Source organism: Phoca vitulina, unplaced genomic scaffold (genome assembly GCF_004348235.1).
Source record: "Phoca vitulina isolate PV1807 unplaced genomic scaffold, GSC_HSeal_1.0 scaffold13, whole genome shotgun sequence".
In the NCBI taxonomy this organism is placed as follows: domain Eukaryota; kingdom Metazoa; phylum Chordata; class Mammalia; order Carnivora; family Phocidae; genus Phoca; species Phoca vitulina.
This window is the reverse complement of record NW_022589716.1, coordinates 34,670,470-34,814,648: the sequence shown is the minus strand read 5'-3', so window position 1 is coordinate 34,814,648 and position 144,179 is coordinate 34,670,470. Positions and strand designations below refer to the sequence as shown.

The window sequence follows — 144,179 nt, the reverse complement described above, 5'->3', positions numbered from 1 at the left end:
TATGACTCCGAGATTAAGAATCACACACTCCACTGATTGAGCCAGCCACGTGCCCCAATCTCTAGCTTTTTAGAGGAGATGGAGATGATGAATGTGACCTGCAGGGGGGAGGAGAGGTTTTAGAATCATCTCTCATCTTTTTACTCTAATTATTTTCTGAATTTCTACTGCCTTTATTAACAATTATGTTATTAATAACTATCCATCAAGTTTCATTACAAAACTTTTGCTATATTTTTAAATTATAAGAACAGTAAAACGCATAGGGGAAACCTAGAAACTCTAAGAAATACACAAAGTATTCTTAGAAGCCCTTCATTTTATAAGTTCTGGTTTCCTGAACCTGGGCCAGCAGGTAACTACTATCAACAGTTACTGTATCTTCCCAGGTTTTTTTTTCTTTGCATTTGCAAACATATATTTACACATGTATATATTGATAAATATTGAACATAGACAATTTATAAATATATACATATATACACAGAAATCGGGCACAGTATATACAACTTGTATTTGGTTTTTATTTCTATTTTTATTTTTTTTAAAGATTTTATTTATTCGTCAGAGAGAAACAGCACAAGCACAAACAGGGGGAGCGGCAGGCCTCCCGCTAAGCAGGGAGCCCGATGTGGGGCTCGATCCCAGGACCCTGGGATCATGACCTGAGCCGAAGGCAGATGCTTAACCGACTGAGCCACCCAGGCATCCCTGTATTTGGTTTTTATAAAACAAAATGGAATCATATTATAAACACTATTCATTTCATCTATTTTGTACACCTCAGGAAAGTGCTATATAGGTCTAGCTCTTTTTAAAATAGCTGAATTAGGGGCGCCTGGGTAGCTCAGTCAGTTAAGCAAGCGTCTGCCTTCAGCTCAGGTCATGATCTCAGTCTGCTTCTCCCTCTCCCTCTGCCCCTCCCCCCTGCTCGTGCATTCTCTCTCTCTCTCTCAAATAAATAAAATCCTTAAAAAAATAAAATAGCTGAATTAAATTAATTTAAGCATTCCACTATTGATGAATATTTGGGTTGTTTTCAGTTATCATTGTTTAAAAATGTTTCAATAAACCTATTTGTACTTATGTGCATTTGCCAATTTGTGCAGATATTTCTGTAGGATAAATTCCTGGGAGTCTAAATCCTGTATCAAAGCACATGGTTATTTTAAATTGTGATGGATATTAATTGACAGCTTTCAAAAAAAAAGCTGTACTAATTTATATTCCCACGCACAGTGAATCTGCAGCTTTTCAGTGTTTTTTTTTTTTATCCTAAAATGAATCTGAGAACAACCAAGTTAGCTCAGCATAGGGAAAATTCATCTGTAGGATTCAGGAATAGCTGTCAGGGGAGATGAATGAAATCAAGAAGGTCTTTATTGGCCCCAGCATTAGAGCATTCCTGGTTGTCCGTTGCTGAAATACACCCTGGCATGTACTAATTGGTCCAGTCTTGGTGGCAAATGACTCCGGTCTGCAAAAAGTGACTGTTAATGAAATCAGTTTTCGGGAGTAACTTGCTTCCACTCCCCACCCCTGCCCATAATCAACAGTGACCTCTCAACTGCGTCTAATTACCATGTTATTTTTCTCCTAGTGGTTTGGTGATCCGGAGCCCCTCTCTGAGTTAATAATTCTGACTTTTCCTAAGCATGGTGAGGTTGGGGATGCTTCTGACCTCACGTGCCCCTGAAAAATTAAAAATCAGAGTCTGTAGGTCAGGGACCTTACACGTTAACTAATCTCTCCAGCCTCCTCTCACCCATTACCCTCCTCCATCTGATGGCCTCAGAGTGGGTACCTGGCTTGTTGCATTAGAAGTACTTGGGGGAAATTGTAAAAAATGTGCTTTCCGAAGCCCTCCCCAAGAAGACTGAGTGAATAGGGCTAAAATGAGGCCTGGGTTTAGATACTTTTCCAAGTCCCCATTCTCACCCCCTTAAGTGTCAGGCCCCTTAGGAGCTATAGTTGCATTATCCGTAAAATAAGGGCTTCAATTATTTGAGCTCTCCTGTAGGACAAAGGAGAGGAGGATTGTGAGGAAAATTCTGCCTGGAGGCTTTAGGTTAGGACAGTTGCTCCTGGAAGTCACTAGTGTGTCCATCTGTTGGCCCTGTTCCTGAGACATTGATAGATGCTACTTCTGCTTTAGGCTCTATTTCTTGACTCTTCTGGAATGACATGAAACCATTTGGGAGGAAGTTGAGACAGAAAAAATACATGTGCCTCCCTTCACATAGACCTGTTGTAGACCCCTCATTTCACAATCTTTTTTTTTTTTAAAGGTTTATTTATTTATTTGAGAAAGAGAATTTTTTTAAAGGTTAGAATTTTTTTAAAGGTTTATTTATTTATTTGAGAAAGAGAAAGAGCCCACATGTGTGTGTGGGGGGGGAGCTGGCAAAAGGAGAAGGAGAGAGAGAATCTGAAGCTGGGACCTGGGGCTTGATCCCACGACCCTGAGATCATGACCTGAGCTGAAACCAAGAGCTAGGCACTCAACCGACTCAGCCTGCCAGGCACCCCTCATTTCACAATCTTCAAGGAACCTTCGCCTCGGGAATTCTGTGATGGGGATTCCTAGGTGAAGTAAAAACAAAGGTAAAACCAGCTGCATAAACCTAAGGAGTATAGCTTTTGCTTTATGGTAGCTTTAAAAAACAACAGTGGGGCGCCTGGCTGGCTCAGTCAGTGAAGCATGCGATCTTGATCTCCAGGTTGTTAGTTTGGATCTCCTGTTGGGTGTAGAGATGACTTAATGAAATCTTTAAACAGAACAAAACAGGGGTGTCTGGGTGGCTCAGTCGTTAAGCGTCTGCCTTCGGCTCAGGTCATGATCTCGGGGTCCTGGGATCGAGTCCCACATCTGGCTCCCTGCTCCGCGGGAAGCCTGCTTCTCCCTCTCCCACTTCCCCTGCTTGTGTTCCCTCTCTCGCTGTCTCTCTCTCTCTCTGTCAAATAAGTAAACAAAATCTTTAAAAAAATAAATAAACAGAACAAAACAAAAACAACAACAGAAGCTTACTGTAGTATTGAAGCACCCAAACAACAGCTGGTATGTCTTGGGTACCTCAGAAATGTTGGCTAAATGACCTGAGCTTTGGACATGTGTGGGAAGTGAGGACCTAAAGCTAACCTGCTAGCAGCTTCTCCATGGTGTGGCCTTTTGATTACCCACGGCATGTGCTTTGTTGGGACCTGTGGGTTTTGCAATTTAAACTTGGACCTTGGAACTTTTGTGTCCTAGAATGTCTGCAACACTCATAACCAAGTTGGCTTTGTGATAGAGGATAAACTATTATTTATTGCCTTGTGTGTCCTCAGAGTGGCACTATTTATAAACGAATAAACTGGAACTGCAATTGGAGAATTCCAACTGAATTTCTTCTTAGTTAAAAAACAAAGTGTGAATAGCATTTGTCGTCACCTTCGATGTTTTGTGGCAGTGGTGGGGGAGGTGGACTTCGTGCCTAACCAGACACAAAAAAAGGTGTGCTGGTAAAGAAATAGAGTCTTTTTAAAGGGAAAAAAAATGTTAGTGAATCCATTTGAGCTCTGCCTAGTTACGAATGCTTAAGGAATGCTTGTTGTACCTTAAACTATTTCAAATAATAGGTTCCCAAAAAATCTCCCTGGCTTGTAGCCTTACAAGTCTCCTGATTTTTTGAAAATTTAAAACCTAATTTTATCTGGTATCATAATAAAAAAAAAGAGAGAAAAGCTTTATATTTGTTCATAGCAGGATGAGAAAGAGACTCCTAAATCGTAAAGGTTAAAGCTTAGGTGAAAAGATGAATAAGTTCTGGGGATCTAATGCACAGCATTGTGGTTATCGTCAACAATACTGTATTGTATACTTCAAAGTTGCTAAGAGACTAGATCTTAAATGTTCTCACCACAAAAAAGAAGTGGTAATCATGTGACTTGATGGAGGTGTTAGGCAACACTAGGGTGGTGATCATATTGCAATATATAACATGTTATGAACATATTTCAAATTAACACAGTTGTACACATTGAATTTACACAATGTTATACATTAATTGTATCTCAATGAAGGAAAAAACCAGAAAGAGGGATAAAAGCTTAGATTGTAAAAGTACTACAGAATGTTACCTATGTTTTTGAAATGAATAGTGAAGGCAAATTTATTTTCTCCCAACTAGTCATGTTAAAATATATTCCACAAGGGGCACCTGGGTGACTCAGTTAAGTGTCTGCCTTTGGCTCAGGTCATGATCCCAGGGTCCTGGGATCAGCCCCACATCGGGCTCCTCGCTCAGTGGGGAGCCTGCTGCTCCCCCTGCTTCTGCTCTCTCTCTCTTTCTGTCAAATAAATAAATAAAATCTTTAAAATATATATATTCTACAAAATGTTAAATATTAAAGTATTGAATATTAAAACCATTTAAAGATACATGCTACAAAAATAATAATATAGACTGATTTAAATGGGAAAAATAATAAAAAGTGATTTAAATGGGAAAAAACATTCCTTTTGAAAAACCAAAATGCCCTTAGTCTCCCAAATGTATCATTATTCTAAACACCTCTGCTTCATGGTGGAAGGCTTGCTTGAACTGAATCCCGATAGCTACACTGATCATATTCTGCTTTATGTCCTCCTTCCCATTGTTCTCCTTTTACTCTGGTCACTGGACCGGCCAGAGCTTGTATCTGAGATGGGAGAACAAATTTGGTAAGATGCTGATGCTTTCTGGCAATAATGCCAGCCCATGTGATGTTCTTTGTCACTTTTTTTGGGCACAGCCAGTTCAGAACAAGATGTTCTCTTATGAGGCTTTAAACTGGTTTTTGGTGGTCAAATATTCAAAGAAGCATTCCTGAAGACAAAAGCCAAATCACATACATCTCCTTACACTGGGAATATTATGTGGAAAATTCCCGTTTATGGGGAAGGAGAAGGAAAATGAAGCAAGTTAATGAGTTAATTTTTTTAAAGCATGTTTAACTTTATACTTTGGGGAATCAACAAACCCCCAAATTTGTCACAGCCCTGTATCTGAGACCCTGTGTCCTACAAGCTGATTCTCTCCCCGTGTGCAGGAAGTGCTCCCCAGCACCTCCCAGTGCATATGCCAGAAACCACGTCATTTTTTTTTTTATTAACATATAATGTATTATTTGTTTCAGGGGTACAGTCTGTGATTCATCAGTCTTACACAATTCACAGTGCTCACCATAGCACATACCCTCCCCAATGTCCATCACCCAGCCACCCCATCCCTCTCACCCCCACCACTCCAGCAACGCTCAGTTTGTTTCCTGAGATTAAGAGTCTCTTATGGTTTGTCTCCCTCTCCGGTTTTGTCTTGTTTCATTTTTCCCTCCCTTCCCCTATGATCCTTTGTCTTGTTTCTCAAATTCCTCGTATCAGTGAGATCGTATGATACTTGTCTTTCTCTGATTCACTTATTTCGCTTAGCATAATACCCTCTAGTTCTATTCACATTGTTGCAAGTGGCAAGATTTCATTTTTTTGATGGCTGAATAATATTCCATTGTGTACATATATACCACATCTTCTTTATCCATTCATCTGTCGATGGACATCTAGGCTCTTTCCATAGTTTGGCTATAGTGGACATTGCCTGCAGCATCATTCTTGACCTCTCTCCTCTCCCACATCTAGTCCATCTGCAGGGCTGGGCACTATGGCCTCCTAAATACACCTTCAGTCTGTTTTTCTCCACCTTTGATAGTCCAAGCTGCGGATCTCCCTCAGACTACTATAAACAATCCCCTAATCGGTGTCCCTGGATCCTGTCTGACAAACCCTCTGTCCTCCAAAACAAGTCTGTTCTTCCCACTATAGCCATTTCTTTTAGAAATATAAATGTGGTCATGTCCCCATTCTGCTCCAACTCCACTGGTGGTTTCCATGTACTTTCAGGAAGAATATTATCTTAGTGGGCTTGGGCTGCTCTGACAAAATACCATAGACTGGATGGCTTAAGCAACAGATATTTATTTCTTGAAGTTCTGGAGTCTGAGTAGTTCAAGATCAAGTAGCTGGCTGGTTCCATGTCTGGTGAGGCTCTCTCCCTGCCTTATAAACAGCTGTCTTCTGTCTTTGTGTGCACATTGCCTTTCCTTGGTGTGTGCTTGTGGAGAAAAAGAGACAGCACAGGTAGACATAGGTATCTCTTCCTTTTCTTATAAGGGCACTGATTCCATCATGAGGGTCCCACCCTCAAGACCTTATCTAAACCTAATTACCCCCCACAGGAGGCAATACCATTACACTGGGGGTTAAGGCTTTCACGTATGAATTTCGAGGGGATACAAATATTCAGTCCATAACAAACATAAACCATAACATGGCCTGTAGAGCTTTGCAATCTCAAGAGGATAAGACTCAGAAAAAGATGACACACACAAATTACATAGCACAAGATAGCAAGGAGTGAGAGCAATGTAAATGGTCAGGAATGGGTTGAGGCTTTCTGTGGTTACAGTGTGTTGTATAGTGGTCCTCAAAGTGTGGTCTGCAGTTCAGTGGCATCAGCATCACCTGGAAACTTCTAAAATGTAAATTCTTAGGTCCTATTCCAGATCTACTCAATCAAGAACTCTAGGATTTGGGGCCCTTTGGGTGATTTAATGGGTGCTGAAACTTGAGACTATTGGTGTAGTGAATGCTATGTGCTGTGCCCACTCCCCGCTGAAGGACGGGATTTATTTCCCTAGCTGCTGAGAGTGCTGTTAGTCTTCTCACCCAAGACCACACCCCTTTCCAAAGGCAGTCTGCATCGGGTGACCTGCTGATGCAGGAATTTAAAGGCCCCACTTTGGGGTGCCTCGGTGGCTCAGTCGGTTAAGTGACCGACTTTTGATTTTGGCTCAGGTCATGATCTCAGCATCCTGGGATTGAGCCCTGCATGGGGCTGCACACTCAGCAGGGAGTCTGCTTGAGATTCTCCTTCTCTCTCTGCCCCTACCCCCTGCTCACATGTGCACACTTGTGCTCTCTCTCTCAAATAAATAATCTTAAAAAAAAAAAAAAAGCCTGCAGTATAATGCACTACATTGAGAGGCAACCCTGAAAGGCCACCTCAGCTTCAGAGTTCCTTGGGTTGGCTGCGGTCTTTGTTGGGATTTCATTGCAGCCCAACTTCTTCTTTGTCTAGTCTGCTTCCTTTCCTTCCATCCCGTAAGTGCTAATCTCAACAGTACCCCTCATAATCTCCCCACACTCCCACCTTCCTCTCAGTTTCCTTCCCAAGGAACTCAAACACATGCTTCACAGATATAGGATTTGAGACTTTAAAGAAGGATGGGAAACTGAGGGTTGAAGCTGAGGGTTGTTGGAGGGGAGGTGGGTGGGTGGATGGGGTGGCTGGGTGATGGGCATTAAGGAGGGCACATGATGTAATGAGCACTGGGTATTATATAAGACTGATGAATCACTGACCTCTACCTCTGAAACAAATAATACATTATATGTTAATTGAATTAAATAAAAATATAAAATGCAAAAAAAAAAAGAAAGAAAGAAGGAAAGATGGAAGGGGTGCCTGGGTGGCTCAGTTGGTTAAATGTCTGCCTTCGGCTCAGGTCATGATCCCGAAGTCCTGGGATTGAGCCCCATGTTGGGCTCCCAGCAGGGAGTCTGCTTCTCCCTCTGCCCCTCCCCTTGCTCATGCTCTCTCTCTCTTTCTCTCTCGCTCTCTCTCAAATAAATAAATAAATAAATAAAATTTTTTAAAAAAATAAAGAAGGATGGGAAAGAAGTCAATAAACAATGAAGGGAGGGTGGAAGGATCTGAGATGGGAGATGTCCCAAAGGAGGAAAACAGTGTGAGCCAAATTTATCCTCAGGCCTGTTTAGGAAACGGAGAGCTACCCAGATGGGCTAGATTATAAAATGAGAAGGGAGTTGTGGGGCTTTGCTCAAAGAGTAGATTGTGGAAGAGTTAAGGTGACTTGGTAAGGAATTTGGACTTGATAATAAAGATAATGTCAGATTCATCACACTAACATTTATTAGTTTGTTCACCCAACAATGCCCAGTAAGTGCTGCAGAGATAGTAGTGAGTGAAAACAGACCTGGTCCCAGTCCTCAAGGACCTCACAGTCTCATGGGGAGCTAGACATAAACCAATCCACGATGTCAAATTTGCACACACAAAAAATTAAAGTGTTTCAAAGACCTATGAAGTGTAGACATAATACATGGGTCCTAAACTGAGACCTTCTCACTCTAATTTTTTGTTTTTGTTTTTTTCTAATTGGATTATGAATGCTTTGAGAATAAAGATTGCTTTTTATCCCAATTTTCAGAGGGTAGCATAGTAGTGCTCAGAAACATTTGTTGAATAAATTATGAGCTCAGGAAGTTGACTTCACACCACATCGCACAAATTAGGTATTTGACAAATGTTTTTGAGTGAAAGAATGAATGAATTGAATGAGTGAATGAAAAATAGAATTGTTTAGGGGACTAGATAGTTCAGCCAGAACTACTTCCCAAGTGCTGGTCTTGGCAAAGAAAAATAAGGACAAGGTGTCATGTTATTTCTTTTTTTTTTTTTAAAGCATTTATTTATTTATTTTTTAAAGACTTTATTTATTTGACAGAGAGAGACACAGCGAGAGAGGGAACACAAGCAGGGGGAGTGGGAGAGGGAGAAGCAGGCTTCCCGCTGAGCAGGGAGCCCAATGCGGGGTTCGATCCCAGACCCCGGGATCATGACCTGAGCCGAAGGCAGACGCGCTTAATGACTGAGCCACCCAGGCGCCCCTGTCATGTTGTTTCTAAAGCTATACTGACTTCATTTGAAGAACTGCTAGGAGATTTCAAGTGATTGTGTGCCCCTTCTCCCTGTGTTACAATGACTTTTCTTTCTGGAAGGACAGTGATAATAAATATTAGTTTATTATGAAATACTCTTACTATGCAATAAAGTCAAAAATTCAGTAGCTAAAATTGTCTTAAACTAGTCAGAATTTTGGGAGCAATTTTTACAGGGCCAGTTAGGATAGTGAGAGGTTCTGGTGGCTGTTGAAGGTCAAGGATTAGTCTTTGAGCTGTCCTTAATTCCCACCCTTGAAAGAGCTGAGGATGTATACCAATGAGTCTACGATTGGGGGTGGGGTGGGAGGAGGTGAGGAAAGGGGAAGGAGGTTATTTTCATGAGTTGGGGAAGACAGGAGGAACAGATGGAAAACAAAGCAAACACCTGTAATATAAACAACATAGACAAATGCACTTTGTAAAACTCCATGAAGGCAAATGGAAGCTCTAATAGGGGAGATTCAATTATGTTCAAATACAGGCTAGGAGAAATAGGTCTCAGATTCGTTTCGAAGCACTTTTCTTTGTCCATCTACTATGCACAAATGCTTTGAGGTGGTGGACATTTAGGAAAAGAAGACAGAAGTGGACAAGGGGTGGAGGGAGGGTGATACGTGGGCTGGTCGGGGGGGGGGGGCATGGTGAGCAGAGGCCACGGGACATGCGGGGTTGTAATTAGTAGCACCAGCACTGTGTAACTGACTGCCTTATAAGCAGGGAACATGGAGTATGTCTGGACTGGAGGACTAACAAAGTTAGCAAAGCAATACACAGCAGAGATGGTTATACAATAAATCAAGTAATTTGTATTTTCCCAGTTCAACCATGGGAATGTGGCATTGAGGACCAGGCTGGGCAGGTGGTGGAGGAAGATGAATGACGAGGAGACAGCAGGCTGATGGAAGTGGTGAATAGCCAGCTAGCAGCAAACACAAACAGGAGAAGGAGGGAAGGAAGGACAAAGAGAAAGGGAAATAAAATTATATTGCTGGCTCTCTTGTTATTTTAGCTACCTAGTACGCATGTAAACAATCAGTGTAGGAAATGGAGGGTAAGAAATCCTAGCAATATCTGAAAAAGGTTTCAGGATGAAGAAAATCCAGAGTGTTCTCTACAAAGAAGGCAAGGGTAAGAATAATGTAAATTATCACACACACACACACACACCCTTCTAATGCCCTCTGCAGGCAAAGGTAATCAACCTGCTTCCTTAAGATTCTTCCAGAAGGGAATAGCAGTTGTCAAGGTGAGGGATGAGAGGGCATGGCTTTTCAAAGAGGACCTCAGAGAAATAAAGAAAAGTGAGAAATGAGGTGGAAAGGCCGTCAGGGGCCTTCTCGTCATGTTGAGAAGGTTGGGCTGCATCCTGAGGGTGATGAGGAGTCATGGAAGGGTTTAGACCTGGGGAGAAAGCACAGAGGGGATGGTGAGGCTGAAGGCAGAGAGGCTGTTGCAGGGAAGAAATGAGGGATGCACGGTGTAAAACAATAACAGGGTGAGTAAAACAGATTTTAGACATGTGTAGTTCAGGGAATTTATAGGATTTAGTGGTTGATCACCCGTTCAGAGGAGGAGGAGGATGACTTGTAGCTTTGGGCAATGAGGCAAAAACTAATGCTAAATAACAATATATACAAGAGTAGAGAGGATTTTTAGTATCCCAGGGAAATCACTAATAGTTATAAAGCCAAAGGGAACTCTGACTTCAGATTTTGCTTATAATTTTAGTTATACTTAAATGACCAAAGACAGGTATCCTTTCATTTAAATGATTAACAGACCTCCTTTGGGAGTTCATTCTAATATTTCCATAACCTATACCACCAAGATAGACCTACTGTTATAGTGATGATGTAACCAAAGATGTCTATAATAATATGCTGTCTTTTCTTTCCGTATAGCACACTGTAAACCCAGAAATAAGTCTGAAATGGTATCTAAAATTATATGGTACTTTATAGCCTATCTACATCTATTATTTCATGTGAGCCTTGCCAGGGAAGCTCCCTCCTTCCCTCCTTATAAGTGTGAAGGCCGGGACAGCTTGTGGGAGAGCCACAGGCAACATGCAGAGACAGTTAAAAGTTATAAACCAAGTTATCGTCCTACTTTGACAAAAATTTCTTCATAACCACAAGAATGGAAAGCATGTATAAAGTTGTGTTTTTATATGACTGAAAATTGGCAAAGTATCAAATATGACTAAATTTAATTATCCTTGTTCATGCCTGGGCATCCACCTGAGCTGGCAATGTTCAGATGGATAATAAAATGATGACCTGAGTCATAAACTATTACATATTTATTTAAAAAACCTGATTTTTAAATTTTCTTTTTAGTAAAATCATAAATTGTGCTGTTATAAGCGAGATTTTCGTAGTTGGTGTTCTCTTAACAATGATACCAGGGGCCCTGGGTGGCTCAGTCTGTTGGACGTCTGCCTTCGGCTCAGGTCACGATCCTGGGTTCCTGGGATCCAGCCCCGTCTCGGGCTCCCTGCTCCGCGGGGAGCCTGCTTCTCCCTCTCCCTCAGCTGCTCCCCCTGCTTGTTCTCTTTCTCTCTCTGTAGAATAAATAAATAAAATCTTTAAAAAGAAAAATGATACCAAATGAGACCGTCTTTCTTGAGTCAGCATAGCTCTTTGGTAGTTTTTTTAAATTAATTTCAATTTGAAAAAGCTTCACTCTGCAAAGACAGAGTTGAAAATAAACCATGAAATTTACTTATCCTGTTCAAACACTGTAACGAGATCTCATTTAATGAACTATTATTGCAGAACCTGTTCTAATTTAATAAATAAACAACTATCACTTAAATTGCCATTTTAACTATTTCTTAATGTAATGAGAACCAACTAGTGTGAAATGTGCAGAACCAATATCACACTTCTAGACCCACACATCTGCAAGTTTGAAAATAATATGAATTGTTTAATGTTGCAAATATTTCTGTTTCCATGTGCATCTGTAATGCATACAGTGCTCATGTGTGAGTACCTCTGGAACTACAAACAGAGAAGCAAGAAAATTGACATTCAACACTACAAGGGAGCCACACTTTGTTATTCAAGAATTGCATTCGTGCCACCTGAAAGAAAGGATCTGACAAGTTAATTGATTCATTCATGTTCTTATTAAGCCAAATATTTCTGCTCTTCAAAATCTCACCACACTCTGAAGCAGTGCACATCTCTGATAGTGGTAATGGCCACGATCACAGCATTAAGCACACTTGTGTTTTGTTTTGAGGACATACGGTGAATGGAGAAGCATTTCGCTCAAGAGTTCTTCCTGAGAGCGGTGTTCAGCGTTATCGGTGACCGGTTTCCAAGGGAAAGGCACCCACGTCTTCTCTCCTTTTCTTGTAATGGCTTAATGGAGGTATAACTCACATGGCATAAAACTCACCCCTGAGAGTGGTTTTAAATACATTTACCCTAAAAAGAAACCCTGTACCTGTTAGCAATCACCTCCTACACCTCCCTCCCTACCAGCCACTGGCAAATACTAATCTACTTTATACAGCTATGGAAATGCATATTCTGGATATTTCATTTTATTTTTTATTTATTTATTAAGATTTTATTTATTTATTTGACAGAGAGAGAGGGGTGGGGGGCAGCACCAGAGAGGGAGAAGCAGACTCACTGATCGATCCCAGGGCTTGATCCCAGGACTCTCAGATTATGACCTGAGCCAAAGGCAGATGCTTAACCGACTAAGCCACCCAGGTGCCCCTGGATATTTCATTTAAATAGAATCATATAAAGGTAGCCTTTTGTGTCTGGTTTCCTTCACTTAGCAAAATATTTTCAAGGTTCATCCATGTTGGGGCAAATGTCAGTAGTTCATTCTTTTGATGGCTGAATTATATTCCACAGTAAGGATACCACATTCTATTTATTCATCAGTCAGTGGACATTTGGGGTGTGCCAACTTTTTGGCTATTATGAATAATGCCACTATGAACATTTGTGCACAAGCTTTTCTGTAGACATGTTTTCGTTCCTCTTGTGTCTATTCCGAGGAATGGAGTTACTGGAACACGTGGTTACTTTATATCTAATGTTTTAAGGAATTAACCCAAAGGCTTTACAAAATAGTGCAGTTTTACAATTCCACCAGCGACATATGAAGGTGCCAATTTCTCTACATCTTTGTTAACACTTGTAATTCTGTCTTTTTTATTATAGCTATCCTTGTGCTGTGTTGTTTTGCTAAACCCTTCACAAGTGTTAACTCATTTAATCTTCCCAATATTGCTATATCCAGAAAAGGGAATTTAGGCTTAGCGAGGTTCAGTAACTTGCTCAACACTAATAAACTGAAAAGTGCCAAAGCTGTAATTAGAAATATGCTACACAAGTAAAACAGTCTTCGAACACTCAAGGGAATGAAAACAATTTGGGCAAATTCCACCTCCCTCCCCTTTTTAACAAGACTGAGTTTAAAACCTTCTGTTCTATCCAAGTTAGTCTCCTGTTGATGTCCTGAATCCACTCCTGCCTTATGCTTCAGAGCTAACTGGTACTGGGACCTAATATTGAGAACAAAGGGAGAAAGAAATAATCTTTTCAATTAAAGCAAAATTTTCCATTTAGCCTCTGATAATTTGTAAATATTAATTAGGAATTAAAAAAATCATTAAGAAAAGAAATTTGGAAGCTTTATTTTCCAAGTATGATCTTTATTATTCTTGGTCCAAAATTGTTTCCAAGATACGCATTTCCACATTCTTAATGAAGTCAGTGGAAATTGATTTCAAAGCCAATTTTTTATGTTTTAATTCCATGAAGATACATGCCACCTTTTAAACTTCTAATTTGCCCTAATTTATAATTATAAAATTTATATATATTTTTATATTAAGATAATAGTTAAACAGAAATATATCTTTTAATGTTTGTTCTCAAAAATAGAAGTGTCACCATTCTTAAAAACATGGCAATAAAGTAAATGCAGTTAACTCAGTGTTTAAAGACTTGGAATAAACTATTTTGACTCTTACGTGAGGAATCTGATTTCCAGGGCTATGTGCTATTTAGGAATAAATTTGCACATGAGTACAGAAAATCCCAAGGGTCTATGTTCGATGAGATGTCCCTGGCAGAGGCACCAAGAGGAAGATGCTGCTCATATGTCTGAACTAAAGATTGTCCTCTGTGAGTGTCTGTGATTCACAGATGGTGATATTCAATAGAGAAAGGGCTGAAGGAAGTAGGAAAGGGTATCTGTAGAATTAAACAGTGAGCCCAACACTTTCCTTCTGACCACTTCCTTACTGCTTCTGAAGTATCTTAGTGCTTGTGAGAAGAAAGGCTGTCTTGAAATGAGTGATACAAAAGCTGCTTTACCAAAAACAGGACCCCTTCAGAGAAAACAAAGTTTTAGAGGAAGGTTGGTAGGGAGAAATGATTAAATTGGAGGAAAAATTTGTTCTGTTTTAGACATTACACATTTGTAGTGTGGGACATTTCATGAGTACTCTATATTATCCTCTATTCACATGGAACCATTTCTGAAAATTTAATTATATAATTCAAACATGCAAAACTTAACATACTCATTATTTAAGTTTATTGAGATATAATACATATGCCATACATTTCACTCATTTAAAGTATATAACAACTATCTTACTTACAATATCATACAGAAGTATGTATAATACATATAGTGTATTATAAAGTGTAGGGCCTCGTGGTGGTAGGGTTTAAATGTGGGAGAGAGGGGCGCCTGGGTGGCTCAGTTGGTTAGGCGGCTGCCTTAGGCTCAGGTCATTATCCCAGGGTCCTGGGATCGAGCCCCGCATCGGGCTCCCTGCTCGGCGGGGAGCCTGCTTCTCCCTCTCCCTCTGCCTGCCTCTCTGCCTACTTGTTCTCTCTCTCTATCTCTCTGTCAAATAAATAAATAAAATCTTTAAAAAAAAAAATAAATAAATGTGGTAGAGAAGAAATTAGATAATTTATTAAATAATACCATAGGACCCAAATAATTATTTTAGCTTTCAAAATATCTGATAAATCTCTATGTTAAATTTGTTTTTCCAACATCCTTGCTTTAAGGAAGGAAGTTAAAGATGTTTGCCTCTCCAGAAGTTTAAATGGAGCTATAAAACTCTCATCCCCTCTTGTGGTGTTGATAGGGTTATTTTCATACATGAAGAAAACTGTTAAAAGTTTTGAAGCACAACTTCACAAGATTTGGAATATAGCCAGCATATAGTGAAAATTTTATAATTTGTTTCCTCTTATGACTTTTTTGGTTAGGTACATGGAAGTCAGTGTCATGGTTCTATTTTTCATTATTGGTGGTAAATACTAGAGTTTTAGCAGGTGATAATCAATCAGGCCCTTTTCCTTGATTTGTGTTTCTACGCAAATGAGAAATTAGATGCACAAGTCAGACAGAAATGAAAATATCAGCTTCATTACTGATAAAATTGATTGGAAAGCAAGGCTTAGGTATGTAGCCACAAGGGTTTCCTTGGATCATTATGATGAGGTTTGGTGCTAGTGCTAGAAAACTGAAAATAACAGTGGCATAAATGAGGGAGAGACTCTCACCTAAAAGTCCAGGGGTATTAGATCAGGACTGATAGAGTTCCAGAGTATCTGGCACCCAGACTCCTGTCGTTTGTTCATTAGCTATGTATGGCCTCCTTTTCTAGGGTCATTTTGGGGTCTGGGATAGATGCCCCAGCTCCAGCTATATGCATACATTCTAGCCAGCAGGAAGAAAGAGTGGGATAAGGAAAAATGTCTCCATTTAAAGACACACCATTTTTTGCTTCTCTCTCATTAGCTAGAACACAGTCACTTAGCCACATCTAACCAGGAAAAGTATCAGCTAAAAAATGAGAATTCTACTATAGAAGGGGAGAAGGGGTATTGCTAGACAATTTATAGTCTCTGCCATATTCCTGAGTTAAACTTCTGCAGCCAGACAGAGGCAGAGTCAGACAACCACCAGCCTCCCCTATAGTGAAATGCAAGTGCTTAGCACAGAGCAGAGACTTACCTGGAGGCTAAAGTGCTTGAAAGAGAGGATCTGGGAAGGGGCTGAGCCAAACACATTCAGTTCCTTCTCACTCTCACCCACTGAGAGAGGCCTAACGTGTTCCTCCCATGCTTTTTGCTCCTAACTCATGTTTGGCTTTTCTAAGGGGCAGAACAGTGAACTATCATAAGGCAGGAAAGCAGCACATGATTTGGCACCGCAATAACAAGGTTTTCTTATTTTCCCGGGATCTAGCCTTTCTTTGTCTTCACTGTCCATTAGATTAAGAAATCTTCCTGAATAGTCGTAAGAGAGTTCTTCTTCGGGCAAAATGTCTTTGGCTGCAAAAAGTGCCAACTTTGGTACCATTGAGTCAATTCGGACAGGAATCATCAACAGGTTTGGCTCACAAGAATGGTTGAGAAATCTTCCAATACTTCCTATATAGGCGGGATCAACAAATGTTTCTATGACCTGCCCGTTGTAAACATGTTCTCTGACAGCTATAATGTAATTTGGATCGTGTATTGTTTGTAACTGAATTCTTCTCTGTACTTCAGAATATCCCAAAACTTCACCAGCATATTCACAGACAAACCGTCCTTTTGGTATCAATTCCAAGGTACGAAGTCCCCAGCCTTTTTTGTCCGTCTTGAACACCTGGAGTTGGAACTGCAGACCCTGCTGGACCACCCTGTTCCTGCAGTGGTCACTGCACTGGCATAGGACGTTGCATTCAAATACTGGCTTGGCACACTTTCCTTCCGATCCTATATCTCTAAGGCGTGAATTGTCATCATAGTTCTCCCCATGACGGAGACAAGAGCAAGTACCAGGGAGGCAGGGGGTTTTGAGGCAAATGCATCCAGGAAAGGTTATTTGTGTGGGATCAATGTCTGTTCCAGGTCCAGCTACATGGTCAGGAGTATACTGCAAAAAATAGAAATGCTCAGTCAGCATGGTATGTTATGTATTTCATATATATTTCAAGCAGCTTTTGGATGAGACGCTTCTTAATTCCAACATATATAAAAATAGACTAAAACAAAATTGACAAAACACAATATACTAAAATATCGCTTGAAAACATACCTCTTCAATTTAAAAAATAAGATTAATTTTTGGATTAAAATTCTGTGGTTTTATTCTAGGTATGCGGTAACAAAAGGACAAAAAAATATGCTTTTCCCTTATCAGAAATTGAAAGATTTGTAACTAATTTTGTTTTCCTCTTAGCTATGGTTACAGAAAAATCAGTGCTGAATTTAGTTTTTGAATGCATTTAAGTATTTTATCTTTGGCTCTTGATCTTTTCACATTTATCTGACAATATAAATGCATGTATTTTATTGTGAGTCACTGCAGATGCTTTTTGGGGAGAAGAAAGTCATAAATGATAAATAAATTAATAAAAAATGGCCTTTGGAAGAGAGTCTTCCACTGATTTTTAAGGAATTCTTAATTTGAAGATTACCTAAACTCCTAAATATTCTTTGATGTTTAAAAAAGACACTACTGCTTCAGAGTTTTATTTGAGTCTTCATAATGTTAAAAATAGGCATTGGCCAAGAAACTGCAGACAGAACTCCAAAAATCATATTTGTTATATAGATATTAATAAATGCAGATGTATTATATATGTAAAGAAATCCTGTTTTTATTAAATGATAAAGAGATAATACAGAAAAGTTTCTCACGTTACAGAAAAAGAATAAAGTCCCAAGTCTAAAATCTCTATGCGAAACCTGATCTCTGGTTGTTTCCTCACTAGCATAATTAAGCATATTTTCCAAACCTTGAAGATTAAAGTATCTCTCTTGAGCCCAGCATATTTCTTTATGTATAGAATAATTCTTGCTTACATGGAACCTAACTCATTTATTTATACCTGCTATTAGTGTTCTTGGACCCAATTTCAACGCAGTGGTCGTCGTGGTGTGGAGTTTCCCCACACCTCTAACAAGCAATGCTTCGAGCACCAGGTGGGTATCCTACAACTCAGCTCAGTTCTGATGCTATTCAGGAGCATCACACCCCACAGTTTAATGGGTCGGTCCTAAGACTGCCCCCCCCCCCCACTTCGGACACCAGGCACAAGCTCAGGTTGTCATCTGTACTACTGACTGATGGGCTACATATCGGAGGTTCCCATGACCTCCTCCTTGGACTTTAGACACCGGTCACAAGTCCAGGTTGTTACCTGAACTTGTGGCCGACAGGCTGTAAGTCAGAGGTTCTCAAAATCCCCTCCTTGGGTTCAATTAACTTGCGAGAATTGCTCAGGGAACTCAGAGAAAAATTTTACATACTAGAAAAGGATACAACTCAGGAACAGCCAGATGGAAGAGAGGCATAGAGCAAAGTATGGGGAAAGAGAGAAGAGCTTCCATGCCCTCTCTGGGCATGTCACACTCCCAGCAGCTCCACGTTCACCAACCCAGAAGCCCTTTGAACTCTGTTTTCTTGGGTTTTTATGGAGGCTTCATCACTTAGCCAGGATTGATTAAATCACTGGCTATTATTTGCAAATGTTTCAACCTCTAGGCCCCTCTCCCGAGTGGAGGTCGGCGATGAGGGTACCGAAAGTTCCAACACTAATCAGATGGTTGGCTCCGCTGGCAACCAGCTCTCAGCTTTTGGTGTGTTTCCAGAACTCGCCTCATTAACATAACAAAAGATACCTTTTTGCTGCTCTTATCATTTAGTAACTAACAACGGTTTTAGGAGCTCTGTGCCAGAAATGGGGACAAAGACCAAATATAGATTTCTTTTTATAGACCACAACATCACCTGCTTTGTTCCAAAAAGGATTTAATGAGACATACAAAGAGTTCAGATAAATGAACAATACATAAGAAATGTACAGCGAAGGGAAAAATAAGAGCTAGTTGAGCGAGCTTAGACACACACAGTGTGTAGCAGAAGTAAACTGGACTTTTGGTTCTGCCTGAGCACAGCCACTTCCAAGAGGGAAATACAATCAGATGCAGGGCTTGCACTATACATAAGGAATAATCTCACCATTGAGAACGAGCATTGACTTTTTCCGCTATGGAGACTGGAGAGAAATTTCACCAATGTGTCTGTCTAAACCATTCTTCTCCAGAAAGCAGTTTCATGGGCTGTTTTTCATTCTGACTCTCAATAAAGGCTATTGGCATGGGGCTACAGCAGTCAGTAAGAGCCGTACTGCAAGGGACCAGGTACACAGGCTTTAATTCAGGGATAGATTTTAGAGTATCTAGAGGAATGTCTGAACCACGTTATTTTTCAGTCAATCATCCATTAATACTGCGTCTCTGGGCCAAGTTTTGGGGAAAGTATTAAACAACGTGTAGTTACACTCCCTGTGGAGGCCTCGGTGGAGCTATGCAGTTAGGCTCAAAATCCTATATTTTAAAAAACGTTAAGCTGGGGAAAGGATTGACATCCTCTTGTGAAAGCTGAGGAGGATGATGAGTGGGAGTACCTGCGGGGGAAGGCCAACACTCTGCTGAAGAAGTGATTTGGGGGTGGAGAGCGGAAATAGCTTCTCGTTTGTGTCGTTTCTTTCAAAATGAGCTTTAGCTTAGTGGAGATGTCCTAAAGGGATAAAGAATGGCTTAGAAAAAGATGCCCTATCAGTCAAATTCAATGACTGCGGTCTGAGACAGAATCTATTTCCAGCTTTTAAGAGTCAAGGTTGAAATGTAAATGGTTACTGAGACATTTTAAAAAGTACTTGTAAAACGAAAATTTTACTATCTCTTTGTTAAACTTTTCATGAAGAATTCTTTTAAATTGATTTCTTCTTAAAAGCCCACATATTTTTGATGTACTATATAAATCACTAAACTATAAAGAGATTTTTTTTTTTTTTTTTTGACAGAGATAACTCCTTTTGAAATCAAGTCTGGCTTACTGTAGTCTTCTAACCAGAAGAGCATATTATTCTTTGTTGAACTTATTTGGATATGGATAGGTTTGGAAAAATACTGTTATTTGCTTATTTTTATTTATGCATTTAAAAAAAGACACTGGAAAATCTAGTGATACCGTTTTTAAAAATTCTGGAATTTAAACTTGATGCACAATCTAAGATCTTTTAGAGACATAGATTATAAAGGGTATCTAATTGCAAATGAGCTGCAGACACCTTCCAAAGGGTAACAGAGACCTCGGTATAAACTTCCTGTTTAAAGAGAATATGTTTTCCCCTGATGGATGTAATCCTTAACCCTGATACCGATACTTATCACAGATCATTTTATCTCCATATTTTCCATTTTCTCCTCCATAAACAGTCAGTAAAATACCACTCCAGAAAGATATTTCACCTGATTTCAAAAAATGGCTATACTAGAGAATTATCTTTTGAAAACTGTGGTCTAAATTAACATATGATTATGTAATTATTCATCTTTTTAGGTATCTACCTACATATTGGAAAATTATTTTCAGAAATAATCTGATGTCACTGACCTGATATTCTATTCAAATATTTATATGCCATGCAAATTGTTAACTTTTGAGAATCTGAAAGCTAATGTTAAGTATGTTACAAATTGGGAGTCAACTGACTTGAGCTTAAATGCTCCCAATTTGTAACTCTTTCCATAGTTTGTCCTCTACTTCCTGGAACAAAGCCCAGGGCCAAACTGATCCAAAAGGGTGTTACCCTGAGGGTTTTGTGCTTACTCTAAACCCAGGAGAGATCAAAGCTTGGGGAATGAGACCAGAGAGAACATATTTTTACCCATCCAGCATCTGTTCCTTTTCTTCTGATAAAAGCACCCTGACTCCTCCTGGGGGAACCCTTCCCAGTCCAGTCTCATTGGTTTGGATGGGGATCCAGGTTGGGCGGGGACCTGGACCCAGCTAATCAGGTCATCACTTGCTCCTTTCAACAGTGTTTGGTTCATGGATTGGCACAGTACTTAAGCCAGATCAATGAAAAAGAATTCTGAGACTTCTGCTGAAATGATCAGGAAGAAACAATCTCACTCTACCTGTTTACCTGGCATTCTCCAGTTCTACTGCACACATAAGACCTACTGAGGGTGTAGCCAACCAGATGAAAGGGGAGCAGGGGTGCGAATGGCGGAGGTGGTAGAAAGAAATATTTGATGACACCATTAGAGTTCTTGGATCCAGACATGCCTATAGTTACCACTCTTGGACTTTGCTGTTATGAGGCAATTCCTTCCCTTTTTGGCTCGAGTTAGTTTGTATTGTATTTCTGTTTCTTGCAAACAAATGACTCTTGATTGATATGCCCACAGTGGAAGGCTGACAATGGTTCCAGGAAATGGCTGGAAAATTGAGTCAAAGATATAAATGGCTAATGAGAATTCAGGTCTCCAACTGGGAGATGAGGCTAAGATAAAGTGTGCAGGAGGCCAGATAGGCCTGTGACAAGCCTGAACACTGGACAACCAATAGACAACTTCTTCTTCTTCTTTAATTTTTATTATTTTATTTTTAAAAAGATTTTATTTATTTATTTGACAGAGAGAGATAGTGAGAGCACAAGCAGGGGGAACGGCAGGCAGAGGGAGAGGCAGGCTTCCCGCTGAGCAAGGAGCCCGATGCGGGGCTCGATTCCAGGACCGCGGGATCATGACCTGAGCTGAAGGCAGACGCTTAACCGACTGAGCCACCAAGGCGCCCCTATGGAGAACTTCTTAATGTAGAACATGGAATGTCCTAAAGGAGACACACACAGAACTAGGCTCTTATTAGCATTGTGACTTAGGGCAAGTTACCTTCTAAGTTTTGGGTTTGCACCTATAAAACAGGAATAATACCTGTATCTGCCCCCCAGCCCCAGGTATTATTATTATTATTATTATTATTATTATTTAAAGATTTTATTTATTTATTTGACAGAGAGAGCAAGAGAGCACAAGCAGGGGGAGCAGTAGAAGGAGGGAGAAGCAGGCTTCCCGCAGAGCAAGGAGCCCGATGGGGGCTCGATCCCAGGACTCTGGGATCATGACCTGAGCCAAAGACAGATGCTTAACCATCTGAGCCACCCAGGCGCCCCAGCCCCAGGTATTATTAAATTTAAATTACACTGTACTCTGTGCCAGGCACTTTATATTTTTAAAATAGTAGCCTCCTTAAAGGCTTCTAGATATTATTTCTAGATTTTATATTTAAAACATCATATATTTCTGGCACATCACTTAATCTCTCTAAATATTTCCTTTCTATCTGTCTCACAGTGGCTGTGAAGGAAAAAAAAAAAGAGAATCCATGTAAAAAGATTACTCTAGTGGCTGGCACATAGGTGTTCAATATTAATTATGTAGGCTACCTGGGAGGGTGGTGAAAACAGCAGATTCTGAAGTTAAACTTTCTAGGTTCAAACACAGTTAAACCAAAATTTTGTCTAGGAGACGATGTCATTATATTTATATTTTCTATTACTTATCCATCTTGAGGGGGGGAAACTAAGAATTGATCCAGCACAGACTTCTTTCATTCATCTACAAATACTGCCTTACTGCTTGTTAGATGCATGTGCTGGGATTTAGAAAGAACCAGTCAGAAGAATACAGAAAAGACACGGAGAATGGGATTTTTATCATTTCTTTGTATCGTAATAACATAAACTACTTTTTCCTGGTATGTATCAAAATGCAAACACTGATCATGCAAGAGTTGGGAGTAAATGCAAAATGACCAGTGTAAAACGATGTAACAGAAACCAGATCCTTGAAGAACTGGGCGGAGATTTCAAGTTTCTTGACAGAAAACTTAAAACATTTTTTTTTTATAAACCATGGTCACTCAAAAAGCCGAAATGGAAACCAAGAGACAGCATGTTGAAAAGCAAATATACCTCCTTGGCTATTCTCATACACAATTTCTCTCTTTTCTGAACTAGACCTGCACTTATTAATAGCATAAACTTTGGGATCTAAATGGCATAGGCTATAGGGCTCTCTGGTTGTACTGTATGTGTAAGTCTTGTCTTTCTAACAAATACATGTCTCAAGGAAATGGTCATGTGGTTTGGGATATGACATGGTAATGGGAGTTGAGTTACTTTTCATAGTACTGGGCACAAAGCAGCAGGCTTAGGAAATATTTTTTGACTGCTTGATTGTAGCTCTTGATAACTTCTTACCGAAAGTCTGACTTTTTTAAGTCACATTCTATATCAAAGCCCCAGAAACTTAAGTATGACACCGCATAATATTTTGGGCTTAAAACCTAGGCCTTGATTCTGAATTTAAAGGAAGTGCTGTGAAAATCTTCATTCCTTTTTTGGTTGTTTTGAAACACCAGCTACATGAATCTTTGTACTTGGCCTCTACCCCATGAGTTTGTTTTTGCTCCAAGCTATTAAGAGCCTGTGAGCCAGATAATTCTTGTCAAGGCCAAGTTGAAATCTTAAAAAATATGTTTAAGGCTGGTTTCAGAAACCTGAAAAAAGCCTAGATTCAACTCTCCGTTCAAGAAAATCAATTAGTTTATTTTCTACTTGGCTTTCAACACAGATGGCATTATGATAGGTTTGTTTCCAGTGTGAACATGTGAATGTTCTTTTTGCCTTTTCACACAGTACTCAAAAGCAAACTAGACACAGAGTTATTTTTACCTTGAGTTTTTTATGCCTTAATTCTTATGTGTGTGCATGCCTGTGAAGGCAGGGCTTGGGGTAAGCTGTTTTGATCTTTCATAAGACAGGTTTTGTGCTCCATGAATATAGGAAAGCAAACTAGTTAAAGACACTTTTAGGCTTGTCATAAATATGTTTCAAGCATGTTTTATCTTCTTGGTAAGACTATAAGTTCCTTGACGAAGGAGCTTATCTTCTTTCTGTAACTCTAACTCCACCCAGAGCTACACATATAGCCAGGCAGCTAGAATACTGAGGGACTGAGTTTTAGTCTCGAGATTTTCATTTATGCATATCAATTGTAGATATAAGGATCTATCATAAGGCTTCCTCTCTCCCCTCTCCAGCCCCCCCATAGCAACTAAGTGCTTTCTATATGGTCTTGTAAGCTCAAAGGCAAGGTTGTCACCATTTTATCTTCTACGTCTAGCTTAATGCCTAGATTATACACACTCAATTACTTGCTGAATAAAGAAAACATTTTTCAGTGTTTTTGACCATTTAGCAATGATTGGTCTTGAATAAGCTTTTAGGGATTAGTGTTTAATATGGTGCAAGCCAACTGTATTATTATTTAGATTTTATTTATTTGAGAGAGCAGAACGAGAGACAGAGCACGAGCAGGGGGTAAGGGGCAGAGGTAGAGGGAGAAGCAGATGGAGCCATGGGATCATGACTTGAGCTGAAGGCAGACACTTAACCAACTGAGTCACCCAGGCACCCCTAGTCAACTGTATTACTAACCATAAAACTGGGGCACATAGGGCTCCCTGCTCAGCGGGAAGCCTGCTTCTCCCTCTCCCACTCCCCCTGCTTGTGTTCCCTCTCTGTGTCTCTCTGTCAAATAAATGAATAAAATCTAAAACAAACAAACAAACAAACAAAAACCACAAAACCATAAAACTGCCCTCAGGTAGTTTGAGGAAAAATAACCTTTCCTGACATTAATATCCTGCTTTACTCTTTGAAAACTGCTAGTGAATTTACTGTTTTATTTGATCTTCACAACAACCCTAAGGAGAGACACACAGGGCTTAGTATTGATGGTGTATGTGACCAAGGTTATAAATTTATTATTTTCATTTTGCAGATGAAGAAGCTCAGACTCCAAGAAATAGCCAAGATGGCTCAGCCCTGAACCTCGCTCTCCTACCTTCAAGTCCAAGTGCACCTTCCACTCCAACATCATTGTTTTTTTGGTCGTAATCCATAGACAATGAGCAGGCCAAGGTCAGAGGGGTGGGGAATGTAGAGCGTAAGGGGTTTTGATGTGGTAACAGCAGTGGAACATTTATTGGGTTCTTTCAGCCAACCAGGAAGTGTGTTTTACTTGTAATTCTCAAAGCAACCCGGGAGAGAGGCACTATTATTTTAATCGTACACGGGAGGATTGATTCTAACGCTTAACTGAGGTTAGTTTATATTTGCCCAAGCCCTCATAGCATGAGGGAGACTCAGCAAAGTCTCATTGTAGGGACTAAGTTTTTAACCCTAACACTAGACTGAGATCCACTGATAGGGCCCATGCCTTATCTTACAGAGGAGACACCTGCGACCAGAGAGGTAAATAACTTGCCCCAATCCCTCAGTGAGTACTGGGGAGAGAGCCAGGAAAAGAAAGACAGGTTCTCAGGGCTCTTTCCAAGGGACCTCACGAAACACCTGGTTTGTCCTTCAGGGAACTGCCGGTCTGTGGAGAGAAAAGATACCCCTGCTATTGTTAAGGTCATTACGGAGGGTTAATAGAACAAGACTCAAACCTGTGCATTTAAAGAGCTATCCCTGCGCGAAACAGCTCTGCGACAGGGTAAGAAAAAAGTCGAGAATACGGAGACAGCTTGGGATAGGAGAGTCATCCACAGAATCACTGCCAGGTCGGGGAACGGCGCACTGGGTCCTCGACTCCATCCCCTACCTGGCCGGGCGCCAGCTCCACCCCGGTGGCTGCGCGCGCGCAGTGCGCGTGCCGGGCAAGGCTCGCCCCAGAGAGAAGGGCGCCCGCCCCCCAACCCCCGCCGCGCGCCGCCCTCTCGGCGGCCCAGCCCCGCCCCCTACCTGGAAGGGCTCTGGCTCCGCCCCCGGGGGCCACGCGCTCACGGGCACGTTCTCCAAGCCGCGCGCGACATCCAGCCGCTCAGGAAGGGCCTTAGGCCCCTCCTCAGTCCCTGCCATCCCGCATGGCCACCTCTCTACAGCTTTCGCGGACATTTCGCGCCATCTCGATGCGCATGGCGCCTAGACGCTTTTGAGCCTCGCAGAGGAAGCTGGGAATCGTGCGACGCGCGGCCCCGCCGCCTCCTGGGAGTCGTAGTTTTTCTCTCTCCTTTCACAAGTGGCCTGTGAGGGCGTCTCCTCCCTCGACCCTCAGCTTTCCTTGACTTTTTGGATTGGCTCGCTCTCTTTTAAGCCAGATGCACAACAAATAATACAAAGCTTTGGAAGGTACGGACATAGTTTTGGAAATACAAAATGAAGTGCTTTAATTCTTCCCGTGAGCCTCAGGAAGGGTTTGCGAGGTGAGGTCATTTGTCCAGGTTTCTGAGGGCCCGGAAGATTGCTGGAGTGAGGGCAAGGGCGCGCTCTAAGTTGAGGGGGGGAAATGCACACCACGGTTTCTAAAGTTTGGAACTCGCGTAGCAGCTGGGTGGCGTGTGATAGGGTTTGTTCTCCGTCGGCGGAATAGCGGTATAGGGCGCCCGAAGGCCTGTGTGGGGACGCCCACTCCTGGATTGAGTTAATCTGTTGCCTATCAGCTTCCCCTTTCCTAGAAAGAAAAAACCCGGCCCCGACAAAGGATTCTGATAACCTCGAAATTGCTGGATCCAGTGGAATATTTCCAAAGCTCTCTGCCCGATTGTCCTGCCACATCTACTTGAAACCCTGTGTCCTTGCAGCTTCTGCGGCGCCGGTCCTGGATGCGCTGCCTTCTGGCAGACTGTCCTTCTCCCTCCTGACTGAAATGTTGGTGGGTGTCACTCAGGTTTCTGCCCCAGGCCCTTTTCTCGTCTTGTCTGGGCTTCCTCAGTAATAGCATCTCGCGGCGTGGCTTCAGATACTGCTAAAAAGTATTAGGTCTTCTGTTTCCAGCTCAGATGATACGGATAACCGCTTAGCTCCGGTTGTGGATAGCCGACTGATGATTGGACATCTCTACTTTCTGTCTTACAGACACCAAGAACTCACAATGACCTGAGTGGACTAATACTTCCTCTTCTCCTTTAAAATAAACTGGGCAAATAACTTGTCCACGATCGCCGAGTTATTAAAGCAACAAACCAAAGCATTTCCCTATATTTCTTCCTCACCTTAGACCTCCATAGCGACGAGCTTCCTGGCCAAATCTTGTTGATTCTACTTTTGTAATGTTTCGCATTTTCATTTCTTTTTATTTAGTCTCAGGCTCTGGTTTCTTCCTTGGATTCTTGAAGTTATTTTTTTCAAGTCTAACATTCTCCCAAATCACCTTTATATTGCTTCTATAGTCTTTGAGGTTGCACATCCCATTGTTACATTGTTTAAAATCCTGTGTTTATATGCACAGTGCTATGTTTACCGATTTGGGGAATGTACCCACGAAGACATGATGCCCCGGGAGAGTTCCATTCCAGCAAACAAATAATTACATACACCCAGAAATTAATAAGAACTATGAGTATTATGAACAAATAACTATAGGATCAATGAGAAGAACTGCTCTTCTGTATTTGAGATTATCATGCTGTTTTTATTATTACTATTTTTTTACTCTTTCTTGGTAGTATTGTCTGCCCTTTGGAATGATATTTTGAAGGATCCATTTTATTTTTTTCCTGAAGTTGTCAGTGAAGGTGCTTCCTGAATAAGATATTCAGTTCATGTCAGCCCTTCAGTTTAATTTGTTTTTATCTTGCTAGCAAAGGATCCAAAAGTATTTTATGTAGTGTGAGATTAAAATAATGAGGACGTTTGCAGGCTGATATATCCAATCTTCATAGTGCCAAGCAGTCAGCCTTTCATCTTTTCCAGGTCTAAAAACTTATCTTATTTTGTCTAGACACTTGCTCTTCACTACTAGAAACCTGGATCTTCAAAATTTGTCCTGAAAACTTTTTTAGCTAGATGGTGAAAAAAAAAAAAGTATTCCTGGACATTAATGAGTTGCCCACACACTGACTGCTATAAATAAGATTTGGACCTGAATATTACATTGCTTATTCAAATTTCTTGTGTCTTTTTCATTGGCAGAAGAAAAATGAATCTGATCAGTAATAAAAAATAATGCAATATAGTAAAACTCTACTATTATGTGGGTTAATTTATCTTTGGCTAAATTATGGGGTATGACTATATGGCCTTCCCATTTTTAAACACAAATGGACTGTAATTGAGATGGTTTTGTCATTTTTTTTTTGCCAGTGCTTGAAGTTCTGCATGATTTTGTATTGAGAAGCCATTCTTTCATCAGTTTTACTAGCGTTATCTGAGCTTAATCTGGGGTATACTTTATAGCCAGTGATGAAAGGCCTAAAGTAAGCAGAAGTTATGTATTTGTTGGTGTTAATGACAGCATGAATAGAATAGTTTGGTAATCTTAGGACCAGTTATAACTATCACTACTAGGTATTAAGTAGCACCTGGATCTCATATCAAATAAGATTGTGTAAATGAAATCATTTTGAAGAGAACAAAGCATAGCAGTTGATACTTCTGGGGGTTTCTGCCCAATACATTGACTCTTTCCCTTGCCAACCCCCCCTAGTCCATCCCATGAGGTGGGCTTGCTGATAATCATGTTTATATTACACAACCCTTAAGCCTTGACTCATGCTTTTGACTTCCTGATGCATATTTGATTCAAGCTAGGCCACTAAGATTCTCTTTATGAGTACTTGAGACCAAAACCCAGCTAAAACTATATATATAATTTGGGAGCAAGAGGTAGTTTTATTCAGTATATTGATGGAGAGGCAGAGTAAATTCAATCTCCCAAGAGGAAAACAAGGCAGGTAAGTGAGGAGAGAGGACTTCTTAGTTCCTGACATCTGGCCGTTTCTGGTTCTGATTCCTTGTTAATTCACACAACATATTTGTATTCCTGTAACAAGTTCTTCCTTTAGGTTTAGGTTAAGTCAGTGTGGTGTCTGTTACTGTAGTCAAAGAATTTAGACCAGTGAAAATGATGGTATTATTACTATGAGCTGGTAATCAACTACTCTGTAAGCAGTTAGTTGATAGTTACGAATTTTTGTTTATTTTATAAGTTGGTAAGTTATGTTTTTTATTTTTAACACTTTGCTTTTCTGATGTGTTTTACACTAAAGAATGCCTCCCCAAGATAATATGAATAGAAATTTACATCAAAAAATAGTAAAAAACCATAAAATTTATATCTGGTAGAAGGGATAATAATGAGTTATAGTGTACATAATATATGCCTAATATTGTAAAAAGATAGTAGAATAGAAAGGAAATTGTTCAGAAAATGTGTCTTTTTAGTAGTTGAAATTGTATGTCAAAGTGGATGGCATGTGGATCATTCTGCAGCAAGAAAAAAATATGGCTATTGATTAAAATAACTTGAGAGTGGTAGTTTACAAAATTATGGTCCTGTGTTATTTGTGCTTTTTAAAAGACAGTAGCTTATGTTTTTATGTTTAGACTGCTAGTAAATATATAGTTTAGCAGAATAAAAAACTTGCATCATGTTCTATATTTTTATCATTGCATTGCAGTTTAATGAAATCCATAATTTACCTCATTGACATGACAACAAAAAGCATCAAGATATAATTACAATCAGAATATTGTTCATCTAAGTGCTTTAGTTGTAAATATCCAGGATTGATGATTATAGAATAATAACTCATAATGGTATGCAGTGAAATGGGGATTGTTTGATAATAGGTAAAGAGGTGAAAGAAGAGAATTATGTATCTATTTAACCTGAAAGTTGCCAGCAGGGAATTAATTTCACTTGTCAAAGACATGTGATCAAATTTATTACCAGGTGTGTTCAAATACTATTACCAAGTCTATGAGAACAGACTTGCTGTGTTTGCAACTTGTTTGCAACAGCCTTTCAAGGAGTTAGGTTCACACATTTTCATTTTGACTTGGGAAGGTTAACTTTACTTGTTACTTAGAAGGGTACACTCATAAGCAGAACATCATGATTTTTAAAAAGTACTAGATTGGGGCGCCTGGGTGGCTCAGTCGTTAACTGCCTGCCTTCTGCTCAGGTCATAATCCCAGGGTCCTGGGGTCGTAGTTTTGAAAGCAAAGATGTGTATCCTTTGAAGTTTAGTGCCACAAATGTCTTGTTGCAGAGAAATCTACCTAGAAATTTAAGCCCACATCTGCAAGAGTCTACAAGATAATTTCCACCAGATACCTTCAAGTATCATCTGACACCAGGATTTTTCTTAGGAATTGTATTAAATTTCAGCTTCTTATAATTCTACATTCCTGCAACTTTCTAGACCTTTGTCAGCATTTTTGCTCTGGTAGCTTCCCAGCTCCAATTCTGGTTACTTGGAAAGAGAACGGAAATGAAACCAAAGAAACAAAAAGACTAATGCAAAGAATTCTACTCAAATGCCCAAACTAACTTGATTAAAGTATCTTTGGAAAAATGCTGATAATTTATACTTATTTTTAGATATTCCAACTAGGAAAAAATTGTGAAATGAATTCTACAGTGGAAAAGGCTATTTTCTTTTTCATTATCTCAGTAAATGTTAACGCATTAAAATCAATGTAATTGCTGTGAGTAGGTGGATTTTTAGTTATGAATTGAGGAGTATTGTGGGTACTCTTTTTCTCCAAAACGACCTTCCCCAGTGTCTGATTGAGAGGCCTGAAATCCCAATCATGAGAACTCCCATCTGTGGTAAGCACTGCCTTCTCCCTGTGGTTCTCTTTTAGAACTCCAGTATTCCTGAGAGTGAAAAAAGTGATAAACACATATATATTTCCTTCCTGATATGGAGATATCTTGGGCATCCTGAGAACTTGGAGGAATTGGTGAGGAGAAGGATAAAATGCCAGACATATTAAATGGACATTTATTGAGCGCTTACTACATTCTCTAGCAATGTCCAAAAATTTCTATGATGATGAACATGTTCTGTATCTATGCTATTCAGTACAGTAGATGCCAGCCACATGTGACTACTGATTACTTGGAATATGGCTTGTGTGACTGAAGAACTGAATTTTAAATTTTATTTAATTTTAATTAATTTTTTTTTTTTTTTTTTTTTTAAAGATTTTATTTATTTATTTGAGAGAGAGAGAATGAGAGACAGAGAGCATGAGAGGGAGGAGGGTCAGAGGGAGAAGCAGACCCCCTGCCGAGCAGGGAGCCCGATGCGGTACTCGATCCCGGGACTCCAGGATCATGACCTGAGCCGAAGGCAGTCGCTTAACCAACTGAGCCACCCAGGCGTCCCTTAATTTTAATTAATTTAAATTGATTTAAATAGCCACATATAGTTAATGGCTACTGTATTGGACATCACATTTCTAGACACTGTGCTAAACATTATACATTTCTTATTTAGTCTTCACAACAACTCCATGAAATAGGCAATATTTGCTCTCTTGGACAAAATCTGGGAATTGAAGTTCAGATAAATGAAGTAATTTTTTTTGTGTATCCTACATGTATGAGTGGTAGAGTGGGATTTGGGCCCAGGTCTGAAACTGCCTCTCTGAAAATAAAGTTTCTCACTCTTTGTGTTGCCAAGTCTTAGCTGCCATCTTCAGAGACTGCCTTTCTTCCAGCTGCTATGGAGGAAATAAAGGATCATGAAATTAAAAAATATATACAATTATTTCATCTTATTTGAAAGTAAAGTTGACCCTTGTACAACATGGGTCTGAACTGCAAGGGTCGGCTTATACATGGATATTTTAAAGTATAATACTGTAAATGTATTTTCTCTTCCTTAACATTTTCTTAATAACGTTTTCTTTTCTCCAGCTTATTGTAAGAATACAGGATAAAGTATATATAACATATAAAATATGTGTTAATTGAATGTTTATGTTATCAGTAAGGCTTCCAGTCAACAGTAGTTAAGTTTTGGGGGCGTCCAAAGTTACATGTGGATTTTCAGTTGTGTGGGGGTCACCGCCCCTAACCCCTATATTGTTCAAGGGTCCATTGCATAGTAATTTCTCTAGTGAAGGGGCACTATGTAACTTGAGAGATTCTTTTTTTAAAGGCTGAAAAAAGTTTTATTTTAAGAGCTGTTGCTCTTGGGCTTTAATTAAACAATCAAATTAATTAGTCTGCCTCAAAAGAAATCTTGATCTTACTGCTGGGTATCCTAGTCCTGGAGCCTGACTACTGAGAATAGTCTATTCTGCCAGTGAGGCCTTGTGACCATCAACTGTTATTACTGAAAATTTACTAGCCTTGAGTTGCCTGAGAGAGGGGGCTGATTAATAGAAATCTATTGCATATATGATTTCGTCTCTCTCGGTAGTAATAAAAATGCAGAGAACATCACCAACTTATGAATGGCTGTAGAAGTGATTTCTAGTTTTACTTTCTTATCTTTTAGACATTTAAAAAAAATTTTTATTATGTTATGTTAATCACCATACATTACATCATTAGTTTTTGATGTAGTGTTCCATGATTCATTGTTTGTATATAACATCCAGTGCTCCATGCAGTACGTGCCCTCTTTAATACCCATCACCAGGCTAACCCATCCTCCCACCCCCCTCCCCTCTAGAACCCTCAGTTTGTTTCTCAGAGTCCACAGTCTCTCATGGTTTGTCTCCCCCTCCGATTTCCCCCCCTTCATTTTTCCCCTCCTACTATCTTCTTCTTCTTTTTTTAAACATATAATGTATTATTTGTTTCAGAGGTACAGATCTGTGATTCAACAGTCTTGCACAATTCACAGTGCTCACCATAGCACATACCCTCCCCAATGTCTATCACCCAGCCACCCCATCCCTCTCACCCCCACCACTCCAGCAACCCTCAGTTTGTTTCCTGAGATTAAGAATTCCTCATATCAGTGAGATCATATGATACATGTCTTTCTCTGATTGACTTATTTCGCTCAGCATAAAACCCTCCAGTTCCATCCACGTCATTGCAAATGGCAAGATTTCATTCCTTTTGATGGCTGCATAATATTCCATTGTCTATATATACCACATCTTCTTTATCCATTCATCTGTCGATGAACATCTTGGCTCTTTCCATAGTTTGGCTATTGTGGACATTGCTGCTATAAACATCAGGGTGAACGTACCTCTTTGGATCCCTACATTTGTATCTTTGGGGTAAATACCCAGTAGTGCAATTGCTGGGTCACAGCAACCTCTTAGACCTCAGCTGCAGCAACTTCTTCCTAGAAACATCGCCAAAGGCAAGGGAAGCAAGGGCAAAAATGAACTATTGGGACTTCATCAAGATAAAAAGCTTTTGCACAGCAAAAGAAACAGTCAACAAAACCAAAAGACAACGGACAGAATGGGAGAAGATATTTGCAAATGGCTTATCAGATAAAGGGCTAGTATCCAAAATCTACAAAGAACTTATCAAACTCAACACCCAAAGAACAAATGATCCAATCAAGAAATGGGCAGTAGACATTTTTAATAAGTTAATGGAAGCAACAAATTGCTCTATTCCTGTGCCACTCAGGAGAGGCAAAATAGGTGGCTCTTTGAACTCCAGAACCGTTCAACTTCAGAATGGAAGGCCAGAAGATTATTTTTATGGGAAATCAAACTTTCTTAGCCATAGTAAGAGGGTTTTTTTCAGTGTCATTCTAATCCTAACTCTTCCACTCTCAGTAATTACACTGTGGTTAATGAATGGCCATTTCTTGCAGTTCTGAATTCCCCTCTTTAATCCTGATTCTAGCTTTAATACCCTCTGTTGGATGGTCTCACCTTCCATTTAATTCCCTTATAATTTTAATTTGCAGTGTTTTTTTAGTCAAATAGTTTCACATCTATTTGCTTTAGTAAAGTTTCAGCTCTGGAAGATTATATTTCATGTTCTAGAATTTATCTGTGAGCTCAGCTTAGAATGTTGAATATCATTTGCTTTTTTACAGAACTGGGAAATTATAGGGTTGATGACACAGGAACCACATCTCACTGAAGATGAAATATGTGAGTTTTCTCCTCGCTTTTTACCAAATTAATTACAATTTTCCCCCAAAGTGGGTTTTTTGTTGTTGCTGTTTTTACTTGGTAAAGTTCACTTTGTGCTTTCCAGACCCTAGATTTTGTAGGTATTTGTTGCTGGGACTTTTGTCTTAATGAAGTCTGGCAGCATCTCTTGAGGTGAGACAACCAATTTTACTTTTGCTCTGGCACTGAATCCAGCCATCTGCTGTAGGTCTGACTTTCAAACACAAAGGGAAAACACAAAGTATAGCCAGCTTGGTGGTGACAGCTGGTGGGAAAAAAGAATCATTGTGTTTGACAGTGTCCTTTGGTAACAGACCAGGAGGTGAGTCAAATACATTATATTATCTCAAATATGGATGCCTGCAGGTTAGTTGGAACTTTAATTTCTGACTCACCCACCTTATTTCCACTTCTTGGAGGAAACCCCTTTTTGTCACACATTGTCATATCCACATGTTCTTAGACAAGGGAACTATATAGACCAACATCAAAGTAGATATTCCACTAAACAGAGTGCCTTGCATTTAACCAATGCCTTGTGGATGTGCTATTTGTTTCAGCCTATGTGTATGTATTTTTTTAAAGATTTTATTTATTTGACAGAGAGATAGAGCACAAGTAGGCAGAGCGGCAGTCAGAGGTAGAGAGAGAAGCAGACTCCCCACTGAGCGGGGAGCCTGATGCGGGACTCGATCCCAGAACCCTGGGATCATGACCTGAGCCGAAGGCAGAGGCTTAACAACTGAGCCACCCAGGTGCCCAGCCTATGTGTATTTTTAAACCAGAAATGATCACGACAGAATTTGTATATTTTAGGGCAAATGGTCATCTTAGAGATATTACTTCAATACTTTAATTTTTTTCTCCATTAAAAAATTCCATACTAATTAATAATATCTAAGTAAGGGGAAATTTAATTAATTAGTTAATTAATTTTAAGATTTAAATTAAATTAACATATAGTATATTATTAGTTTCAGAGGTAGAGTTTAGTGATTCATCAGTTGCCTATAACACCAGGTGCTCATTACATCGAGTGCCGTCCTTAATGCCCATCACCCAGTTACTCCATCCCCCCACCCACCTTCCCTCCAGCAACCCTCAGTTTGTTTCCCATAGTTAAGAGTATCTTGGGAAAATTTATTTTAGATGATTAAATTTACATTTGAACAATTGGACTTTTATTTCAAATCATCTGGAGTAAATCATATTCTATGTCGGTTTTTACAACTAATTAGTTGTTTCAACTTTTTGGTTTTATTTTTTAGTAAGCAAATGAAGCTATGGCAGATCCTTGAACATAGTTAATTATTGAAAGCTGCCTTATATTTAAAGAAACACCATATTAGGATTGGGGTGAGGTAGGTGTAGAGATAAGAGATTGACATCAACCTTAAAAGACAAGGTCATTTCTTGCTTCCCATTTTGGAAAGTGTCTGGAATTCATGGTAATTTGGTTTTCAACTCTGTATTTGGAAACTTAGTTTTGTCTTTCCCCAAAGGTCAATATAAAGAACGCATTTTCTGCCAAGAGCCAATCAAACAGGAGCGTGCGATCAATGAAAGAGGTGGTTAAAAACCTACTTCATTTTCTTCCCTTGGAGAAATATAAAATGCTTATTCACTAAATATGAAACCAAGTTATCTATTATTCACCACAAACCTTTTCTGGAACAAAGTACAGCATAAATTATTTATTTTGCATTATGAAATAAAGTTAAAAGTTATGTGAGAAAGGAAGGCACTTTAGAGTAAATGAGAATGGGAGAGATGCAGGAGATAAGGATATATATATATATATATCTTTCTCTATCAAGAGAGATTGATTTAGAGGAAGAAGAGGGAAAGAAAGAAAATGTCTGGATTATTTTTTAAAATTTATTTATTTACTTGAAAGAGAGAGAGAGAAGGAGATAGAGAGAGAGAGAGAACGAGCAGGGGGAAGAGCAGAGGGAGAGGGAGAAGCAGGCTTCGCTGAGCAGGGAGTCAGATGCCGGGCTTCATCCCAGGACCCTGAAATCATGACCTGAGCTGAAGGCAGTTGCTTAACTGACTAAGCCACACAGGCGCCCCATGGATTATTTATAAGTATGAACTTACGTCCCTGGTAATGGTTTGTCCCATTGTTAACCTGGGACTACTATCAGGGTTAACTAACGTCTCTTTAAAATTTTCCATTAAAATTCTTGATTTTATTTTTCATTCAACAATTGAGTATATACTGAGGATTTACTACTTGCAAGGCAATGTGATGGGGTATGGGGAATCATAATATTTGGTGAGCAAATACCATATACCAGATGCTAGACAAAGACTTTTTTGTAGGTTTTGTTTAATCTTTACAACAATCCTGTGAGGTAGGAGTTACTGCTTCTTCTCACTGTATATTACATGTAGAGAAAATGGGATGTGGAGAAGTTAGAGCTGATAAAAAAATTTTTTTAAAGTGTTCTGATTTTTGTTGTATAAGTATACCTATCATGGCTGATTTCTGGCTATCAACAGTTTAACGGTTGGCTTGCAAAATTTCTGAATATTAAACTATTTGTGAGTGCAGGTATGAGCCGGCTTCAGTACACCACTGAAGGTGATTGTCTGCCTGTCCTCAAAATACTTAAAATCCAATAGGGAAGATAAGACTATGTAATGCAACTGGAAAATAAGAGGAACCAGATAAGGTGGTATGGAAGTTTATGGCAGAGATACATTTTCACTCAGCTGTTTTTCTTGTAATTTTAATTTGCAGTTAGAGAAGGTTCTATGATGGGGACATTTCAACTGTGTTTTAAGGAATGGGTACGATTTGATGAGGTGGAATTAGGGACAGCACAGCTGTAGGGGTTGGAAAAAGCATGATCAACCACTGTTCAATGTTCCTAAGCTTCTCATTCTTAAAATGTGCTTTTGGCTGTGAAGTAGCAATACCCTAGTAGTCCACAAGGTGGAGGAATAACTCTATCTTTTTCTCATTTTAAATGTAAATAACGGAATACCCATTTTACATAAACTGGACAAGAAATTTTTCTCTGTTGAAAATAAGGAAAAGTTAAAAAATCATTGTGGGAATCATGATGAGGAATTTCAGAGAAATGCTTTCTTTTGCTGTGTAGTGTTAGATTCACATTTATATACAATCTAAGAGAATTTCATATTCAAGATATAACCTAGGTAGGTATGGAATTCAGAGTGAATAAGTTTGACGAAGATACAAAGTAAATTCATTCACCAGATTTGAATGGCTAAAGTGTGCCAGTCCCTATGCCATGTGATTTTTACCTGTTACGCTTTGTATCTGGATCTCATTATATCTAGATCTGCCAATAGTCACAAAAATGCAACTTAACCAATTATAGTACAAGTTTTAAAATATGTTGTTGTTTTTATCAATAAAACTTATTTGATGCCAGAGTTATTTATAATGAATACTCGTTTACAGCATTTGTTTATTTAGTTATTCAACACACGTTTGTTGAGCACCTGCTGTGTGTTGTCCATTGTGCTATGTGCTATTTTAAATGGTCATTTAGTTCGCAGAGTGCTGCTGCTGGAAACTTTACAACCAGGTATTTTACCCCACATGGATGATAGCTCCAAAGAAAATGGGTTTAAATTAAGAATGATGGTAGATCCATTCTACAGCACCAGAAAAAGTAGTGGAATGGGTGATGGAAGGTAGGTTAATGTGGCGGGTGGTTCTTCTGAGGAAATCTTCAAGAACAGAAGTGGTGTAATTAAAACATAGACTTGCTTCAAGGCAAGGCCTAAGCCCTGTCTTGAGTTCTTTTCAGTCTTATTTCAAGTTTCTAAATGTTGGAAGAGTAACCTCAACACACCATCTGTGAGTGACCAGTCTACATCAGAGTGGTGCAAATGGTCCTTTCTCTCACAGAGCAAGTTTTCTCAGCCTCATAGGACAGGCCTGAAGATGTAACTAGGAACGAAATGTGGGACATGGGAACTGGAAACTGTTTTTTAAGTGCTAAGAGCCGAAGATGTGTAGATTACTGCCCCCATCCCCAAGTGAGCCTGTCTCAGCCTTCAGCTATCCTGTGACCTTCGCTTGGAGTTTCCCGGGATTCCTTTCTGTCATTAGCCTCCTCCTCATCTCTACCCCCAAGCCCCTAGTTGTTTTTAATCTAGTTCAGTTCTGGTTTGACTGAGATAAGGTGAAAATAGCCCTTACTCTGATTGTAATGTCATTATATCCCACTGGGACAAAATTAGGCTATGTATTGTAGCAGAAAAAGCTGCATGAATGAAGAATGAGATAGAGTTGGAAGAAAGAACAATAATACTCTGTGGGCCTGGGATCCTTCTTGATTCTCACAGATAAACAATAAATAAGAAAAGAACAAAATAAAGGGAAGTTTGTAGGTTCAAAACCTTCTTTGGTAGGTGGAAATTAAATTTTATTTAGAAATAGAGGGCTGCAAAGGGGCTCCTGGGTGGCTCAGTCAGTAAGGTATCCAACTCTTGGTTTTGGCTCAGGTCATGATCTCGAGGTTGTGAGATCAAGCCCTGTGTCAGGCTCTGTGCTCAGCATGGAGTCTGCTTAAGATTCTCTCTCTCCTTCTTCCTCTGTCCCGCCCCCCGCTCTCTCTCTCAAATAAATAAATAAATCTTTAAAAAAAAATAGAGGGCTGCATAACTTGTAGTTTTTGAGGTGATTATGTGGTAATACTAAGCTAGGTTAGAGGGACTAACTAAATGTTAACCCTACAGGAATAGCTAACTGTTTTGGGATGGAGGCCAATCATAGTAATTCTTTCAGAATCCTTCCACATACTCAAAAGCTTTAGGATATTTATTTTTTAAGTGGAAAAATGTGCAAAACAATAATTTCTGCTTCTTTATTCTTTGCTTAAAGCTCATGATATTTTTGTGCTATGCCAAGAGGGAAATTCTGTCCATGCATACATAGTTTTTCCACTTGTCAATACTATTTGCATACTGCTCACACAGATTCACTGAGATTGGGGATCTGGCATTATGCCTCAACAGTGAAACAATTAAGAATTTGGTTTATATCATTGTATATTCCTCACCTTTCCTAGGTGTTTTTTGGTGAGGTAGTTTTAAATGGTCTTAGACCTGTATTGAAGGTAGTAGGTGCCTGAACTCTCAAGGATCATTATTTTGCTTTTACATGGAATCATCTTTAAATTTTTCATACCACTGTTGACTTGGGATAGGGACCTCAAAAGGTGAGGAGAAAAGAAAGCGTGTATATTAGAATAGCTGCATGAATTATCCAAACCCATGAACTATCAAAAGTCTTCTAAAACATCCTATTTCCCTGTACTAGATTTGCTAATTTACTTTAAGCTTTGCTTAGTTGATAATAATGGAATTTTCTAACCACAAACAATTGGTTGATGCAGAACTAACCATGGTGACAAGGAAAAAGGACACCAAGCTTGAAATCCATTGTTCCCAAAATACACTGAGGCACCTGGGGCCACTGAAGACAACTCATAGGGATACTGCAGGATATTTTAAATGTTCAAGGGAAACACAGTGATATACCAATTACTGCTCTGGGATTGTTCACAGTTTCAACATTAGATCATACTACATTCCTTTTGATTAGGTAGTATCTTCAGGAAGCTGGGTTTTTGGTGATTACTGTTTTACCAAGCAGGTACCGTTGACAATAATTGTGTGACAGGAAATGAGAGTGACAGTTTTCAACTTGATTCCAAGGCTTGTGAAGTTGTGCAGTAGACACACATTATCACATTAGTCAGTCAATGTGGTCAAGATTAAAATAATTTTTTTTTCAATTTGTGTGAATTGACCTTCCAGATGGCGATTAAGTAGATGGGACATAAATAGTTATTAAGTTGTTTGTACCTAGCAGAACTCTTAATGTATTTCTTCTGGCCTAGGAATGTCATGAAAGAGTAAATCAGACCGTAAAGGTTACCATGAATCAAAAAGTTTGGCAACCAGTAGTTTAAATTGTTTTTAAAAGTTGGTTTGGGTAGCCCTTTTTTCTTCTAAAAAGCTCTTGTATTTTTTTTTCCATCATTTTATCTAAATGTACAAATGTAATCATCTGCCTTTCTTTTTTTTTTTTTTAAGTAGTCTCCATGCCCAGCATGGAACGCAGTGCAGGGCTTAAACTCACAAGCCTGAGATCAAGACCTGAGCTGAGATCAAGAGTTGGACGCTAGGGGCGTCTGGGTGGCTCAGTCGTTAAGCGTCTGCCTTCGGTTCAGGTCATGATCCCAGAGTCCTGGGACTGAGCCTGGCATCGGGCTCCCTGCTGGGTGGGAGGCCCGCTTCTCCCTCTCCCACTACCCCTGCTTGTGTTCCTGCTTTAGCTGTCTCTCTCTGTCAAAAAAAAAAAAAAAAAAAAAGAGTTGGATGCTTAACTGACTGAATCACCCAGATGCCCCTCATGTATCTATTTTTAAAAGTATTTTATTCTGTTTCTCCTAGCTTTCCTCTTCCTTCTCCTCTACCTTCTCATTTCCCTACCAGGCAGCTCATTAGCAACCTAGTATATATCTTTTTATATTTGTCAAGGATATGCTTCTGTAAGATATATATATACATATTAACTTATTTAAACATGTAAGCCTGGGAGGGGTCACTGTTTTATGAAAACAAGAGCGTGATAGTTACAAAAGGCAGGTGACATCCAGTATTATTATGAAAATAATTTTAACTTTGCAGAACCCCTGGTAATGGTCTCAGAGATCCTAGGGGCCTGTGGGCCACACATTGAGAACATTTGCAATAGATATGTTTCTACAATAAGTGAAAATAAATCTGGATTGCAGTGATATACAATAGCAATGTTCTTTTTTTTTAAGTTCCATGTAAATATTTCATGTGTAAAAATGCTTGATGATTTTTATCTGTTGTACATAGTTTGATAAATGAATGTGTGTTGAATGTTATGGTACATGATGATTGATCTTAAGATTTTTTATTTGTTTTATTGATACTGATTAAATATCTTTTAAACTTATAATTATTTTAAATGTTTTACTGTGTGAAATGTATATGCAAATTTATATCCTCATTGCATTTTCTCTTTTGGAACTTGATTGTTGTTCTGATGAAAATGAATTATAAACAATAACACTTTTAAGCATCATTTTTATTCAACATTTTGTTAAGAAAATAAGCCAATCATATTTTTTTCAAATAAGTCATTTTTCATTCCAGAAATAAAAATTGTTTCACTTTGCACTGATTCCTGTTCAGCATCAAAAGGCATTCTAGGCTGTTACCACTTTGTACAGTATTAGAAGATGTTCTTTACTAATACGGTTTTTGCTTGTTTTCCTATAGATTCAGAAAATTCATGTTTATAATATTCAAAAGGAACACTGAGAAACTATCCTAATTTTATAGTCTTTTAATTCTGAGTATTTGTTTTTAATACTTTATTAAAAAGTCTTGCATTAAAAATACCAAGAAACTATACACTTATTATTTAAGAAATGTAATGTACTGACAATAAAACCAAAGAAAAAGCTAAGCACTTTAAAAGTAGAAGTAACTATGTAATTTGGGAATATAATAAACTGTTGATAGTCTTAAGATGTCTCTTAAAGATTGTGCAATATATTCTTGCTGCATACTGTGATGTGGGCCAAGTCAGTGGATACTGCATTTATTTCTTATCTCTCACTAGTATGGGAGGCTCACTTAGGGTTTCTTTTCTTTTTTTTTTTTTTTAAAGATTTTATTTATTCATCTGAGACACACAGAAAGAGAGAGAGCATGAGCAGGGAGAGAGGCAGAGGGAGAGGGAGAAGCAGGCTCCTCGCTGAGCCAGGAGCCCAATGTGGGGCTTGATCCCAGGACACTGGGATCATGACCTGAGCCGAAGGCAGACGCGTAACCATCTGGGCCACCCAGGGGCCCCTAGGGCTTATTTTCATGATGCTTCCTGACAATTGTCTTGAATTAATGAATTTAAATTATAATGGATACTTTTAGTAAATCTTTCTGCTTATTGCATTAGTATTATAAGATTTATTAATCAGTATAGAAGTATTTTGACATTTTACCAGTTCTGGCAAATATCAGATGAATATATCAATTCTAACCTTTTTGCATTCATGGAAGTATTATTCATTCCTCAAATAGCTGCTGATCACTTACCAAAAATGAGGCACTTTCACTTACAAAATATGAGGTACAAACATGTGTATGACTCAGAATGTGTCCTCAGAAAGTTTGTAATCTATGATATATCAACACAAGAAAATAGAGTATATGGAAGAAAAGGCTAAATACTAGAAAAGAAGTATTAATAACATAAAATTTGCATTCATGGAGAGATACCAGTTTTGTCTGGGAAATTTCATTGTCAAAGATTGAAACCATATATATTTTTCCTTATTACAACAATATATTCTAATTGTGAAAAATTCATAAACTCTAGGCAGTCACAAAGAAGAAAAATCGCTCATAATTTTAAATTTCACTTAACAATTACTATCATTAATATTTTGGTATTTGGTTTTAGCCACTTCATTATTTTAAGTAGACTCTTTTGAAAAGTGCTTTGTAAAGATACTCATTCCAGTTACAGTTCTAGGAATAATGCAGATATTAAATACAGCCCTTGGTACTGATGATTTTGGAAGAGGAAACACTATTAGGTCAAGTTACTTTAAGCATAAGTAGTTTTATGGACAATAGTGATTTGGCCATGATTATGGCTTTAACTTTACAGTTGTGCCCAAGACATCTGAAAGAGAATGCAGCTCTCTCACTTGCTGGCTTAGGGGTAGGAGAATCTTACTCATGGAGTTCTAAGAATGTGATAGGTTCTACTCAGAAACAAAAGTAAACCTTATCTTACTTCACAGAAGAGAAGGACTGTCAGCTGATTCTTAGAGACAGTATTATACATGAGAGGTGAAATCTTAGCACATCTGCTATTAAAAGTAGGTCCATATAAAAGTTATCAGTTAAATCTTTGTAATTTAAATTGGCATTTGCTTATTGAGATACTTTTTCCATTCATAGGAAAATATTAAACAATTCATTTTTTTAACTTTTTTTTCATTTAAAAGCATCATGTCACAGATAACCTAAAATATCAAGTGATTTGTGCTTCTTTATATTTGGAACCTATTTTTTTCCCCAGTAGATCTCTCTTCCTGTGTTGGAACCTATTTTTTCCCCCAGTAGATCTGTCTCCCTTCCCTGTTTACCATTTATTTATTTATTTATTTGGCTCCATGCCCAGCATGGTGCCCAACTGGGGCTTGAGCTCACGACCTGAGCTGATATCAAGAGTCGGATGCTTAACCAGCAGAGCCACCCAGGCACCCCTCTGTTTACCTTTTAAATAATTTTTGATACTAGTGTGAATTCCTTGGAGGAGCTAGCTTAAACATTTTTGGTGTCAAGAAAATATCACACTGGAGTGAAAGATGGGTGAAAGATAGTATTTCAAGTATTCACATGTAGGTAATGGAAAGCTGATAGCAGGGCCACCAGTATGCAAAATGAAAAAGGGCAAACCCATTTTTTTGTCCTTTCCCATCTTCTCTTAGCATTCCCCATTCTTAGCTCCCTCTTGCTATTTTTCCTATGGTCCCTTTCTGGTGGGTGGCACCTTCTCCTGTCCTGTTTATATGATGGCCAATACTTAGACTTATGCTTTCTCCCTTTATTAAAGCGAAACCCATACTGTTGGCCATTTTCTTGGTTATCATGTTGGAAAATAAGCCAGTGGGCTGATTTCCCCAAAGATGTTAGTATTTTAGGATATTTAAATTTGTTAATCTTTTACTCCTATTTGAATTTTGACAAAGGTTTCTAGAGAGGCAAAGCTTTAAACTAAGATGGAAAAATGTTTAATGCCAAATTTTCAGATGGCTTGGAGAAAGTATTTGGAGACAGGGCTAACATTATAGATCCTTCAGTTCATCCTATAGACAACCAGACAGTTCCAGTTGAATACATACTTCTGTTTTGAAGAGAGTAGAAGAGGAAAGTGCTATTTGTGTCTTTTAATACAAATAGCCATGTGGAAATTCCCTTTCTGCAAGGTTTTATAGACTTTATTGTTGCCTCCGGAAGTTAAATGTGGGGACAATTTTCCTGAAGAGATTTGAAGTAAAAGGAACATACTTGTAGCCAATTTGCAAGCCTTCTTTCTGTAGTGATTTCTATATCTCTAAGACTCTAAAGATACTCAAGGAAAAGGCACCAAATGCAGAGTATCAATTACTTTCACATCCACAGTTTGAGCTCCTAAAATGGCATAATACGCAATCTGAGAAAGGGAGGCAGTCATCTAATTCATTTTCTTCTCAGAGTAGAGAAGTGTGTGCATGATTACAGATTGAGCCTTTAGGAGAGCAATAAAAATAGCTCTGACAGCCATTTCCAATAAAAAAATAATTTTTCATTGGGCAGAGTATCGAATCAATAAAGACATTTTTGGAGTTCTTGTTTGGCAGTATGTTTGGAGATATTTTATCTCCAATAGCAGTTACGGGAGAAAGGAATACATGATTGATGCAGGACAAAAAACCAGACACCTTATTTTAAGAGAAGTGCTTTATGACCTTTAAGTTTTAAAATAAGATTTTCTTTAAAGATTTTTTTTAAAATAAGAATTGACTAAGCAACAGTTCTGTCACCCTCCACTCTTGTGTGGCTATCATTTTCACCAAAAGTGCCATTTAGTGTAAAAGGGTTGAAATTGTAATAACTGTGGTCTAAGAGCCATTCATGGTGCTGTAAGGATTTTCTTCCCACTCTTAGTACCAACTAGTTATATTTCTTTGCTCTGATAAAACAAGAATTATAGACTAGAGAAATTGTGGAAGATTTGTGTGAATCAATTTTTGATTTTAATTAATGACTATGGAAATTGGAAATAGAAGTGCATTAATTCTACATCCTTTCCCCCTGTATGTTTCTTCATTTTAAACAACAAGGTTTTAAATTCTTAGTATTCTATTTTATTAATGGCCAGGTATTACTTCTGGTATAACTGCAATAAGACTCTCCCCCCACCACTCCACTCATTTGCATGTGATTTCTTTCTATGGCTAAATAAGTTCATCGATTTTATGTTTCACGGAGATTAGTGGTTTAACAAAATAAGAGATTATTGATTCTAATTTTTTCTACATTGTTATTGGATTTAGTTGTCTTTTTAACTGAAAGAGAGTCTTTAAAGATGTTTTCTCTTTGCTTTAAACAACATTAAATAAAATGTACAGTGATAATGACAAATCAGGCATGTTAAATAAACAAGATTAATATTGTGGGGTTTTTCCAAAAGGCCAAAGCCAGTTTCTAAGTACCCGTTTAATTTTCTGTATTCTGGCTATAATATTGAATTGTGTTTTCTTTATGGAATATTTAATGCTGCCTTTTGAAAAGGAAGTATGTTCACATGGGTAAAAAAATCAAAACAATATAAAAAGTATGTGGTAAGAGTTCTCTTCCTACTCCTCTTCCTACTTTTCTTCTTTCTCTGTTCCCTACACTCTACCTTCCACATAACAACTTTTACCAGTTTCTTGTAAATCTTTAAGTTATTTTTTATGTAAATACATATATTTATTCTCTCCAGCCCAGTTTTCCCCCTAAAAGTTCACTTAATATATAGACTGTTCTGAATCTCTCTGTTATTTCTTTTAATTATTTATCTCACTCCTGAACTGTAAACATTTTCACTAGACTTTTTGGCCTTTTAGTTAGACAAACCTATATTTGAGTCCTGGCTCTACTACTTACTAAGTGTGCAACCTTGGGTTAAATGTGAGTTTCCAGGGACTTATTAAAATGGAAGAATCAGTACCTATGACATAGGGTTGCTGTGAGATTTAAATGAGGTAATACACAGCCAGTAGTAGCCTCTGTTGGGCAATCAATATATGTCCCTTTACTCTGGCCTTTTCTTTCTCCCAAAGTGCAGTCACCCTTTTCCATCATCTATTCCCTGAATTAAAGCTACCGTAACCTCACAAATAGTTTCCCTGTCTCGAGTGTAGCTCCTGTCCATCCATCCTTCACACTGCAAGTAGAGTGGTCTTGCTGTGTCTTCTATCCTCTGCACAGAGGATATACTTCAAAGAGCATGTGATACTCTTCATGATCTAGGTTCTTCTTACTGGTTCACCCTTGTTTTATGCATTTCCTCTTCTTCTCTACTGTATATGTATTTTTCTCTGCCCAGAGTTCTCAGTCCCTGTTTATCCACCTGACAAGCTATTGTAGGTTGAACTGTGCATGCACTCCCCCCAACCCCCGCCCCGCCAAAAAAAAGAATGTTGAAATCCTAACCTCCAGTACCTGTGATTTTATTTGGAAATAGGGTCAAGTTAAAATGCGGTTATTAGGATGGGTCTTAATTCAATAAGATGTCTTTATAAAAGGGGTAATTTGAACACAGAGACAGATACGCACAGGAAGAATACCATTTTAAGATTGGAATTATGCTGCCATAAGCCAAGAAACTACCAGAAGCTGGGAGAGGGGCCTGGAACAGATTCTTCCTTAGCACCTTCAGTGGGACTATGGTCCTGCCAACATCTTGATCTTGGCCTTTTAGCCTGAGAACCATGAATAAATTTCTGACGTTTAAGCCAACCAGCTTGTGGTATGTTGTACAACAACCTCAGGAAACTAATACACAATCTTTAAAATTTTCATCTCAAATGTCGCCTTCTCTGTAAAGCTTTCCTGACCTTCCTCCCATATAAAGGGTTCCTGCCTCTGTGTTCTTTGTTGTTTTCTCTATCAGATTATCTTGTTTTATTAAAAATTATAAGTTAAGGTAGTTTACGTTAAGTACTTCTAGACCCTGAGCTACTTGAGGACGGGCATCATGTGTTTTCATCTTTGAATTCCCTGTGGCCCGTAACACACAGTATGGATTAAGTAAACCTAAGTTAAAGCTTTTTTAAAAACTCTAAGGTGTTCTTGTCAGAACCTTGGTTCCATTAGCAGTGCATTTTTATAAAATGCTTCTTAGAATTGTTCTTTTCTACAGATGGATATTGTCACCTATTATATATGTTTTTACTGCAGTTGAGTCAAATCCTTTAAAGAATATAGCTTTAAGGATTCTTTAAAGTTATCTTTAAGATATTGTCCAAATTCCCTTAAAATCTTAAAAAAATATTCCCTTAAGTATAGTATATACAGTTTTTTGGTATGTACCATCTGGTACGCTAGTTTGTATGCATACTAACATTGAGAATCTTAGGAATTAGGCTCCCTGAATACAGCTGAGAGCTGGGAAAAAGTGGTCCCATTAAAAAAGTTATCTTCCAGCCTGTAGAAGTGGCATACGTAATTTGGCTCATATTATGAGCATCCTCTCAGTGTATAAACACAAAATGGTTTTTTTTTGTTGTTGTTTTCTTTGCATTTGCTGCCCCCAGCTTTGCTATGATGAACCTCCACCTCCCACAGAGAATACAGTCAGCTCAATCGCCTAACTTTTCAGGTACTCTGTCGTTAGAATAGCCTCATTCCCTTTCTTTAAAGCTTAGTCCTTTTCACTTAAAAACTTCAATCTCATATCTAATTTACTGCCTTTGGCCTTAACATTTCTGGTTAGTGAACACTGTGGAAGTATGGTGGCTTCAACAGGTTCTGCTGACAAATGTCTTACTCTCAAGTATGTTCAAGTCTAATGTCCCCTAGACAATAATAACCCCTTTCAGGACTTGACTACATTCTCTGGGTGACCCCAGTTGGCAGCTTCGTGTCACATTTTTTTTTGGTCCTATGCTGTGATGACGCTCCATAAGAATGTAAACCCCAGTTTTATCTGCTTTGTCTGGCCAACTCTTGGACTTGCAGGCATGAATGGGACCCATTGTTCATACTTGTCAGGAGCTGGTTACTTCAACTTGGGAGCAGAATTGGCCATTTCTGGGCCATATCTGTCTAATGTTCTTTCCCCCTTAACTAATAATATTGAGTAAAGTCAGCAAGTTCATTGACCAGGCTGATGTCCACCTAGGGTACAAAATGCCAGCCATTATTATTATTACTATTATTATTATTACCTCAACCAAAGGCCTATTCCTTATCTATCATTCACCTACCTCCCTACCAAATTACCTGCTTACCAATACCTATGTATTTTATTGAATTATAATTCACGTACTATAAAATTCACCCCTTTACAGGTACAGTTCGATGGTTTGGTATATTCTCCAGGTTGTACAACCATTACCACTATGTAACTGCAGAACATTTTCATTACCCCAAAAGGAAACTCCACACCAGTAGTTGTCACTCCCCAGCCCTTCCTCCCCCAGCCCTAGGCAACTACTAATCTGTGTTCTGTCTCTGTGGATTTACTTATCTTGGACATTTCATATATGGAATCACACATCATGTGGCCTTTGTATCTAAAATCTTTCCGTTAACAAAGTTCAAGGTTCACTTATGTTTAGCATGTATCAGTACTTAATGCCTTTTTTATGAAATAATAGTTGACTGTGTGGATATCACATTTTGCTTCTTTGTTCACCAGCTCATGGATATTTAGGTTGTTTCCGCACTATTATGAATAATCCTACTGTAGACATTTGTGTGAAGTTTTTGTGTAAACATAGGTTTTCAATTCCAGGAGTAGAATTGCTTGGTCATATGGAAATACTATGTTTAACTTTTTGAGGAATTGTCAAACTCTTTTCCAAAGCAGCTGCATGGTTTTATATTTCCACTGGCCATGTATATATATATTTTTTCATATTCATGTCAATAGTTGTTATTTTCTGTCTTTTTTATTATAGCCATCTGAGTGAGTATGCAGTGGTATCCCATTGTGGCTTTGATTTGCATTTTCTTAATAACTAATGATGCTGAGCATCTTCATGTGCTTATTGGCCGTTTGTGTGTCTTCTTTGGAGAAGTGTCTATTCAAATCCTTCGCCCATTTAAAAATTGGGTTATTTGTCTTTTTATTGTTGTTGAGTTGCAATAATTCTTTATTCTTTTTTTTTTAAAGATTTTATTTATTTATTTGACAGAAAGAGACACAGCCAGAGAGGGAACACAAGCAGGGGGAGTGGGAGAGGGAGAAGCAGGCTTCCCGCTGAGCAGGGAGCCCAGTGCGGGGCTCGATCCCAGGACCCCGGGATCATGACCCCAGCCGAAGGCAGACGCTTAACGACTGAGCCACCCAGGCGCCCAGTAATTCTTTATTCTTGATAGTAGACTCTTATTTATATGATTTGTAAATATTTTCTTCTGTGGCTTGTCATTTTATGTTCTTGATAGTGTCTTTTAATATATAAAGTTATAAATTTAATGCTCTACATTTTATCTATTTTTCGTTTGTGTTCATGTGTTTTAGTTTCTTAGATACCTAAGAAATTGTTGCCTAATCCGGAATTGCTAAGATTATCGTCTAAGTAGTAGTATATCTTTCATTCAGTAAATATGGGATGTCATTCCATTTATTTAGGTCTTTAATCTCTTTCAACATTGTTTTGTAGATGTTAGTGTATTAGGCTTATGCTTCTTTTGTCAAATATATCCCTAAATATTGTATCCTTTTTGGTGCTATTTCAAATAAAATTGTTTTATTAATTTCATTTTCAAATGGTTCATTGCGAGGTATAGAAATAAACTGATTTTTGTATGTTGATCTTTGTATCCTGCAACCTTGCTGAACTACTTTTATTAGTTCTAATAGTTTTAGTGTGTGTGAATGGGTGCTTTAGGATTTTTTGCTTTATTTTTTTACTGGGGTATAATGGATATATAACATCATATTAGCTGCAGGTGTACCATATAATGACTCGATATTTGTGTATGTATGCAAAATGATCACCAGAATTTGTCTAATTAGTATCTGTAAACATATAGGTACAAAAAATGAAAACCATGAGTTTATACTGATGATTCCAGTCCATAAGAGGAAGTTCAGTTTTTCTGTCTTTCCATATTTATAACTCCATTCTCCAACAATGAGAAAACTGACTCCCATTATCTTCCATATATTTATTTATTTGAACAATCCCTCTTGTTTGTAGCCAATCTCCCAGTGCTGATGCTGCCTTCTCCCACTCATGTGGATTTTCCCCTTACCTCTTTTGGGCTCCATACCTTTTGCAGGACCATTTTTTTTTTTCTTGAAATTCAAGAGCCAACATATCATTAGTTTTTGATGTAGTGTTCAGTGATTCATTAGTTGCATATAACACCCAGTGCTCATCACATCACGTGCTCTCCTTAATGCCAATGTTACCTCTCTACCCTCTAACACCTTTTCACCCCATGAAGCAGACATCTGATTGCTCAGCGAGTTCCATCTAATGGTTTTTATACTGAGTTGTGAAGGATGGAAGGAAAGGTCTCTTGTTTTACCAAGTCTTTATTTTGAAAAATTTCAAGCTTACTGTAAAGTTGCAAGGATACTATAATGAAAAATCATATATCTTTACCCAGATTAAATAGTTGTTAACATTTTTTGCCACATTAGTTTTACTTCTCTTTTTCTCTTATATATAAATACATGTTTACATATATGTATGTCTAATACCTACATATCATTTTTTTCAGTTTTAAATGGATCATTTGAGACAATTTAGATATCATCACGTTACCGTTGAATACTTGACCTAAATACTTCATCTCCTAAGAACAAGGACACTCTTTCATATAACCACTGTATAGTTACCACACTTAGGAAATTTAACATTGATGCAGTGCTTTTATCAAATACACTGTTCATATGCAAATTTCTTCAGTTGTCCTAACACTGTTCTTAAGGACAAGTTTTTAAATCCGGGATTGAATCAAGGATCATACATTATCTTTAGTTAGTAGTTATCCAACCTTGAGAATAGTGTCTGACACACAGGAGACCCTGAGTAGATGTTTGTACTTTCATTAAGGGACCCTTGATTTAGCAGCATTTTCTCAATTTGTAATTTGACTTCTATTTTTTTTAAGGTTAGGCAATTTACTCTAGAAAGTTAGCTTTTTAAAATGCACATGATAAACATATAGAACAAATGAAAATACAGTAGAATTAAGTCTTCTTCCCATTCTAAACCCTAACCCCCCAGTCTTTCAGAAGTCAACCGCTTTTTCCAGGTTCTTGTGAATCCTTCCAGAAAGATCTCTGTTATAAGCGTAGAGCTGTATATACACATCCCCCAGTTTTTTACTTATAGAAATGGGATTATAGCACTTACTCTTCTGTAACTTGCTTCTGCATTTTTTAATATATCTTGGAGATAGTTGTGTATCAGCACACATAGAGGTACTTTATTCTTCATGACTCTGTAGTATTCTGTCATATGGATGTGTTATAATTTACTTAATTGTTGATGGATATGAAAGTTGTTGCCATTCTTTTAGCTATTCAAAACACATATTTGGCCTCTTAAAGGGACTAGACTTTTTAACTTTGGCATTCTGTAGCAGAATAAAAGGTTAAGAGCATTTAGATGATTTTCTTCACATACCTGGTTTTTAATGAGCTATTCAGTCATCATGGCTTTCATGTAGTACTTCAATGAAATACTAATAAACTTCATCTGTCAAATGAAGTGGCTGATGAATTATTCAGTATTAAAATAGAAGTGTCTAACTTAGTCATACAGAGTTGAATTAGAGCAATTCTTCTGAAACTATCTGTGGTGAAAGACCCAGATTTTTAAAAAATTTCCAATCCTTTGCAGACTGATACCTTTGTAAAATGCAGGAAAAACAAAGAATCAGAAAAATAAAAATTTAAAAAAGCATACAGAATAAAACGTCCACATGATTAATACAGAGCAGTGGTTCTTAAAGTGTGGTCCAATAATTTTTCAGAGGTAAAGAGACCAAAAAGTTTAAGAACAACTGACACAGAATTTCTATTACAAGTTTTTGTTTCTCTCCCATTATAACTACATAGAATGTTATAAGTGAAACAGTGTCCCTTTGTATTAAATGCCTGTATCCCACTTTAAAAGAATACTATATATGTCAAAATTTGAAAATTTCAGTGTGACAAATCTGTCATATTGAAACTCAGTGTGACTTGCGTTTTGCTTGTTAATTTATTTAATCTTGGTTAGATTGCTGATAATGCTATTCATAGGAAATAATGTATATCTAAACTGTGTCTATGGTCTGTTTTAATAACAGTCTAGTATAGAAACCAGTCTCAGAAGTATTTGATGGCTGCATAAGAGATTTTAAAACAAGCTCATCAAGCTCAAGATACTAATTTTTAAAATTTTATTCAAAATTAAACAAATGATTCCATATTTTCAAAATTCATCTTCAGTTTTTCATCAGTTTCACAAATTCTAACAATTTTGTCATTTAAAATTATAACTAAATCAATGAAATTAATAGATCCCAGATACATGAATTTCTTATGAATAGATCTCCTTTTAATGGAAACTAAAATTCAGAAATTTTATCAAATTAGACCAGTGTTTAGTACATGAAGACCACCTTTTTCTTTGATAATATTGATAAATTATAGAACATCATAATGTGTACTTGTAAGCTTTTACAATCATTTTGTGTTTTGCTCTTACCTGCCTTTATTTTATTTATTTTTTTAAAAGATTTTATTTATTTATTTGACAGAGAGAGAGCGCACAAGCAGGGGGAGTGGCAGGCAGAGGAAGAGGGCGAAGCAGGCTCCCTGACAAGCAAGGAACCCAATGTGGGGCTCAATCCCAGGGCCCTGGGATCATGACCTGAGCTGAAGGTAGATGCTTAACTGACTGAGCCACCCAGGTGCCCCTCTTATCTGCCTTTAAAAAAAGATGTTGTACCCCTTCTTTCAATAGAAATATTAGGAAAATTTAAAATGCCAAAAATATCAGACAAATAAGCAAGTCTGTTCATTCAATTTATATCCTTGAAATCTGCTTTTTTTATGTTATAGCAGCACAAGAAGTTCATTTTTGAGTTCAGACATTCTTTACAGACTTTCTCCAGTTGATTAGCACTGTACTTACACATACAAGTATTTTTATTGTCAACTTTTGTATTATTATAAAAAACAGAATTATATAAGATTTAAGTGAATTAGTTTTTATTATGACCCCATTTTTGCTATGTCACTAAGCACACTGTTTAATTCTGTTGACTTTTTTTTTAGTAACAGGACCTTGTCATTGAAGGAGGTGGTGTGATGACTTACATTTTGGCTCAAACTCCTTAATCTGAATTGCTGTTCCAAAAACATTTCCTGTCATTGGAGCCATGCCATCTGAACACATTCATATACAAAATTTAATTTAAATTCCAAGTCACATATGTTGACAACTTAGGATATTATACAGTTCAGAATTACTTGTGTTTATCAGCAGTGAATCTGGAAAAAAATTATAAATAGAGTTTAAAAACAGCTATATTAACAATGAAAAATACTTGACTGGCTTTATTTGCTGTATTAGTTGGTCTTCTGTGTCACTAGCCAGGGCCTAGCTATGTTGAGCTGTTGTAACCTTGAAAAGTGGTATTTGAGCTACTTTCTTTGCCTTAGATTTACCTGTATTTTCAAACAATTTTGTCTGTGGTCTTTTAGTGGTAGCAGCCCAAAGTGGTACCTAAAAAAGGGCCGAGAATTGGTAATATTTATATGTGGGATATTGAGCGTATACTTCTGTTAGCTTTTTAACTCAGTGCCCTTTCTTTAAAAGAATTCTTTGGTTTTGAGCTTATTTATTTATGATTTATATGTAAGATCCATTTAAGGTTTTTTAAAAATATTTTTATTTATTTATTTATTTATTTGAGAGAGAGAGAGTGAGAGAGAGCATGAGAGGGGAGAGGGTCAGAGGGAGAAGCAGACTCCCCACTGAGTGGGGAGCCCGATGTGGGACTCGATCCCGGGACTCGCAGGATCATGACCTGAGCTGAAGGCAGTCGCTTAACCAACTGAGCCATCCAGGCGCCCAGATCCATTTAAGTTTTGATTAGTCAGTACATCTCCACAAATATTACATTGTTATGTTAGTATTGCACCCTTAATTATAGCTACACAACTGAAGTCAGTATAAAAGATATCATATTCCTAAGAGAATTAGTACAAACTGTTTTGGTCCTCATTTATTTGGAATTACTTCCATCATTTGATTTATTACCACTGCTGCATTCAGAAAAAATGAGTGGCTATTCTTGACAGAAGTTCAGTGAGGCTTATCTCAGCATATGTAAATTAGAGTTAAAATAAAATAATTTCATTTTCCTAATTTAGCTTACTAAATTTAGAAGGTAAGCTTGACCTCAAATCATAATGATTGTAAAAACAATACATTTTAAAGATAAAACAAATACCTACATTTTATCAGATTTTTATTTATTTGTGGGTTACAGATGTAAACTAACCTGAAATATCACATTTAAGCAATCTTATTGTGCTTAACTAGCATGCATTTTATGCTCCATGCTGCTCACTGCTTGAGTTTGACAGCATCCAAACTTGTTTATACCTTGTTTATCAAAATGAATCCACTGGTCCCATGTTTGGATGTTGTGTCAATGTCAAATTGCTAAAGAAGTTTCTAAACACTACTGTCATATTCTATAGTTATCCTGTCAAGGACCTTAACATTATGTGAACCAGTGCTGGCCTAGCAGGTATTAATATGCCATAGTAATAATAGTCAATGTATATTGAATTTGTATTGTATGCCAGGCTCTTTGGCAAGCAGTTTACACATTTTATCTTATGTAATTACCACCATCTAGTAAGATATAGGTGGTGTTATCATCCCCAATTTACAGATAAAAGAAAAATAAGGCTCAGACAAATTCAGTAAATTTCCAAGGTCATAATCTTCATTTACAGATGGAGCTGGGATTTGAGCCCAGGTCTGTGGACTTCAGAACCTGAGCTCTCAGTCTCTAAATTCAAATGCCATAAAGTACCGTCTTTCAACTTACAGGGTGAGTTATAATGGAAAAAGCAAGGAAGTGGTTCTATTTTTAGTTTTGTCATAACCTAGTTATGTGACCTTTGACAAGTCACTTTATCTCTCTGTTTTTTTATCTGAATGTGCTTTGGGGAAAATAGTTCTGTGGTCTTTGAGCAGTGGGGGGCTAAGGCCAGTTCATTCCAGCTCATAAGAAACAATTGTTAAGTTTATAGGTATCTTTTTTAGCTGGTTGGTGTCATCCTGGTAGCATGAAACTAACTGTCATGGATGCATTTACACCATGGAAATTGACAAACACTGTCAAGTCAGGACTTTCCCCTGGTTTTTCAACATTTACCAGCATATGACTGCTTCCAGGTTTCCTACAGCTAATTCTGTGCTTTTCAACCTCGCCTACCAAACAGGAAGAAAGTTTTTTGTCCCTTTATCTCTAGCACCTAGCATAGTGGGTATCTAGTACATACTTGATGATGGTGGTGGTGATGATGATGATGATGATAGTGATGATTAAATCATCCCATCAGTACTTTAAATCTTTGGATGGGCCCTGCTTAAAGTTAGTTGTCTGGAAATGATGGAACCTCAAGGGAAGCTCTTCCTACATCCCCAGTGACCTGGGTATTGACCTACTTTTTAATGGAGATACTTTAACACAGCTTTTAGGTCTCTTTTTGCAATCTGACTATCCTTTCTCAGATTATTATGCTGAATGAGAAAGTGTAACACAAAAATAGTACATACGAAGTCATTCTTGTATGTACTAGTTCTGTCCAGCTTTTCTGGAGATAAAGAATTTAAGTGTTTTTCATTTTTAGTTCGATTCAGAATCCTACTCTATTCTTTACTAACCTGGATCACATCCCTATCTTTCCTGTCTCCTACTTCTTTCCCTCCAGTTCCCTCTTTCTTTCTTAGTAGGTCTGGATTGCTCTATGTGCTTTACCTCGTTCCATACAGTTATTTTCCTCTAATTAATCCTCATTTTCATGCTCTTTCTTGGGTAGTCTTTCTTCCTGGATCTTAAGAATTACAACTAATTCTTAATTTAATGTTGAGCATACTGTTTTTATATAATTAAGATGTATATTGATGAGGTAATAGAAAGAACCCTAGACTTTTGGTAAAGGAGGCCTGGGTAATTTGGTTTTGCTTTTGTTCTTTAACTACTTGGAACTTTAGTTGTCCTATTTATTAAATAATGCAGCTGGATTCTATCAATGGTTTCCAAACCTGCCTGTGCTCCACTATTCAGGGAACTTGATAAAAATAGAGATGGCTAGACTTGCTTTAATTCAAAACTAGTGAGTCTCTTTTGGAAATGGGGGACTGGGAATGGCCGGTGGGGGAGAATTTTATTTTAGTCCAGTTCTGCATGTCACTAGATTGCATATGTAAGGTTGCCAACCACTGGATTAGATTACCTCCAAGGTGTTTTACAGTTCTGAAATTATGTGTCTGATATTTTACCTCATCTTTCTTTGCCTTCCATCTTCCCCACTTCCTATCAGAAAGTCTTGAAGGCTACAAGTGTGAACCTATTTAAGGCACTGGGAGATTGTTGTTGTATCTAGATTTATATAATTATTTTGTTAAGGTTTCTGAACACTACTGTGTTTTATACAATGATTTGGTTTAACTCAATGGCTAATAATAAAATGTACAGTATTGCAGTTAATCCTAGGAAATATAAAACCACTAATGAAAGACACACATTGTCACCCAATAGCCTACAAAACCATATTTAGTAAATAAGAAAACAAAAAGAAATAGCTTGTTGCTTCCAAGAACCATACAAAATTTATCATATAGCATAGTATTACTGGTTCCTGGAATCAAGTATATGTTACAGCCCTAGATTGATAGGCTTAGAAGGAACCTAGATATCATCAGCTTTTTACAAATGAAAAAAATGAGGAGACCCTCAACGGCTTAAGCCCTCCATTCATGAGTGGCAGAACTGGAGTTACAAACTATTTTCACAGGAATAGAATTTTTTCTTTTATTTTCTTATAATGAAAACAAATAGGGCTATTTCTACAATAAAGTATTAATGAAATGTGCTACTGATTTTTAATTATGCTCAAAAGTTCTCATTTTTCATAGTAAAAGACATAGTTATATTTTTTCATGTAATAGTATTTAGGGAGATCAGTTAAACATTTATTGTTTGGTGAGTCACATAATATCTTTTCAGGCTATTTGTTCATTTAAATCAACTTAAATATTCACAGTATGCTTCCATATAGCTTCAGTTTTAGGAAGTGCAGTAAGAAGTATTTTCTGCCCATTCCTGTAGCAGTTAAGCCTAAGCATCCCTGTTGTCTCTTGTATAGGTTCCTTTCAAATCTCTTGTCAGAGAATGATGTTGGGTCTGGTCACTAAATTCCCCCAAGGGAGTTGGGATCTGAGAAAAATTCGCACCCCGTGCTTGAACCCATGAACTTGGAGCCAGACAGATCAAAGTTCATATATTTTATTTGTCATGTATAAAGTAACCAGAACCACAGTAAAATGAAATTAATTTGAGAAATTAGGCTCCTGGGAGATGTTTTTAGGATACACATTCTCTTAGGACACTATGAGACCAGCAGAAACAAGCCAATACGATTTTTTCTGTTCTTGTTCTGAAGCTGCTGCTTCTGCTACTTCTGAGCCTTGCAGCAGAGTTGCTTGGCTGGGTGACATTTGCTGATTTCAGCAATAGAGTTCTTATATACGGAATAGTGTTGGGTGTATGCCCAACCAACATTTTGCTTTTTTCTTTCTTCCTAAGAGAATTCTGATTTTGTCCAAATATCCACCCCTCCTCTCAGAGCTGTGTGCTTTAGGGGAAGTGGGCCTCATTTGTAGTATAGCAGGTAGACCCCGATTAGAGTGAGCCAGTGGTGATGATTTAAATGAATCACTTGTTAGTGATTGGTTTAGGGATGACATATGATTTGTTCTGGCCAATAAGACGTGAGGGAAGGACTGCTGGGGAGGAAGTGACAGGTACCGGGAAAAGTTTTTGTTTTGTTTTTATGAAGGCTATATCAGAAGAGACCATCCTTCTTCTGCTTCTTGACATTATCCTGTTTTACGTTTTATTTGGAGCTTTTCTTTTACCACCAGCCTAAGGATAAAGCCAGCATAGAGGAGAAGAGAACCAAGATCATTGCAGGGGTGTGAAGCTGGGGCCCTGATCATACAAACTCTGGAATTGCTCTACTTCTGAACTTACTTGTATAGGAGACAATACACACCATTATTTCAACACATTGAAACAGTCTGTACTTGCAGCTGAAGTCATTCTCTTGCCTGTATTTCTCCTGTGTCTATTATTCTAGCCTGGTCACAGGTTCTTCTAATTGCTCTCATCACAGACTGAGACTAGACTCTAATGAAATGGATGTGCAGTGTGGAGAATAATTTTCATTGACTCACAAAGCCAAACCCACCTGGGGTCTCGCCCTAAGTGCGGTCGACACAGATGCAGCACAGGACAAGCGTGATGGGCAATACCTGCTCCAGGTTCGTCAGGGGTCTAGCAGACCTGCATCACATTTGAACTTCTTCCTCTACCCGGTCCTGCCTCTTCATTTTTCCTTTCACTGGTGGCATTCCCTAATAAACGCCTTGCACTCCATACACCATCTTGGCATCTGCTTCTAGAGAATCCACCAGCCAGCTTCCTGTTTAACTTTTGTCCTGTCTCTCTGTGTCCAGAAGCGGCTCATATCCCATGATCATTCCAGATCTCTGTGAACTTCCGTGTCCTGGGCAAATTGACCATGCAGAAGCTTTTTTTTTTTTTTTTTAATTTTCAGAGATTAATTCCAAATACAGGAAAAACTTTTTCCCAGGATATTTTGCCATAGGGTATTCAGTTTTTCTTTTCCAAGGGAGCCCCCATCCTTATTCATAGGGGCAGAGTCTCACTCTATAACTCCAAAAAGACAATCACAAAGGAGTCTGATATTTGTGTTGTCTGGTTTATATAGTCTGATCCATAGTTGTTTTATTGCCATGCTGGGTGACCTCAGGTGAATTGCTTAATCCTCTGAGTCTCAGCTTTCTCTTTCATTAAATAAAAATAATTATCCTCACAGAATTGTAGTTAAACTAAATGGTATATGAAGAATGCCTAGGGGAGTGCTGAATGTAGTATGTTCTTAGTTGAGGTTAGATTCCTTTTTCTTCTTTTTCACCATTCTCACTTCTGTCTTAGCCCCATATGAATTCTGTGTCTTGTTGAAATAAAATTACAGTAAACATCAAGGGCAATCATGAAGGAAGAAATAAGTCAAACATGGTATTATTAAGTATATATGTATACATATATAAATACATATTATATGTATTATTAAGTATATATACTTATGTGTAGGTATATATTATTAAATAATATTTAAGATTAATAATTATTAAGTAATAATAATTACTATTGGGGCGCCTGAGTGGCTCAGTCGGTTAAGTGTCTGCCTTTGGCTCGGGTCATGATTCCAGGGTCCTGGGATCGAGTCCTGCGTTGGGCTCCCTGCTCAGCAGGGAGCCTGCTTCTCCCTCTGCCCCTCCCCCCTGCTCATGCTCTTGCTTGCTCTCTCTCTCAAATGAATAAATAAAAAATCTTTAAAAAATAATAATTTTAATTAATAAGTAATAATTTTAATGTTATTAACAATTTTACTTAATTATAATTTTTAATTATATATATACACACACACATATATAAGTGTGGAAGAGCCATCCTATTTGTCAGTCTAGGTGAAGTTGGAAATTTTAGAGGTACATTGAATATATGTATCTTAGAATTGTTTGTTACTTTGTTTGTTTTAGCATGATCTATAGGCTGGTCTCCTACCAGCTGCCTTAGGGAAGTGTCGGTCATAATATTTATGAGTCCTCGTCTATGTTGACCCTTACCCAAAATGAATTCATTTATTAACATCAAGGTTCAAGGACTTGCTGATCTGATATAGTCTGACAGATTCAGACTAGGCTGTTATTTTAACCCTATGGTCTTATGTTTGGAGAAAAAAAACCCACCTATCAGGTCATGCCACCTAGTGCATGATGAATGATACCTCCCTTCCTGCCTGCCTGCCTTTCTTCCTTCCATTTCCTTGAGTATAATCTGCTTACTATAAAATTTACTCACTTTAAGCATACAGTTCAAAGATTTTTAGTAAATTTACAGTGTTATCATCACCACAATCCAATTTTAGAACATTTTCATCGCTTCCAAGATATTGCTCACGTCCATTTTTAGTCACTTCCTGTTTCCATCTCTAGCTTCAGGCAACCCTCGTTCTACTTTCTGTCTATAGATTTGCCTTTTCTAGACATTTCTATAAAGGGAATCAGAAATATGTAGTCTTTTGCTTTTGTCTTCTTTCACTTAGCATAGTATTTTTGAGGTTCATCCATGTTGTAACATGTATGTATCAGCACTTTGTTCCTTCTTATTGCAGAGTATTAATCTGCTTTTTGGATATAACACATTATGTTTACCCATTTAACATTAAATTGTTTTCATTTTCTGTCTATTAGGAATAATGCTGTTGCAAACTTTTTCTGTATAATTCTTTGTGCGGACATATATTTTCATTTCTCTTCCACCTAGGATTGGAATTACTGGATCACATGGTAAATTTATATTTGCTTTTAAAAGGAAGTACCAAACTGCTTTTCAAAGTGGCTGTACCATTTCCTGTATTTATTACCTTTGATTTTTGTAATTATTGTAAGATTAGTTATATGGTGTTTATTAAGAAACAGAAGGTTATTAACAACAGTATATAGCAAATACTGTGATGTGACACCTCCGATCCTCCTTCAAGACTGAAGGGTCTTCTATTGCTCCAGCTTCCAGAAGTGCTAGTCCTCAGGTGTTAGCCCTCTCCAGAAATTGCCCCTGACTAAAGAGTCACCTTGCCCATGGTCAGAGCCCCTTCTCAGGGCAGTGAGTATCCAATAACTGGTTGAAGCAAGGCTTATGAAGTCCTTAGGTCTTCTTGCCCCAACTCAGGACTGCTCCCAAAGAGCTACCTAGCTTCAGAGCTTTGGGGTCAAATAAGGCTCTTTTTGGAACTGCAGTAGAGCCCAGCTTCTGCCTTCTTTCTTCCCTTTCTCCAGAAGAAGGTTGAGCCCCAGAGTACTTCCTAATAAACTTTCTGCATGTTACTAAGTTGGCTCCTGGAAGAAACTAGCCTTGAAAGTAACAAATTGCTACCTTTTAAATATTACAGATTACATTGACACTTGTCTTATTAAATAGATCCCCCTACTGGCAAGAATCAGACTATTTTCTTGAAGCTTGAAGCCAATTCCAATCCCTGCAAAGAAATCAGCTTTTGTTATTTTAATCTACCAAGAGAGGGCAGTGAGATGCTAGTTAAACTAGCAGCCATGTGGTAAGAATAAAGGAGAATTTAATTATTTCTGAAATTTCCAGCACTTTGTTTTCTAAAATAATTATTTTTGTTGGCTCTTCCTATATCATCCAGAGATCTGTAGAATATGTAGGAATAAACTTCATTTAGTATACTCCAATAACAGCAGAATTCCAAGGAACTCCTTTTTTAAATATATATACCACATCTTTTTTTAAAATTTTATTTTATTATGTTATGTTAATCATCATACATTACATCATTAGTTTTTGAACTCCTTTTTTTAAAAGACATTTTTAATGCTTTTAATTTTTAATTAGTGTTTCCATTGATAGTAAAGAATCATTTGAAGAAAGTGGGTTTTTAAAAATTTAGTCAAGGATGACATAAAATCAGAGAATGTTAGACTCCCGAGTTTATCTAGTTTGTCCTCCTTTTAGGTGGAAATACATGATGTGTAAGACTTGGAGTCCTTGGTTTAAGAATACCAAGAAGAATAAGGCCTAAAAGTTAGTAAAAAAAAAAATCTTTTTTAACTAAACCTTGCTCTCCTTTTTCTGTTATAGGACTTTGATTATTTCCAGTTTTCCAGGGAATTAAAAACATTTATTCATTAAGAAGAACACTATAGATCTTCATGAATGTGATTGCTAATAGGTGTTAGCATTGGCAAATCAGGCTAACAATGATATTTTCAGGGACTGAGTTGGCATATTCCAGGATTTGTTTTCTTCCTCTGCATTTCCAGTCATTTTTAATACTACATTTTTGATGTGTGTGACTATTCCAATTTAACTTTATTTTCTATTTACTGTCTTAACAATTTGCGTTATTAGTGAAGTCAAATCTAGTTGACCAATTTCTATCTTAAATGATCTGGTTTTATTTTGTGGTGTCCAAAACTCTTCTCCTGGGTGAAATGCTATAGTTTAAGAATATAAAACCCTCTAGGGAAATTCTTAACAAAGTGAAATTCAAATAACCACTCCCTTCATCTTTGTTATTATCAATATCAAATTATTGAACATCTTTGCTTGGCAAAACCAGGAAATATCCTGCTATCAGACCTGATTAAGTTTTAATACCAGTTATATTCAGGGAGCTTTCCACATGCTGGTTGTCCTTTGTTCAAATCTGAGGCAAAGTTCAGTGCCATTTATTTTTTGATGACCTTCTTGCCATGAATTATCAATTCCCTTTGTCTCTGTAAATATGTACCCTTGTTGTGGCAGAATCCTAAAGAATTAGGAAGTGTAATTATAAATGCATTGCTAATTGGGCAGTTTAAGTTTTCTATCTCTTTATCAATGTGCTTTGAATTTAAGAGGTGTGTGTGAGAGAAAGAATGGTGTTGGGGAGGGAGGAAAGGAGCGAGGTGGGGAATGGGAGAGAAAAGAGAAGAGAAGAGAGATGTTTTCTCTATTGGTCTTCCTGCTTGTTTTCTTCTAGATTGAGACCTGGGGCCACTTAAACACTTAAAGAGTCAGTCATGCTTCACTGATTAATTCTTTCAGTACTGAGCTTTCTTTTTAAGGAACCCAAAGCCATTGGCTTAGTATCAGTTTAGTGTCAGTTTATCTTTCCTACTGGTCCAGCTCTGACCCTAGGTTCTTATTTGTTCCCCCTTGGGTAAATCATCTAAATTTTCTGAGCCTTGGTTTCCTTCTATATAAAATGTGGTTAAGAATACCTAACTCATAGCATTGATGTGAGGATTAAATGAGATGGTAGCTATAAAATGCTTAGCACGTAACAGTCAGTGTAGGATCATTACCTATTCATCAGCTCCTCACCTTCAAAAGTTTCCCTGTTTTAGATCGCCAGTTACACGGAGTATAGATAACCAAGAGCAGCTTGTATTATACACCCTACATTTCCCACTACATCCTAAAAGGAATGGAAATCTAATAGGGCCAAATCCTCAAAGAAAAGGGATGCATTTCTGGTGGAATTTCAGGCATTAATTAGCCAAATGGAAGGATCTGATGGAGTGTTGGTTAGCTTCTTCATGGCTTCCAAAATTATTCCACGTAAGGAATTTACCCATTCTGTGTTTGGGCATGACTGTTGGGCTTTTGAAAACTTGAATTTTTGATTATCAGGATGACTACTTTACCCATTCATTCTTCCTTTCCCTTACTTCTGGCCTTTATTAATGTTTTTTCCTGTTAGTTCTGCCCTATGTTCTGCATATGCCAAATAATTTGAAGTATAGCACTTTTGTTAAAATTGCCTTATATTTGCAGGTATCTACTAAAAATCCTTTAATTATAATTTATGAGTAAACTAAAGTTTTACTTCTGCATTTAAGTGTTCCAATGCATTATGTTATATATTTTGATAAGTATGTGTTGCTAAAAATGAACTAAAGCACTCACATTTCTGAAATGTGATCTTATAATTCTTTCCTTCTTTAAAAAATCATATTTTACTATGTAAAAATAAATTGGGAAGATTTGGAATTTTTTTATGAAATAACTACAATTTGGGGGTTTAGGTAAGCTTGGGGCAATTAACAGAGATACATTGTGAGAATTTAGATAGTTTCATTTGTGAAAAAGTGTTTTGTAAACTATAAAGTGTTATTTATATATGAGGAATCATAATCATTGCCAAAAAAAAGTTGATAAACCACACTTGCAATCACTTATAAATGACTACAGGAATTTTAAAGGAACTGTAATGTGTTCTACAAGTTTTATGGTCTTTGGATTCAAGGTTTTACAAGATTGTCTTTAAGGTAGGTAATCAACCTTGAGATTCTCTGAAAATACAAGCAATAATTCAAAAATAACAAAAATATTAGCACAACCATTGCAGTCCCTGCTCTTACCCTATGCAGAGGACAGTTTTCTCCTAAATATTAACTGATGAGAGGGGCGCCTGGGTGGTTCAGTCGTTAAGCGTCTGCCTTCGGCTAAGGTCATGATCCCAGGGTCCTGGGATTGAGCCCCGCATCCGGCTCCCTGCTCAGAAGGAAGCTTGCTTCTCCCTTCCCCACTCTCCCTGCTTGTGTTCCCTTTCTAGCTGTCTCTCTCTCTGTCAAATAAATAAATAAAATCTTAAAAAAAAATATTAACTGATGAGAGTTGGTTTCAGATTTGTTAGACATTACTGCTGTAATGTCTGATATTGGTTAAGTATCACTTTTATAGTCTGAGAGAGTCAGGGCTGTCTTTCCCTGACATCTCCCTACCATTTACAAGGAGCCTACTTTCCAGTGATGTACTTTGTAATAGTATCTGTTTTATCATTCAAATTAATAAGCTTTATGGAAAACCTAAATGGGATGTTATTTCTCTCAAGAAAAAAGGCACTTGAAAGAGTTAAAGGGCAGCTGAGTTAGACATTTACAAGTCATATCTATGGAAAAATAATATGTGTGCCTTTCCCTTCTGTTTTTCCTTTACAAAAAAGGATTCTGGTGCTGCAGATCACAGAAACATTTATGGCTCACAGAATTACTGTCACCCCAAACTCCCCTTTCCTGTGTTTGTTGGTGTGGTGATCTTGTTGGTGAGAAAGGGACTGGCATTTTGAAGAGAAATAATACCAATACAGTGGCTTGTGGTGGCTCTTTTATTAAACGTCTCTGTGTTCCTTTTCAGAGACTCCCTAATTAGCTCAGGCTCTGGCCCAGAGGACTGCATGGCTGTATTTAACCACCTGGGAAGTGGCTCTGGAAAGATGCTGGCTCAGCATAAGTAACTGGGTTGGATCTTGGCTGCCTCTTAGGTGAGAGCTTTATTTTTAACTCGCCTCCTTTCAGATGATTGCTGAGGTCTGATCATAGTGAGGAGAGCTCCCTTTCATTCTTAGATCTTTTTTTTCCTATTTAGTAGAGTTCATAACTCTTTTCTTCTTGTATTTTGCCACTATGCGAAGGGAATAAAATGTTAGACTTCCCTGGAAAATGTTATGTGCGTAATACTAAAGATTTGCTATGTATTTTCTCATCTGTAGATTTTGAAGGAATATCTCTCTCTTTTTTTCTTTGGGTCTTCTATCACTCAGTGATATAATAAATAAAATAAAGTGAAATAAAATAAGCAGTTCATTTGCAATCTTCAGTGTGGTAAAGGTTATAAATATGTAGAAAATGACACAGCCTTGCCCACTTAGAGCACGTAACGATAATATAAGGCAGACTGAAAGATCAGAGGGGAATATTCATAGTGTCCTTTGAGAGCTCAGAAAACTTTAAGGGGATGAGGGAATGCTCCCTAGAAAATGCAGTATTTATGTAGGGCTTTAAAGATGAGAAGGCTTTATAGGCAAAGAGGAGGCTGGGGGCATTTCCCAGTCAGTGACTCCTGAGACAGGAGTCTTCAGAATGCTTGATGAATTGCTGGAGTAGAAATAGACAACTATTGATGAGTATCAGGTACATGGTTGGGTGTACTCGGAGACTAAACTATAGAGACATGTTGGAGTAGGATCTAGGAGGGTCTTGAATCTGGTAGGCTAGGGAATTGTACAGTTCTAGATCTCTTCCCATAGAGTTTGGAACCAGTTGAATTTTTTCTTTTTTTGCTTTAAAAAAAGTCACGCCTTTTCCTTGAATTATTTTGGAGTCATGCTCTTGGTGTAAAAGCAATACATTTTAGTGAAGCAGAAATCATTTGAAAGGTAAGTTCACAATGCCATTTGTCTTATTTAATCATATACTTATTTATTTATTATTTATTTATTTGAGAGAGAGAGAGAGAGAGAGAGAGCAGGTAGGCGAGGAGCAGAGAGAATCTTAAGCAGGCTCCATGTCCAGTATGGAGCTGGGCATGGAACCCGATGCAGGCCCAGCTCTGGGTTCCACATGGCCAGACGTGGGGCTTGATGTGAGGCTCAGTACAGGGTTCCATCTCATGACCCTGAGATCATGACCTGAAATGAAATCAAGAGTTGGTTGTTTAACCGACCGAGCCACCCAGGTGCCCTTGGAAGGAGTGACTTTTAAACCTGATCAAATGAGATAATATACAAGGAGAGAGTTTGAAAAGGGTGATATCTATTACAAATGGGAGATTCTTCTATTCTGAAGAAAATCCTTGACCTTTACATTATTATATCTACATTTATTTAAAACCTCTCATTACTTTTCTTTTATTGCATGCCTTCCACCTTCATTTAAAAAATAAAGACAATAGAATAACATTACGGAAAGTTCGGAAACAGAGGGGAAAACATATCCATGAGCCTCCTCCTCTCATAGAGCTACTGCTGTCCCTCTGGCTAGGGGTTAGGGCAAATTTGGACTTTTGTGGTTTTTGCCATCCTGGCATTCATTGTTTTTTCTTCCTTATGTAGCATTCTGATTTTCCCTGGAGAAACAAACTACTCTTAGGCCATATAGTCAGTATTGAACTGACCTATTGCTACATCTAGAAGATCCTGGCATAGCCAAATGAACAGTTGCATTGTCCTACCTATGATGATTGGTTTAGATATGGGCATGTGTTTAAGCCAGGCCATTCAGAACCACAGACTCAATTCTATGACTTTTGCTGGAACTTTTAGAAAAGCATGCTTTTCTGCTGGGGTTGCTGAGAAAATAGAATATAAGCCCCAAGCTGCTGGTAGTCATCTTGCTATCACTTAGGTAAGAATGAAGCCAACTGGCAGAAAAGCAGAACCAAGGGGCGCCTAGGTGGCTCAGTTGGTTAAGTGACTGCCTTCAGCTCAGGTCATGATCCTGGAGTCCCTAGATCGAATCCCGCATCGGGCTCCCTGCTCAAAAGGGAATCTGCTTTTCCCTCTGACCCTCCCCCATCTTGTGCTCCATCTCTCTCATTCTCTCTCTCAAATAAATAAATAAATAGAAAAGCAGAACCAAGAGCCAGAGAGGGAGATTACCAATACCTTGCTTAAGCATCAGCCATGCTAGAAATTGGCATTATAGTCATGAATTTTTTTAGTTGTGTCTGCCCAAAACATATATATATAAACCATGTATATATAAAACACACACACACACACACACACACACATATATATTTTTTTGCTTTGGCTACTTTTAACTGTGTTTCTGTTACTGGTGAGTGCACATAGAGAAATACTCTGGGTGTTAGGATTTGAATTCAAAGGAAGAAGCCTGAAAAAAAAAAGAGGGAACTGAAATGGTTTGGGAAGTGGTAATGTTGGACATGGCATTTTTTAATGAACTTTGAAGGATTGGCTAGAATTGGGCTCAGCTTGCTCCATCATGCACTGTGGGTTCTGCTGAGCAGTGTGCTTCCCCCTACCTGGGCAAAGAAAGGGCACTTCCAGGTACTCTCAAGGTCAGTTTTTAGGAAAGAAGTGGCAGCTACTCTGCCTTTCAACTGAATGCCTGGGATGAGACATGGCATAGACATACTTTTGCTTATAGCAGCTCTGAGTGTGCAGAGAGGATCGGAGATGTGGTCAGTTTTGGCCATTTTGAGACAGAGTGGCAGACCATGTCACATGCTTGGTTTTCTTCCCTTTGTTCTTATCCCAGAATATTTTTCCTAGTGGAATCTGTCTGAAATAAACAAGGACAGCCTTATTTGTAGACTTGTTATGTACTTTTAGGACCAAAGAGCAGAAGCATCTCCTGTCCCTACCTGTCTCTCTATATGAGTGCTCAGGTCCCAGCAGCACAGACACTAATTGTGGGACCTTTGGGAGAAGTCTGTATGTGGCACCAAGGCTGTTCTACTACACCCTGGAAGGGGGAACAGAAGTGAAAGTGGACAGATTTTCCAAGCAGGCTTGAGCTCTGATGTCCTTCACGCTGCTGACTCTGGCATTGCCCTTGCTGTTGAGCTGTGATTGCAATCATGATCTCGGCAGGCATATCACAGCTCCGGTTATATTGCAGATGGTTGACACCCAAGCCAACAGAAAATGTGCATAATCCTGGGCTAACAGATCCTTACAAATCCTTCGCAGACAGCAGGACGTGCAACCCATGCCCAGGCTGTTTAAATTTCTGCAAATTCCAAACTAGTTAGACAGCTCAGGATTAGAGGCAGGCATTTAAGTAACAATAAAAAGGTAGACTGATTATATATTGAAGCAGCTTTGCATTTTTAATCTTAATACATTTCCTTCTTCCCTCCACTTATATGTCCTCTTATCTAGCTGTGAGTCCCAAACCAAATGTTACTACTATAGTAAGTCCTAGTTAAACAGAGTATTTCTTTCTCCATGTTCCTCTCCCCCTCCCCTTCTCTCTTTTTCTCTCTGTCCTTCTCTCTCCCCCACCATTTCCCCCTTTTGCAAGTTAATCACTTTTCTTTTATGAGAAAATCACGTAAAGGCAAACAAAATCAATCAACAGGGGCTGGTACAGTGGGAAGATCACTGCCCTGGGAATCTTGAAACGTTATTTTTCTATGAGCTTTGTCTTTATACTCTGGACCTTAGTTTCCTAATCTGTAAAACTTCAAACTAGGATCACTGTATTAGTGTCCTACTGCTGCCATAACAAATGATCATAAACTTAGTGGCTTAAACAATATAAATGCATTATCTTATCGTTTTGTAGGTCAGAAGCCCAGTATGAGTCTCACTGGGCTAAAATCAGGCTGTCAGCAGGGCTGTGTTTTTTGTTTGTTTGTTTTGTTTTGTTTTTCTTATAGGCTCCAGGGGAGAATCTGTCCCCTTGCCTTTCTAGAGGCCACTAGGTTCCCTGGCTTATGGCTCCTTTCTTCCATCTTCAGAGCCAGCAATGGCAGGTCAAGTCCTCATATTGTATCTCTCTGACCTACTCTTGGGCCTTCCTCTTCTATTTTTAAGGACAGGTATGATTAGATTGAACCCACCAGGATGATCCAAGAAATCTTCCCATTTCAGGGTCCTTATCCTTAAGCACAACTGCACAGTCCATTTTGTCATGTAAGGTAACATATTCACAGGTCCTGGGGATTAGGGTATGGATATCTTTGAGGGGTGGTGTGTTATTCATCTGCCTACTTGTTAGTGAACCCCAAAGTCCCTTTCAATATTAAATTTTGTTTTAGAAGCTTGCTTTCTTTCCAGCAATGTCCCATAAATCAAGAATATGGTCTAGATTTGACCCAGATTCGACTCAGTCTTTGATAAGAAGGGCTGCAATCTGATAATTGATAGGCCAAATAAGGCTTGTAGTCATGCAGATTGGCTGACATGTTTTAAAAATGTTTAATTGAAAAATTTTAAATTGGAAGATGTCATGTAAAGACACGAATATATCTGGCTTCTCTTGAAGGAACAACAAAAACAACAAAAAGTAGGAGAATTTGATAACATTAGGGTTTTTTTTTTTCTTTTTTTCTTTTGGATGGCAGCGATTAGCCAGACTTGAGTAATGAATATCTACTGATTGTCTTCTATTGACAGGATTTTTGTACCTGATTATTTATATTATCTGCTTGGTCCTATGTAGACATTTGAATTTTCAAGTGCTATTGTATCCCTTCTATAACTTCACCCCTACTATAAAATTGATCTTTACCCTGATGACCCAGGAGTACTGAGAGCTCCTGAGTCATTAATTATGCTTTATTCATTAATTATTGAGCTAGACAAATAGATTACTGTATTTTTTTTTATGGTTTCAAAAACAATACATATATTATGGCATTTGAGAAAACTTTCAAACTCACCACAGCTACACCCCTTCCCTTGAGCATGACAGTTAATTGAGGTTTTCAATATTTTTGACTTCCTTCTGTTTGTAAAAAGAAAAATAAAAAAATAAGTGATAGCTCTTTGTTTCTAAGTAGTAAATTATGGGTTGTTTTGATAACCTTCTTTTTGAAAATGTGTTTTCTAGCTATCCTAAGTGCAAGTGATACTTTTATAATCTGAAAAAATGTAATGGAAATTATTTATTTTAAGAACATACTTTTGCCACTAGGGTTTGTGCTACCACTACTGAGCTCTGGGCAAAAGAGTTGAATGGAAAATTGTTCACTGCTTGGTATTTTGAGACTTGCAATTCCCTTCCTAGATTATTCAGAGCCATTTATAACCAAAAGGCAAGGTGCTGAGATTTGTTGATAGACAAAAACAAAATAAACAAAAACCAATCCATAGTCCAAAAAAGTGCTATATCCCACATCAAATCCAAATGTTACTTTGTTGAAAAGGTAGAAACATGTAAATAATTCACATCTGAGATTTTCACCTTATGTTGAATGATCATACCATTTTAAACAATTGCAGACTCCTGGAAAGCTATCTTTTGGCCTTATGCACTATATAGGTCAAATAGGGTGATATTAGCCTAAATTAAGATTGCAGTAGCCATGAAAATATGGGAACAACAGAAAGAAGCTTTGCTAGAGATAGGCAAGATTCATCCTCAACTGATGATCCCATTTTGAAGGGAACGCAAAAGATGGAAAGCAAACCAAAAATTAGTTACATAATTTGAGCTTATGTCTTAAAAGCTTTTTAACAGTGCCTTTTTTTTTTTTTTTACACTACAACTCATTGAACATATAAAAGTTAGCTAGATTTTAAAAAAAATTGAAAACCTTTATGGAAAGCACAAATAAAGTGTAATTGTTGATGAATTGCATTGGAAGTCAGATGATCTAAATCAAATGTTCTCTAATTCTGGTTTCAGAAGTGCAATGAGCCAGTAGAGAAGTTGGCATTTTAGATAAGATTACACCATGAACACTTTTGTTTTAGGGTGCATTTTTGCATTTAAATATAAAGATACAGAAGTGCAATTTCAGATTGTCTATTGACTGCCTGAATATTCACCAAGTCAGGCAATTTGCAGTTTTTCCTCTCAGAAGTAGACTTCCTTGCTTTGCTATGATTTCCCACTGTATCTGATGAAAAAACAGATTTTCTCCTTCATTGAAGAGGTTGGCTGGGTGCATATAACAAATTGGGAAGAAAGTGGTTTGATGGAAACTGCTTGAGGTTGTAACTTTCAATTTTCCTACTTTTCATTCTCTCCCTGAGACCTCTGAGTTCATTGTACCTGTAAAAAAAGCCAAAAGGTAGGCTTGTAATGAGCTTGGCTGTGTTCATTCCCTACTCTTGCCATTCAGGTTTTATTTTTCAATATTTGAAAGTTCAGCAGTTCCATAAGGGTGAATCTATTTAGGGATTATTATTTTTTTTTTTTTTAAAGATTTATTTATTTATTTATTTGAGAGAGAGAGAATGAGAGACAGAGAGCATGAGAGGAAGGAGGGTCAGAGGGAGAAGCAGACGCCCTGCTTACTATTTGCATAGAATTCATTTAAGTAGCAGGATGGAAGTAGCAGGATTATAATGTAGGAGATTATAATCAACACTGTCCTTACAGTGTTGTAAGGACAAGAGGCTCTTCCAAGGCCACCTGTTTCATGAATTTTCCAATTCCAGACTGGAACTGAGGTATTCTGATTCTAAGTACTCTTTGCACTTCATCAGAGTCTTGGTTTCTGGATCAATAGGTCTTGTGGCGACTTGTCTGGGTCATTAAATCGGAGCCCGATGTGGGACTCGATCCAGGGACTCCAGGATCATGACCTGAGCCGAAGGCAGTCGCTTAACCAACTGAGCCACCCAGGCGCCCTATTTAGGGATTATTTATTTATTTTTTTAATTTTAGGATAAAGATAATGTGGGCAGGTTGTACAAATGTTTTAAACACTGTGTGTGTGTGTGTGTGTGTGTGTATGTATGTGTGTGAGTTTTTGTGTGTGTGCACACATGGGCATGTGCATGCACATTTGATGGGGAGTCCAAAACCTCCTGCAGAACTATTATTTTCTACTTTTTTTTCAGGGGTTTTGATTGTCCTAGAGATGACACTTAGGTAGCTTCAGGAGAAGAAAAGAACATAGTTCAAACATTTAATTCTATCTTCATTTTGCAGAAACTGTATTTTTTTGTAGGCGACTAGGATCTTTCTCAGAAACTGAATAATTTTTTCAGGTAAAACAGCCCAAATTACCCATTTCTCTGTTTAAGTAGGTCAGTGTTGTAAGGACAAGGAAATTAGGATAGAAACTACCACTGTATGTATTATATTTGTTTTGGGGGCTTAGTAGAATGCATAGTTCATAGCCAACTAAAATTCCCTTGATATTTGGTTTGCTAAATGTCAAAGATAAATGGCATTCAACTCTGCTAGAGAACACAACTTATTTTTTTTTGTTAATTTTGCATGCCAATCCACGATACCTCCTGAGTTAGGGGCAGGAGACCCCCTCTGACATGTGGGCTACGTGGTTCCAGGCACATCAGCAGATTCCACTCAGTAAGAAAAGTAGAAGGGGGCAAAAGCTCATGCAAAGGCTGTCTGTGTCTCAATCTTATGTCAAGCCTCTTTGAATCCCCATATCCCCTTCCCAAGTCTGCAGGCCCCAGTGGGGCAGTTGGGTATATCTGTTTTTCCTCCATACCACATGTAGGCTCCAGGAACATGTTGCTCTCACAAACCTTTTCTCTGCCTGTACCTTTTCTCCCTTTGTCTATAACCGTCTTCCTCTACTACAGCCTTCCTGTTGGTGGAATATATTCTGAAAGATTGCATCCTCCCAGGAGTCTAGATGGAAGCAGGAAAAAAGTCCCTTCTGTTCTTACATCCTCAAGGTGTAGTTGAGGAGAAGGATGTTTCTACTACCCATTCTCCCATTCTAGGAATGAAACCCCAGGTCTGTGGGGATGTGTGGGAGGATGTGAAAGAAGCCTTCACTTAAATTGAATTCTCTTTTGTTTCTCTCACTTTCTTAATCCAGCCTAGGAATGATTTTGAAGGCTTTTCTTTGTAATGGGAAATTGCTCTAGCATTATGTCCTATATGTTTCTTACTCTGTTGCTTATAGGAAAAAACAGATGCCTTGAATTAGTCAGTCACTGGTTTTTAATATAAAGAGAAGCTTCTGTGACTTAGAAAACCTCTTTTCCCCCTCCTAATTGTTTGGCTCTTACTGTTGAGACCTATTGCATTCATGACTATTACACTTTTTTTTTTTTTTTTTGACTTAAAAGTATCAAGGTTGAGCAATGACTTCCTTATTTTCTGCCCTCCGGCAGTGGATGCTTTATCCTCCGTGACTTGAAGGTCATAAGGTCAACAAGACTTAGGATGAAAATGTATCAGACAATATTTGAAATGTTATTCCATCAAGTCAATACTGCTAATATCAAGAGCATAATAATGCCACCACGCAACTTTACATTTGTGTGTTAGTTTACATCTTACAAGCCATTTTCTGATGAAATACTTAATACCTTCCACAACTTTGCAAGGTAGCTTTTTAAAATTCCCTTTTTTGTGTAAGGGGATTAAGACTCAGAGGGATCAAGAGGCTCTTCCAAGGCCACCTGTTTCATGAATTTTCCAATTCCAGACTGGAACTGAGGTATTCTGATTCTAAGTACTCTTTGCACTTCATCAGAGTCTTGGTTTCTGGATCAATAGGTCTTGTGGCGACTTGTCTGGGTCATTAAATTCAGCTTGATACTTTTTGAGGCCTATTGGACCACTGCTCTTCAGTTCTGGATGGACTCCCTCCATGTTAAACTTGCTCTTCTAATTTTAGTCTGATTGTCAGCTGCTCTCTCCAGCTCATGTCTTGCTTAGGCTACAATAAATCTAAACCGTGCCCCTGCCCCCAGCTAGCATTCCAGATCTCCAGCTGGGCTTCTCACTCATCTAATCCTCCTCTGCCTCTTTAATGTAGGAGATTATAATCAGATTTCCTAGATGATTAATGTAGAACGTAGTGAACGTTGCCCCCTTTCCAAAATCCTGAATTCTAGATTTGCAATCTAATATTGAATTTAATATAGCTTTATATAGAAATCTTTATTGGTGTTTTGGGGACTGTTGATTTTAGTCTAACATAGAATTGAAGAGTTGAATTAATGGTTTTGCCATTCTTGGGAATATCAAGGACATATTAGCTCAGAGTAGACTGGGCAAAATGTGGAAATTGTAAAACACATGTTCCTAAGTACTGGATCTTTCATTCAATGAATGTTGCACAGTGAGTTAATTAGTTGGCCTTGATTCTGGTCCCATTTCTGCTACTGACTCACTGTTTTTACCATCTGGGCAATGGGGCAGTGCAGAAAAATGCCTCTTTTGCCATGTGTTTTTGTATTATTTTACTATTTGCATAGAATTCATTTAAGTAGCAGGATGGAAGTTAATACTTAAGACACGAAGTCAGTTCATAAATATGGCTCCAAAGCAATTGCACATGATATATGCTTAAAGCTCATTAGCTGCTAGGGACTCATTAACCCTGAAAAAAATAGGTTGAACTTAACCAAAAATGAACTGTGTGTTAAAAAAATATGTAATTAAAAAAACAGCAGATCTGTGACCTACAGAATTAGTGCTGTACTTCCTCTGATTACGGTTATATTTGTCCTTATTCTTATGTCATAGAGAATCATGGAATGTCAAGATTTGGGGGACACTTGTCTAAAGCTGACAAGTTAACTACTTCTCTTGGTGGCTTGTGAAGTATTTTTAATTAAAAGGCATCAGGAAACAGAAAAACCAAAAGCTCAGATGACAGTGGTGACTAAAAAGAAGTGATGAGTGACTGTGGGAGATTCTTATGTATTCCTTATCAGAAGGTCGTATACCAAGAGCAGCTTTTATACAAATTGTGGCCAAAGATATGGAAATGTAATTACATCAGTGAACAAAGTAACAAAAGGTTGTGGGGTCTAAAGGAAGTATTATTATTTTTTTATTTGAGAGAGAGTGAGAGAGAGAGAGAGAGCCAGCTGAGGGGAGGGGCACAGGGAGAGGGAGAAATAGTCTTTATTTTTTAATTTTTAATTTTTTTTATTAATTTTACTTTATTATGTTGTTAGTCACCATATATTACATCATTAGTTTTTTTAATTATGTTATGTTAATCACCATACATTACATCATAAGTTTTTTTTTTTTTTTCCCAAGATTTTTATTTATTTAACAGAGAGAGAGAGCACAAGTAGGCAGAGCGGCAGACAGAGGGAGAGGGAGAAGCAGGCTCTCCGCCGAGCAGGGAGCCCGATGCGGGGCTCGATCCCAGTACTCTGGGATCACGACCCGAGCCGAAGGCAGCCGCTTAACCGACTGAGCCACCCAGGCGCCCCTACATCATAAGTTTTTGATGTAGTGATCCATGTTTCATTGTTTGCATATAACACCCAGTGCTCCATTCAATATGTGCCCTCTTTAATACCCATCACCAGGTTAACCCATCCCCCCAACCCCCTCCCCTCTAGAACCCTCAGTTTGTCCATAGTCTCTCATGGTTCGTCTGAGGGAGAAATAGTCTTAAGCAGACTCCCCACTGAGCGTGGAGCCCCCTCCCCCGCTCCCTGGTCTGGACAACTTAACTACCATCCCATGACCCTGAGATCATGACCTGAGCTGAAATCAAGAGTTGGATGCTCAACTGACTAAGCCACCCAGGTGCCCCTGGAGGAAGTATTTTAACAGTGTTCTCTATCACAGAAAGGTGGATGTATTCAACAGAAATAATGCAAATCAGGAACTGGTTCTCACTCTGATCAGAATAGAAGAGGTCCTAATAATTACCTCAGAAAGATAGAAACAACTCTGCTAAGAACAGGATCATGATTTTAGTAAATTAGTTATCAGAATTATTTAACTTTTATGGGGGTTAGGGATTTGAAATAGACTGAATGATGAGAGAGAAACACTGTCATTTGGAGTAGTTAAAAGAATTTAAAATTTTTTGATTTTTTGGAATGCTGTGCTTTCCATTTTTCTTCAATTTGCAATAACATTTTGTTTTTATGTTTTATCTTTTAATTTGAGGTACAAAATTATAATTTGTTATATGCCACAATACTGTGTATGTGGTAGACACTCAGTAACTGTGTGTTAAATTGAATGAATGACTAAATCAATCAATAATTACAATGCAAATATAAGATTTATGTTATTGTTATGCCTTGTAGTTTTGTATTTGCCATGATTTCTGGTTGATTTGTCAGGGTTATGGCAAAAATTGAGGTCATGAAGCTTACAGAGCTGATTTTAGGATTTGATGTTTCAGCATGACAGTATAAGGAGAAAGGGATGTATTTACTATTAAAACATATAGGTGGTTAGCTACCTAAACAAATTTACAGTTAACCTTTCCTTTTTTTTTTTTAAATCCTTCATCTTCTATGTTTCTCTCTGAAACCTTCTGCTCCCAACAGGACCAATTTAGACAGTGCTGTCATTAACCTGACATTTTCAGTGAGTTATGCTTATCTTCATTTGAAGCTCTTTGTACAAAAATGGAGCAGTTTAATTAAGTTTGTTTAGAAGCAGCAAGGATTTTGCATTGTTACAATCCAGCTACTTCTTTTGCCTGTCATTTGAATAAGAGGTATGATTTTGGTAGAAAAGATGCCTTGAGCCAATTAGCTACTTTCAGCATTGAAGCCAGCTTGGCAAAAAGAATTGCAGACCAGTGAATCTTTTTCGTTATTCCCTAGATAACACACTGTTCAGCTAGTGACCAGATTTTTTCGAGCAAAAGTCACTCATTTCTAGACTATTGTTCAATCATGACAACATATATAGAAAGGAAAGAAATATCACATAAAATCAAGGGGGCGGGGAGTAACAAATGCATGTAGAAAAGGCCACTGTGGCTTTGTAATGTTCATGTGGAACAGAAATCAGCAATACTGCCCTGTTGGTGAAAGGTATAGGTATTGGTAAATGGAAGGGAGAGGTACAAAAATGAGTATATATTTCCTAGGATCCATGTTCTTTCACGTGTGTTCTCTCATTTAATCTCCTTAACAGCTTTGAAAAGTGAGAATTATTAGCCCTATATATCTTGTTTATATGAAAGAAAACTGAAGCACATAGGAATTGAAGAACTGGCTTAAATTTGAGCTATCGTTAAGAAAGTCAGGATTTGAACCCAGGGCTGATTCCTCATCCCTCTACCTGAAGCATCTCACACAATGAATCTTTCCCAGTTGATGCTCTTTGCAGGTTTCCCCTGACTTTTCTTGAGTCTCTAGGTCAGATTTCCTTAGAAAGTTGAACTCTCCAGTCAGAAGATGTGTATGCCCCTCCATGGCTACCAGTGTACACCTTTATCATCCTGCCCTGAGTCAATCAAGGTTGCAGTTAGGGTCATCACCCCTCTGGTCCTCCTGTCAGTTTTTTTCAGTCTGTCTTCCAGCTCCTGTTGAAGTCCTGCACTCTGCACTCTCAAGGTTTGATCTCTTGCTCAAAATTCGAGTCCAAATTCTGGTTCTTGTTAGTCTCAGTGTCTGGGTCGCCACTTCCATGCTCCCTGTGTTTTTTTGTTTTTGTTTTTTTATTTGAGACAGAGAGAGAGGGAGAGGGAACAAGCGGGGAGGAGGGTCAGAGAGAAAAGGAGAAGCAGACTCTCTGCTGAGCCCGGAGCCTGATGTGGGCCTCGATCCCAGGACTCTGGGATCATGACCTGAGCTGAAGGCAGACGCTTAACCGACTGAGCCACCCAGGTGCCCCTATGCTCCCTGTATTCTAATTGAAGTTCTTGCTCCTAGTTCCCTGCACCCTTACTCTATGCTTATACTACCCACACTGTGCTAAAAGCCACACCCTGTGAGACTCTTTGATGCCTATCTCTCCTTCCCACCTGTGCTGATCTCTTGTCTCTCTCATCTGGGCTGCCTGCTTCACTTTCTCTTGCCAAGGCCCCCAGACATCAGACTTTTCCTGATATGATGTGCAGGATGAGTGTTATTCCCATGCATAATACTGTTCCACAAGTATACCCAGAGTTGGATAAAATCCAAGGTACATAAGCAGATAGTACCACCAATTTGTATTCATTTCACATTGCATTCCTTAAGGTATTTTTTCTGGTATGTCAGTAATACAGTTTACCAATTTTATAATCTCAAAATTATAATTTATTTAGGAAAATCAGTTAACATGACTAATCTAATTTTTACCTTCACTTTAGAAGAGGAGTTATGCTCTACTAGTTAGTGAAACAAGCAAGTATATATCATCAAAGAATAAACATAAAATGTTTTATTTTATTGTGATGATTATAAGACTTATAATTTCAGGATTTTAACTATATATTATCTATGTCATGTGTACTCTCACGTGATTTTTGACTGAGACATTGTAATTGTTGTGCCATTACTGCAGCAATGTTTTTGGAGTCCTCTTCACATTTGCCCTAGGTAAGTGTGCATGTACCATTTATGCTTTCTTAATCTGTGCTTGCTTCATTATTAAATATTTATGAGAAAAAATTAAGTTATTGATATCATGTTGTACAGTAATTTTTTAAAATACTTTCAATTTCCAGTTATATATTAGTAATAAGAGCACAGTGAATTTTTAGCACAAATGAGGGGTTGTATGTTATGTCCCAGGCTGTGGTGGCTCCTTTCTCTTTAGTTCGAGAAAACATTTCAGAATGGACATGAGTGAGAGTGAAGTTATTATAGGGATGTCCACAAACAGGTTGATCATCTACTAACTTTAGCGTATTAGTACTTGTGCTATTATTGGAATCCAGTTACTTTTGATACCTCACTGTTTGATGCGTTAGTACATCTTAATACTGTGGATAAGAACTCCATTCTAGATGTTGATGTTTAAACTCACAGTGCTTGTGGGAGCACCTGGGTGGCTCAGTAGGTTGAGCATCCACCTCTTGGCTTTGGCTCAGGTCATGATCTTGGGGGCATGAGATCGGGCCCCGCATGGGTCTCTGTGCTCTGCTTCGGAATCTGCTGGAGATTCTCTCCCTCTGCCCTTCCCCCCGCTTGTTCTCTCTCTCTCTCTCTCTCTAAAATAATAAATAAAATAAAAATCTTAAACTCACAGTGCCTCCTAGAATTTTCCAGTTTTTTCAGACTTTGGCCCTTACCTTTTTAAGTCTGTTTCTTTTTGTTAACCAAAATCTGTTGGTATACTGTGTTGGAAAAGGATGAGAAACATAAAGCTAAAAAGTCATTACATTTTATTAATTCTTCCTAGGTAGTATTGATCCAGTTAGGAATCATCAAGAATCTCTTGTGTGTGGTCATTAATATTGTCAAAGAAATACAGAGGTCTTTTGAAATGAGAACTTCAATAGAAAATTTTCAACTGTAGGACCCTGAGTGTAACTCTGTGTGTAAAACACCTGTATGTAAATCTCATACACAGTGACCTGGCATCCTGATACATTATGGTCAGAACAGTGTTTCAAAATACAAAATGGATTTTGTCACTTTTCTGCTCAGTAGCTTTCATTGGCTCTCATTGCTCTCAGAATAAAGGCAGAAATCCCTAACATACCTACCTGTTTACACTCATCTTACACCTCATTCATTTTCATTCTCTGTGTTCTGGACATACTGTCCTCTTTTCAGTTTCTTGAATGTCACTGTCTTGGGCCACAGGAGCTTTATTAATGCTGACCCTCTACTTGATCCTTTGACTCTTCTCTCCCCACCGAGTCATCTCGCATCTCAGCTCAGGAATGATGTTTCTGAACTCCTCAATCCACATCAGCCCCTCTAATCCTTTCTTTTTATTGTCATCAGAGTTTTCATGATACATTCATGTATGATTCTGTGACTAATACTTGTTTTTCCATCAATATGAGCTCCAAGTATGAGTGCTATGAGCTCCAAGTAGGCAAGGCTTTGTCTGATTTGTGTTCTTATTGTTTGTTTCCAGTGCCTAGCACATAATCTGCTCTCAGTGAATAAATGAATGAACAGATCAAGTAAAATAATATGAGTGACTGGTGGTACCTTTTAAAACTTGTTTGATGGTCTACCTTGGAAGCACAGCTACACATAAGCTTCAGCCAAAGAATGTTCTTTGTCCGCCTGAGAAGGTCATCTGCCTTTTGGATCCAGATTCAGTTGCACTGCACGTGGGGCAGCAGCCAGATCATCAGTCTGTCAATTGCCCTTTCAACCAGGGATTTAATTTTTTATCTTCTGAATTGCTATTGGAGGGCAAACGATTGTTGACAGGGTGAGAATTATTTTATTATAAAATACATTCTGTTTGTTTAGTTCTTCTTAGCTCTCTTTTATATGACCTCATTTGGTCATCATGACAGCTCTACTATAGAGACAGAGCTGGTATCATTAACAAATGAGATAACTGTCTCCTGTTGGTTATGCGACTTACCCAAATCATGCCCTAAATACGCAGTTGAGCTGGGACTTAAACTTGGGCCTTAGACTTCAGTCCCTGACCTAGCCTACTAATACCAAGCTTTTTCCTCTCTAAGTGGACATATTATTTGGAAGCAAGGGATCAGTGAATTTCATTTGGTAGCTCCTTGCCCCACCATAAGGATAAATGACAGTATCAGCTTAGGCTGGATGTAGTTTATATAACAGGTTTCAGAAGTTGAAGACCTTTTGCTCTCTGTTGAGATATCATGTTATACAACTTGAAGAACCCTTTCTGGTTCCTGACTATAATTCTGTCATTTATCCTTCCTAACCCCCAAGTCTCCCTTCTAATTATTGAAATTCTCTCCCTAATAAACCAAACTCTACTAATTACTTTCCACTCATTTCTGCTTTGGAGTTTTATGTGTGTTTTGGATGCTTAAATCTATTGCATGATAACAATGGGAAAGGACATTTATCCTTCTTCTGGTCCATTGTTCTGAAAAATATGTCATTTGTCACTGTAAATCTTACTTTGAGGGCTTTTATAAACATCTTAATTCTTTTATGATATAAAACTAATACATATTATATAAAACTGTATAAAGAATAAACATAAATAATCCACATTTCATATTCTAATGATAGCATTTGGCATAATCCCTCTCAGGAAAGTAAAAATTATTTAAAAATACTATTTTAAATAGCTTTATAGCATTCTATTATTTGAGTATAATTATCTAACCATCCTTGCAATTTTTTAATACCTACATTGTTTCTAATATCTCACTACCATAAATTGTGTTGGGTGAACATCTCTCTCTAAACCTATGATTATCTTCTTAGGATAATTGCTTAGAAGTTGAATCATCAGCTTCATGGGTAATAATGAAAAAAAACCCCACATTTTTCTAAAAGTAAAATATAAAATTGGGAACAATAATAAAATAGTACCAAAGGGTTCAAAATAAAAATTAAAAGCATTATTTTACCTTCATAAAAATGAACTCAAAATGGGCCTACATATAAATGCAAAACTATAAAACTTCTGGGAGATGACATAAGAGAAAATCTAGATGACCTCAGGCTTGGCAATGACTTTTTAAATGCAGCACCAAAGGTACAGTCCATTAAAGAAATAACTGATAATTTGGACCGCATTAAAATTAAAAACTTTTTTCTTTTAAAAGATACTGTCAAGAGAATGAGAAGACAAGCCACAGACTGGGAGGAAATATTTGCAAAGGACATCTATGATAAAGGAGTGTTAAATTCAAAATATTCAAAGAACTTTTAAAATTCAGCAATAAGAGAATGAAGAATCTGGCTGAAAAATGGGCAAAAAATCTGAATAGACACCTTACCAAAGAAGATATATAGCTGACAGATAAGCAGATGAAAAGATGTGTGACATAATATGTCATTAGGGAATTGTAAATTAAAACAGTGAGATACCACTATTAGGATGGCAAAAATCCCAAACACTGACAATACTGAATCCTGGTGAGGATGTAGAGCATCAGGGACTCTTATTCTTTGCTGTTGGAAATACAGAATGGTACAGCCACTTTGGAAGACAATTTGTCATATTCTTACAAAACTAGACAGACTCTTACTGTCTGATCCAGGACTTGTGCTCCTTGGTATTACCCAAAGGAGTTGAAAACTGATGTACACAAAACTCTGCACATGGATATTTATCATAGCTTTATTTATAATAGCTTAAACTTGGAAGCAAACAGTAGGTGAATTCACCTTCAGTAGGTGGACTGATAATCAAATTGTGGTATATACAAACAATGGAATGTTATTCAACACTAAAAGTAAATGAGTTATCAGGCTATGAAAAGAAACATAGGAACCCTGAACACTTAACTGAGTGAAAAAAGCCAATCTGAAAAGGTTATATACTTGATGATTCCAGCAACATGACATTCTAGAAAAGGTAAAACTGTGGCGATGGTAAAAAGATCAGTGGTTGCCAGAGATAGAAGTGGGAGGACAGGTGAATAGGCAGAGCATAGAAAATTTTTAGGGCAGTGAAGAAAGTATTCTGTATGATATTATAATGGTAGATATGTGTCTTTATACATTTGTTCAAACCCATAGAATGTAAAACACCAAGAGTGAACTCTCATGTAAACCATGGACTTCAGGGGATAATGATCCGTCAGTGTTGGTTCATCTGTTGTTACAGATGCATCACTCTGGTGCACGGATGCTGTATGTGCGTAAAGTGGAAACAGGGTGTAGATGGAACTGCTCCTACTTTTCACTCAGCTTTGCTGCAAACCTAAAACTACTCTAGAAGATACAGTCTACATAATAAACAAAAGCTTCTCCACCCCCAGTCCCTTCTTTCTACAGGCCCATTCATTAGAAAAAATTCATCTTTGGCCATTTCTCATTTCTCTTTTTAGTTACTCTGGTAGTTGTAAGATGCTTATATCTCCATCTCTAACACTTGATTTCTCAGCTTCTGGAAGTTTCTGTTGATGCTGTGCTAAGAAAGATGAGGAATTCAGCTCATGTTTATTACCGCCCGCCCCCCCCCCCCCCAGTAATTTTGTTGGCTATATGGTTTTACTAGTAGTTTCCTTTGTAGCTTTTAAACTGTATTTTGGTATCTTAATTTTAATGTATTATACATCTTGGGATAGTGGTGTGTTTGGCTTTCCTTTTCAGTATGTCACCATTGTCATGGAAGCCACCTCAAAGATTAATAGGTATGGTGGTAGTGGGGGAGGGATGCAGTAATTCAGGGCGGCATTGAGTTAAAAGAAGGGAGGGAAATGGCACTCTTAATCTCTAGCAATATCAATTGGAAAAGATCTGAGATGCTCACACATTAAAAACAATCAGGGGTCTCACTCACAGCAGTTGGCCCATGCTCGGTGTCTTCCTGCCACTCATTTTTCATGCCCACTGCTGCCACCTCTACCTGTCACACTGGAAGAGGAGATTTCTGTACTCATCATTGATGATGGCTCTGGTATGTGCAAGGTGGGCTTTGCTGGGGATGATGACCCCCCTCTCCTGGCCATGTTCCCATTCATTGTCAGATGCCCCCTGGACCCCAGGGCATCATGGTGGGCATAGGCCAAAAGACTCCTATGTAGGCACCAAGGCCCAGAGCAAGCAGGACATCCTGATCCTCAAGTACTGTATCAAGCCCAGCATCATCAACAACAAGGAGGACATGGAGAAGATCTGGTACCACACCTTCTATAATGAACTGTGCATGGCCCCCAAGGAGTCCTCTATGCTGCTGACTGAGGCCCCCCTGCTCCCTAAGGCCAACCAGGAGAAGATGACTCATCATGTTCAAGACCTTCAACATTCCTGCTATGTATCTGGCCATCCAGGTTGTGCTGTCCCTGTATGCCTCTGGCTGCACCACTGGTATTGTCATGGACTCTGGGGACAGGGTCACCCACACTGTGCCCATCTGTATGGGGTACTCCCTGCCCCATGCCATCCTGTGTCTGGACCTTGCTGGCTGGGACCTGATGGAGTACCTCATGAAGATACAGAGAGTGATTATAGCTTCACCACCACAGTTGAGTGGGAACTCATGTGTGACATCACCGAGAAGCTCTGCTAGGTCACCCTGCACTTAGAGTAGGAGATGGCCACTGCAGTGTTGTCGTCTTCCCTGGAGAAGAGCTGTGAGCTGCCTGACAGTCAGGTGATCACCATGGGCAAGGAGTGGTAATCCTGCCCTGAGGCGCTCTCCCAGCTCTCCTTTCTGGGTATGGAATACTGTGTTATTCAGGAGACCATCTTGAAGTCCATCATGAAGTATGATATTGACATCTGAAAGGACCTCTACGCTACCAGAGTGCCATCTGGTGGGACTACCATGTACCCAGCCATCTCGGATAGAATGCAGAAAGGGATCACAATGCTGGAGCTCAGCATGATGAAGATCAAGGTCATTGCTTCTCCTGTAGGGGCTCCATCCTGGCCTCACTGTCTACCTTTCAGCAGGTGTGGATCAGCAAACAGGAGTATGATGAGTCGGGCCCCTCCATTGCCCACCTCAGATATTTCTAAATGCCCTGCAAGCAGATATGTAGCATTTGCTGCATGAGTTAATTCCTAAGTATAAATTTGCCCTGGCAAATGTATATACCTCATGCTGGCCTTATAAACTGGAATAAGCCTTTGAAAAGAAATTTGTCCTTGAAGCTTGTATTTGGTGTCAGCACTGGATGGTAGAATTGTTGCTGATTTTGACCTTGTATTCAAACTAACTTTTCCCTTCGTATGTGTTTAATATCCTGTACATACCTTTGATTTAAACCCCTTGTACATGAGGCTCAGTCACTTCATGGCTAAGGTAAAAACATGTTTATGGACGAGAAATCCATTGGTTTGATGAGCATCCTCCATAAGATTCTTGATCTGTGTAGGGTATTAATGTGTAAGAGCTGCCTATTCTAGGATTTCTCTAGAGGCTGGCAAGATTTTTGAACCAGTTGACATTTTTATGTCTTGCTGATCTGACAGCTTTAAGAAGGTCTGAGCCTTAGGACCCATTTCAGAACACTGTGGGTTGTTACTGCCTTGAGTTGGAAAACAGTTTGCATTTACACCTATAAATTTATTCATCCTTCTAATTTATGTAAAGTTTTTATGCACAATTCTTTAAGAGATGACAACAAATTTTGGTTTTCTACTGTCATGTGAGAACAAACATTAGGCTCCCAGCAATGTGTCATTGTGTGAGGAAAATAAAATGCTATATAGTAAACTGGAAAAAAAAAATCAGCAGATAGCCTCCCTTGCTTCTTGTTCCAACCTTCCACTTTCATAAGAAACTTGAGGACATGAGGTATCCAACAGAATATTATTAAGCATTTTTTCTAATTATAGTTTTAGGACTTGCATATTTTCTACAGTTGTATAATAGTTAATTTAGCCATTTACTGATTGATTATCCCTGAGAGCTTTTTTGGGGGCCCTATTTTCTTCTTTCTTAGTACATTTTCCCTCACTGATCTTACCTGCAGTATGCTGATGACTCCCAAATCTGCATCTCTAGTGTAGTCTATTATTACTCTCCTTGAACAGGTGCCTCAGACTTACGAAAATCACAAGTACACTTGTCCTTTCTCTCCAGAACTTCTTAATCTTCCACATTTCAATGAATGGTAACACTTTCAAACAGTTGCTCAGGCAAAAAAATTGGGTGTCATCCTTGACTCCTCCATCTCCTTTATCTTCCCACATCTGGCTGGTCAAGTCCTGTTGATTCTCCCTGCTACATTTTTTTTTTTTTTTACTGTTCCATTTACTTTTTTCTGTCTTTATCACTATTGTCCTGGTCCAGGTTACTTGTTTTTCAAGTGGATTACTGTAGCAGCTTTCTGTCTGATTTTTCTGCCTCCAGTGTTACTCTCTTTAAATTTATTCATTGTGCTCAACCAGAATGATCTTTCTAAAATACAAATTCAATCAGTGTTACTTTCCTGCTTATATCTCTAATATAAAAATGTGTGTATTAGTCATGGTTCTCCAAAGAAGCAAAACCAATGAGAATGAGGCAGAGAGATTCATAGGAAGAGATTTATTATAGGAATTGGCTGATGCGGTTTTGGAGGCCCAGAAGTCCCAGTAACTGCTGTCTGTAAGCTGGAGAACCAGGAAATGGTATAATTCAGGCTATGTGTAAAGGCATGAGAATCAGAGGACTGGTAGTCTAAGTCTCTGAATCCAAAAGCCCAAGAACCAGGAGCACTGATGAATCAGTACAGGAGAAGATCAATGTCTCAGCTCAAGGAGAAAGAATGAATTTGTCCTGTTTGCATGTTTTTGTTCTATTCAGGCCCTCAACAATTTGAATTATGCCCCCCTGCACTGGTAAGGGCCATGTGCCTTACTCAGTCTAATGATTCAAATGCTGATTTCTTTCATTAACACCCTCAGAGACACACCCAGAAATAATATTTTCATCAGCCAACTGGACATTCCTTAGCCCAGTCAAGTTGACTTGTAAAATTAATGATCACAATATGGAGATATCTAATCTTTATCATCTATATCTATATACCATCCGTCTGTCCATCTATCTATCCATATACACACATACACATACACACAAACATACCCTTGAAGACATGTACCTACAGATCTCATTAGCCTCTTCTTGCTAGAAGAATTTATTTCTTTTTAAAATTTTATTTATTTTTTTAAAGATTTCATTTATTTATTTGAGAGAGAAAGAGCCTGAGCGGTGGGGAGAGGCAAAGGGAGAGGGAGAAGCAGACTCCCTGCCTAGCAGGGAGCCTGACGCGGGGCTCAATCCCAGGACCCTGAGATCATGACCTTAGCCGAAGGTAGACACTTAACCACCTGAGCGACCCAGGTGTCCCAGAATTTATTTTCCTTGATTATGCCATGCTCTCTTGTGTTTCTGGAATGTAACACAGTTTATTTCTTTTGCCTGGACTATTATTCCTACTCCTCTTTAATTGGTAACTCATTCTCATCTTTTGTGTCTTGACTTGGCTTACATATCTTTTTCTCCTTGAATCCTTCCTTAATCGCTGACATCTGGGATAGGTATCATTCATAAGTCCTCCCAGGGAAATGTTTTTGCTTCTTCCATGAGGATATATTATCATGATGTATAGTAATTCTTGTTTGCATATTTGATCCCAGCAGGCTGAGTTCTGTACATATATAAATATACACAAGCATTTATATGCATGTTTATTGAATGAATATGTGGGTGAACATGAGAAATGGAAAGATTCTATCCAGCATCTACATAGATTTTGGTGTTAAAAAGAAGTCTGTAAAAGGAAAAAAATAAAAGCAAGAACATGAAAGAAAACATTTAATACCAGAAGGTAAACTTTCCAATCACTGCTTCTACTTGAAGTGAGAAAAACATGGAATAATTCATATTCCCTTTGATCTTTGATAAATTGGTTCCTTTCCATGAATGTTAATTCATAAAAATAGAAATATTTAATCATAAAAATTATTCATTTTTAGTCTGATCCATGATTTTTTTTTTGCATTCATTCAATAACTATTATTAGTGCCTACCTTATTCCTGGAGCCATCCTAGCAATTGGGCTGTTTTCAGGAAGAAGTGAAGAGATCCATAAAAAATGTTGAGAAAAATGAGTAGTGCAAATAGGATTGAAATATTTTCTCTTGAGAAAAATGATTAGTGGAAATAAGATTGAAATATTTTCTTTTCCTTTTTTTAAATTGAAATAAATTTAACAGATAACATTATATTAGTTTCAGGTATAGAAAATAATGATTCAATATTTGTATACATTGTGAAGTGGTCATCTGAACAAGTCTAGTTACCATTTGTTCTCAGAGAAGTTACAAAAAATTGTTTTTTTCTGGTGATGAGAATTTTCAAGATCTTCTTTCTTAGCAACTTCCAAGTATGCAATATTATTAACTGTAACCATTATACTGTATGTTACATTCCCATGACTTTCTTAATTTATAACTGGAATTTTGTACCTCTTGGTCTCCTTTGCCCATCGCCCCATCTCCCCTCCCCTTTTGCAACCACCTATCTGGTTCTATGAGTTTTGTTTTGTGTGTTCATTTGCTTTGTTTTTTAGATTTTACATGTAAGTGAAATCATACAGTCTTTGTTTATCTCTGCCTGATTAATTTAGCATAATACCCTCAAAGTCTATCCATATTGTCACAAATGGCAAAATTTCATTCTTTTTTAATGATTGAGTAGTATTCCATTGTGTATATGTATGTGTGTGTCTATGTATGTGTGTATATATGTATATGTGTGGAGATATATATATATTGTTTCCATATCTTGGCTATTGTAAGTAATGCTGCAGTGAACATAGGGATACATGTATCTTTTTAAATTAGTATTTTCATTTTCTTGGGATAAATACCCAGAAGTATAATTGCTGAATCATAAGATAGTATTTTTAATTTTTTGAGGAAGCTCATACTGTTTTCCACAGTGGCTGCACCAATTTACATTCCCACCAATAGTGCACGAGGGTTCTCTTTTCTCCACATCCTTGCCAACACTTGTTATTTCCTGTTTTTTTAATAATAGTTATTCTGACAGTTGTGAGATATCTTACTGTGATTTTGATCATGATTTTTCATTTCCCTGCTGATTAGTGATGTTGAGCATCTTTTCATATGTTGGTTGGCTGTCTGTATGTCTTCTTTGGAAAATGTCTATTTAGATTTTCTGGCCATTTTAAAATCAGATTATTTGTTTTTTGATATTAAGTTGTGTAAGTTCTTTATATAGTTAGATATTAACCCCTTATTGGATATGTGATTTGCCAATATCTTCTCCCATTAACCAGGATGCCTTTTTATTTTGTTGATGTTTTCCCTCATTGTACAGTAGCTTTTTAGTTTGATGTAGTCCCATTTGTTTATTTTTGTCTTTGTGGCCATTTCCTTTGGAGTCAGATCCAAAAAAATATCACCAAGAATAAGGTCAAGGAGTTCTTCTTAGGAGTTTTATGATTTCAGGTCTTACATTCAGGTCTTTAATCTATTTGGAGTTAACTTTTGTGTATGGTGATAGGTAGTATTCCAGTTCATCCTTTTTCATGTGGCTGTCCAGCTTTCCCATCATCTTCTATTGAAAAGATGGTCCTTTCTTCATTGTATATTCTTGCCTCCTTTCTCATAAATTAGTTGGCCATATGTTCATGGATTTATTTCTGGGGTCTCTGTTCTGTTGATCTACATGTTTGTTTTTATGCCAATATCATCCTGTTTTGATTACTATGGTTTTGTAATATAATTTGAATCTGGGAGCATGATGCTTCCTGCTTTGTTCTTCTTTCTCAAGATTGCTTTGGCTGTTCAGTCTTTTGTGGTTCTATATGAATTTTAGAATTGTATATTATATTTGCGTGAAAAATGCCATTGGAATTTTGATAGAGATTGCATCGAATCTGTACATTGCTTTGGATAATACAGACATTTTATTCTTCCAGTTCATGAGCATGGAATATCTTTTCATTTATTTGTTTCTCCTGCAATTTCTTTCATTAGTGTCTTACAGTTTTCAGCGTAGATGTGTTTCACCTCCTCGGTTAAATTTTATTCCTAGGTATTTTATTCTTTTGGATGTAATTCTAAGTGGGATTGCTTTCTTAATTTCTCTAAGAGTTTGTATATAAAAACACAACAGATTTTTGTATATTAATTTTATACTCTGCAACTTTGCCAAATTTGTTTATTAGTTCTAACAGTTTTTTTTTTTTTCTAGAGTATTCAGGGCTATCTATATACAAAATCATAAATACAAATAGTGATGGTTTCACTCCTTCCTTTCCAATTTGGATGTCTTTTATTTCTTTTTCCTTGGCTCTGGATAGGATTTTCAATACTGTATTGAATTAAAGTGGTGAGAGTGGGCATCCTTGTCTTATTTCTTGTCTTAAAGGAAAAGCTTTCAGCTTTTTACCATTGATATGATGTTAGCTGTAAGGTTGTCATATATGGCATTTATTATGTTGAGGTACATTCTGTCTATACATATCTTGTTGAGAGTTTTTATTGTAAATAGATGTTGAACTTTGTCAGTTGGTTTTCTGTATCTGTTGAGGTGATCATATGATTTTTGTCCTTCATTTCGTTTGTGTGGTGTATCACATTAACAGATTTGCAGATGTTGAACCATCTTACATCCCTGAAATATATCTCACTTAATCTTGATGTATGATACTTTTAATGTATTGTTGAATTCAGTTTGCTAGTAATTTGTTGAGGATTTTTGCATCCATGTTCATCAGGGATATTGGCCTGTAATTTTCTTTTTTTGTTGTGTCCTTATCTGGTTTTGGTATTAGAGTAATGCTGGCATCATAAAATGAATTCAGAAGCATTCCCTCCTCTTCTGTTTTTTAAAGGACTTTGAGAAGGATAGATATTATTTATTTATTTATTTATTTGACAGAGAGAGAGAGAGAGACAGAGAGACAGTGAGAGAGGGAACACAAGCAGGGGGAATGGGAGAGGGAGAAGCAGGCTTCCCGCTGAGCAGGGAGCCCAATGTGGGGCTCGATCCCAGGACCCTGGGATCATGACCTGAGCTGAAGGCAGACACTTAATGACTGAGCCACCCAGGCGCCCTGAGAAGGATGGATATTAAATATTCTTTGAATGGTTGGTAGAATTCCCCTTTGAAGCCATCTGGTTCTGGACTTTTGTTTGTTAGTAGGTTTTTGATTAATGATTCAGTTGCCTTACTAGTAATTGGTCTGATTAGATCTTCTATTTCTTCCTAATTCATTCTTGAAGGATTGTATGTTTCTAATAATTTATCTATTTCTTCTGAGTTGTCTTATTTGTTGTATCATTGATCATAGTAGTCTCTTACGATCCTTTGCATTTCTTTGGTTTTAGTTTTAATTCTCTTTCATTTCTGATTTTATTTATTAGGGTCCTCTCTCTTTTTCTTGTTCAGTCTAGCTAAAGGGTTGTCAAATTTCATTTATCTTTTCAAAGAACCAGCTCTTAGTTTCACTAATATTTTCTGTTATCTTTTTAGTCTCTGTTTTATTTATTTGTGGGTGCTCTTATACTTATTATATCCTTCCTTCTACTAATTCTGGGCTTTGTTTATTCTTTTTCTAGTTTCTTTAGGTGTAAAATAGCTTGTTTATTGAAGATTTTTCTTGTTAGTTGAGGTAGGTCCATATCACTAAAATATTTCCATATAGAACTGCTGCTGCATCCCATAGATTTTGATGTGTTGTATTTCCATTTTCATTTATCTTAAGGTATTTTTTATTTCTCCTTTGTTTTCTTCATTGGCCCATTGTCATTCTGTAGCATGTTGTTTCACTTCTACAAATTTGTAATTTTTCCAGTTTTTTTAAATTGATTTCTAGTTTCATACTATTGTAGTCAAAAAGAATACTTGATATGATTTCAATCTTCCTGAATTTATTAAGATTTGTTTTGTGGTGTAACATATGATCTACCCTGGAGAGTGTTCCATGTGTACTAGAGAATGGCTATTCTGCTGCTTTTGCATGAAATGTTCTCTATATATCTATTAAGTTCATTTGATCTAATTTTATGTTCAAGGCCAATGTTTTCTTATTGATTTTCTGTCTGGATGTTCTCTCCATTGATGTAAGTGAGGTATTAAAGTCCTTGACTACTATTGTATTGCTGCCAATTTCTCCCTTTAGTTTTTTTGGGTGCATAAGTATTTACAAATGTTGTATCTTTTTGTTGGGTTGACCCATTTTTATTATGTTATGCCCAGTTTTGTCTTTTATTATAGTTTTTGTTTTAAAGTCAATTTTGTCTGATGTAAGTATAGTTACCCCAGCTATCTTTTGGTTTCCACTTACATGAATCCATTTTTTCACACCTCTTTACTTTTAGTCTGTGTGTGTTTTTACGTTTATAGTTTCTTATTAGGCAGCAGGTAGATGATGATTGTGAAGATCTTCTTTTTCCTCATTCAGCCAATGTGTGTCTTTTGATTGGAGAATTTAGCCCACTTACATTTAAAGTAATTATTGATAAGTATGTACTTAGTGTCATTTCAGAGAAAGAATCTGAAGTAGACTCTGCACTGAGCACAGAGCCTGACTCAGGGCAGAGTCCCACAACTGTGAGATCATAACCTGAGCTGAAACCAAGAGTTGGAAGCTTAACTGACTAAGCCACCCAACTGCCTGTAGGTAGAGTATTCCTGTTTGGAAATTTTTCCTTTCAGCACTTTGAATATATCATGCTACTCTCTTCTGGCCTGCAAAGTTTCTGCTGAAAAATCTGCTCATAGCCTTATGGAGGTTTCTTTGTATGTAACAAGTTGTTTTCTCTTGCTGCTTTTAAGATTCTGTGTTTATCTTTTACTTTTGACATTTTAATTATAATGTGTCTTGGTGTGGGTCTCTTTGTGTGCATGTTGTTTAGAATTATCTGGGCTTCCCGGATCTTTTTTTTTTTTTTAAGATTTTATTTATTTATTTGACAGAGAGAGACACAGCAAGAAAGGGAACACAAGCAGGGGGAGTGGGAGAGGGAGAAGCAGGCTTCCCTGTGAGCAGGGAGCCCGATGCGGGGCTCGATCCCAGGGCCCTGGGATCATGACCTGAGCTGAAGGCAAACGCTTAACAACTGAGCCACCCAGGTGCCCCATGGGCTTCCCGGATCTTGAGGTCGATTCCTTCCCCAGGTTAGGGACAATTTCAGCCATTATTTCTCAAATACATTTTCTGCTCCTTTTTGTCTTTTCCTTCTGGGATCCCTATAACATGAATGTTATTCCACTTGTCCTAGTTTTTCAGTTCATTTATTGTATTCTTCAGCTCTGTGGCTTCTGTTTGGTACTTTCCTATATTTTCTATCTCTTTGTTGATGTTCTTACTATGTTCTTGCATTATTCTTCTTATTTCATTGACATTTTTATGAACATTACTTTGAACTCTTTATCACTTGTCTCTGTTTCATTAAGGTATTTTTTTCTGGTGGTTTATCCTCTTTTCTTTTCATTTGGGACATGTTCCTCTGTTTCCTCATTTTGCTTGACTCTCTGTGTTTGTTTCTATGTATTAGGTTAAACAGCTATCTCTTACAGTCTTGAAGGAAGGGCCTTGTATAGGGGATGAACCTTATCTTTTAACTTTGCCCTAGCTCTTGGTTGTTTCTTGAACTGTCTCTCTCATTGTTTCAGACCCATTGGGTCCAGAAATAAAATTCTCCCTGGCCACTAGAGCCAAACACTCAATAGGTGTCCCCTGTGTGGGTTGCACTTATGTGCTGGGTCTGGCAGCAGTTGTAGGAATAGTACAGAGTACTCACTGTACAGTACAGTACAGGGCACTCACTTCCCAGTGCTAGCAGGCTAGAGTGAAAATGATACCCGCCTATGTCAGTGCCAGAAAGGTAGAGGGAGAATGTGAAGATGGTGCCCACCTTGCCAGCGCTAGCAAGATAGAGGTAGAATGCCAAAAATAGTACTTGTCTGCTCCTCTCTCCTCAGAGAAGGTCCCAACAGGTTTCTGCCCCTTTGGCAGACACCTTAAGGTTAACAAATGAATCCCCTTCACATATGGTGTAAATGCTTAAAGTCAGCTGCTTTTGTGCTGGGTCCTGGAGTGAACAAGTTTGCACTTGAGCCCTGTAAGAGTGGAATATCCTTTCTCCACAAGTGTATGTTTCTCCTAGATTTAAGCCTGTTGGTTTTCCAAGCCAAATGTTTTGGGTGCTCATCTCTTCAGTACAGGTTACAATGGTTGGGGTGCCTGATGTGAGCCAGAGACCCCTCACTCTTTGGAGAGAAACTTTATATTTCTGTGGTCCCTCTTGATTCTTCCTGCTGTGGGTTGTTGTGTCAGGGGTGGGGTGTTTGGTAAACTGTATCTCTGCTTCTCCTTCCTGTCTTAATGTGGCTTTGTGGTGGAGGATCTGTTTAGCTAGTTTCCAGGTTTTTTTTTTTTTTTTTTTTTTTACAGAGGGAATTGTTTCATATGTAGCTATAGATTTGTTGTGTCCATGAGAGCAGCTGAGTCCAGGATCCTCCTATGCTGCTGTCTTGAACTACCTGTCCCTAATTTGTTGATTTTTAAAAGTAAGAATACACAGAGTCACGGAGGCTACGTGACTTGTTCTAGAAACAGTCAGGACCAGATGCCAGGTATCTTTATTCTCAGGTACTATGTATATATTGAACACCCATAAAACAGCATTGTGTTTCTTGTAGAAAGTTATCCAAGTTCCCAGTTTAGACACCTTAGAAAAATGACAGTAATTTTTTAAGGCTAGGATGTAATCAGTCCATTACATATGGGACACTGATGAATAATAAGGACTTAATAACTAATTAGGCAGCGGTGATCTGGTTAGTCCCTGGGAGAATCTGGTAATTGTTGGGGCACCTGTGGGCATACTGAAATATTTATTGGTGTATCAGTGGAAACACTGATGCTTTTTTTTTTTTAAAGATTTTATTTATTTATTTGACAGAGACAGAGATAGCAAGAGCAGGAACACAAGCAGTGGGAGTGGGAGAGGGAGAAGCAGGCCTCCCCCCGAGGAAGGAGCCCGATGTGGGACTCGATCCCAGGACCCTGGGATCATGACCTGAGCCGAGGCAGACGCCCAACGACTGAGCCACCCAGGAGCCCAAAACACGGATGCTTTTATTTTGGGGAAGGGAGCAGCAATACCCTGCTTTTCCCATTTACCCTTCTTTCTGGGGGCTCATTTTATATTGACTTCAGTTTATAATTCATATTTTCACCTAACTCACCCAGGTTCAGGGACTACCTTGAGAAACTTCTATAACAGCATTTCATCTCTGCTCATCTGTACCCGAACAATTTTTCATGACTCAGTCATTTTGAAACTGCAGTGTGATAGTTTAAGACCTTATTGAATTGCATACTTTATTTTAAACAATTCAAATTGGTAGTGTGTTCTGTTAGTAGAGCAGGGTAGCCTTTTGTGGATATAAAGAAACAACTACCAAATTAAAGTGGTACTTTTTGTAGTTTAGTAATCACTGACTGGAATGATCTAGATTGACTACTTCCTCATGGAATAGGAAAAACAGCTTGTGATAATTAAATTAAAAAATGAAAATGGGTTATAAAAAATAAGAAAATTGCCCACTGTAGGTAAAAACACCCTACAAGGAGTTTTATTGCCATATCTTACACCTCCTTGTTCAGCAGAGTAGGAAGATTTGATGTAGATGGTTTTTGAAGCGTATCAACTCACGTTGACATGATCGGCCATAATGACATCCCTCATGATACCATCTGCAGATCTCAATATAAACACTGGCCAAGCTCCCACAGAAAGTGTAGTATTTACTCATTGATCTACAAAGGGTATGCTGCTGCCAAACACCCCATTTGTACCTGGATCTGAGGATGAGTCTTTGTAAGTCCAGATCATTTGTTTGGGATTCACTATTGAAAGCCTAGCTTAGCAGAGGGTACAGATATTTGCCTTATGTAAATCCATAGGCTTTTGTTAACTGCAGCTGCACATATGAAATTACTAAATTTGAGAGTTATGGACTCCTGGTGAGACCTGTGCAATCTCCTGAATTTTTTACCTTTCTTTAGATAAAGGAGGAAAGGAAGGAAAATAATCTACTGACCTTGTGGGGATTGGTCCAGCCATCAGATGCTTGAACATTCTTGTTTTGAATACAGGTGTAGCAACCACACTGGAATCCCTTTCTTTCTTAATGCACAATAGTTTGGGATATCTAAGGTAGTGAGAGTGTATTAGAGATTGTACCTTTTTGGCTGGTGAGATCTTCTGTGCCCTGGGATTGTCTTTATAATTTCAATGACCTTGAAAGTTTTATTGAATGATCAACAAACAAATACACATACAGGTTGTTGTTTATAGCTTTCTTTTTCCTTTTTTTCTTTTGGCTGCAAGCAAGCATAAATTCTTCCTCTTGTATAGTGCCCTGATTTCCTTTGGGAGAACTGACCTCCATCATTTCCTTTAATGTTGCTGGGACAGTAAATTTCCAGGTGCCTGTCTCCTTCCATGGAATCTGAAGAAGACAGAGCCTTCTGATCTGTGCGTCCAGGGGGCTGACATGTGACCTCTCCCTGGCAATCAGATTCTTTCTCTCTCCTGAGCAAGTGATTTAAGGACACAAAATACAGTTGGAAATTATTTATCTTGGGGAGCAGCTGCAGTAGCTTCCTCTTCCCCCTGCAACAGTGTGCTTGCTGTGGTTCTTGCTTCTTGGCTTTCTAGGGTTTGCTTGGTTGCTGCATGGTGCTAAACCTGCCTCCCCAGGCTCTGTTGGTTCTATGACATTCCATCCAATATATTTGCTTTTGTTTGTTAGTCAACCTCAATTGTGTTGCTTATGATCAAGCCCTCTGATGCCTGTGTCCAAGTCTAGTGGCCTAAAATGAACTCCTTTTACGTATCAATGAGGGACTGGGAGTAATTTGCCTTGGACACTCACTAGTTGTAGTTACTTGTTCTGATCATTCCCATTTAATTTTCACCTGTAGTCTTTGCCACTTGACAGATTAAGAAACACATATTTTCCCTAGGCTTAATAAAACATGGGATGAATTCCTGTATAATGAGATCACTCTGAGAGTCAATATAATATTGATGACCATGGTGTAAAAGTAGCATGGTTTTTAATCCCAGATTCCCATGTGGCATACATATTTACCTCCCATTGTCAGGATTCTCCCTTACCAGGATAATATAATGCACTGTTGACCTACTCCTCTGATAAAGGGTAACAGCAAGGGACAGGGTGAGTGGTTGAAATAAAACAGCATGCTTTCTACTTGAAGGGTTGTGTTATTTGAGAAAAATTCTCTGTATTATTTTCCCCGGGCAATGGGTGATTGCATTTGAAAGCAAAAGGGGGCCTGAAAAATCATCTATTTATAATTATCTCATTTCATTAGTGAGGAAACTGAAGTTCATAAAGGTTATGTAATTTAGCTAAGATTATATGGTTGGTTACACCACACTCCTCTTCCTCGATTTCTTGTAATAAATTCATTCTTGCCTCTCAGAACTGGGTGGTGGTCAGCTATTAACAGACCAGCTCTCTAGCTGGTTCCAAGGTAGAAGGTTTTGCTTTCTCTTGTTCTCTTGCACAATACATTATTTGGAAATATCTGCTAGCTGGCTTGAATCCTCTAGAAATGACAAGATCTTTTTATTCCTTTCCTTGCTAGAAATTTTTTGTGGACATAGGGTTATTAAATTCTGTAATTCAAATGTTTTAGTAAGTTAAGTTTTGGGTACCCAAATGTGGATACAATAAGAAGTATATATTTGGCCTTTGTCCCGGGTTCCTGGCACATAGCTCTTAAAACCCTGTAATCCTTAGAGTGATCAGAGTATCTTTTGTATTCTAATGAGATGACTGGTGGCTGAGGACCCCCAGATAGTTTCAGGATGAGTACTGGTCACTAGAAGGACTAAGGCATGATTAGAGGATTGGAACTTTCAGTCCAGCATTCATTGGTATTAATCACCAATAGCAAATGATTTAATCAATCATGTCTACATAGTGAAACTTCCATAAAAAGTCCTAAATGACAGAGTTTGGAGAGCTTCTGGGGGCGGTGAACACATTGAGGAGCTGGGAGGATGGCATACTCAGAAGGGGATGGAAAATCTGAATCTCCTCCCCACCTTGCCCTATGCATCTCTTTCATCTGGCTGTTCCTGGGCTGTATCCTTTATAAAAAACCAGTAAATATAAGTAGAGTCTTTCCCTGAGTTCTTTGAGCTATTCTAGCAAATTATCAAACCCAAAATGGGATGTCGTGGGAACCCTCAACTTTGTACCAGGTCAGACAGAAGTGTGGGTACCATGGGCACCAAATACTTGGAACTGGCATCTGAAGTGAGGGTAGTCTTGTGGGATTGAGCTCTTAAACCTATGAAGTCTGATGCCAACACTGCACAGTGTGTTTATTTGTCTAGTGGTTTACTTATCTCTCTGTATATCCTTTACTGGTTTTATTTATTTAGAGTTTATGTTCCTAGAACCAGGTGTTGTCTTGATCTTGATTGCTTTGTAAACCAGTCAGCACTCTTTCTTGATGGTGAAGTTTACATAACATAGTGATTATGAGCATAGTCTTTGCATCCAGGTTTGATTCTTATTTCCTATCTTTACTTACTGGGTATCCTTAGTCATAATAATTCCCCTTTTGGGGGGCCTCAATTTCTCTTTTGTAACTTGGGAAAAATTATAACATTCACCTCATGGAGTTATGAGACAAAGCATGTAGAGGCTTCTCAGAGCCTGACATCTGGTAATGGCTGTAAGCAGTATCTAGTGCTGGTGCCACAGGTACTTCTGTTATTAACTAAAGTGGTCCATTTAAAAGAATTGAAAAAAAATAAAAGAATTGATATGTCAGGGGTCTAAGAATTTACAGTTTTTTTTTTTTTTTTTTTTTTTTTAGGATTTTGAACCTTAGAAAGCTGGAGGAAAGAATACTGAATGTTCTTTACTTAGAGGGAGCAGGTGTTTTAATTTCTCTGTAACCACATTTTCCACCATCCTTAAATTCCCCTTACATCTGATCTAGAGAAGCAGTGAAGCAGAGCTGCATAAAGGTGAGGGCAGACCAGAGAACATGGCTACTGCTATTAGTTAAAGTTGGGTATTGGCTCTAATTGGGCCCATGGGGGCCACTTTCTATGAACTAAGTTATTGGAACAGCAGTGTTACCCTGAGTGTTCTGTCTCCTGCCATCTGCTACCAAAGGATGTGTGCTTTGTTCTAGTATAGGATGAGGGATATTTGGACTCAGCTGAGTGCAGTAGGAAATATGCATATTGAGAGGGTCAGGGAGGCATGGTAGAGTGGCTTGGTGTGGGCATAGTTATGTTTTGAGTTAGAGCAGGTGTCTAGGAAAATCTATTGGTTGAAGTAATTTTAGTGTAAATCATGCTATTAAACATAAATTTGTAGTCATGGATAATATTTTAAAAATGAGTTACAGGGTCCTCTGCGCAGCCTGGAGCATCTGATCTCACATACCTCTCCTACCTCCTCTCCCACTGCACCCACGCCCCATGCCACTCCCACTTTTAGTTCCTTCAGAAATCTCTTTCCCATCGCAGGGCCTTTGCATATTTGTCATCTCTGCCTGGAACCTTAACCTTCAACTCTTCCCATGGCTACTTCTCTTGCTCATTCTTTAGGTCTCAACTCAAATGTTACTTCTTCAAACAAGCATCGCTCTCAAATACAATTAAGGTTTCTATATTTGTAATAGTTATGTCTCATAAGATGATAAAAATCCAGCAGAAAAGGGCGTTCGTTGGTCTTTGACACAGGGAGCCCAGGGATGGAGCTAGCTTCAGGCATGACTGGATCTGGGGACTCAAAAACAATACCTCCTAGGTTCTAGCTCTCCTCTGTCTTTCCCATCTCTCAGCTTGGTGACACTGTTGAACTCATTTTCTCTGTCTAGAGGCTTATCCTACCATGTGGTTGGAGGGGGAGAAGGAGGTATGTCTAAAGACCACTTTATATTCCTCTTTCCAGGGCTTTGCTAGGCCTGGGTTAGGGGAGAGCATGGAGCCTTTTTTTGAGATATTTTCCCAATGTAGTGTGGAGAACATATATGTGCATGCATGGGGTGGAGAGGGGTGAGGAGCATGGAAGGGAGACACAGGGAGGAATGCATACTACATGGACAAAAGCCAGAAAGCTCTATTGTAGTCTCCCTCATGGCTTTCTCTTTTAGAATGCAGTTGTTTTTCTTTGCCTTTTTTTTTTTTTTAAGACTTATTTATTTATTTTAGAGAGTGAGAGAGCGAGAGAGAGCGTGGGAGGAGGGGCAGAGGGAGGGAAACCTTAAGCAGACTCTCCGTTGAGCACAGAGCCCGACCAGGGGCTCGATCTCACCACCCATGAGATCACAACCTGAGCCGAAACCAAGAGTCAGACGCTTACCAGCTGAGCCACCCAGGTGCCCCTATGGTTGTTGTTCTTCATAGCACTTGTCCAATTTGAAATTTAGTGTATTTTATGTGTTCATTTAGTTAATATCTGCTGTGTGCTTCTCTAGGTTGGCAGTCAGTTCTACAGTGTTCGTAGTGGTATTCTAGTGCCTGTGGCTGGCATATAGGAGCTTGGTAATTACGTGTGGAATGAATGAATTGAATAGTCAAGGATATCAGAGTGTGGGAGAAGAAGGGAGACAGATGTGTTGTGATCTTATCTTTACACCTAATGAAGCTCTGGAGTATTTCTTGGGGAATTTCGTCATTTCAGTGATTGTTAGAGACAAGAGTTGAGGGCAAGTGTAGGGCAGTGGTTGCTAAAGTATGGTGCCTAGGCCAGCAGCAGCATCACCAGGGGACTTGCTAGAAATGCATATTCTCAGGCCCTACCCCACACAGGCCCTGATTTAGGAACTCTGGGAGTGGGACCCAGAAACCTGTGTTTTAACAAGCTCTCTGGGTGATTTTGATGCATAGAAATGTTTGGAACCACTGGAATGGGGGATAGAAAGAAGTGAGTAGATCATGCTTACACAACTGTGTCATATAAACATTATTGGCAGGGGCTGCTGCTTGGATTTTGAAAACCCCTTTTTGAGCTGGAGGATGGGAGTAGAGTAGAAAGTTTAAGAGCTCTTGAGCCAGGTTTTCTGGTTTAGAATCCTGGCTCCTCTGTTAATAGAATAAGTTTGTACAGCTCACTCAATGTCTCTAAGCTTCCATATAAAATAACCATAACAAATAAGTACCAAACTCATGGAATTATGTGAAGATTAAAAATGATGATGATAAAAAAATGATTATGATTATAGTAACCAACATTTATTAAGCCCTTGTTAAGTGTCTAAATGTGATGCCAAGCTTTTTCCAAGCGTTCACTTGGTGCTTACAAAGTGCTTAGCACAGTGCCTCACACGTAGCTAACATTTATTGAATGCTTACCACTATTGCTTATAAATGGAGAATTAATGGACTTTGTGTATTTGGAGTGGGTCAAAAATTTCCCAAGCCAAGGGACCATTGCTAAAGGTTGATAAGACATCTGTATGACTTGGGAGATAGTGGATGTAATGTCCAACCTCCTATTCTGTGTTTGCTCCCACTCTCCTGCTTTCTGATGAGTCATCTTTCCTGTATGTTCCTGTCTTATTGGCTGCCCTTGATGCATAGCATTACAATAAGCACAAACACTTGTAAACCTAGTGATCTCTAACCAAGGTCATCTGACCATTGTAATGAACCTTTATAGGTGGGATTAACTGAAGGTGTTTACTGTACAGGCTTTTCCTGAGCTCTGCATTTTTGAATATTTGCACTTCAGGGATTTTTCTTAGAACTTACTGAGGCTTTTTTAACCTCAGCTGACCTTTCCCTACTCACTGCTCACAGTCAAGGTCACCTAGATTTGGATCTGACAGGCCCATCAGTTTTGGTCAGTTGAGCTCTGGTCCCCAGCGATTTGGACTATTTAGTGTTGTTTGCTTGCATGCATGTCAGCTGGGCCTATACATGTAGACTGAGGTACCTGGGAGACTGAAGAGCTTTGTAATGTGGTACATGGCCACTCTTTTATTATTGAAACATCCCTTGGGTATTTACTGTATATAAATCCCTGAGCCTCCATTCTGGGGAATGCTAAGAAAGTAATAGTTTGTCACATGAAATTTGCTTGCTTGAAACAGTCTGGGGCCAGTGGTATTTGCACACAGGAGAAGATGCGTTTTAACCTGAAGCAGACTGAAAACTGGAGATGTGGGGTGGGGGTTAGCATGGTACAGAGTTGCTATTACACAGAGGGGCACCCTGGAACCTCTTGGGCACAATTATCAGCAGACACTTACCTACAGTTAACTATCAAACTATCACCAGTGGCCAAATGTGCTATAGGTGGAGATTTTTTCACCCAAGAGCAAATATCCAGACTCAGGACCTTTCCTTCCTTTCTCCTTCTAATGGTTCCTTGTCTTTCTACTGTAATTAGTTTGGTACATGGTCATGTCTTGTGCAAGCTGAGGTTTGCCACAGTGAGCAGAAGGGTTTTAGTCAGAAACCTTGATTGTATGTGACAAATCCAATTTGAACAAACTTAAGAAAAAATAGACTTGATTGGCTCAGATAACTGGAAAGGATGATGGTGCAGACCACAGAATTAAAGAAAACTGCAGGACCCAGGGACTTGAGAATCAGGACACAATTTCACCAGGGTTTCTTTTCTTTTCTTTTTTTTTATTTATTTGTTTGACAGAGAGAGATAGTGAGAGATAGTGAGAGCAGGAACACAAGCAGGGGGAGTGGGAGAGGGAGAAGCAGGCTTCCCGCTGAGCAGGGAACCCGATGCGGGGCTCGATCCCAGGACCCCGGGATCATGACCCGAGCCGAAGGCAGACGCCCAATGACTGAGCCACCCAGGCGCCCCTCACCAGGGTTTCTTTCTGCTCATCTCTCATTTATGCCTGTCTCTTACTGTTTTCATTTTGTTGTCTTATCTCAGGCTTTATGTTTTAGCTATAACAATGTAAAGAGCTTTGTGTCTTTTTCCCAAGGTCCATTTGTCATTGTTAGAAAAGGATCCAGTTGGCCCTACTTTGTCATGGATCCATTCTTGGATTCATCATGCGCCCAGGGAAGTGGGCAGGGCCGACATTCAGCCAGTGTGTACTGTTATGGTCATAATGGTTATCCATGGCAGGAGGCTATCCTGACTGTTGGTGCCCTTGCTGTCCTGGTTGAAACATTTTAAATAGCATTTTTAGAAATGAGGTATTCTGATTGGCCAGATCTGGGTCATCTGTCTCTCTCTGTGAGCCCAGGGTGGGGGTGAGGGTGCACACGGCATGGTTTTTTATAAAGATAAGAGGGGGAAGTGTGTTAGGGAGCTAAAAATTAGTGCAGTATCATAATATGCCTCAAACATTATGAGGTGAATTCAATATAAAACAGACCCTAGTTACATAGTTTGTATCTAAGCATCCCAAATAGGCTATCGATTGATACTTGTAAAGCTAAGTTCTTCCCTCTTCCTCCCCTTTCCAGGACTTTTTCTAACTGATACTAAGGTCACCTGCTTTGCTTTCTGATAGAAACTATTATCTTCACCAATCTGGAAGTATGAGGCCCCTCTGACTCTGCTCATAGGAATCATAACTGCTTTTTCTCCTAAGGATGGACATGTAGTCTCCTGCACTGTTCCCCTCAACTGAGCTGAGCTCTGTCCATCTTCATCAGCCCTCATACCCTCCTTGCCAGGTTTTTTTATTTTTATTTTTTGCCTACCCTTGGTTCTTCCATTTTTCTTCCTGTTCTTTTTTGCTTGCTCTTATCCTTAATGCTTTTCTATATCAGGCTGTTCCTGACAGAAGAAATGGCTGGAGGGATTATGAAATTTATTTAACAGATTGAAGAAATGAAAGCTCAGAGAATTTAAGGTGATTTGTTCCAGGTCACACAGCTGGTAGTTGGCAGATTAGCAATTTTTAGAGCCTTCTTACCCAGAAGCTCAGGGTCTTTCCTCTGCCCCATATTCTCTTACTGTGTTTGCTCATTATATTTAAATATATGGCTACTCTCCCAATAAGTAATCACCATCTGGAGAGGGGAATTTTTTGTGACAGTGATTTGGGGATAATTTTGGAGGGATGAATCTTGAGTCTGGAAGAAAATGTAGACTTTTGATGGATAGAAAGGAGAGGGGAGGCCATTCTAGGGAACAAGAGCAATCTGAATAAAGCAGCTGAGTGAAAAGTGTCTTCTGTCTTGTGTCACAAAACCAGCCTGGGAGTGGTGATAGTAAGAACTGTAGCCTGAAGGAATGTGATGATGATAAAACAAGTAGGCAAAGTGAGCAGCTGCTCTGCTCCAGGCACTGTTTTGAGCACTTTCATGTGTCATCTTTTTTAATTCTTACCCTGTGAGCTATGTGATATTATTATCTCCATTTTCCTGCTAAGGAAATAGAGGCACAAAGAGGTTAATTAGCTTGCCTGAATCACACAGCTAAAGTAAGAAGCAAAGTTTATATACAAACTTGAACCTGTTTGGTCTTGAAGTGCATTCCCTTAACCACAGTGCTCTGCTGCTGGAGGGTGCTGCATGAATTTAATAAGAAGCCCAACAAACAGTCCCAGAAATCTGCCCAGAGAGCCAATGTTATTAGTAAAAATCATTGTTTGTCAGGTATTTTTATTTTAAAAAGGTATATCTTTATTAGATTTGAGCAATTTAGAAATATTGTCATTTCCTTGTAAAAGATTCAAACAGTACAGAATCAGAGGAAAATGTGATAGTTTCCCATTTCCATTATTGTTCTTTCATTCTGTGCAGATTTTTAAAAAAAATTTTTTTAGTTTATCTCTCAGTCTGCTGCAGTGGGAGAAGCGACTCTGCCACCAATTTTTTGTGGGACCCAGGGTATGTCACTTATTATCTCTGTACCGTGTTTCTTCATTGGTAAGCTTGAGCTTCACACTTGCTTCCCTTCAAGGTTCAAGATTCTCTGAATCTCTTATTTCTTTGCCCAGCGGCAGTGACTCAGGAATCCTGTGGGTAATAAATTATGTTCTATAATAATGAGCCCTTTCCTTCCGTTCCGTCTGCTGGTTCTCCTTTTTACAGTGAATCTTGATGGGCTGAGGCAGAAAAGCTCACAGTTTAGAAATGAGTTTCTACCCCTTGGAGGTGCCCTCTGTGTGAGAAGATGAAAATGACAGGCATTCTGGGGGAAAGCTTGGAATAAAGGATGGGGGCTACTGGGGAGTGCTACTGCCTGCGTAACTCTAAACCCAACCCTAAACACTGGTGGCAATGTGTCCTGGTAGGATTTGAGAGTAATTAGTTAAGCTCCCAGTATTTACTGACCATGATCAAATACTAGTGAAAGAAATCAAACACATGATACCTCTCTCACAAGAAAAATAATTATAAACAGTATGTCACAGTGTTAAAATGGCAATAGATTCAGCCACTTTTATACACATTCAGCCAAGGGAGAGCATGTGAGTTAAGGGTGTTGATGGTCAGAGAATGCTCCCCAGAGGAGCTAAGATTCCAAGGGTAAAATAAATAAAAAGTTAATACATGCTCAATGTAGAAAGCTTGGGTAATTTTTTAAAAGCTTAAAAAACAAAATGATCTCTTATCACACCAGAGGTGATTGCTATTAGTATTTTGGTATATGTCTTTCTAGTTTGTTATTATCACATTATATAATCAAAATGAAATCTTATTATACATGCTGTTTTGTAACTTTTATTTTTAGTAATATATGACATTTCCCTATGTCAATAAATCTTCAAAAGCATGAAATATTTACATTGGCTTTTTTTCTCAAAAATGTAATACTTGCAAAAAAAAAAAAAATCAGAGGAGGAGTGCCTGGGAGGCTCAGTCAGTTAAGTGTCTTGACTCTTGATTTCAGCTCAGGTCATGATCTCAAGTTCATGGGATCAAGCCCCGCATCATGCTCTGCACTCAGTGGGGAGTCTGCTTCTTTCTCTCTCCCTGCTTTCTGTCCCTCTACCCGCTCTCTCTTTAATATAAATAAATAAATCTTAAAAAAAAATCAGAGGATCTTTAAGACATTATAAAGAAGAAAAGGAAAAAAAATTTACATAATCTTCCCCTTACGCAGTTACTACCATTATCACATGACTATATATACTTCCTGACTTTTTTCTAAATGTGTGTGTGTGTGTGTATGTACGTACGTAAAATATATCTGTATAATACATATTATATTTTATTCCTGTAGATGTTTGATTAATATTTTTCATCCACCCTCCACCATGAATTTAACCATCATGAAGGCAGACTAGGTCTATCCTAGTCACCAGAGTATTCCTAGCTCCTTGTATAGTGCCTGGCACATAACAGGCATTTAATAAATATTTGCTAAATGCAAGATGAGTGAATGGTATGTCCATGTGTGGTGGATCTTAAATTAGGATATAATAAGAGTGCTGTCTAATCACTGGGAAATGGGACAGGACTTTCAGAAGTATAGACACCAGGTTATGGCTTTTTACTTATGTATGGTTAGTATCTGTGCGTTTTTTTTTTTAAAGCCAAAGGAAAAAAACAATCAAACAAAAAACAACAAGCCAAATTCAAACATTATGCTACTTTTAACTTGATGAGAAGGTGCATTTTGACTGTTACGATTCATGACAACTTAAGCCACTTCCTCCTTTCACTGTCCCCATCATGCTAGCTAGCTCTAGGAAAGCAGGAAACATGTTCATCGTAGTACTGCTAATGCTGTGCCATCTGTGTCCTTGGCATCACCACATGTTTCTTGGTGAGTATGGTGGTTGTAGGAAGACGATGGGAAATTATCCATAGAGAGACCTTGTGGTGAATAAAAGACATGTGACACTTCTCTAATGTGACCAGATGCTAAGAGGACTGCTTATTTCATTAAGATTCTTTGCCCTTACCTAGTTTTGCTAGACCTGATTAAAGAAGTTGCAGTGAGAAATATGTGTGGGCAGACAGTTAAGTAGCTAAACCAACTTTATTATAGCTTCACTGCTGTAGCGCAAGACTCTAGTGTACTCTCTTAGAGACATTTTAAATGCTCTGAACTCAAATGAACCAAAGAGTAATTTGGATCTAGAGATTTTAAACTTTTATGTTGCTGGAAGGGATCCAGAGAAGCCAACTCAGAATTGTAGAATATTTGAACTGGAGGGAGCTTGAATACCGACTAGTAGTCTTATTGGTAAAATGAGATAAAGAAACAGCTCTAGGAGGGAGGGTTGAATTACTCAAGCTCCTATAGCAAGTCAGTGGTAGAATGAACTACGCTGATGTGATTTCTGACTTTCTGAGAAAGATAAACATTTAAATCATCAAGATTAACTGTGTTTTATATATACAAAGAGAGAGAAAGGAGGCAAGACAGAGAAGAGGGAAAGTGAGACAAAGGGCAAAGGAAAACAAATGAAAATGAGAGCTTTCCTAGGCCATGCATTCTGGGAACAAAATGTTGAGTCACACAGAATGATTTGGAAAGTGATACTCTCATGAACTTCTTCAACACACATGAAAAGCCCAGAGAGTTATAGTTTTAAAAATGAATTTGAAATGCTTTGGACACCACTATTGGTAACTCACTGCCTTTTCTTCTAATCTAGATGAATTTAGCTCAGTTTTAGTCACAGGAGACTAATTAAGCCATCTTGCATGAACCGTAGCTAAATCCCCTTATATGAACTGTAGCACACACACAGGGAGAGGAGCTTCACCTGGACACCCATGAAATTTGCTTACAGAATCAACTCAGCCTCTTAGTAATGGGTAATGGAGCCTAGGTAAAATGAAACAAATAATGTACAGTAAGTATAGACATTTTGTAGAAGAAAAAGGGAGGAAATTATAGTGACTTATGTAATACCCCTTACAGTTTTTCTTTCTATTCCCATATTTATCCTTCCTACCCATCCTGCTTCTCAGGTTGGGCTACAGCTATAATGTCGGACCAATTCTCCAGCCTGTTCACTCCAGCACATGTTAAACATTGCTTCCAGTTATGTTTTTTAAAATAATCCTTTCATAATTCTAGTCTTTGACTCAAAACATCTTGGGGTTTTCATTGCTGAGAGCAGTGATTCTTTTTTTTTTTATTATGTTGATCACCATACTTTACATCATTAGTTTTTGATGTAGTGTTCCATGATTCATTGTTTGCGTATAACACCCAGTGCTCCATGCAGAACGTGCCCTCTTTAATACCCCTCACCAGGCTAACCCAGCCTCCCACCCCCCTCCCCTCTAGAACCCTCAGTTTGTTTTTCAGAGTCCATCGTCTCTCATGGTTCATCTCCCCCTCCGATTTCCTCCCCTTCATTCTTTCCTTCCTGCTATCTTCTTCTTCTTTTTTTTTTTTTAAACATATAATGTATTATTGGTTTCAGAGGTACAGATCTGTGATTCAACAGGGCAGTGATTCTTAACTTTAAAACTATTAACAGTGCATGGAGGGAGCCTGTTAAAAATGTTCATTCCTAAACTACCCCCCCCAACAAGGAGAATCCAATTCCATGGATCTAGGATGATGCACAGGAATTTATATTTTTAACATATTCCCAGTTTATTTCTGATGCATATACCTCAGGAAAAATACTGAGAAAAATTGGCTAACATGGTGAAGTCCAGCTTTTTAGCCAGAGGAATGACCTTTAACGTTGGAAATTTAGATCTGTGGCAGGCCAAAGAGGGAAAAGAGAGATTTGGGTAAAGATAGGTCTCCAAAACATCTAGGAACTGGATATACTGGGAACCATGACTGTGTGAGAATTTGCATCTTATGGATGGAAAGAAATTTGTAATCTATTGTTCACTTTTTCGGCTTGAGCCTGCTAGATGTTTGGCATAGTGGAAAGAACTCTGGAATAGGGCCTGAAGATATGAGTGTAGGTTCCAGCCACTTATGAGTTGTATAACTTTTTGACTAGCCACTTGACTTTCCTGTACCTTAGCTTTCCTCATCTGTAAAATGGGAATGCAAAATGCCTTGCTTCCGCAATAAGGATCAAATATGTAGAAGTGCTTTGAAATTTGGAATAATGTAAGGTAAATAATTTGAATAATATAAGGTATTATGCATTTATTTATATTCATAATCTATTCTCTTCACTCTCTGTTCTTTTCACCTTTACCAAGTGACAAAAAGGCTCTTACTCAGGAGACTAATTGCAGTTAAACAGGCTAAACCTGTGAGGGTGTGTTTGTTGACATGAATCCTGCTACAGCTATTTGCAGGAGGGACTAAAAAAGCCATATAGCAGCAGACAAAATGTTTTTGATTACCCCATGGGTTTGGGTAGCTTGGAGATCTGCTGTAGAGCTGCATGCTGGAATCGGACTTCCTCTGTGAGTATGAATTTGGCTGATTTAATAGTGAGAAAAGCTTAAGAAAATCCACACATGCTGAAACCCAAAAGGCTAATGAGGAGAATAAACAGCTTGTGTAATCAGACCTTGTGCATTTCCCTAAAAAGAAATCCTGAAATATGTACAAAATGTTGTCTCTGAAGGCTTCATGGTTACTTGGTCTAGTTTTCAATTTGGAAACTATGTTCATTGCCTACAGGAATTGCAAGAAAAATAGGCTTCTAGTTGTTTATAAATTGATGCCCTCACATGAAGTCTGACATTTGATGTTCTGGCCTTGGCCCTACTCAGCAGCAGAGTACTCATGCAGGCTGAGTTTTGCTCTGTTCTGAACACTCACAGCTTAGCATCCTTAGCGGGCTTTATTGTGACTTCTTGATGAGCCAAACTCTTCTGTTTTTGTTGTTGTTGTTATTGGTGGAGGTGGTATTGTTTTGTTTTTTGGCTTCAGACATGTTTATTCTTCCCTGTATTGCTTGTCCACAATAAACAATGAAATGTTTTATCTTAAATAGATCTATTGTTGTTCTCAGAGGCCCCTGGTGTCTTCAATATAAAGGACACAATTGAACTTTTTTTCACCTTACCACCCAGGTTTATCAGATCTTTCCGTGTTGTCATTTTTTGCTTTATGTCTGTTATTATATTACATATATTTTAAAAGAAATAAAATGTAGTTGTAGTTCAGACCCCTCTGAAATTCTCCCCACCCCATCCCTGTTTCTCTCCCTCACTTACCAGAAGTGACCACTATGCTGAATGAAGCAAGCAACACAATATTCAACAGAACATTTTGACTAAGGTGACAAGATTGCAAAGTGAAGTTCCCGTCTACTTTGAAATGTGAAAGTAGGTGTCAAATCAGGCCATACCCATCTTTCAAAAACCATATAAAGTTCTGTTTCTCTAAAAATCGTTTCTCAGCTGATACAAATCTTCATTTTTTTTTCCCTGGCTGAATTTCAGTAGCAGTATTTAAATGCACCTCATTTTTTTTTTTTCGTGTTCTTTTTAAATAGTTTCAAGTTCTGGGGCGCCTGGGTGGCTGTCAGTTAAGCATCTGCCTTTGGCTCAGGTCATGATCCCGGGGTCCTGGGATCCAGCCCTGCATCAGGCTCCCTGCTCAGCAGGAAGCCTTCTTCTTCCTCTCCCACTCCCCCTGCTTGTGTTCCCTCTCTTGCTGTTTCTCTGTCAAATAAATAAATAAAATCTAAAAAAAAAAAAGTTTCAAGTTCTTTTTAAAAAATAGTTAAGACATTTACATGGTTCAAGAGTCAATATTATTTCCAAAGAATATGTATTGAGAAGTCTCTCTTGTCTACCCTGTTACCCGCCCCCACCATCCTGTGGTTAACAATTTTTATTAGTTTTTTGTTTGTACTTTCATTGTTTTATTATGAACATAAATGAAAATAAATATGTATTTCATTTTCTGCTCTTTTTATTAAAAATTGTATTCTATATTCATTGTTTTATACCATATTTTCATTTAGTAATGTATCTTGGAGATCTTTCCATTTTGGTACACAGGCATCTTCCTCTTTTAAAAAAAATTACATATCTTTTTACAGTTGCATAATATTTCACATAGCACATAGTAATACATAGGACTTGTCTGTTTTTTTGACAGTTACATACTATTCCATTGCATGGATATAAGATATTTTTTCAACCAGTCCCCTCTTGCTGAACTCTTGGGTCATTTTAAAATTTTTCCTATTTCAAACAATGTCATGAATTAACTTACACATATGTCACTTCATATGGGTACAGGTTCAGAGTGAGATTGTCAAAGGGTAGATGCAGTCAGTGCTTCATATGGATTGCAGCATTTTTGCATCCTCATTAACAATGTTAGTTTGTGCTTCCCCATAGCTTTGCCCAGAGAGCATATCAAATAACTTTTTGGATTTTCTTTTTTTTGCCATTAATAGGCAATAAATGGTATCTCAAGGTAGTTTTAATTTATATTTATCTTAAGTGATTTTTGAGCATCCTTAGCATTTTTTGAAGAAAATATACATAAACTACACAAATGTTGAGTTTATACCTTGATGAATTTTTGAATATGTAGAAACCCATATAACCATCACCAAGATAAGATATGTAAAACATTTCTAGTACCCTGGGCAATTGACTCTTGCCCCTTTTTGCTCAATACTAACCATCATGCTGAATTCCATCATATAGATTAGTAGTTTAATTTTATATAACTGATGTCATATACTGTGTGTTTTATTATCTCTGGCTTCTTCCCTAAACTTCATGTCTGAGAGATTTGTCTATGTTCTTGCATGTAAAAATTAGTTCATTTTTTAATTTGCTTTGTATTTTTTTCTATTAAATATACAACAATTTATACCAATTTTCCAGGAGATGGACATTTTAGATGTGTCTAAATTTAGGCTATTATGAATAAAGCTGCACTAAAAAATTTCGTATGTGTTTCAGAAGATATATTGTATATGTTCTTTTTGGGGATAAACTCGGGATTAAGGTTGCTGGTGTATTTAGCTTTAGTAGATACAGTAGTTTTCCAAAGTGGTTGTATCAATTTATACTGCCAACAGCAATGTATGAGAGTTTGAGTTGCTCCATAGCCTTGCTAAGAGTTGGTGTGTTATCAGTCTTTATAATTTTAGCCAATCTGGTAAAGGTGTAGTGGTATTTAATTGTGGTTTTAATTTATATTTCCCTGATGACTAATAATGTTGAGTACCTATTCATATGTTTATTGATCTTTTGGATATTCTTATTTATTTATTTGTTTATATGAGAGAGAGAGAGAGAGAGACTGTGCGGGGGGGGAGGGGCAGAGGGAGAGAGAGAGAATCTCCAGCAGATTCCACCCTGAGTATGGAGCTTAAGGTGGGACTCAGTCTCATGACCCTGAGATCATGACCTGAGCCGAAACCAAGAGTCAGAGGCTTAACTGACTGAGCCACCCAGGTGCCTGGATATTCTTTTTTATGAGTGTCTTTCAAATCTTTTATTAATTTTAGTTGGGTTTATATTCTGCCATCACTCTCCTAATGCTATCTTTTGGAGTACTAAGGATCTTAATTTAAATTAAGGTGAACTTACCAATCTTTTTTTAATAGCTGGTGTTTTCTATATCCTGTTTAAGAAGTCTTTGCTTATCCCAAGGTCATGAAGATGTTCTCTTAAATGTTTTCTTTCAGAAGCTCTATTGTGTTATCTTTCACATTTAGGTCTGTGACCCTTTTCAAATTAATTTTTGTGCATTGTGTTAATTTAAGGGTCAAGATACATCTTTTTTCTATTACATATCCAATAGTCCAGCACCATTTGCAGAGAAAAAGAGGGATCATCCTTTCCCTTCTTAACTCAGTGGTGTGTTTTCTGTAAACTGGTGACCGTGTATGTCTGGGTCTATTTCTGGGCTCTTTATTCTGTTCCATCAGTACACAGACCACATTGCCTTGATTATTGCAGTTTTTTTTCTAAGTATTGACATGTGGTTGTGTAAATCCACCAGTTTTATTCTTCCTTGATACTATATTTGCTCTTCTAGGTCCTTTGCATTTCCATATAAATTTTAGAGTAAGTGTGGAAAATCTTAGCTGAAAATTTGGATTGCATTGAATTTACAAATAATTTTTGGGGGAAATTGACCTTCTCATTTTTCAGTCCATGAATATTATTTAAGCCTTCTTTAATTTCTCTGAGCAATGTCTTGTAGTTTTCAGTAAGGAACTCTTAACCAAAATTTATTAGATGAATCCAAATATATTTGATGTCTTTTATTGCTATTTAAATGTTTATATTTTTCAGTCTACATTTTCTAGTTGGTTGTTCTTAGTATACAGTTGATTTGATATGTTGAACGACTTTTCATGTGTTTAAGGACCATTTGTATTTTTTTCTGGCATCTGTTTTTTTATTTTTCTATTGCACTGTGAGTTTCTTCTTTATTTCTAGGATCTCCTTATAAATTAGGAATACCATTTTGTCTCTAGTATGAGTTATAATAAAAGTTTTTCTCACATTATCATTTGTGGTAAAATTCATTTTTGTGCTTTCACCATAGACCAAATTGTTTAAATACTAGAAGGATCTTACAGATCTTCTAGTGTAACTCTCTCCATTTACAGTGAAGAAACTGTGGCTTAGAATGTCTGAGTGATTAAGGCCAAGCTACTGGGTAGTAACAGAAGCTGAATTTGAATGCAAGCCTCAGTACAATGCTTTGTTCACCAGAGTGTCTGTATCTAATAGTGCTTTGGATTAAAGCATGATTGACTTGTGATGTGGGATTTTTTTCTTTATATTAGATTGTAAACTCCATAAAAATAAGAAATTGTACTTCCTCAAAGACAGCTAGAAAACTGCATATATCATAGGTATCCAATAAATGTTTATTAAATTGAATAATTGAAAGAATAATATCCCACAGAGAAGAGCCCAAGTTTAGGTAGTTTAACTGGAGGATTCTATAAAATATTTAAAGAAAATATAGTACTAATTCTATACAAACTCTTTCAGAAAATAGATCCAACAAAACTTCTTCCCAACTCATTTAATGAAGCCACTGTTACCCTGATACAAAGCCAAAGACATCACAGAAAAAGAAAACTATGGATCAATATCTCTTATGAACAATGCTCCTTAACAAAATATTAGTAACCTGAGTCTAGCAACATATAAAAAGGATTATCACCATAACCAAATCATGTTTATTTTGGGAATGCAAGGTTGACTTATCTTTTTCTTCTCCTTCAGTTATTTCCTTATGTGAATGTTGCACCTCTTGTAGTTGTCCCACAGTTCTTGGACAACAGTTTTTTTGTCTTTTTTTTCTTTGCTTTTCAGTTTTGGAAGTTTCATTTGTCATATTCTCAAGCTGAGAGATTTTTTAGCTGTGTCCAGCATTCATTTCTGTTATAGTGTTTTTGATCTCTAGCATTTCTTTTTTTATTCTTTCTTAGAATTTCCATCTCTCTGCTTTCATTTTCCATCTATTCTTGCAATGTGCAAGAATAGATGGAATCTAATCCTGGTTTGATAATCCTAACATTCTTGCTGTATCTGACCCCCGGTTCTGGTGCTTTTTCAATATCTTCAAACTGTGCTTTTTGCCTTTTAGTATGCCTTTGAATTTTTTGTGAAAGTGGACCTGATGTGCTGGGTAAAAGGAACTGTGGTAAGAAAGGCTTTAGTAATACAGTGGTTAGGTGTGGGGACAGGGGAACTGTTCCACAGTCCTATGATTAGGTCTCAGTATGTTGTTGAGTGTGAACTTCTCCAGGGCTTCTTAGGTACCCCCCACCCCCCCTTATGTGGGACATGATGGCTCGAGGGAGCTGGAGTTTGGTACTTCCATTCCCTTGATAGGTTAGGCTCTGGTTAAACCTCAGCAGGTTAGGTTCTGATAAAATTCTTTCTCCTGAGGGCAAGTTTTGTTAAGAAGAACAGAAACCTGTTGTATTTCAAAATGGTTCCTTTTTCTCTCCCCCTGCCAGAAGCATAAGGGATTTTTCTCCAGTATTCATAGTAAGAACATGGAACTTCTGGAGGTAAAATTCACAAAAATGTGGAGCCCATGATGACTGGGTCCCTCTGGAGTTTTTAATCTCTCAGATTTGTCTATATTGAGTTTCCAATAGTTGTCAGTTATTGTTCAGGTTTCCCTATACCATCATCGGTCCCTGCAAACTTTTATTGTATTTCTGCTCCAGTAAGCCATGATTCTGTGTTTCCACCTCTCTGTCTCTCCAGCTCATTTGGGGTAGCAGTTTGTCCTGTTGCTTCATTTCTCTGATAGATCTAAGAAGACTTTGACTTTTCAGGTTTTTTTTTTTTTTTCTTCAGCATTTTACTTGTCGTTAGGATAGAGTGGTGACTTCTAAACTCCTTACACTGCAAGGCTGACTTATTATCAAATATCAATTTGTGTGATATACTCTATAAATAGAATAAAGGACAGAAACCATATGATTATCTCAATAGATGTAAAAAAATTGAAAATACACAACATACATTTATCATAAAAGTTCTCAACAAATTAAGAATAGATGAGAATTTCCTCATCCTTATAAAGGGCAATCGCCAATACCATGCTTAATATTAAAAGCTTGAATGCTTTCTCTCCTTAAGATTTGAAAGGAGACAAGAATGTCTGTTCTTGGCACTTTTATTCAGCATTGCACTGGAGATTCCACTCAGTGCAATAAAGTGAGAATAAGAAATTAAAGACATACATTAGAAGGTAAGAAGTCAGATTATTTTTATTCACAGACAATATGACTTGTATGTAGGAAATCCTAAAGAATCTGTCAAAAAGCTGTTATGATTAATAGTCAAGTTTGGCAAGATCACAAGATACAAGATCACTATACAAAAATCAGTTATTTTTATCTATTAATAATTAACAATCCAAAAATAAAATTAAAAAAATAATATTGTTAACTATGGAACCAAAAAGAATAAAATACTTATGCATAAATTTAATAAAAAAAGAGTTAAAAACTATGCTGAAGACCACAAAGCATTACTGAGAGAAATTAATGAAGACCTAAATAAGTGGAAAGATATACTGTGTTCATGGATTAGAAGACTTAGTTTAGTTAAAATGGCAGTTTTTCTCAAAATTGATCTATAGGTTCAACAGAATCCCTATCAAATTCCTGGCAGTCTTTTTTTTTAAGATTTTTTAATTTTTTATTAGAGAAAGAGAGTACAAGCAGGGGGAGTGGCAGGTAGAGGGAGAGGGAGAAGCAGGCTCCCCGCTCAGCAGGGAGCCCGACGTGGGGCTCGATCCCAGGACCCTGGAATCATGACCTGGGCCGAAGGTAGCCGCCTAACTGACTGAGCCACCCAGGCGCCCCTCCTGGCAGTCTTTTTATGGGAATTGGTACATGGATCCTAAAATTTATTTATTTTTTAAAAAGATTTTATTTATTTATTTGACAGAGAGAGAGAGAGCACAAGCAGGAGGAGTCGCAGGCAGAAGGAGAGGGAGAAGCAGGCTCCCCGCTGAGCAGAGAGCCCTACATGGGGCTCCATCCCTGGACCCTGGGATCATGACCTGAGCTGAAGGCAGTCGCTTAACTGACTGAGTCACCAGGCATTCTTGGATCCTAAAATTTAAATGGAAATGCAAAGTACCTAGAATAAACAAAACAATTTTGAAAAGAAGGACAATGTTGGAAGACTTATGTTACCTAATTTTCAAAGCTTACTATAAAGCTACAGTAATCTAGACAATGATATTGGTATCATAAACTATAGATCATTGAATAGAACAAAGGATCCAGAAATATATTTACTTTATAGTCACTTCATTTTTGACAAACTTGCAATAGTGGAATAAATGAGTTTTTTTCAACAAACAGTGCTGGAACAATTGGGTACCTATATGCAAATTAATAAACCTCAGCTGTTACTTTATACTATACACAAATTTCTCAAAATGGATCATAGATCTAAATATCAGAGCTGAAGGTATCATACTTCTAGAATTAAACAAGGAAGAAAATATTTGTGATCTTGGATTTCTTAGAAAACAAAAAACATGAACATAAAAGATAAATTAAAATTCTACAAAAGATAGCTTGATAAAATGAAGAGAAAAAGATATGCAAAAAGAATGGGAAAAAATATTTGCAGATTATATATCTGATAAAGGACTTCCAGATAATGAAAAAATCTCTTACATCTGAAGACACACAACCCAATCTAAAAAAATGGGTAAGATTTTGAATAGATCACCATAAAAGACCTATGAATAGTAAATAAGCACATGCAAAGATGTTCAACATTTTTAGTCATTAGGGAAATGCAAATTAAAACCCCAATGAGAAACCACTACACACTTACTAGAATATATGTAACCAGAAAAGACTGAGAATACTGTTACTGGGGTTACAAAGAAACTGGAACTCTCATACCTTGCTGATGGAAATGGAAAGTGATACAACTACTTTAAAAAAGTGCCTGGCAGTTTCCTAAAAAGGTGAACATATATGAACCATGTGACCCAGCAATTTATTTTCTAGATACAGTATCTGCTCAAGAGAGATGAAATCATATGTCCACACAAAGACTTCTATTTGAATGTTCGTGTTACTCATAACATCTCTAAATATTTGGAAACAACTCAAATGTCTATCAACTGTGGAATGGATAAACAAAATACCTATACAATGGAATACTACTCCACAATAAAAAGAAGTGAACTACTTATATATGCAACAACATGAATTAACTTCAAAAACATGGTAAGTTAAAGAAGCCACACAAACCAAAGAATATATATTGTATGGTTGCATTTATATGAAATTTACAGAATAGGCAAAACTATAGAAACAAAAAGCAGGTTGCCCGAGGCTGGAAGTATGAGCAGGGATTTATGGCAAATGGATGCAAGGGAATTTTTGGAGGTGATGAAAGTGTTCTAATGCTTGAGTCTGATGATGGTTACAGAACTGTATAAACTTATTAATCTGATCCATATGCTCCAAATGGGTGAATTTTATGGCATTATAAATTATACTTTAAAAAGCTGCTAAAGAAGGGGAAATCTCTAAAGAGGAAGTTGTATTATATGCCAGGAGCTTAGAGGGAATCTTTTTTAAATGATTGTTGCTTGTTTCTTCCTTTTAAAGTGAGTAGGGTTTTAATTTTTTAATTTTTTGCCTCTGAATAGGCTACTTCCTGGTGGTTCTCAGGAGGGATTATTCCTCAGAGCAGATGTACATTACAGATCATGCCAAGTTTCTTCCTCGGTGGAGACAGTTGCCAACATAGAGTGAGACTCAACTGGAAGGGGCTGAGTGAGGCTTCTTGGGATTCTCCCTTCAGGTTTTCCTCTGATTACTCCAGCTGAGCACACAGAAGAAAGGCAAAGCCACAGGGAGGCATATTAATTAAAATGTCTCCTTTTTTGGGGGCCATTGTCCTCTTCACTTTTAGGAGGTTACAGTTGTGGGTTTACAGTGTGTTATTTCCTTCCATGTTCAGCATAGTTGCATGATCATATAATCCCACATTTTAATATTCAGGAGTAGCCAGGTAGATTAATAAGCAGGAATATCTAATTACCAGTTGGGGTCAGGGAAGAAAAGGTATCTACTTTCAAAATGGGACCATTGGGAACTATTTTGAAGGGGAGCTTTCGCTACAGATTTCTTTCTGGTGTTGCTCACTTGGATGTAACAGGAAAGATCTTGGCCCTGGAGCTTGCCGGGGTCCAACTGTCTGTTACTCCATAGGAGGTGTAACAAGAGACATGAAAGAACCTGACTTGCTGGTTTTATTTCCACTGTTTGTTTAGACCGTCACTGCCAATTAATAAGGAACAGGAGAAACATGCCTCTTAGGGAATATAGAGAAAATATTGCTTTGATCTTATCTGCTGCAATTATTGAATATGCTTTCCATTTGACCAGTGGCCCCATCTCTCTTTCCACACAAAAAGCCTAAAATAAACAAAAAGAAAAAACGTCTGCTTAAACTGGTTGTTATTCAGAGCCTTTCTGATGTCATGTTTTAATTTAAAGATTACTCTGTTCATTGTAAGATCAGAGGCTTATATTTTCAGGGCCATATGCTTCATATCCATGAATGGATACCCTGTGGATCTCAGTGGGAGTTAAAAGCAGAGATGGTTGCAGAATTGAGCTTTCTTCCTTTTGTTGCACGAGGCACTTTTTACTTGCTTTTTCTGGAGAGTGTAATCTGTGTATTAAGGTGACTTGTTTGTCATAAATGTTTATTAACATGTTTGGATAGACAATGGCGTGTTTTTTATAGGCATTTCTTAGTTTACTTGCCCGCACTAGACATTAAAGATTCTCCCATAAAGAGTGGCATGCTCCCCATCATTTTGGGAGGTAAGTGTGTTCTACTTCCCGAATCAAAACATTCTTTCCTGGGGCAGTTGGGTGGCTCAGTTAAGTGTATGCCTTCCGCTCAGGTCATGATTCCAGGGTCCTGAGGTTGAGCCTCCAGTCAGGCTCCCTGCTCAGTGAGAAGTCTGCTTCTCCCTCTCACTCTGCTGGTATCCCTGCCTGTCTCTCTTGCTCACACACACTCTCTCTCAAATAAATAATAAAATCTTTAAAAACAAAACAAAACAAAAACATTCTTTCTTCATTCAGTGTTTTTTAGAAGAATAGGATGTTCCTTTCTCTGTCCCAGGAGTGCTTTCCTGCCTTAAAACTATTCCTTATTAGATTTATTACATCTGTCATGCCTTCTCATCTATAAATCTTACCTGTCTTTCAGAGCACGGTTTAAAGTTTAATCTTTTATGAAATCATCTCTTTCTTGCTCAGAACACACATCTCTTTTCTAAGCTCCTTAGTGTATATTTTCCTCACAGAGCTAATTTCCAAACTAACAGGCACTGATGGTTGGGTGACCAATCCCTTTCTCTTTGTATACACTATTCACCTAAGAATAGCCACGTGTATCTCAGAGGCCAATAAAAGGTTGAAGTCTGCTGTATGGTCTCTGGGCAGCTTTGTTTCCCTGATGTAGATGTTGAGCTGCCAGGTGTTGAGGTTGGTCAGTGAGGACAGTGAGTCAAACTGAAAGTAACAATCAAGCCTTTATTTATTTATTGAGACACTGCAAGCAAGAGGCAAAAAGTGTCACTGGTTTCCTAGTGTTCCACTTTTTCTCCATGGAACAGCACTAGGCAAGGGTCAGGTGGATGCAGCACAAATGGGGGAAATGTTTTATTGCTGTGGAGCCTGAAATAGAAGTTTCCTGGCTTTTTAATGGATCTGGGGGGTCTGGTAGAGGGTGAGGGGAAAAGATAAAGAGTGGAAAAGTACTGAGCCAGAGTGGAGAAAAATGCTTTAGTTAGGGCCTCTGGTAATGAAGTCTTGGTGGAGGTGCCTTAGAAGTGCCTTATCAAAGGCCTCTGATAAGGAGGTCTCTGAATAGAGCTGCTTAGGCTAGATATGTATATGCAGATATGTATCAGCATGGTAGCCTAGGTGGGGTGGGGTGGAGATTGGGCTGAGTCCCTGGCTGTAACTCTCTTCGGAAAATTGCAGTGCATTAGCTGTGCACCAAGTCTCCTACAGGGAGGGCAGCAAGCTTCTAGCTGTGAGGCCTATCAAGCAAAGCCTTGTAATTGCCTGTAGTCAGGCCTGAATGATCACACATAGGATTTTAGTCTAGAGTTGGACTCTTCAATAGGTGCCACCTCTTCTTTTTATTTTCTTTAGGCTGGAATGTGACCTGAACTGCAGTAGCCAAAATGGATCCATAAGGGAAATATCAAGGGAATTCAGAGGCTCTGGAGCTAACTAAACCAGAACCAACAACTGCATGCCTCTTGACTTCCCCTTATGTGAGGAAAAATCAGTTCCTAATATTTAAGCCACCATAGTCATGTTTTCTTCTTGTAGCCTAAAATATTACCAATTGATACACCATTTATTTTTGTAGTGCCTTTTACTGTTATATAACTGATTTATTTATATTATTATATATAGTTCGTGGTACCCAGAGGGACCAATCTCAGCCATCCTCTGCTACTGTACTATTTCCCTTTAATCTTACTGCAGTTCAAACTGGTGGTAAGCATACTTTGAAGCTGCCAGTATTTCTTTTTTGTAGCTAAGTCACCAGAGATGAAAAACATAGGATTCTTAGTTTATTTTTTAGTGCTCATAGAAGAGTGATGTTGGGCAAAATTCCCAGCATCAACTGCCTTGAAATTGAAGACCTAAGTCGAGTTCTCAGTGATAGTTTCTCATTAAATAAAGCACCAGGTAAAGGCCATTTGCCTTTTGAATATTCAGCACTGCTCTCCATGATGGGCTTACATCATTGTCTCTTTGTTATTTCTGTTACCTAGGAGTAAACAAATGCTTGGAATTATATATAGGGTGATTCCAGTAAAAAATGCATTCTTTCCCCTCTAAATTATTCCATTTAGAGGTAGGCCTATTTCCTTCTTGATAAATTGCATCTCTAGATTTCTCAGGACAACATCTTTTCCAGGAGTTTTGGGTTTTAGGCATAGCTCTTGCCTTATTGACCAGCATTGTAAGAGCTTCATCAGTTTGTGATTAAGTTTCTTGGGAACTTTGAAAATGTTGAATTTATTGACCTCCCATCAGTCCTTGGCTTAAGTACAGAAATTGGCTTTGCCCTAGATACAGACTTCTGGCTACTGATAATTATATGAGACTTGTAACACCACTCTCCAGATTCCAGGTCATTAGAAACAGTTTCTTGACAGATTAGATAATTTCAAGGAGACAAATAAAATATGTTTCAGATTCTCCTCCTTAATGTGTATCTTAATGACTTGATATTATTCCTGGATGAGCCAAATCCATGCTTCCCTGCTATAGAGAACAGACAGATAAGCCTTTGCCTAAATGCTGATGATACAGTTTTATTTCCTCAAATTTATAGTAGCAAATTTATAGTAGCATCTATAGACAGTGGTCCTCAGATCTAATTACTTTACTTTAAATTAGTTATTTCAAAACCCAAGCCATCAGTTTTGGCAGAGGTCCTCCAGCATTTAACTGGTCAAATTCTAAAAGCCCTGTAGAGAAGGCCCACTTGTTTGCTTACTACTAGCTTATCTTGAAGGGTTCATCAGTAGTTAACTGTTTGCAATTCAATATTATGTGGGCCCTATATTGACATTATTAATATCTCCTTGTATAGTTTTCAGGTTATAGTTATTACAGGCATATTTTGTGGCAGAGAATAATTCTGATAATGATGATAAAAAAGCTAAAATTGATTAAACATTTGTTGTGCAAGGCAATGTGCCAAGCAGTTATATAGCTTTTCTCTTTTAATTCTCAATACAAGCTGATAAAGTAGATAGAACTTTGGGGACTCTTCTTAATATAAATTGTAGTGAACTCTGGATTGTTATATGAGGAAAATCTTATTCTTATCTGCAAATATTACCTTGCCCCATCTCCATGTGGCAGTCAGTGGTCTTTTCTCCAGGTTCATGCTTGATGGGTAGGCTTCTTGACTTTATTTTTATTTTATTTTATTTTATTATTTTTCTTCAAATTTTTATTTAAATTCTAGTTAGTCAGCACAGTGCAATATTGGTTTCAGAAATAGAATTCAGAGATTCATCACATACAGCACCCAGTGCTCATCATAACAAGTGCCCTCCTTAATACCCATCACACATCTAGCCCATTCCCCACCCACCTTCCTCTGTCAACCCTCAGTTTGTTCTCTAAGAGTCTCTAATGGTTTCTTTCCCTCTTCTCCCCACCCCCATATGTTCATCTGTTTTGTTTCTTTAATTCCACATATGAGTGAAATCATACGGTACTTACCTTTCTGTGACTGACTTATTTCACTTAACATCATACACTCTAGCTCCATCCACATCATTGTGAATGGCAAGATTTCATTCTTTTTGATGGCTGAGTAATATTCCACTGTATATGTATACACCACATCTTCTTTATCCATTCATCAGTCAGTGGGCATTTGGGCTCTTTCCATAGTTTGGCTATTGTTGATAGGCTTCTTGACTTTAATAACAAAATATTAAACCTACCGATTTCTTTGATACACATTGAACACATGATTCTTCTTTTAACTAGTAACTTAGAATTAAATGGACTTGAACTCTTACTGTCCCGGTCCTTGCCCAAAGTTTGGCTGTGAGGAGTAATGTTCACGAAAGAGCACCTGAAGGGCATGTGGCCCTTGACCTCTCTGCTGTACAATATTTGGTAGCCACTAGTTTTGTGTGACTATTTTAAATTTAAATAAATTAAAAATAAAATAAAATTAAAAAATTCAGTTCCTTAGTCAAAATGCCCATATTTTAAGTGCTAAATAGCCATGTGTGGCTAGTGACTTTTGTATTAGACAGCATTAGATATAGAACATTATGACCATTGTTGAAGTTTAATTGTACAGTGCTGTGATAGACTGTTAGAGAGATTCACATCTGGACTGCATCTTTTTAAAAAAAATAATTAGTTTCATTGAATTGTACTTTGATGTGTTGACAGTGGCCTGTACTAATAATGTGTATGGAGTGTTCTTATGTGTCAGATACTGTCTTCAATACCTTTTATGCATTGACCACTTAATTCCTACAACTATTCCATGAAGTAGGCTTTATTTTTATCTCCATTTTATAGATAAAGAAACAGAGGCTCATAGACTTGCCTGTGGTCACTCAGATGGTAAACAGTGCAGTTGGGATGTGAGTCCTCTAAGTGTGGCTTTAAACCTGTGTTCTTATGTACCACACCATGCTGAGTCTAAAATCCCTATGAAGAGGACTTGGAATTCAGTCTCAGGATATGAGTAGTAATTCTCATCACTTTATTTTTGTATCCTTATTTCTCCTGGCTATAGCTGTATATTTATTTCATTTCTGTTACTGCAATGCTATGATGCAATTCTGACGCCAACTGCATGGCGTTAGCACAGACTCTGCAAGTTAAGGGCACAATTCCCAGAAAACTACCCTTACTTCTGATGCCAGCCATAGTTTCAGGGGTTCCCAGACCACCCAGACTTGTGACCAACTAGCTACAAATTTGGGGATTTCTATGACTGTCTCAGGTCTGATAATTTGCTAGAATGACTTACAAAATTCAGGAAAGTACTATATTTATAATTACAGTTTTATTATAAAGCCTATCAATCAGGACCAGACAAATGATGAGACAATTAGGATGAGGTCTGGGATGGAAGCAGAAGGCATCACCCTCCACCTTGATGTATTCACCAACCAGGAAACTTACCGAGATTTGTTGTTCAGAGTTTTTATTGGAGTCTCATGACATAAGCATGATTAATTGAATCATTGGCCATGTGTTTGAACTGAATCTTTAGTCTTCCTCTCCTCCCTGGAGGTTGGGCTGTTTCAAAGTCCCAACTCTCTAATCCCATGTTTAGTCTTTCCAGTGACTAGCCCTCATCCTTAGTTATTTTATTAGTGTAAATCAAGTATGACACAAGGGACACATAAATAACAAAGTCATTCCCATCACCCAGGACATTCCAAGGATTTTGAGATTATCTCCTGGGAACCAGGGTCCAAGATGAGACAAAGTCTTTATTATACAACAGTATGCATTTTTTTAGGCTGTCTTAGATACTTTTTGAAATGAAGTGGAGGATTTATTTATGTTTGTGTATATACGTGTATAAATAAAAATATAAACATTTTAGGTATATATGTATAAATATGTATTTTTTTTTTTTTTAAAGATTTTTATTTATTTATTTAACAGAGATAGAGAGAGCACAAGTAGGCAGAGCAGCAGACAGAGGGAGAGGGAGAAGCAGGCTCTCCGCCGAGCAGGGAACCCGATGTGGGGCTCGCTCCCAGGGCCCTGGGATCATGACCTGAGCCGAAGGCAGCCGCTTAACCAACTGAGCCACCCAGGCGCCCCTAAATATGTATTTTTAATATAGGTGCAAGAGGACTACTAACCATAGTTTTATAGATTTCCAGACATAAAGATTGCCTTAGAAATAACTTAGTTTTACACTCTTACTTTACTGATGAAGACATAAGCCCAGAGAAGTAAAATGGCTTGCCTAGGTACTTGGTGGCAGAGTTGGGACTGGAGCTCAGGGTTTTTAATCTTATATTAAAACTCTCCTTGTCTTCTCAATCTCAAGCTCTTCCTCTAAAATAGTCATGTCACTACCACTGCATACTTTTCTCACTTCCTTACTGCACCTTAGAAACCTCAGGCTGACTTTAGGAGATAGCTTTGGAGCAATGGATGAAGCTTGCTGCAAACTGTATTTTTGTATCTCCTGCCTTTGCACATGTGCTGTTCTTTCTGCCTCAAATGTCATTTTACCTATTGGCCATCTCTTCATTGTTTTTGTTTTTTTATTTTTTTAAATTAATTAATTAATTAATTAATTGTTTTGGATATAGTGTTCCATGATTCATTGTTTGCGTATAACTATACCCAGTGCTCCATTCAATACATGCCCTCTTTAATACCCATCACCAGGCTAACCCATTCTTCCACCCTGCCCCCTCCCCTCTAGAACCCTCAGTTTGTTTCTGAGTCCACAGTCTCTCATCTTCATTGTTTTTAAGTATACAAGCTAAACTTCACATCCTCTGTGAAACCTTCCCTGCCTTTCTCTCCTCTCACAGATTTCGTCTCTCCTGTCTCTCTGTTTCACATTATTTAGAATATGCCCTTATCTTAGTGGTACTTACCATAATTATATTTTTAATTCTTTTTCCACATCTCAAACCTTAACAGAATTTTTTATTTCACCCTTGTTGCCACTAAACTTTTTCCTCTCTTTGTCTTCCTAGCCCTGATACAGCAGCATCAGTGACTCAGCTGTTTCATCCAAAAATCTAGAAGTCACCTTGATTTCCCTCTTGTTCTCATCTTGCTCATCTAATTAACAGCAAGTCCTTTGGTTCTATAGCCTAAATATATCCCAATGCTTTTCTCTTTCACCTCCGAACTGGTCTGTCTGCTTTTACTCTTGCTTTCTTTCAATCCATTCTCCGTACAGTGGCCACCGTTCTTTCAAAATGTAAAGCATTTTGAAATCTCGCTCCTCCCCATTTGAAGACAGCCACATCTTCTGGTGCAGTGCCAGCCACTTCCCCAAGACATGGTGGTGAAGGTCAGAGTAAATGGATTTGGCCGTATTGGGTGCCTGGTCTTCAGGGCTGCTTTTAACTCTGGATATTGTCGCCATCAACAACCCTTTCATTGACCTCAACTACATGGTCTGCATGTTCTAGTATGATTCCATCCAGGGCAAATTCCATGGCACAGTCAGGGCTGAGAGTGGGAAACCTGGCATCAGTGGGAAGCCCATCTCCATCTTCCAGGAGCAAGATCCCGCCAACATCAAATGGGATGATGCTTGTGCGAGTATGTTGTGGGGTCCACGATGGAGAAGGCTGGGGCTCACTTGAAGGGTGGGGCAAAGAGGGTCATCATCTCTGCCCCTTCTGCCGATGCCCGCATGTTTGTGTTGGGCATGAACCATGAGAAGTATGACGAATCCCTCAAGATTGTCAGCAATCCCTCCTGTACCACCAACTGCTTGACCCCTCTGGCCAAGTTCATCCATGACAACTTCGGTATTGTGGAGGAACTTGGGACCACAGCCATGCCATCACTACCACCCAGAAGACTGTGGATGGCCCCTCTGGAAAGCTGTGGTGTGATGTCCGAGGGGCTGCCCAGAACATCATTCCTGCTTCTACTGGTGCTGCCAAGGCTGTAAGCAAGGTCATCCCTCAGCTGAATTGGAAGCTCACTGGCATGGCCTTCTGTGTCCCTACCCCCAATATGTCAGTCGTGAAACTGACCTGCTGCCTGGAGAAAGCTGTGCAATATGATGACATCAAGAATTTGGTGAAGCAGGCATTGGAGGGCCCTGTCAAGGGCATCCTGGACTACACCAAGGACCAGGTTGTCTCCTGCAACTTTAACAGTGACACCCACTCTTACACCTTTGATACTGGGTCTGGCATTGCTCTCAATGACCACTTTGTCAAGTCCATTTCCTGGTATGACAATGAATTTGGCTACAGCAACCAGGTGGTGGACCTTATGGTCCACATGGCCTCCAAAGAGTAAGAGCTTCTGGATTGCCAGCCCCAGCGAGAGCAAGAGGAAGACAGAGGCTCTCAGCTTCTGGGGTGTCCTTGTCCCAACTCATCCCCCAATACACTGAGAATCTCCTGACCTCCATAGTTTCCATTCCAGATCCCCTGAAGAAGGGGAGGGGTTTGGGGAGCCCTACCTTGTCATATCATCAATAAAGTATACTGTACCTAGCCAAAAAAAAAAAAAAAGTAAAACAAATCATGTCATTTCTAGCTGAAAATCCTCCATTAACTTTTTCTTTAACTGAAATAAAATCCAAACTTATTGTGCCAGGCAAGGACCTACATGATATAGCCAGTTCCTCCTTCATTTTGTATCAGACTCCCCCACTTCCATAAATTTCTGTTTGTTTCTCAAACATACCATGTTTGTTTCTTTTTCAGGGCTGTTCCAAGGTGTAGCTTGCTGTGTGAGTATGGTGGGAGGGAGGAAGCTTAACTTCTCTTCCTCCCCTGTGTTCGCCATTAGCTTCCCCTAAAGCCACTTGAATAAATGTAAAATCTAAGGCAAAGAGGTGGCTTGCTCTACAGCCTCAGGATGAGAGGCAAGTTTCCTGGGTTCTCCCAACCAGATTGCTGCCACAATCTTGAGGCTTGTTTCATTTCAAGCTTCTGTTAAAATGTCATCTCCTCAGAGATGCCTTCTTTGATCCATTATAGCACCTTCGTGGCTCTGTGATATCGCTTTGTTTTATTGAGTTTGGTTGCACTCAAGAAATTGCCTTGCTTAGTTAATTAATTAATTTAATTAATAGGCTTTATTTTTTATAGTAGTTTCAGGGTTATATAAAATTGAGGAGATGGTTCCGAGAGGCCCATATACGCCCTTCCTCCTACTACCACCCAGTTTCCCCTACTGTTAATATTTTTCAGTAGTATAATACATTTGTTACAGTTCAACCAATATTGATACATTAACTAAAGTCCTTAATTTACATTAGGGTTCACTGTCTTGTATAGTAATATGGGTTTTGATATATAGGTAAAGTCATATATCCACCAGGACGGTATCATACAGAATGGTTTTACTACCCTAAGGGATCCCTCCCTTCTTCATTTTCCCCCAAACTCCTGGCAACAAGTGATTTTTTAAAATTGTCTCTATAGTTTTGTCTTTTCCAGAATATCACATAGTTGGAGTCATAGAATATGTAGCCTTTGTGTTGTTTATTTTAAATTACTTGTCTGGCCTTACTAGAATGCACATTCCAGGGTAGTAGGAACCTTGTCTATTTTGTGTGTTGCTCATTTCTCAGTACCCCAGTCATACTGGGCATGTGGAAGACCCTCAACAATTGGAAGTTGCTGAGTGAATGAATAACCACCTGTTGTCTGCAGCAGGCTCTGTGTTCTCTGAAGGCCGGAACTGTGACTTATTTTCTGGTGTCCCCAGTGCTTAGTACAGAGAGTTGCACAGGGAGGGAAGTCAGTAAAAGTTCATTGAGTAATATTAAATAAAATTTGGCCTCTATCGTTTATTATCTGTGTGACCTTGGGCAGGTCCCTTACCTCTTTGAACCTCATTTATAATGCTCATTTCTTAGGGTTGTTGTCAAGATTAAAGGAGTTCACATTGAACACTACATCAAAAACTAGTGATGTACTATATGTTGGCTAATTGAATTTAAATTAAAAAAAATAAAAGATAGGAATAAAGCTAAAAGAAACTAAAAAAAAGGAGGTCAATGGATACAGTATTGTATAAAATGTATGGGATTGCTATTGCTATCATTGGTCACTTTTCTGCTAAACATGCCAACAAGGTTTATATTAACAGTGCATTCCTCAGTAATGCCAAAGCTACTCCTTACTAGCCTTCACAGGCCCGAGATGCCTCATATGGTAAATTCTCAGGAGGCTGAAAGAATGTTATAATAACTCTTTTGCTTCTGTATTGTTTATAGTAACGCAAGCCTACTTGGTAACTTGGAGCTGTCTACAGACACGTTGCTGTTGCCAGCACATAGTTCTTATTTCCCCTGTGCCTCCCTAGTGTTTCCATTAGCCATGTAATATAGTTTTCTCCAGCTAGTGATTAGGGACCAACTGTTCCTGTGTTAATGCTTGTGTTCAGTTCATTAAAAAATAAAACAAAAAACCAAAAAAAACTCCTGATAAGGATTCTTGGTTCATTTAAAAACTGTTTAAAGTTCAGAAGATACTTCTTATTTAAAAAGAGAAAGAATGATCGTTCAACTCAGGGACTTTATTTACGGTGGGACTAAGAATCTTTACAGATATTGATGGTTATTTGAAAAAGTCAAATTGGAGTGCAGTTCACTGATGTTGTTAAGCACAACAGCTACTGAGGCTATATTTAAACATGCATTCCGAAGTGAAGGGTGAGGAAAATTGCTTTGCAGATGCTCAGATGAAAGCAGTCACTTTATATTAGGCAGAAAAAGGCAGTTTGAGATAATCTTAGTTTGAGGAAAGTCCGATTTTAGACCAGCCAAAGAATAGGAGCACAGTGGGAGGGTGGGAAGTGTAGAAGGTGTTATCACTGATCTGGAGCATAGAGGATTAGGGAGAGCGTGCGGACATAGTGTTAAATCAGGTATGTTTGGATCATTTATTTTTAGTTTTCTTCCCCACTTTAGTTCCTAGACATCCTGAGTCTTTAATCCAAGCCTCCTGCTCTCTTGCTTCACTTGCTTTTCCATCACTTGCCTCATCACAACATATGTATCCTCTCATTTATTCCATCAGCAGTCTGTTAATCTGAAACCCTGTTTAGTGGGTACTAAATGAGCTAAGCATGAGCTTGTTCAGGTAATATGTTTTCAAGTTTGTCAGGAATTCTCTGGGAATATCATTTCTGACCCCAAGATGATGATAACTGCTACTTTGAATTTTGGGGATTTTATTTTAAGATATTTATCTTTTCAAAATTTCCCTGAAATCACTTCCCACAGACATCCACCAACTCTGCCCAAATAAAGTTAGCCTTAAGCCGGACCAGTGGGCCATTAGATGTGGGTGATAATCAGAAAAGTGTAGAAATGCCCTGGTGTGGAGTATTGAAATTTCTCCTTCTCCCAATTTCAGCCCTTCCAAATTAGCTTTCCCGTCTCTGTCCTGAAACCAGGGATGCAAATATAATATAAAGCCCAGCTTATTACATGCAGAGACTATTTCTAATGGATTAATATTTTAGATTTGATTGTTTAAACAATTGGTTTACCCATGTCTCCTATTTTCTGAGTTAACAGACTAATTTGACCAAATTGCTCATGTGTCTTAAGTTCATAGAATATCAGATCAAACCCACTGAATTGTTGCTTTTCCAGGTCAAAATGGTGAAATATTGGTAATTTTATACATCCAACCTAATAAAAATAGCTAATAATAGCTGACATTTATTACATGTAACATCTATTAATTGTAGTGTTTATTCAAATTAATATAAGCAAAGCACTTACAGCAGCCCCTGGCATAATAGGATCTTATTGTGTGCTTTATTCTAAGCTCTTTACATGGATGACCCCACTTAATCCTCAGAAACATTTTTTGTGTTTTATACATGAAGAAAATGAAGCTCAGGAGGTTAAGCAAATTGCCCATGTTGAAATGGCACTAAGAGATGAGCTAGGGTCTGATCATGAGAGGTTTATCTCTCAGCCTGCTCTCTTACCCATTATGTACGTAGTCCCAGATCATGCCTATTGTACTTTCATTAAACAAATGTTTTGTTGAAGACCTACTGCCCATAATTCTGCCCTAAGTGAGGTTTCCTGGAGGGTTGAAACATGTGCATAAAACAATTTTATCATGAGTGGTCAAGATCAGTGTCAATACAAGATAGCTACATTGGGATATCACAAGGAGGTACATGTTAAGGTACAGGTGCACGTTCAGAAAACACTGTTAAATTAAAAAATTATTTTGATAATATGAAGTCCAGAGGAAGTTTAAGACAAACTACCAGTGGACACTAAATTCAAAACTAGAAGAAATCTGTTAATCACTGTTACAATGTTTGTTGACATGTAGTCACTTTTGTACACATGTGCCATATTATCAATGGTTGGTGAGTATAAATGCATAATTACTTCCATTTGCTGCAATGGAAGCAACTTTGATTTTAATTGATTGAGAACCCCTCCAACAAAATTCTGTCCTTCTCAATTTTAAGTCCACAATTCTGTTCATCATTCATTAAATACTTAGTGAACATCTATAATGTACTAGGCACTGGAAAATAAATATCAGTAAACAAGATATAGTCCCTGGTCTTAAGAAGCTCACAGTCTTCAAACAGCCTTCCAAATGAAAAAGACAAATATTTGAATAAGAATTCCAGTGTCTGAATAAGAAAATCAATATTTCCATATACCACAAGGTTTAGAATTAACAAAGGCTTACACAGGTGCTTCCTGACATTACAGATACATAGTCTGTGTTGCATCATAACTTAAAATTCTTTTGGCAGTTCAGAAGATCCATGTTGTATAGTCATCCTATTGTATAGTCACAACACATCAGGTCCTGCTGAAAGGTGCTGTTAACATATTAGTTTGTATCTTTTGCCTGCAAGGTGATTTTAAGTAATGTTTGATTTTGGAATAAGTCTAAAATTTACTAGAACTAGGTAAACTTAGACTGATGTAATATAGAAAAGTAAGAAGAGTCTGATTCACTACTTCTTCAGATACTGCTAACCTCATGGCATCATGGGGCAGACAATTTACCTTCTCACATTTTCTCCAAGGAGGAAATTTTGGTTAATGTTTAAATAGTGAATAAAGTATCTTACACAGAGTTTACCTTCTGTAGTCAGAGTATAAGACAAAATTGGGGTCTAATAAATATTACTTTTGAACACTCAGTAAAATTGGTTTAATCATAGGGACATTCTTGTCCCTTTGGAACAATGGAACTGAGATTGGTTGAAAACACTATGGATTCATGTATTTCACTTCCCTCTGACTCTTGGCTATAGACTTATTCAATGAAATGGTGGGCAGAATTGCCCATATTATTTAAGTTATATATATATATTTTTTTTAATGAGCAACATATATTTGAATTTGTGTGGGTTTGTAGAGCTATGGTGATAAGCTACTGTATTGGTTATGCCCTTGCTCCTCATTATGTAATTCACTTCCAGTTCAGCTCTTCCCCATTAATATAACAACCCATATGAGTTGAGTCTTATTGAAAGAATGGGAAGATTGAACCTCCAAACACAAAATTGATCCCTAATTTGGAGGTGCTGGCTTTCACGTTCTGATCATCTTCTTATGGGATCTTGGTATCTTTTGACATATAGCACTTGCCCATTAGCGTGAACCTCCAAGTCAATCCAGAACATCCTAATGTCTTGGTGCCAAGGATATAAACTACCCCAGGGTTCAGTAAACATAGAATTTACAATATCTTGGGTGTATTTAAAATTGCTCAGTTACAAGTGATAATTGGAATGCACACACAATTGGTCATATTAAAGGTACTATTCATAGAGAAAGACAAAGGATAAAGGATCTAAGGTCAGGGTAGGTTTGATATATCCAGGAAAAAACATTTTCTTCTGGTGTGTCAGTGTGGGTCCATCCTAGTTGAGTTTGAGATTTCTCCTTTTTAGTCCTACCCACCATAAATATCTTTCTCCTTCGAGACACATTCCTAAATAAACAAGAAAATCCTATTTAAATCAGCATAGTTGATAATTCTGGCAATTCACACGTACCTACAGTTACCTATGTATGTATAAACCCTTTTTCTTCTCTTTCCTTATTAATCTTTTATCATAAAGTTATGCTCTAACTTACTATTGAACCATTTATTACAATTAATCCATCAATTTGTAATCATCATAGTCATTATTGCAGTTATTAACTTTGGCGTCTTTTGTTATTATTGTTGTTCTTGGTTCCAAATATTAACTTTCAACTGCTACAGTTCTCATTATTATTAATTTTGGAGTAAACTTCAGTATGCACTCTCCCAGTTTAGAGAAGGGAAACATTTCTGTCTGCTAGGACAAGGCTTAGACCATTTGAAGACTCTCAGTAGTCTTCTCATGAGCACAGAAGATATGGGAGCTTTTATGGCAGTTACTGGGCTGGAGTAGGATAATGTATCTTGCATTAAGTAATTCGCCAGCATCTTTAGTTGTTGTTAGGTTCAAAGAAACAATGAAAAATAAAATAAGCCTGTCATCGCCTCCTGCAGCTGAAAATCATTCTTCACTCATTATTGGTTATTTTGAGTGTACATGTGAACATTGTGAACATATGAAAGTCTGTCTTTATATTAAGATGGGGTTATATATGAGGTTCAGATGATCTCTTTGAAGCTTCAGTTGTGGATTGTTCAGTAAGCAAGGACTGTGCCTTCTGAAGTTTGCATACAACATGATTTCTCTAGGGAAACTCATAAAAGGAACATGATATGTAAAACTCCTAACTCCTTGCTTCATGAGACTGACTGCTTCTTAGCTCTAACCATCTCCTAACAAAATTTTACCAATAAAATATCCTTGTATGTGACACAAGATGACCATACCTTATTTTAAATCAGAAGAGTTTACAGAGCATTTCTAATATGTTTTTAAAGCATATGGAAAAATGTCTAGCATATTTTAAACCAGGGAAGACTACTGTTTTGGTAAATACCTAGGAAGGTGGAATTGGATTTAATTAAGGTCTGAGTCTGAGACCACAGAACATTAAAGTTGAAGTGACCTTCAAAAATATGTTGAAACCATGTCTTTCCCTCAGTGTAAGAATCTCCTTTTTTGCCTTTTTCTTTTCTTTTTTTTTTTAAAGATTTTATTTATTTATCAGAGAGAGAGGGAGAACACAGCGGGAGAGTGAGAGGGATAAGCAGACTTCCTGCTGAGCAGAGAGCCAGTTGCAGATGTGGGGCTCTATCCCAAGACCCTGAGATCATGACCTGAGCTGAAGGCAGACACTTAACCAACTGAGCCATCAGGTACTCCGCTTTTTTTTTTTTAGAATTTCTTTTTTGTTTTTTAAAGATTTATTTATTTATTTATTTATTTGAGAGAGAGAGAGCGAGAGAGAGCACGCATGTGCTGTGCACATGGGAGCACAAGCAGGGGGAGTGGCAGGCAGAGGGAGAGTGAGAAGCAGACTCCCAGCAGAGCAGGGAGCCCAATGCAGGTCTCAATTCCAGTACCCTGGGATAATGACCTGAGCTTAAGGCAGATGCTCAACTGACTGAGCCACCCAGGTACCCTCTGCCTTTTTTCTTTAATGCCTTTTTTGATGGGGTATTTACTATTTATAAGGTAGGCAATGACATTGTGGACCAAGTCCCTACTCTTTGTTTTAATTAATGCGAATCCTATTTCCTTTTGACATCTGCCCACTGGTCTTGGATATTCAGAGTTATATAGGCAAGCCTAAAGAGAATAGGAAAATTGTATTGATACTGATTTTCAGTGTAGACACTGATTTTTCCTTGAATCTTTTTTGTCTTTAACACCATGAGGACTTTAGGTGCAGATCCTGCCAAAGAAGTGAGCATGTAACTCTTTTCCCTCTAATTAGTTAACTCTCAAACTAAATTAGGTCTGAGTCAGCAATCTGCAATTAATCCATTAAGATTATTATCTGGTGAGTACTATCAATTTTACTGCTGTCCCTGAATTATTAGTCTCCTATTTGTTTACATTACAAATTCAGTAGGAGTAATTATGCAATAAGAAAGTGATACTGTCACTTTAAATAAACTGCTCAGCAACTAAAACATCAGGACTATAATTAAAAGCATCACTCACAGCTTTCATTTTAATACATAAAGGAGAAGGACATGATTAGATTTTAATGAATTTACTTTTGTTTTAACTATATTATTATTATTTTTTAAATCTGGATATGGCGATTTCAAAATACCACTAAATGTTACTAAGCATCCTTAATTTCATACATTGAGGATATAGTAAATTTAACTGTCTTTGCCTCTGACATCACGCTTTCAATTTTTAATCTGTTCTTTAGATATAAGCACAACTCCTTCTAGTACCCAGAATGGAGCAGTTCTCCAAAGTAGTTTAGATAAATCCCCAGGCCAGTAAACTCCCTTATTCCCAGTTGACCAGACTCCCCGCTGAGCAGAGAGTCAGTTGTGGTTGTGGGGCTCTGTCCCAAAAAGTGTAAGGTCACACACTAAGACCCAAGCAAATGCCCCCTTGTCCAGCACAGCCCTTAGTCCAACATAAGTTCTTGGTTGAGTTGGCCTGAGGATAATTTAAGGAGTGCTTGGAGGCTTAAAACCTGGGTTGAGTATCTCAGTTGCTGAGTTACCTTCTTTGAGCCTCAGTTTCCTCTTATGTAAAATGGAAAAAATATAATCTACCTCTAGGGTTGTTGTGAGAGGTGTCTCAGATTAAGGATCTGAGCCTATTTTGTTAAGTATAAAGCATGGTGCTGATGTTGACTAAGATTACTCTCTACTTGTGCAATTCAAAGTGTCTGAAACTATACCTGAAGTCCCAAAACAATCTTCCCATTGTTCTGCCCTGTGCTTGAAATTTAGACTACAAAAATCATTCCTTTGAAATATGGCATATGTAAATCACATCAGGGGCTTTTTAGCACTTGAAGACTCCTGGACGTGACCCCCTGGTGGCCTATAGAATTAGCGTTTCCGGGGAATGCACTTCACGGAACCAGAGACAGACCAGGAAAAATCAAAAAGAGAAACTGGTGATGGGGGGGATGGGCATAGTTGGGGATAGCAAGGCTGAGAGTTACTAAAGGAAAGATCCTTGAGTAGCTAGTTTGTAGAGGGCCAGCGTCTGGTGTAGGGGCCAACAGTATTAAGGAGTTTCCAAGAGAAACCCTCTCAGAGTGAGAGCAAGAGCAAGCAAGCTGGAAAGAGAATATGAACTTGAGTGTTTGGTGGAGTTGGGGTGGATACATGGCAGAACAAAGCCCACTGAATTTATTTTAGCTCCTTGAGACCCTCAAGATTCTCTTATGATTTAATGGAAGCATATGTCTGAGGTCCCAGATTTTACCCTCTAAGCTCTGTTTTTTTTTTTTGTCTTATGGCAAAAGGGAAAAAAAAGGGAAAATTATATAACCAGATTTTCAATGCTCCATTAACGGATATTACTTGAAATTTGGATTTATGATGTTCAAATAATTGATTTGTGGTGCTCTATAAGTACCAATAGGATAACCTAGGGCCTTAAAGCATTTAAGAATAGGCATAATCTTTTATTTTTGAGAGAAGAAAAATGGCAATTCATTTTAGACTCCAAATTAATGTACATATCCTATCCACACCATGCTCAGCCATATCTTATGTCATTATTTATACCTGTTTTAACTGAAACTTATAGAGCTTGAAGAGTTAGATTCTTGCAGGTGAATCTCTAGGGCAACCTTTAATATTTTCAGGGCCCAGGGCAACAGTACGAATGATTTTGCATTCGGTATACATCTAAATATTTAAAAGTTGTAAATCAGGCTAACAAACAAATAAGGTAAGTTTCATCCTCCTACATTGGCCAATTAATATTATAATGACTTGGAAGGCTATGTGTGGACCCCTCAGAATTTGGTGCCAGCGTGTGGTAGCAAAGATAGCCAGTCAGCGGCCTGTACCGCCCCACCAGCCCCACATCCATCCATGCAAGTGGATATTTCAGCCTGCATGGTCAAATTCAGTTCTCAGCCTCTGCAGATAGCAGCCTCTGGAAGCTGGCTCAACGCCAGTTGAAGAGAGAATTCTGATGTCCTTGATGCTTGGAGTCAGGTCCAAGGCTAGGCTCATCCATTTGGTCTTAGGAACTCTCTAAAGTATGGGTGCCACGACAGGGGCTCCTTTTGCCTGGACGTAACGAAGTTACTAGGAATTGTGCAAAATCATGGAGTTATAAAGCTGGAAGGGAACTTGGAGATCATTTGATCCAAGGCCTTCATTTTGCAAATGAAACAGCTGAGATGCAGAGAGGTTATGTGACTAATCCAGGTCATACCCCTAGTTAAGGGCAGACCTAAGACTAGAGCTCAGATCTTCTTTCACCCATTCCTCTCTGTCCAACCTTTTTATACAGAGTGAAATCCCCAAATAGCTGTAATTTCTATTGCTCCTTCAGTTTGAAAAATGACATTCAGGCCATCTTTTAAATAACCATCTTCCCCAGGGTAACTAGTGACTTAGTCTGGGACCCTTCGTGGCAGTGGGTCCATCCTGGCATTGTAGTAACCAGGAAGGAGGAAGGGGATAGAGGTGGAGAGATGGATTCTCCCTTGAGCAAAAGCTGTAATGAACAACAAAGCTAAGGAAAAAACCGAATGAGCTAAAAACTGGTCTTTTTACCAAAATAAGTCAGAGGACCGCATGTGGTAGCACAATATGACACACTCTTGGTGGCACCCCAGTCTTTTCTTCCATTCTCTGTGTAAAAAGAAATTCCTATGACATCTTCTGGTATGGATAGCAGTTACATAAAATACATTTTCACTCTTTTTACTTTATTTTCCAACCTCCAAAGCTAACCAAATATATTATTATTATTTTTTGTTAGGAAATTAATTATGAGTTTGTTTTTCACTGAGTACTCAAAGGGAAATGTATTTTAGTAGCAGAATTCTTACCAATTACATAGGGGACCCACATTTAATTTCCAGACTACCATAATATAATTCTAGCTAATACTAGCTAGTTATCTGACTTTGGGTTAATCACAATTCCTCACTAGAAGAGTAAGGGAGTTTGGCTAGATATCTTAGAGATTAAGAAAGGTGGCTCTGAAACCCACTTTTGCCCTGTGACCTCAGGTACTTAACCTCTCTGAACCTCACTTTCTCATCTGCAAAATAGAGCTAATAATAGCACCTATCCTACAGAGTTGTTATGAGATTAAATGAATTGTATAAGGAAAGTGCTTGGAAGATGCCTAGGATTTGTAAAGTTTACTCTTATTATTGGCCCTATTTTTGAGCATATACCTAGAAAACACACATGTAAATAGTACAGACATCACAAACTACACATGGCCAAAGTCAGCCTTATCATCCTTTTTCCACAACCCACTTCTCCCCTTGTGTTTTTATTGTTGACACTGACACCACCACTCACTCAGTTTTCCCAAGTCAGAAATCTGGGGGTCATCTTAAAAAACTCTTCTTTCCCTTGTACCTAATCAGTCTAATCAATCATTCAGAAATCAAGAGTCGGACGCTTAACTGACTGAGCCACCCAGATGCCCCTAGATTTAAGTACTTTTTATTTTTCCCCCCTTTCTTGCATTGCCGCTGTCCTATCTAAAGTCTGTTTCTGTGACGCCTGGGTGGCTCAGTCGGTTAAGCGTCTGCCTTCGGCTCAGGTCATGATCCCGGGGTCCTGGGATCAAGTGCTGCATTGGTCTCCTTGTTTAGCGGGGAGCCTGCTTCTCCCTCTGCCTGCCGCTCCCCCTGCTTGTGCTCTCTCTCTCCACCCCCAACAAATAAATGAATGAAATCTTAAAAAAAAAAAAAAGGCTGTTTATACAGAAACCTTCTAGCTTGTCTCCCTGCCTCCATTTTGCCACATCAAACCCATCATAGTGCCTTTGAAATGATCTTTCTAAAACACACATTTGATAACATCACTCCTCTAGTTACAGGTGCTTACAAGGGTAAAGTGTGCTTGCCTCAGCCTGGCACAAAAGGAGGTCATGGTCTGACCATAGTCATGTTTCCCACCATACCCTCTGGCACCTCATGTTTCTGATATAGAAGCACTTGCTTACTCTTGAACTTACCTTGTGCTTTCTCTCACCTCTGAACATGTTCTTCCCTGAGTATACACTTCCCATCCCACAGCTCCATGTCCTCTCTACCTCACAAGTACCCCTAACTGGAATCCCAGTCATTCTTTAAGACTCAGTTCAGGTGTGGAGCCTTCTTTGGCATGGGCAGACCTAAGTTCTGCCTCTTTGTGTTTCCTTGCTCCAGGGTTATCTATTTTACCATCTATATTCATATTTTCCTAAGACCAGGCAAGTAATTGATTAACTTATTTTTGACAAAGTTGGTCTAATTTAGATGAAATCATGTGGCCTGAATTATTCAGGTGATTTTTGGATTTGTTTGTCCCTTATAGATACACTTGTGAAACTCAAGTCCAACTATCACTTAACCGACACCTCAAAGTCAATTAACTCTTTACTTTTAGCTTTATCTCCTGTTCTGGGTACTTACTTCATATAGACTCTTGTGTGTTGACCAACATTTTGACAAATGCATGATGAGGGGATTTCCCTGTATATTAGAGAATCCTGGAATAGATTTCAGAGCATCTGCAAATACTCCTTGCTGCTGATGGTGGCAAAATCCTTAGAAGATGGCAAAGTTCTGCATGGTGGTGGGGTGGTGGGGAGGGGGGCAGGGCTGAGTCACACGGAGTAAGGTGTTCATTCAGTAATACTAGAACATAGAGTATCCTCTCTCTTTAAGGATGTTTGAATAATTCCTTTTGCTAAAGTGTGAACTGGAAGTTAAGATTTGTTTTCTCATCGTTAGAACTGAGTACTCGTCAGGACAGAGCCTCAGCAGTCTTTTTTCTGATACTGATAGAGTTTCGGTGGATGGCATAGAGCACTATGTTATCACATCTGTCAGATTTCTTTTTTATTTTCTCTCGTATAAACATTGAGGTGTAGTCCATGCACCAGTGTCTGACCTAATCTGCTTCTGGGTTTATCTTTCCTACAAACCATGAAGAAAACCTGCTGTTCTCCTTTTTGTGTATGGTGTGAAGAATGAACTGAAGTTTATATTTTTTGCTTATGGATATCAAAATGTTCCAACACCATTTGTTGAAAAGGCAATCTTTTCTTCGTTGTGTTACCTTTTCACCTTTGTCAAAAGTCAGTTGACTGTATATGTGATGGCTTAATTCTAGACTATTCTGTTCCATTAATCTGGTAGTCTATCATTATGACAGTACCACACTGTCTCGATTATTCACTTTACAGTAAATTTGAAGTCAGGTAGTGTAAGTTGCCCAACTGTGTTCTTCTTTTTCAAACTCAAACACAATTTTTTAATCAACTGCTCTTCCTCTCCCCTCTCCTTAAATCACTCTTACTAGATGCATCTGTTTAGTGTAAACTTAAAGCATGGTTCTCAAAGTGTGGTCATTGGAACTTGTAGAAATGCAAATGATCAGGCCCTACCCCAGATATTTTGAGTCAGAAAATCTAGGGGACTCAGCAATCTGAGTTTTAACAAGGCCTTCGGGGGATTCTGATACCTGCTGAAGTTTGAGAACCTCTAATATAGAACACTCTACTGTAGAGTTCAGCAAACTTTTTCTTTAAAGAGCTAGATAGTAAATATATTAGGCCTTGCAGACCATATGATCTCTGTTGCAGCAACTCAGTTCTGCTGTTGCAGCATGAAAGCAGCCATAGACAATATGTAGTAAGTGAGCATAGCTGTGTTCCAATACAACTTTATTTACAAAAATGAGTGGCGGACAGATTTTGTCTGCAGGCCACAGTTTGCTAACGTCTGTTGGAGTCCATTCTCATTTATCCCACATCTGAAACCTCAGCATTTGCCCCATTCCTCTTGAAAATCTGTATTCTCCTTCATTTTAGACCTCTTTATTTTAAAGCCCCTCAAGGAAGACTCTAAGTGAAGCTATGTTAAATAATTCTGTCATCAGGGCTTTCTCAGTGCTGAGGTCAGATATTTCACCTCATTCCAGCTAGCATTTAATGCTATTATATATCTACTTTTGATTTTAAAAGCAAGAAGTTTGTCATTTAGCCCCACTCTTGAGCATGCCACTTGCATGAGCCCCATATATTGGCCATATGCTGTGGGAGCTTTTAATTCTCTGCAAATCACCAGCCCCCAAAAGGGTTTTGGTAATGGTGATTGTATTAGTTTGCGAGGGCTGCTCTAACATAAGTACCCAAAACTGGATGGCTTAAAACAACAGAAACTTGTCTCACAGTTCTGGAGGCTGGAAGTCCCAAATGTCTGCAGGGTCATGCTTTTTTCAGTGGCTTTAGGGGATAGTCCTTTCTTCCTTCTTCTAAGCTTCTGGTATTTGTCGGCAGTCCTTGGTGTTTCTTGTACTATATATAGATGCATTACTCCAGTCATGTGGCCCCTTCTTCCTATGTGTCTTCACATTGTCTTTCCCCTGAGCATGTCTGTCTTCGTGTCCAAATTTCCCTTTTTTATAAAGATACCCATCATATTGGATTAAGACCCACCCGAATGACGTCATTTTAACTTGATCATCTATAAACTTCTAATTCCAAATAAAGTCCCATTCACAGGTACTGAGAGGTTAGGACTTCTTTTGGGGGGATACAGTTCAACCCCTAATAATGATAAAGGTGGGAACTGAGGTTTAATAGCAACTGTTGCAAAGAAAGAATCTTTGCACATGAATTTGCAAGCTTTATCTGTTCTACTTGTTACAAAATGTAATATTTACCTTCGGGAAAGGTACAGAGATTGCTTTGCCTTATTTTAGTAAAAGAGACAATAGTCCAAAAGAGAAAAAAGTCATTACTTGTATAGCAAATATGAGGAGGGCTTGAATCTATGAACAGGAATTTGGCTAACAGTTTCCTAGAACAACATCTAACGTACTTCCTGACACACAGCATGTACTCAGTAAGTGGAAGAAGCATCCAGAGTTGAGATGGAGAATAACGTTCTTTCATCCATATTAACTTCAGTGGCTGCATTTGTTTAGTTCTTCCTGTGTGTTCTGCAGTATGCTAAGGAGTTTACTTAGATCTCAGTGAATCCTTACCATGACACTAGGTATTATAATATCTCCTTTTTAGAGATGAAGCTTAGAGAGATGAAATATGAAGTGACTTGCTCAATGTCATGACCAGAAAGTGGCAAAGCAGGGATTTTTAACCCATTCAAACTAGTTTGAGAGCTCATTAAAAACAAAACAAAGCAAAACTTTTTTTTGGAAGTGTAATATCCACACACAAAAGTGTATGTATTGTAAGTGGAGAGAAACCCCATGTTTTTAACCACTGTGCTATTATTATCTCTTTCTGTAACTCATTTGCTTAAAACTTTCATTGAGCACCTGCTATATAACAGTTTAATGATTAGATCATTACCTTGTTGCTGAACAGAGCTGGTGCTCGGGGTAGGGGGCAGATCTCCTTGTCTGTCTGCCACCATCTTTCTTCCAGTAGGTTGCCAGGATTTCTGAGTCATTGCACTTAGCTCACTGAACAGAAGACAAAAACACTCAAACCACCAATTCTCCTTGTTTTTATCATACCAAAAAACAATGTCAATCTTCTTTTGGACTTTTTTTAGTATTCCTTTTTATGCAGATTCTCATCAGAAAGAAAAAATGAAATGAAGGAAAAAAGAAAGGAAACAAGAAGAAAAGAAGAGAAAATTACAGGCCAATATCCTTGATGAACATAGATGCAAAAATCCTCAACAAATATTAGCAAACTGAATTCAGCATTACATTAAAAAGATCATATACCACAATCAAGTGGGATTTATTACTACCTAAAGCAATCTACGTATTCAGTGCAATTCCCATCAAAATACCAAAGGCATTTTTCGCAGAACTAGAACAAAGACTCCTAAAATTTGTATGGAACCACAGAAGACACCAAATAGCCAAAGCAATCTTGAGAGAGAAGAAAAACTCTGGAAGTATCATGCTCCCAGATTTCAAACTATGCTACAAAGCTATAGTAATCAAAACAGTATAGCACTGGCATTAAAATAGACGCATAGATCAATGGAAAAGAATAGAGAGCCCAGAAATAAACCCACACTTATATGGTCGATTAATCTATGAAAAAGGAGGTAAGGGGTAGACAGTGAATTTTTCTAGGCCGCTGCTTAGTTCAGTATCTAGTGACTTTATATAAGACATTTATAAGTTTTTTTTTTTTTTTAAGATTTTATTTCTTTATTTGACAGAGAGAGACACAGCAAGAGAGGGAACACAAGCAGGGGGAGTGGGAGAGGGAGAGGCACGCTTTCCGCAGAGCAGGGAGCCCAATGTGGGGCTCAATCCCAGGACCCTGGGGTCATGACCTGAGCCGAAGGCAGACACTTAACGACTGAGCCACCCAGGCGCCCCCATTTATAAGTTTTTGATCCATCTGGGCATTCTTCCTCCTTTGGTTGGCTCACTTGGACTAGCTAATAACTACATTTTTAGAGGGTCAGCACTAGGCTCTAAAATGATGAGTTTGTGCCTTTGTGAAACATATTCCACATTTTTCACTTTTCCTCCACTAACTTTCAAAACCTTTTAATTTTCATTGTAATTTGCCACATTCTGCCTTGTATCTTTGGGGTAACTTATATAACCATCTAGACCATAATAATCTCCATGAAGGCAGAGACTGTGTTTTTGGCCTTTGGTAATTGTGAAGGATGCCTAGTGTGATGCCTTGGCACAACGTAGATATTCCTTGAATTGAACTCAGTTGAATTGAATTTCCCGGGGTTGTCTAGCAATTAGGGCACTAGCTTAAAATGAAATCAGTGCTTTCTTGTAATCTATTCAACTTCCCTACTCCATGTATTGGGCAGGGCTACCAGACCCAGATAGTGCAAATGCAGAATACAATATGCAACACATGACTTAAGCATAGAAATATTATTCTTATGGGCTCAGTGCCCAGGAAGATGAATAGTTTTTAGCTTGGCGACAAGATGGAAATGATCAATTCCAGAGTTAAGGTCTGTTATAACAAAAGCAACTACTAATAGATGCCTCTCTGTCTCACTTGTGCAGAGGGACTTAAAATTCTGATGGCTTCATTCTGGAAAAGGGTACAAATAGAGAAATGTATGGAGATAAGCAGAGTGATAAGGGGAACAGAACATAAGTGTTCCTGTTGATTATAGGGGAGATCAATAGGCAGAGACAGTTCATGGGACAATTATAGCAGGATGTTCCAGAAGTCAACTGTTGCCCTTCAGTTCATACTTTGCCAATGATACAAGTGATTTTAAGAAAGTGACCCTGAGGGTAAAATATTATGACATAAAATTGAGAACTATTGATTTGAAAATATTTTGGGGACAGAGAAAATTACTTCTTCCTGCATGAAAGGTACAGAGACTGATAATCAGAGTGTTGATAAATACTCCATCATAATCTCACAGATAATAAATAACCCACTTGGAAAGCAGCCTCAACTGACTGCCATGGGCTGGTACTATATAGGGTTGAGGGAAAGGTAAAGAAAGTCCCTTTCCATGAAGTTCTACTAAGTCCAACAACATGATGACCATACCCAAGGAGTTGGCCTAGTGGTGAGCTAGATAAGTGAGGATATGGGGTTGGAGATGTCTGTGATGCTAAACGACCTATTATGGTTTTCTGTAAATTATCCCTGTGGTAAGACCAAACACCAGGCAAGTAAATGGGTGGGAACACCTGAGAGCAAGGACATTATTGATTAATTTCATAGCCAGTAGAATGAGGTGTAAAAATTTGGTCTTCAGACACTGGAGGATGCTTTAGGTATCCAAAGATGCAGGTAAACTGTGTCCAAGCCTTCTTTCTGGATCAACTTTGAAAAGCATAAAAGGCTCTGACCATGTTTTAGTGATAGCATGTATTTGCATGTAGAGATACATGCATTTTACAGTCATTAGCATTAATCACTCATGTTTGCATTTAGCTAATTGGGAACTAGGAAAAACTCATTTATTAATTTATTTAAGGATATGTATTTGGCATCTACTCTATGCTGGATACTGCTCTATGCACTGAAGATGCAGTGGAGAACAAAACCTGCCCTTGTCTAGGCTCCTCTAGTAAATACTTATAACATAGTTGAGGTACTATTAGTGCTTTGAGGTTGAAGTATGGTAGGGGACAGAGAGAGGGTATGCCAATGTTGGTAAGAAGTGGAGAGAACTTGCATTCTGGTTTCTAAGAGCTGTGTAGCCTTCTGCAAGTCTCTTCCCCTCTCTGGGCCTAAGGTTCTTCATTTGTTAGATAAGAGGGACAGGCCAGCTTAAACTACCTATGACTATTTTTTTTCTTCCTTTCTGCAGTAGCCGTTGTGTCAGATGTACTGAGCCAGGTTACCTTATGCTGGTAAGAAAATAATGGCACTTTGCCATTTTACATTTCACAAGCTGAGTTACTCTTATTCTCTGGTGTACAAGTTTTCCTTCTTAGTTGCAGATAAAAAGCAAAACCCTAGGTCAAACTGTTGGTCCCAGCTTGGGTCATGTGCCTTACCTGGACTAGTTACTGTATTCAGGGGAACAGGATACATTGATTAGCCTGGTGTTCAATATAAAGAGTATTTGTGGAGGGGAAGGATAGGGAGAGCCTCTGTGATGGACAAACT

General features: G+C 38.2%; 1 protein-coding gene and 2 pseudogenes across 2 annotated transcripts; 2 read left to right on the top strand and 1 right to left on the bottom strand.

Annotated features, from left to right (window-relative positions):
- Window positions 1-14,776: 14,776 nt before the first annotated feature.
- Window positions 14,777-25,756, bottom strand: LOC116636743 (histone-lysine N-methyltransferase SETMAR). Its single transcript, XM_032411821.1, is given in 3 exon segments — window positions 14,777-16,750; window positions 25,485-25,611; window positions 25,613-25,756. Coding segments are annotated over 3 exon segments (963 nt in total). The 5' UTR covers window positions 25,660-25,756; the 3' UTR covers window positions 14,777-15,961.
- Window positions 25,757-57,832: 32,076 nt separating this feature from the next.
- On the top strand, window positions 57,833-125,843 carry LOC116636742 (annotated as a pseudogene). Its single transcript, XR_004300386.1, has 2 exons — window positions 57,833-57,949; window positions 124,553-125,843. The product of XR_004300386.1 is annotated as a glyceraldehyde-3-phosphate dehydrogenase-like (transcript).
- LOC116636741 lies at window positions 82,723-83,940 on the top strand (annotated as a pseudogene).
- Window positions 125,844-144,179: the final 18,336 nt, after the last annotated feature.